Below are 143,618 nucleotides of genomic sequence, written 5' to 3'. Positions count from 1 at the left end.
ATCCCAGATCATGGCCTGAGCTGAAATCAAGAGTCAGATGCTCAACCAACTGTGCCACCCAGATGCCGCAAGACTTTTTATTTTTTTAAGTAGTCTCTACATGCAGCATGGGGCTCAAACTCATAACCCAAGATCAAGAATCACATGCTCTAGTGACTGAGACAGCCAGGAGCCCCCAAAAGGAATAATATTCTGATCCATATTACAACATGGATGAACCCAAAAAGCATTATGCTTTTATAAACCAGACAGAAAAAGACAAATATATGATTCCATTTATTTGAGGTACCCAGAATAGGCAAATTCATAGAGACAGAAAGTAGAATAGAGTTTAACCAGGGACTGGAGGTGCCGGGATGTGGGGTAATGGAGAGATGGGTACAGAATTTTGTTTGGGCTGATGAAAGAGTTCTGGAAATAAATAGTGGTGAAGATCGCACAACATCTTGAAGGTAATTAATGTCATTGAATTATATACTTAAAAATCATTAAAATGGTAAATTTTATGTTATGTATATTTTACCATAATAACTAAATTATATTATATATATATATTTCAAGCACCTAACATGGTACCTGTGGGCACTCCAATTTGTTTTGAAGCATTCATTGGGTAATATCTTTACCAGGACCAAGACCTTTCCATAGTTAAAGAAAGAGGGTGCAAGACGTCTGTTGGGAAGAGTGCCATAGCAGGGCACTAAAGAAAAGGCAAAGATAGTCTTTACTGCAACCTTTTATTTGCCCTAGTGCAAGGCCATCGTAGATCACCAAATGCAGAAGGCAAAACCTGCCCATCCCTGTCCCTGTTTCCAGCACCGTTGCATATTTATAGAAGAAATGCCACAGAGGAGAAGAGAAAACATGAACTGATTTTTCCCATGTCGCAGGGGGATTTACACTTAAGGCCAACTCTGCTGTCAGGCAAGTCCTGGAACCAAGTTGAGGAATAGAGGATGAGGGATGGCCTCAGAAGCATAAGGAGCTCTCAATCTTCGCAGGCTGAGGACCTTTATCAACGTACCCGAAGATGACCTGATTGACCCCAGCCAAATCTTGTAAGATCGGTTTTTAAACCATAATGAAGTATTCGTGTCCAGTAATGGCTTGAGTAGTTAAGTAGACTGCCATAGTCTGTTGTCAAGTCTTTAGTGTGGTAAAATGCTAGACACACATGGACATGTTCTTACTCTTTGCCATCCCCTTCAGAGAGTCCTTGCAGACCCCCCTTTTCCTATAAGCCATTTTTCCTTGAGACAGATCCCACAGGTCTATGTTGCCTGCTGCCTGTAAGGGGCACCCTGGGCCCTAGGACAGAGTCACCTGGGCCTCCACAGGCAAAGAACTGCCAAACCCGATGAGTGCAAGGGACCTCTGCAGCTGTGTGCATCCCCTCCAGTGACTCGCACCCCACAGGATCACTTTAAATCCAAGGTCTGGAGGGAGGGGCTTCAGACTGAAAAGCTTGACGGAGAAAGGCTTATGAAGAAGTGAAGCAGGGGCGCCTGGGTGGCTCAGTCGGTGAAGCGTCTGCCTTCGGTTCAGGTCATGATCCCAGAGTCCCGAGGTCGAGCCCCGAGTCGGGCTCCCTGCTCAGCAGGAGAGTCTGTTTCTCCCATTCCTTCTGCCCCTCCCCCACACTTGTGCGCACTCTCTCTCTCAAATAAATAAAATCTTAAAAAAAAAAAGTGAAGCCGGCTAAGGCAGTAGGGAGTGGTGAGGACTGTAGCACCTGGGAGCTCTCAGACCTCCCCTGGGGAGGCAGGAGCTGAGCTCTTGCCTGTTGTGGCCACACCCAGATGCAGCTTAGGCGTTATAAGACCCTCCTTCTTCATACACAGAAGTCGTAAGTCCAAAATTCTTTTTTTTGTTAAGATTTTATTTATTTGACAGAGAGAGACACAGCGAGAGAGGGAACACAAGCAGGGGGAGTGGGAAAGGGAGAAGCAGGCTTCCCGCAGAGCGGGGAGCCCGATGTGGGGCTCGATCCCAGGACCCTGGGATCATGACCTGAGCTGAAGGCAGATGCTTAACCGACTGAGCCACCCAGGTGCCCCATAAGTCCAAAATTCTTACGTGAAATATCCCACCATCTAAACATTGGTGTATTAACCATGTGTCTTATTTTCTGCATTCTGATGCTGGGGTCTTGCTGGGGTCTGATGCTGAGGACTGTCCCTCCCAGGGTTAGCCATTTCCCAGAGAGAATAAACAACTCACCCATGAGCACACTTGTCAAATACAAAGCAACCAATCCAAAGGCCACACCTCAACCACCTCTTTTATTGGGTTCTCGTGATCTGAGGGTCACTATCTCCTTGCCCTAATCATCCCAAGGCAAGTCCGAGATAATCAAGGGCACCATCTGTGCCCCTGACCCTGCTGACATTATTCAAACTAGCCAATCCTAAACCTGATACCCCTGCCTTGCCCATTTCTTCCCATAGAAACCACCATAAAGGCTCTAGCCCACAGTTTTCCCCTCTGTCTCTGCCTTTGGACCTACCTAGCACTTTCCCCGTGCATCCCCCCCAGCCATGGTGTGGTATTGCCCCTCTTGGGACCTATAACAAACTATCTTTTCAATGACAGTCATTTCCTGATCTGTTGACCTTACTGAACTTCAAAGTCTCTATTGATACACTATATTTTAAAACAATGGACAGGGGTGACTGGGTGGCTCAGTCCCGGGATCGAGCCCCACATCGGGCTCCCTGCTCAGCGGGGAGCCTGCTTCTCCTTCTCCTTCTGCCTGCCCCTCCCCCTGCTTGTGCTCTCTCTGTCAAATAAATAAATAAAATCTTTTAAAAAATAAATTTTTAAAAAATGGACATGGCTTTTTAAAAATTTTTTTATCTGTATTTATTTATTTATATTTTATTTTATTTTATTTTTAGAGAGAAGAGCAGGGGAAGAGGCAGAGAAAGAGGGAGAGAATCCTCATGCAGACTCCCCGCTGAGCCTGGAGGCTGCTCAACCCCAGGACCCTGAGATCAGGACCTGAGCCTAAGTCAAGAAGAGTCAGTTGCTTAACGGACTGAGCGACCCAGTTGCCCCTTCTTAAAAATCTTTAATTGGTAAGAACAGTTACATCTGTTGTAATAAAGGAAAGAGGCTAACATCTATTAAGCTTGATTGTATTGGGCCCTGTGCCATGCTGGTTTTCCGTACTTCTTTCCGCTGACTCTTCACATCAATCCTGTCTAGATATTATTAGTTTCTTTTTTTACAGATAAGGAGCCTGAGACCCAGAGAACCTAACTACTTGCCCAATGTCACTGAGTAAGTGGTGTACATGGAAACTGAATTTGAGTTTGAACTTGGAGAAGGCAGGATTAGGGGAGGAGGAGAAACAGAAACTCCTAAAATAGAGATTAGGACTCTGTAATCTCACGGCAGCCAAGAAGAGAGACTGTCCACGTGGACTGGCTAAGTGGTAATTTCCTTTTCTTAGGAAGTTAAGAAAAAAAATGGGGGCGCCTGGGTGGCTCAGTTGTTTAAGGGTCTGCCTTTGGCTCAGGTCATGATCCCAGGGTCCTGGGATAGAGCCCAACATGGGGCTCCCTGCTCAGCGGGGAGTCTGCTTCTCCCTCTGACCCTCCCCCCCCTCGATCATTCTCTCTCTCAAATAAATAAAACCTTTAAAAAAACTTATTTAAAACACCTGCTGGTACTGAACTAGCAGACCTGTAGTGGCAGCTGAATTGCAGGCCCAAGGTCATTCCCATCAGTTTGTACCGAGTGGTTACACACAGATGTGTTGCGCATACTGAATGGTACCTTTGGAGTTTTCAGATTGACATTTTGCATGCACAAAGAATCAGATGTTGATCTGGTTGTTTTTTAATGTGCTATGTAAATGTCATCTCAAAATAGAAGAAATCAAGGCATCTCATTTCTGGGATATTACTGAATTTCTTGCCTGGTTAAAGTCCATTTTCAGCTATGTGACTCATGACACCACCAGGAACCCCAAATTGTATAATATGTTGGGTGGAACAGCTGGGCAGGGTCTTCAGCCATGTACTTATAGAATCACACATGTTTTGGGGTATCTTTATACTGCCCAGTGAATGGGGATGTTAGAGGAAGCAACAAATATCAGAATCAGCGAAATGGGCATACACCTGACAAGAGTGGCAGCACTGGATACCAGGCAGCGTGACCAATAATAGGGTGTGACAGACACCCTTACTATGTCTCCCTCGTTCCTAATGAACCAAAGGTGGGAGGGTGGAGCTGGCAATGTGCCCAGCTAATTAATCACCTTCCTCCTCTCTTGCAGGTACGGTTGGCCACGTTACACAGTTCAGGACGGAGATGCGGAAGCGGAACTCCACTGGGAGTTCCCTGGGGAAGCTTTGCCTTTCCTGCAGAACAAGGGCAGAGACAGCAAATCCAGTCTTCACCTCCCCCTCCCTCCAGTGGCGACATGATGTGGGCAGCACAGCAGGTATCTTAAAACCACGAGATGGACAGTCGGGGAGTGAAAGCCAACTTGCTAGGATTGATGGAGCAAAAGATAGAAAGCCCCTTGGGTCCCCGTTGGCACTGATGAGCGGCCGTCCCAAGGCCAGCTATTGTCTACTCCTCTTCCCACCTGACGTTTCATTATGAAAAATCTTAAACAGACAGAGAAGTTGGAGGAATTGTACAGTGAACACCCACCACCCGTCTTCATTTTATATTTGCTTCATTGCGTGTGTACCCATCACACATCCTTCCGAGCGTCCCTTAGCCCATCTCTTCTAAATGCGTTTCTGAGAACACACCCCACCCATACATTTTAGTATGCATGTCATTTAGAATCCTATTTTTTAAGATTTTACTGATTTATGAGAGAGAGCGCACGCATGAACGGGGGGAGGGGCAGAGGGAGCAGCAGACTCCCTGCCGAGCAGGGAGCCCGATGCCGGACTCTATCCCAGGACCCCGGGATCATGACCTGAGCCAAAGGCTGAGGCTTAACCGACTGAGTCACCCAGGCACCCCTAGAATCCTTTATAAATTGAACATTTTATTGAGATAATTATAGATTCCTATACAGTTGTAAGAAATAATGCAGAGAGGGGCGCCTGGGTGGCTCAGTCATTAAGCGTCTGCCTTCCGCTCAGGTCATGATCCCAGGGTCCTGGGATCAAGCCCCGCATCAGGCTTCCTGCTTGGTGGGAGGCCTGCTTCTCCCTCTCCCCCTCCCCCTGCTTGTGTTCCCTCTCTCGCTGTGTCTCTCTCTGTCAAATAAGTAAATAAAATCTTTAGGGAAAAAAAAAAAAAAGAAATAATGCAGAGAGATCCTTATACACGTTGTCCCGTTCCCCCTAATGGTAACATTTTGCAAAACTATAGTATATGGCAGTCAGGATATTGGCATTGATACAATCCACCAATCTTACTCAGGTTTTCCCTGTTTAACTTGTACTCATTTGTGTGTGTGTGTGTGCATCACATTTAATACAACTTCATACCTGTGTAGGTTCATGTATCCAGTACCACAGTCAAGATACTGAACAGTTTTGGGGTGTAATTTACCTTAAATTGACCTTACCTAACTTTAACATTTTTTTTTAAAGTAATCTCTATACCCAGCTTGGGGCTCGAACTCACTACCCCGAGATCGAGAGTTGCATGCTCTATCGACTGAGCCAGCCAGGCACCCCCTAACTTTAAATCTTTACCTTAAAAATTTACCTTAAAGGGGCGCTTGGGTGGCTCAGTTGGTTAAGCGACTGCCTTCGGCTCGGATCATGATCTCAGGGTCTTGGGATCGAGCCCCGCATCGGGCTCCCTGCTCGGTAGGAGGCCTGCTTCTCCCTTTCCCACTCCCCCTGCTTGTGTTCCCTCTCTCGCTGTCTCTCTCTCTGTGTCAAATAAATAAATCTTTAAAAAAAATTTTTACCTTAAAAATATATTAATGGGGATGCCTGGGTGGCTCAGGTCATGATCTCAGGGTTCTGGGATCGAGTCCCACATCAGGCTGCCTGCTCAGCAGGGAGCCTGCTTCTCCCTCTCCTGCCGCTCCCCCTGCTTGTGCTCTCTCTCTCTCTCTGAGAAATAAATAAATAAAATCAAAAAAATTATTTTAAAAACCTTATAAAAATATATTAATGAAGCACAAATCTGAAGGGTATCATTCTGTGGTTTTGATAAATGCCCACACCCACATAACTCAAATCCCCATCGAGATCAAAGATCTTACCATTCTGCCAGAAAGTTCCCGTGTCACTTTTCAGTCAATCCCACCCACTCAGGGGCAATCACTGTTTTGATTTTTTTTCTATCATAGATTAGCTTTGCCTATTCTGAAACTTCACATAAATGGAATCAGATTGGAAGTACTCTTTTGTGTAAGGTTTCTTTCACTCAGTAAAAATGTTTTTGAGATTCAAGCATATTGTTGAATGTACCTGTAGTATGTTCCTTTTTATTGCTGAGTAATATTCCATTCTACATATATAACATAGTTTCTATCTTTCTTTTAAGATTTTATTTATTTATTTGACAGAGGAAGACACAGCGAGAGAGGGAACAGAAGTAGGGGGAGTGGGGGAGGGAGAAGCAGGCTTTTCCCACTGAGCAGGGAGCCCGATGTGGGGCTCGATCCCAGGACCCTGGGATCATGACCTGAGCCGAAGGCAGATGCTTAACGACTGAGCCACCCAGGCGCCCCGAGATATAACATAGTTTATCCATTCTCCTGTTGATGAACATTTGGGCTGTGTCTGGGTTTTGACTGTTATAAATAAAGCAGTTATGTACATTATTGTGCAAGTCTTTGTAGATATGTTTTCCTTTTCCTTGGGTAGATAGATATGTAGGGGCAGAAGCATTGGGTCATAGATTAGGTGTATGATTCATTTTCTCAGTAATGTATGAACATTTCAGTTGTTCTACATCCTCAACAATATTTGGTATTATAAGTCCTTTAAATTTTATTTTATTTAAAGATTTTATTCATTTATTTGAGAGAGAGAGAGTGAGTGGTGTGCAAGAGAGCCAGCACGAGGGGCGGGGGGGAAGAGGGAAGGGCAGAGGGAGAGGGAGAAGCAGACTCCTCACTGAGCAGGGAGCCCAAAGTGGGTCTCATCCCAGGACCCTGGAATCATGACTTGAGCCAAAGGCAGGCGCTTAACGACTGAGCCATCCAGGCTCCCTGCTCCACCTTTTAAATTTCAAATTTTAGCTCTCTGGAGGGCATATAATGATATCTTATTGTGATTTTAACTTGCATTTCCCTGATGACTCATGGTGTTGAGCACTTTTTCATGTGCTCATTGGCCATTTGAGTGTCTTTTTTTGTCAAGATGGCAGAAGCACAAGATGGGGAGAGCCAGAATCCCTCTATCACGGCTTGGAGGAGAACCGTCTGAACAGCACAAGCTGTGATGTGAATGAGAAATAAACTTCTGTTTTGTGAATCCGCTGAAACGCCATCCCATTTGCTTCAAGAGTTAAACTGTATATTAAATTATGCCTCCATACACTTAATTAAAAAAATAAAAAGAATGGTGGAGGAGGGGCTGATCCTGAGACTACACGAACTCAAAGGGTTGCTGAGCTGACCCTGAACCCAGCCATGACTCACAGGTGGGCAGGGCTCTGGGCCCTGACCTTTCATGGTTGGATTTAGTCCTATACTGAGCATTTGTAATATTCACTAAATTGTGCTCCCTCCAAGACGTCATCAGGCTTGAAGTGAAAAAAAAATTTTTTTTTAAGATTTGATTTATTTATTTGACACAGAGAGAGACAGCGAGAGAGGGAACACAAGCAGGGGGAGTGGGAGAGGGAGAGGCAGGCTTCCCGTGGAACAGGGAGCCGGATGCGGGGCTCGATCCCAGGACCCTGGGATCATGACCCGAACCGAAGGCAGACGCTCAACGACTGAGCCACCCAGGCGCCCCTTGAAGTGAAAATTTAAACTAGAGCAATGCAGATGGACTGGAATTATCTAACATTGTCCAAAAAAAAAACCCCAGCTCTTGTACTGTTAAACCAAGAGGCCGGGTCTCAGGCCTCGGTGTCCACTCCAAAGCAGCCCACCTCCCGTGGTCTGGGAGCCGCTGATTCTGGGCCCAGCCGCCTGCAGAACTAAATTAATTGAGACCGCCAGGAACTCTGCTAGGCACAGGTATTTCTGAACCTTCTGGACTGTCCTTGGCTGAACCTTCCTCGACTCCCCCAGGCCTGCTCAGCTCTATTTGAAGAGCTTGCAATTTAAGGAAGTGAAGAACCAGCAAATACGTCAGGTTGAAAATGAAAAACATTTTCTCCGGGGTTAAACCAAGTCCTGGGGTTAAGACTTGTTAGTGGAGCCCACCTGCTATCCTTTTAAATAGATGAAAGACATTTCAGTTTCTGGCCATGAAATACCAGAGGCCCTCCCTGCTCCCCTTCAGCTCTCCTACACCCTGCTCCCCCAACCCCAAAACCCTATAATTAAAAAGGCTCTTTTCAGGCTGGAATACAATTCAAGCATAATCATTATGAAAACCCGGCCCTGTTTCTGTGGTTACTGACAACTCCCTTTGTGTAAATCTCATTAAATCAAACCAGGGACTCCTGATTTGGGGGACAATCTCTGAGAAGAAAAAGCTCTGTGGATTTTAGAAATAATGTTGCAAAGCTCAGGTAGGAGACCCTTCTGGATTAGAAAATAATATTATTTATCTCTCTGACGCCACTGACAAATCAACCGTGAAAAACTGATAATGACTTTTGTCACCCCACGTGCTTTTTCTGCCATGGCGGTATTCTCCCGTTTGGCTCTCCGGTAGAAGGCGGCTTTCTCTGACAAGCTAGCTTATTTTTCTGCCTTTAAGAAGACAAATGCAATCACTGAACACATTGCTTTAGAGACCATGTTCCATTCATTTTCATCCTATACATTTTCGGTGCTTAGGAGAAATTGGCTTCTCCTTTGAAAAGAATGATTCCTATTCAAGCCGTAAGCAGCAGTGGGTTTTCCTTACGCCCTGAAAAACTTGACAAGTAAAGTGGTTCTAAGTAAAATTAAACACAACAGTGAAATTTCCGTATATCTCACAGAGCAGCATACAATATGGAAAACTTACGCGTTCTCTCTGGGCCTAGAGGTGATGTAGCTACTATCCGTTTCCCCCTTAATTTTGTTCTTTCCATTCCCATTCTGGAATTTCCCAAGTCCTTAACTGTAGAAACATTCCTCTTGCCCTGTGACTTTTTCCATCAGAAGATATTAATGGCTTAGACTTCCTTACCATCAAATGCACAGACTATATTGGGCCCTATACTGGGTGCTACCAATAAAGAACGAGGTTACCCCTGACCCTGTGTGTTCTGCTCCCCGTGGGTTTATGCATGCAAATATCTTTCCTTGTGTGAATTAGGGTTCTTCCTTGCAACTATACCAAGTCCTAGTGACCGGAAACAAGCTCCTTGGGGACTTCATTTATTTTTATTTTTTCGAAGATTTCATTTATTTGAGAGAGAGAGACAGGAAGAGCACGGGGCGGGGGGGGGGGGGTGCAAGGGGAAGGTACAGAGGGAGAAGCAGACCCCCCACTGAGCGCGGAGCATGACATGGGGCTTGATCCAGGATGCCGAGATCAAGACCTGAGCCAAAGTCAGATGCTTAACCAACTGAGCCACCCAGGCGCCCTTGGGGACTTCATTTTAAGGATTAACTTTCACTGATTCATCGGTCTTATAGGGATCTTCCTCATACTCTGCCTTGCTCAAATTCACATGCATTTATTAACTTTAGTACATGGTTGCTGCAATCAATGACTGATGTGTCAACTTAAGAAAGACAGAGACAGACACCCGGCGGGATAAGGATAAAAGATCATGAGTGTGACCATTCAGGGATCAGCGGGAATAAAGACTCTGAATGCCACACTCAGGCCTGAGCTGCCCCCTCTCTCTGTAGTATCTCCAGGCTACCCCTGGTGCCTGCTGCACACCGCCCCCCACCCCAGCTGCTTCCAACATGCTAGCTTTTGCCTTGTAAGTCTCCTGTGTCTATTTCATTCTGCCTGTTATTACAGAGCATTGTTTCCTTTGTGTTTACCCTGCACCAGACTGCAAGGTCTTACTCTTCTGGGTGGTCCTCCAGCAGGGGCACACTGCTCTACCAGGATGCCCATTTATAAATGTGAAGAGAACCTCTCTTACCCATTACAGGGACTATCAACGAAGTACCGATGCCTGAGATTCTAGAGCTGTGGGGCCTCGGTCAGACGTGCTTCACAGAACAGAGATAACCTTCTGGTAGAATAAGCTAAAGATAGAGATAAATAAAGAAAGCTTTAGATCAGAACCAGAAATATCTTTACCCTGAATGAGATTGCAAAGACCTAGGAAGACCTTCGGAGGTTTACGAGTGGAGAAAAGAGTATCAGACAAAGGGAGGAGGGAGGAGAGGGCAAAAGGGAAGAGGATTACAGAGGTACACCCTTTTGTGAGATTACATAGTGATTAGCACAGTGAAAATGAATATTTATGAAGGCGGCGTTGATTATACTGTATTACGGGAGATCATTTGAATAATCATGAATATGTTTCCATGCATTTGGACCTAATGGGATGGTTTTCCGTCTTTAATGAGGCACTGGCGTGTGTTTGAAGAGCCCGGGAGGGGGGGAGCAGAAAGAAGGGAATGAACAAAACAGGTCACGGGATTTCAGCCCATATTTTTCTCACTGTATGGCTCTCATCACTGCAGTCCTGTCTGTATGGATCTGAGGGGAAAAAAGGTCCCAAATCATGAATTGGGTGCCCACCGATGCGTAGGCTAAAAGGTTAAGTGACTTTTCCAAGGTCACACAGTGATACAATGGCTGAACCAAGGCTGCAGATAACATCTCCCGCATCACTTCCAAGTGTATGGGGGGAATAGACATCCCCATCCCAGTTACGCCTACTGTCCTGCCACAATTACTATGGGATTATCCCTTTCATTAGCCAAAGTGTAACACTTGGGATGTTAAATGGTTTCTTTTGTTAAACCGTTTGAGGAAAGCACCCATTTATTTATGCTACCTTCAGTCCCTAGCGGGATGCCAAGTGCCCATAAATGGTGGTGGCTGTTTTGAAAGGAGAGATCTCAGGAGGGCAGGTGGAGGGATACAGGAAAAGCATGGAGAGATGGGAGCATTTCTGTGTTCTTGTGAGCTGTTGGGCGGCAGGGAGGAGCTGCGGTCGGAGAAGGTCTGCGGGAGTGTAGACGGCTCAACATCGACATATTGAGATGGATTTGCTTCTCAGGGAAGACATGCACGAAACCAGCCCTGCATAAGGCAGGGGAATAAACCAGAATGCCAACTCAGTTATTTTCTACAAAGAGAAACAGAGCTCGCCTTGGTCCAGGCATGCTCGCGTGGGCGGTGCACACCAGAAAGAGGCGAAGCAATCGTGCGCCCTGGAGCTAGGCGAGCCTGGATCCAAACCCCAGCTCTTTCCTGGTATCTGCAGTTTGACCTTGGGCAAGTCCTCTAGCTCCCGGAGGCCTGGGTTCCTTGGCCGGAAGCTGGGCTGTGTGGGACCGAAATGCAACAAGGAGTGTACTCAAGGTGCCGAGCACAGGATGCAGACCAAACCCGTGGGAGCTATTATTAGCCTCTGCCTGCAGGCGGAAGCGGAATTGCACTCGGGTTGCGGGAACTAGAGCGGAGGAGGTAAGCGGCTGATTCAGCTGCTGGTGCATCCTTTTGGAGTCGGGCTACACCACCGCATTAGCTGGCACTTCCAGCCGGGGAAGGTTCTGGTGGGCGCTGTCAAAGGATACCGTACCGACTGGAGTTTATTTTCCCAAGGTTCTAAGCTAACCACCTCCCTTCGTGTGATTGACACATTCTTTCTTTAGATATGCTAATACCTTCAATTAGCGTACAGTCTCGTCTTGCCTTGGCAAGCTTTGTCTCTTAAGAGAACTTTGTCTATTTCAGGACTTTTCATCTGAGACTTTTTTAATAGTTCACCTCTAAGGAGGCAAACTTTTGACCTTAATTCTGAGTTCCATCAGGGGTATCCCAATCTGGGTAACCTCCAAGGTCGACCAGGGCCGCCAGGTACCCATCGGACAAAGATATATGTATTTTTTATAGCTACGGAGACCTAGATCAATTTCTTTTTAAAGGGGGAACTACATCGCACTTTCCTAATCTACAAGGAGTGAGCTGTTATGACGATTACGGGAAGTAATCCTTGAAGAAGGATTAAATGAGAAAATCTGGGGTATCCTAGAACTTGGTGTATGGTAGGTACTCAATAAATGTGTTGAATGAATAATGATTATGGCTATTCTTGCCCAGTGCTGTCCAGGCACTTTGCTACTCTTTGGGAATACAACAGTGTGAATCAGACACAGAGTCCTATCCTCCCTGAGCCTGCAGTCCACAAGGGAGAAAGGCAAATAAGCGAGCCTAGTGATAGGGCATAAAGGCAATGAGGGGGGACATAAGGGTGTTACTGGAGCTCCTAGCTGGAGTACCTAGCTAAGTCAATGATGAGGTCTCTGAGGTTCCTCAGAGGAAGTGGCCTCCATGCTGTGACATGAACAGTGAGTATTAGCCCAGCAGAGGTGGAGAATCTGAGTGCTCTGGTGCGGGACTCTCAAGGCAAGAAAGACTTTCTTCCAACAGGGAGACCCTGAAGAACTATGGGAGTGTTCCTTGCCAGAGGATTTGGGCCTGAGAAGAGGCTGGGGAGGTAAGCAAGGGTTGGATTTGGGAGGGGTTCGTAAACCACATAAAGGAGTTGGATTTTGTCCTAAGAGACATCAAGTGTTAGAAGACAGGGTTCCACAGGCTCAGCAAAAATTAGAGCATGGAGAGAAGACTAAAGGAGGGCTGTGGATGACTCAGGGCTTTCAAGCCTGGATTCCATGTGGAGCAGTGATCAACAGAACATGGTGCCAGACTGCTTGGGACTGAATGCTGACTCCACTGTTGAAGGCTGTGTGCTGGAGAAAGCCTCATTTGTAAGCTGAGATAAATCCCAGGACCCAATTCATAGGCTCACATGAGAGAACGTGGGTTAAATGAGATAATAAGTACAGAGCAAAGTACTCGGACAGGACCTGCCATAGAGTAAGTGCCCCATTAAGTGTTGGGTACTGTCTTTGCTAGGACAGCTCACACAGCAAGGAGTCAGCTAAGTCGTCGGCACAGCCGGCTCTGTAAAACGTACCTGAGGAATGCCGGGGGAGGGGCAGTTAGAAGCTCCCGGAACTTGGAGCTCCTCCTCTCAGGTTAGTCCTGCTTCCTTACAAACTTGGTTACTTGGTTTCCATAGCAGATTAGAAAAGGAGGGGCTGCCGGAAGCAGGTCTGCTAGGAAAGGCAGAAGGAAGGAACCCCTGGCAGCTCAAGGAAAATCCAAGAGGTACTAGGAGACACGTGATGATACAAGAACCACATTAGTAGAAAAAACTGGCCAACTGGTCATTTCGAGCACAGGGTGAGTCCTGCCCACCCAAAGCACACTGAAGCCTTCGCTGCGTTCTAGTACAACTCCTGAGCGCGTAAAGAGACGCTGTTCAGAATACTGAACGTTTGCCCATTAAGGCAGGAGAATGTTTTATGAACTTCAGAAATCCTGTTATGTGGGACAGACCATAACAGATTTCCAAGAGATCTAATGCAAAGCAGCCCAGTGCACGCTCTCACTATTTCTGTTCTCAACCACGGCTCCAGCACGCCCGGCTGTCTAGGTTTGGCACCTGTTTGGCTTTTTCTTCTTGGGGTTGATTCTTGGATCTTTACAATGTCCTGGGCAGGTTTTCAATAGCATCTGTCTAAATTGTTAGCCTCACTTTCTTCCTGCATCCCTCCGCTGTGTTCTTGGTATTTGGTCCTTTACTTCAAGATATACCAAGAGGCACACTGCTCATAACTACACTGGAGGGTTAAGGCACGGCAAAGCTTAGAGGAATTCGCGAGAAAAAAACATACATGGCAATTTATTTATATAAAGGTAGACGATTTCCAGTGTGTGTGTGTGTGTTTTCTTTCCTTTTCTCCAGATGGGTGGGGTGTGGAACAGGCAGAAGAAAACGAATCTTGGTTTCCTTCTGGGTGGAAACTGTTCAAGTTTAAACCATGGCAAGAAGCACTCATGTTCTGTTGCTGGGTAGAAAAGGTGTGCTTTTTGAGCTTCAACCGCCTCTCTGGCTTCCTGCCTCTGGAAAAGACCCATAAGAGGAATGCCACGGGTCACAAGAGTTACTTAGCTGAGTAAATACACATGAGTGATTGGGGGAGAATTACAAAGTCTCCTCTAAGTAACCGAATCAAAGCTAACAATACTCAGTGTCAGAACATCAAATGAAGCTGCCCAAAGTATCACCCTAGACACATCCAAGCATTTTAAAGACTAGCTGTTGAGGACAGTATTTGATGGATGTAGTTTTGTTTTCTAGCTTATGGGAACCAGAGCTCCATGAAGGAGTAACAGAGTGAATGCAGTTGGGGAAGGAAATCCGGTGATTGTCCATGGAGGATGCTTGGCAAGACAAGGAATGGATAGGGAGGGGGTATGTTTAAAAAAAAAAAGGAGTCTGTTTTTACTGCCACATTTATGGCTCAATTTAGATTTGTGTCAGTAGGATTTGTAAGCTGTCCTTTGCCTGGGGTTTGGCAGGTTGGTTTGTAGTGGTGGTCCTAATCCAGTATCTGGACCTGAAAGCAAACGTTTACATCCTTGGAATCCCCGTTACAATTGAAAATTTTCCAAGGAGACAGAGGAAGCCAGATGGGAATGTGGCATGCTTTGCCCTGTGAACACTAAGTCCTCGGTGCTGTAGTGCTTTGTGCTTTCTTCCTTCATTCCGTAACACTTACGAGTGCCTACTTTGTGCTAAGCCTGATGAGGCCCCAGAACACTAGCTGCTGGGGATTTAGAGCAGCAAATCCAACGGACCGCATCTCTGCCTCATGGAGTTTCTACTGGAGTGGGAGGGAGGGATGCGATATAAGCAGGGCTATCAGATTTAGCAAAGAAGAATACAAGACACTCAGTTAAATCTGAATTTCCGATGAACGATGAATTATTTTTTAGTATAAGTAGGTTCTGAAGATGCTGTGTATTTTATCTGGCAATCTTAAAAATAAAGCCAGGGGGTGGCAATGCTACGGAGGAAATGAAGCAGAGTCAAAGGCCAGCCGGAGGTGTAAGGAGATGTGAGGGTGCCATTTTAGTTAGGGTGGTCAGAGAAGCTCCCTCTGACAAGGTGACAATTGAGTGGAGAGGTGAGGGAGGGGGCCAAGCAGGTAAGTATCGGTGGAAAGAGCATCCGAGGGAGCAGGAACTGTACTGCATAGGCCCTGAGATCCAGTTCCAGCTCCAAGACTTGGGCTCTGCACCAGCAGGCGCTTTATAACTGAAGTTCTGTTAACCACTCACTCGCTAATTCTGCCATATGCCTATCGAAGTCCAGGTGGTTGGGTGGAAAAGGACAAAGAGTGGGAATGAAGTTGGGCAGTATGGGGGATTGTTGAGCACGGCCCAAGGATGGAATTCAGCCTCAAAGCTCCACGCTGGGCGTGGCTGGGAGGGGACCTTTGCGACCACGCTGGAGAGTCCCACTGGGGTCTCTAAAGGCAGGCTAGTCGTTAGATGGAAGGGCTGCTTTACATCCCATCCTGCAGGCATCAGAGTTTGGCCTGAGTGCGAGTGATCCCGTTGTTTCTACACTGGCATGTACACCTCAGGACTATAGCACCCACTGTTGGAAAGTGCCCTGGATAACAGATGAAGGATGGTTTTCCAAATGCTGCCTAGAGAGACACAGCTCTAGGACGAAGGGAGGCCTTCCCCGGCTTTATATTTGTTCATGGGCTTTTGTTATTTAATTCTAAGTGCTTATTCACATCTTTGCTAGGAACAATAATAAAAAAGGAAGGTTTTTTCTTCTGTGACAAGTTTCCTAGCAGAAGCAACAGAAATATCTTAACACAAGACAAAGAGGTTAGGAGGTGTGCCTGGCTGGCTCAGTTGGTGGAGCGTGTGACTTTTGATCTTGGGGTTGGAAGTTCAAGCCCCACGTTAGGTGTAGAGATTAGTTAAAAATATAAAAATCTTTTTTTTTTTTTGGTTATTTATTTATTTATTTGAGAGAGCGAGAACACAGCAGGGAGCCCGACGGAGGGGGGCTCGAGGATCATGACCTGAGCAGAAGGCAGACGTCCAACTGATTGAGTCACCCAGGCGCCCCCCAAAATAAAAAATCTTTAAAAAGTAATCAAGAGGTTAAGAGACTAAAAGTTAAAACACAATTCTTTTCCCAGATCTGCCCAGTGCATCCCTCAGATCCTACTTACCTGATCATACAGGTGTCCTGTGATGGTCTTGGATTTACAGACAGCAAGATTTGCCCCTCTTTTATGGCAAGACTCTGGACTTGCAAAGGATAAAACGATCAGATCTTTTTAGAGACTTTTCTTATTTATCCAAATGCTTTATTATTTAGTAGGTTGCAGAGAGGAAGGCTTTGGGATACTTCTGCAAATGTTCTCTTTCCTCTCTGGTCACCCAGCCTCCGAACCTCAGACTGGAAGGATAAGACAACTGGCTACCCCTGACCCCAGCGGATACATTGAGAACCTAAGCTACACCTTACTATCTGCATTGACCTTACTTTGCTATTTCATTGTCTTAATTAGCATTTCTTTCTTCTTCCAGAACTCTCTTGCCCAAGCCAACGGTTTGATTGTTTCTTAGAGGAAATTCTTCAAAGACTCATCAGCTTTTCAATGGAAAGGACACAAGGGTTTGTGCTCTAAAATTCTTTAAATCCCTCTCCTTGCTGTTTCCACCAATCCTGGACTCTTACACCTCTTAGTCAAATTCCTGCATTGAGAGACCCACCTTAAGCCAACCTTCCATTTCTCTATAAACTCTGACCTGACATCACCCCCCGCCCCCTCCAGATACTGCCCAAGCTTCCGAGGTGTTGTTCTCCCTTACTTGCCATGGTAAGCCTTGAACTTGGCTTTGCCTTGTCAACAGGTTGTGTTGGTCATGTTTGGGGAGCCAGCTTCTGACAAGAGGGACCTTTTTCTTTTAGAGGAAAGGAATAACATGGTTGCTCCGCATTTATTATGATAAACGGGTTGCTTAAGGGCTGTTGGTGAGAAAAAGAGGTTAGTGATTAGTGACGTCTCTGTGAGAGACCAGGTGATAGACAACTGCTGAAAACAAGGCATCAATGCAGACAGAAATGGCGAATGCTGTGAAGGCTGTGGGAAGAACCAGCAGCACTCTCCTCTGGGACATGGAAGGAGGAGTGTAATAGGACAAGGGATGAGAAGCGAGTGTGGTGCCATTGAGTCATATGCTGGTGGCAGAGGATGGAAGAGGAGGAAGTACATTTTTGGATCTCCTAAGTTGAAAATGGTTATCACTGATTTCTCTAATTTACTTGGCAATTTATTGTGATCTGGAGTTAGAGGGAGATTAGCGCTAGGAACAGATTTGGGGAACATCGGCGTAGATGCTTGAAACCCTGAGTGCAAATGTGTTTACCCAACAGGTGCAGATTTAGAAAAGAAGAGGTTCAGGTGCACCTGGCCTGCTCAGTCCATAGAGATTGTGACTCTTGATCTCAGTGTCATGAGTTCAAGCCCCACACTGGCTGTAGAGCTTACTTAAAAAACAAAACAAAACAAAAAACAACCTGGGACGCTTAGGTGGTACAGTCATTTAAGCGCCTGACTCTTGATTTCGGCTCAGGTCGTGATCTCAGGGTTATAAGTAAGATTGAGCCTCACATCGGGCTCCACTCAGCGCCAAGTCTGAGATTCTCTCTCCCTCTCCCTCTGCCCTTCCCACTCAAGTTTGCTCTCTCTAAAATAAATAAATGGAGCGCCTGGGTGGCTCAGCGGTTGAGCGTCTGCCTTCAGCTCAGGTCATGATCCCAGAGTCCTGGGATCGAGTCCCAGCTCGGTGGGGGGCCTGCTTCTCCCTCTCCCTCTGCCTGCCACTCCCCCTGCTTATGCTCTCTCTCTCTGTGTCAAATAAATAAAACCTAAAAAATAAAAAATAAATAAAATAAGTAAATCTTAAAAAAAAACTAAAAGAGGGGCGCCTGGGTGGCTCATTCGTTAGGCGTCTGCTTTCGGCTCAGGTCCTGGTCCCAGGGTCCTGGGATGGAGCCCCGCATCGGGCTCCCTGCTCTGCGGGAAGCCTGCTTCTCCCTCTCCCACTCCCCCTACTTGTGCTCCCCCTCTCGCTGTAAATAAATAAATCTTAAAAAAAAAAACTAAAAGAAAAAATATTGAAAAAAAATCCATATTTAACATAGGAATGCAGAAAAATCAGCTAAGAAGAAAGCCTGAGAAGGAATGATCTTTTTGGAAAGGGGAAAAGCCTCATGGAAGTTAAGGGAAGAGAGAAGTTCAAGACGGAGCTGGTGAGAGGTGTCCCATGCAGAATTCCCAAAATAGAGACAGTCTTTCAGACCATCATTACATTAAGGGAGACAGCCAAAAAGGGGCCAGAGGGTTTATTTTATGCCCCAAGAGAATGGGTCCTTCATTATTCCTCTTTGACTTAATTTGTGTTCAGAAGGTAAGAGTCGGGTGCACTAGTTACAAGAATCTGGACGGATGGTAGCACCTGGAGGGGCTTGTTTACTGCTCCCTCTGCAAAGCCCCTGAGCCGTGTGTGGTGTTTAGTGCCCAACATAGCTTCACTGCTTGTGGTTTAGGCTCTGAATTTCCCACGGCTACAGTTGAGGTGACGACATGGTATGTCCTGCACTGGGATGAACAAGATGGGAGAAGGATCAGGGAAGAGGCACAGCCAGAAAGGGAGGATCCAGGAATTCTCTGTGAGTGACGCAATCCGGGAAGAGGCACAGCCAGAAAGGGAGGATCCAGGAACTCTCTGAGTGATGCAATCCAGGCAGCTTTTATGTTCGGGGAGAGGCTGAGATGGAAACTCAAAAAGAGGGTGATGACGTTATTTGTCTGATGCTTGGATTACATGCATCTAGACTGTCAGTGCAGTGAAAGTAAGGAGTCCGGGTTTGCCCTGTGTCCAGCAGAAGTTGAGCTTGCCCTCTCAAGGACGTTTTTTGAACCTACTGCCTTTTAAACTCTTGCTCAGTCACCCCATATGTTCACTTATAAATTCAAAACCAGGAGTAATATGCTAATATATCATTACAATACAAATTCTACACAAAAATAGAAGTCAAAGAAAGTTGAAATTATGACGGACTAAAAATGTCATTGAGATTTATTTCTCTTTAGGGGCGCCTGGGTGGCTCAGGTCATGATCTCAGAGTCCTGGGATCAAGCCCCCAGTCAGGCTCCCCCCTAAGCGGGGAGTCTGCTTCTCCCTCTCCCTCTGTCCCTCCCCACCGCTCACTCGTTCTCTCTCAAATAAATAAAATCTTTTTAAAAATTTACTTTTCTTTAGTAGCCGTTTGAAGTATTTTGCTGTCATTAAAATTCTGAATATCGAACATGCTTCTTTTTTGGAAATCTTGGAATAACGTATTATGATAAAAAAATTTGAAGATCTCGTTCTAAATGAGGTTTATTTCAACCTTAGTTTTCTTTCTTTCTTTTTTTTTTTTTTAAAGGTTATTTATTTATTTATTTGACAGAGAGACACAGCGAGAGAGGGACCACCAGCAGGGGGAGCTGGAAAGGGAGAAGCAGGCTCCCCACTGAGCAGGGAGCATGATGTGGGGCTCCATCCCAGCACCCTGGGATCATGACCTGAGCCGAAGGCAGACGTCCAACGACTGAACCACCCAGGCGCCCCAACCTTAGTTGTTTTCAACGCTGTCCTAGTGGGAAAAGATGCTTCACAAAGTTATGTACCCTTGGAAAAGGTTGATTATTTTCACCATATACCATATACCATAATAACACTCGTTTTTTCTTTTCTTTTAAAGATTTTGAAGTAATCTCTACACCCAACGTGGGGCTTGAACTCACAACCCAGAGATCAAGAGTTGCGTGCTCTTCCGATTGAGCCAGCCAGGTGCCCCAAAATGCTTGTTTTTCAGTTCCAGCTACCAATTAAGCAAAACGTTTAGTTGAAATTTAGTTGATGAATCCCTGTTTCCCAAAGTCAGTCCATCGTTCCTGCAATGGAAATTGGAAGATGTTGCATTTGCATTTTAAAAATTTTAAACAAATAGTCTCAAGCTCACTGAAACTCTTCATCTGGGAACTGTTGCTAACGGTTTAGAAAATTGCTTATGACATTTTAAGCGTACATATCTGAAAGCTGTCAAAGGTAATACTCATACATAATTTTTAGCACCCAACTATGAGTGATTTCCAAACATCTGTTTCTAAAATGCTCTCTCCATAGCATGAGTTTCTTCCTGAAAGCATTCACTTTCTTTTTCATGGTTAAGATGTTCTCTTTACCTTAAAGTGGCAGATTAAACGTTTTTTGTTCTAACAAATATTTCTGCCAGATAGCATATTCTAGAATGCATTTACCAAAGATCAGCAAATTTGAAACTCCTCTTTTTAAAAGGACAGTGAATAACTCATCTTTACGTTCTTTGCATAATAGCAAACTACTGTGTGATACAGAATATTCCAATAGTCATGCATCGTTTTCAAAGAGCAGTTTAGGGGCACCTGGGTGGCTCAGTTGGTTAAGTGTCTGCCTTTGGCTCAGATCATGATCCCAGGGTCCTGGGATCGAGCCCCGCATCGGGCTCCCTGCTCACTGGGGAGTCTGCTTCTCCCTCTCCCTCTGCCTGCCGCTCCCCCACTTGTGCTCTTTCTCTGTCAAATAAATAAATATCTTTTAAAAAAAAATCAAAGAGCAGTAGAGTTCCTTGTAAAGGGACGGTTGTAAAGTCCTTCTTACCGCCCTTTAAAAATGAAATTAACTTCACAACGGCCGGCCCCCCCAAGATGGGCCACGTTGGCTTGAGCATTATTTCAAGTTAAAAGCAATCCAAACCCAGCAGACCTCAACTGCCTTGTTGTACCAGGAAGAGAGGTATTAAGAGAGATTCCTCTTTACCAAAGAAATTTATCTGCATAACAGAGCAACCTTTGTTCTCTAGACATCTCCTCTCACCTTCCTGCTAATGGTCTTTTCACCCCTTTGTATCCTCAGACCCTACCCCTCTCCTTAGCTCCTATTAAGCAGCTTGTTGCCTCACTGTTTGGAACTTCCAAGTCTGTGTGGATTCCCCTTATGTATACTATTAAATTTGATTTTCTCCTGTTAATCTGTCTCATGTCATTTTTATTCTTAGTCCAGCTAGAAGGACCTTGAAGAGCAGAGGGAATTCTTTCTCCCTGACAGTAGCAATCTATAAATTTCTGGCTTCATTTTCTTGGCTTCCGTAGCTTATCTGTGAATGATTCAGTGGTAAATTTGGGTGTTGGAATTTTTGTAATTTAATCCCAGAATTTTAAATTCCTGTAGAGAAGCTGTTTTTTTAGTTGTTGTTATACAGGTAAAAAAATTATATACATGGGGTGCCTGGCTGGCTCAGTTGGAAGAGCATGTAATGCTTGATCTCGGGGTTGTGAGTTCGAGCCCCATGTTGGGTGTAGGTAGTACTAAAAAAGAAAAATAATAATGATAAACCTTAAAAAAATTATATGCATATATTATTTTGGCTAATGAAGTCATCTATTGTCGAGAATATCCCTTCTCTGCTAAACTTTTTATTGAGTGGTTCATAAAAAAATAAGTTTTTTTGGAAATGTCCTCATTGGAACAGGATCAAACATATACCCTAAGCAGTGGCATGTTAGAAATAGCTGTACTTTTCTTTCAACAGTGGAGCAATCCTCCCACACTGTGTAATTTATTCTAATACGTGTTTCTTCAAATCTACAGCAATATTTTCTAAGTGTCTTACAACTGTTTGCTGATGAATGTACTTTATTTTGCAGTCATATTTTCTGGTTATTATTTTCATCTTTAACATTTGTTTGTATTTTCTACCTTTCCAGGAATAACCAATGCTTCCCTAGTGAGATGTGGCTTTGGGTCTTTTGGCAAAAAGTAAATGTATCATTAAGTTTAGCAAAAATTTTAAAGTCCTTGATCATCTCTTATCTCTAAATGTCATTGAAAAAAAAAATCAACAACCCCATTGCTGTTTAATCAATCTTGTTGTTCTGAACTCCTAATTTTTTTTTTAAGATATTATTTATTTATTTGACAGTGAGAGACACAGTGAGAGAGGGAACACAAGCAGGGGGAGTGGGAGAGGGAGAAGCAGGCTTCCCGCCGAGCAGGGAGCCCGATGCGGGGCTCGATCCCAGGACCCTGGGATCATGACCTGAGCGGAAGGCAGACGCTTAACCGACTGAGCCACCCAGGCGCCCCTGAACTCCTAATTTTTAAATGTCTTTCTGTGTGTGGTGGCATTGGAGAGACCTCAGTGAGCCAAAGTATCATTGTGCCTGAGCTCATAAGTTTCTTGTCTCATAGAGAGAGCCAAATACATCTCAAATATTGTGTGGAAAAAGGACAATTTAGGGACACACACTGGGGACACCCGGACTCAGCTTGTGTGTGGGGGGAGAGGTCAGGGAAGACTTCTCCAAGTGAGAGACATAAATTAGACCTAAAGATAGCACATGGGAGTTAAACAGAGAGGGTTGGGGAAGGGTGGGAGATCTCCCAAAAAGAGGAAACAGCAGGGTGAAGGCTTGACAGTGAGAACAATCAGGTCTCATTCAAATAACAAAAAGTTCTAGGAGGCTGCATCTTGGAATGGAGGAGGGAGGGGCAAGGGATGTGGACGGGCAGAGGGGTTGCCTTATTTATTTACAGGAGCCTGCACCGTATTCTAAGGACGATGGAGGAAAATGGAAAGGTTTTAGCAGAGAGGCAGCAAGATGATATCTTTAGAAAGTTTCCTGGAGAATGTTTTGGAAGTTGGCCATGTTGGAGGCACGACAATCAGTTAGGGAAAAGGAACTGAAGCGGTGGGCCAGGCATTGAATCGGGTGATGGATGTGGAGAAGGGACTGGAATTACGAGATACCTGGGAGCTAGAATCCAGAGCACACAGTGATGGAGTAGACGAGAGGGAATGGAGTCATCAGAGAGTGGAGTCAGTGGGGAGATGGGTCTGGTTTGGTGGGGTGTCTGGGGCTGAGTGTCCTGGAAACAGGCTGTGGAAAATCTCTGGAGGCAGACATGTGAGGGAGTGAGGAAGACAGAATCAGGCAGAATGAGAAGTTGAGCCACAGTACTATGGAGAGCAAGGCCTCAGCCAATTCACAGGGAGCTCTGGAACCGGGTGGCCCCTCAGAAGTAACCCAAGTTAGACAAAGGGGCTTTTGTATCTCTACATCAGCCATCCTGGGGTTGCTTGCTACCTGGGACCGGGGCCTGGGGGGAGGGGGGGAGGGGGTGGGGCAAACGTAGTGGAGACAGTTCCCAGGAACTGGCACAAGTCAGTACCAAGGCAGTTTGCAGGGAGGGACTCAGCTGTGAGTCATTAGCAGCCAACATTCTCAGCAGCTAATGGATGGGGGCATACCTCCTGAAGAGAGGTTCTGGACAAAACACTGTGGTATTCAATACAGTGGCAAAAGCTCTTACATTTACTATGGGACATGTTTACTTTTAGGTGCCTGTGAACTTACTATCCATTGCTTCATTCTCAAGTAACTAATTCTTTCCTTCTTCCCTCCCCTTCCCTCCCCTCCCCTCCCTTCCTCCCTTCCTCTCTTCCTTCCTTCCTTGTCTCTCCACCCAAGGTGGGGCTCAAACTCACCACGCAAGATCAAGAGTCACATGGTCTACTGAGTGAGCCAGCCAGGCATCCCAATAACTAGTTAACTTCAGCCCAATAACTAGTTAACTTGGCATGTACAAGGCATTGTGCTAACTGGTGGGGGTGTTGGGGGCAGACGCAAACATGAAGATTCAAACCGGTGGAACGGAGTCCTCATTTCCTGCCTTTTCCCGTCTCCTCCTTGAAAGGTTAACCGGATGGCTCTTCTTTTTGTCAGATACCTTCCTAGCTTTTCTTCCCTTCTCTTAGGCTTGGAGAGTCGAAAACAAGCCCAAACACCAGTCCCTGTCAAAGATCCTGAGGCATTAATGTAAACGTTACAGGGAGGCGGGAGATCTTACACAATTCTCAACAGGCCTTGCCCTTTGGCCCACCATTCCTGAAGATGATTTCTATGCTGGTATACCAAACTCCATACGTCCGGCTTTTCTTGAATTCTCTAGAGTTCATAAAACAACACTTTCCTTGGTCCCTATCCTTCTCTTTCCTTGGGCAAGCCTGGCTCTCCAGCAGTTAGGCCCTAAAGTGACAGTAGGAGATAAACCTTAGCGGATCCATCTAGTAGCCAGGACTCCGGAAGTCATTCAGATATCAAGGGGCCTCCTAGGTAATGTCCAACTTTGAACTGTTAAATTAGTTAAACAAGGAGGCCAAGAGACTGAGGCACCTGCTCGAATAACAGGGTGGCTCACGTAGGCAAATCAAAATCTAAGCCTGTAAATACCTCAAGGTTACATAATGGAAAAGCTAAGGACACCCAATCACAAACAGCCGATTGAGCTGTAGGCTGTAGCCAATCACATAATTTCCTTTCTTTGTTTCTGCACCTTCTCTGTCTCTCCCTGGGCTCCTGTAGGTGGAGCGCTCCTAACCACTTCCGGTTAGGCACTGTCCAATTTGAGTTGATTTTTGCTCAAATAAACTCTTGAAATTTTTAATATGCCCCAGTTTATCTTTTCACAGACAGACACCCCTCTTCCCCCACATTCAGGTCTCTGAGTGAAAGGGCTTTGCAGGCATTTCCAAACTAAGGGTCAAGAAAGGGGATGTCGATTTGCTACAGAAAAATCTCTTTATAAAATCACTAACAAAGGAAAGGGGGACCCTTTCCCAGGCCTCGCCTCAGTCTGTTTCTGGTAGGCTAATAATAATTTAAGTCTGATTATGGTTTATTTCAAGGGTATGTTTTTGGAAAATACACCAAAAAAAAAAAAAAAAAATCCCGATTCTATCAATATTTGGATGTTAAAAAAGATGGATTTTCTTTTCTTTGCTGGTCACTCAGCTACAGATCTTTAGATTATAAGGCTAGTGTTGGATAGTGTAATCATTCCTTTAAAAACAAGCCAGCAAATGTAACCTGTTAAACTCTGTAACTGCCTAGGCCGACCTTAGTTTTGAGGAAAAAAATGGGTAGGTCAGGTCAGGAAGCTGCCAGTTTAGGAGTGGTTCGTAAGGCCTTTTGATGGTGAGATAAAGAAAAGGTTTTTCTTCTCATTTTTTGGTCTCCTTTTCCTCAAGGAACACACCTTTTGTGTGCTCTGTCTAACAAAGGAATTTCCGAATTCATAGTGGAATTTGGAGGTGAAGTATTACGTGTAGACTGATATCTATATGTGCTTGCGAAGCCGGTTTCAAACCACAAAAGGATTAAAAAAAAAAAAAGGGAAAGAAAAGCTGGGATTTTGCAATATACTGATCGGAGGAAAAGCTAAGACATTGAGAGTTAGCAATAAAAACACCAACAAAATCCCAAAGGATTTGGAATTCCTTTAGTTTCTAGTTGGCATAAGAATAATGTGATTTCTTTGTTCTGTTCTTTCTTATCTACAGCACTCAAATAATCGTTTATTTCATTCGTGCAGTCAAGTTACTTCTATTGTTGCCCAGAGCAGAATGGTGCCCAAGATAGCCTTATGTATGTAGAATAACAGAATGAACCTTTGTGTTCATTTTTTGGTAGAGGGGTAGTGTCATTTTTTAAAAACTTACACTAAATAGTGCCTTTTTTTTTTTTTTCTGTTGTGAAACTCAGTAATCTTCTAGAATGGGCTAGGATGGGTGCTTTGCTTTTACTGTTGGTCTACCTGGCAAAAGGGTTTCTCTAAAATCCTCTTTGTAAAAATAGAACTGAGACAATGTGCAAGAGATTATTATTTTTATTTTCGGTTTTTATGGTTTTTAAAAGCAGATGCAATGTTATCTGTCGCCGTTTGTGCAAATGATGAATTGTGCTTTCAAACTAATTTCCTCCAGCGAGTTTGACCAAAATACTGGGCTTTGTAAAAAGCTTTGCTCAAAAAGTATTTGGCATTACGAGGCCACGAGGCAGTTGTACAACTGAAGCCTCTTTATGATAAAAATAAGAAGTCCAGACTTTAGTTTGGTAATACAATTCGTGTAACCATTCAAAGACTGCTGTGCTGTGCTTTCAACTCCTAAGAGAAGGAATGGGGGCAGGGCAAGGGAGCATTTTAAGTAAACAAAGATTCCAAATCTAGGGAACCTAGGATTTAGTAGGATATGTGCATTATGAAATTTCATATATCAGGATATGTGTAGTGCATCAAGATTTGAGATAAGTAGGTCCTTGTATACTCTTCAATGCCTGGAATGTTTTTACATGCAAGCTAATAAAGGCCCACCTTTGGGAGAAGAAAAAAGGCCTCCTTTCAAATGGAATCAAGCCCAGGTAAAGTTGAAACTCGACCCACAGAGCTCTGGCACGGTTTTTAGGCTAAAAGAAGATGAGAGTTTCAGTTTCATCATCTTGTAACACTGATAAATGTGATGCCCTGGCTGTCAAAATTTGCAGATTACAGAGGTCTTTCTAAACACGTGTAAATATGTGTGCCAATTTACGTGCAACTCCAAACAATTTGCCGTTTGCAATGAAAGACCAACAACTCTTCCGTCAGACAATGATTCGGTTCATTTACATGAAAAGTCTTAAATAGCAAAAATGCTACTTTCAATTTACATCATAGTGTCCCCATAATAGAGAACAATGGCTTCCTCAATGGAAGTTAATGCAAAGGAGAGGCATACTGAGATTTAAAAAAAAAAAACCCCAACCATAACAACTTTTCAGCATACTTTGCAAATATGAACCAATTAATCTAATTTAAAATATAATACACAGCAACAGCTTCCCATGCTGGGAGTCTTCCGTGCTAGTCGAGTAATATTATCTTTAGAGTCCACCCGGTTCACACACAAGTGAGCCTTTTTAAGAGCTTAGGGTGACATTTTTTTCAGACTCTTCCATTTTGTCCTAGTTCCAGGGCAAGCACAATTAGCTTGACATGGGGTTTCTCTCTTCTTTCAAAAAGCCTTTCAACTGAGTGCACCTCCGTGAAAGAGGTAGGACCCAGGACCCGGGGCTGGATAAAGAGCATACCTGATCTGTTGGTAACATATTGTCTCCTTCTTGGACGTGTTAACGATTATACACACCACTGTGGTCTGAGCGGGGTTTATAGATGTATCTTTCTGCGTTCTGTAGGCTATGACCACCTGCTGTATGTACAATATGTGCTTGCTGTATCTGTACACCATCTCCCTTCTTGAATTTAAAGACCGAGCTATTACATCTTGTTTACTCAATATCATTCCCCCATTTAAAAAAAAAAAAAACCCTACAAGAACTGAACATGCCATGTTTCAATCTGGCCCCAGTGGCTTTTTCTCTGAAAGCAAAACGTGCGTCTTTTACACCAGGGCTGTCTCCCCACCCCAGGGGGTGTCTTCCATTCTTTTGTGGCTCAGTTTAAGGCGAAAAGGGCTCCAAACCACTAACTCAACAGAGGAGACCCCTTCTTCCACCTCCAGGGAGAATTTCAGATTAATTTATCTGAAGACAGCGTGCTCTCTTCTTGCTTATTTGCCACCATTACGAGGATAACAAAACGCCACCTTGGCTTCAAGATCCTGGGTAGAGGCTCACGGTCTTTTTCAACCGTCTTTGGCGAGGCCTTGCTTCCTTCCACGCGAGTAAGTTGCGGCTTGGGGCCATGGAAAGGACTGGGTGAGAGCCCGAAATGTCGTTTGGAAAAAAAAGCAGCCCTCCCTCCATCCCCTCAGCACCACCAGCCCGCTCTCCGGGGCCAAGCTGCCATGCAGCAGCCCCATATGGGCGAGACTTGGCAGGTCCGCGGGGCTCCCCTCGCAGCCGCGGAGTCGGCGCCGGCCGGGCGTCCGCGCCCGCCGGCTGCGGGGCTTCGCGCTCTCGCCTCCCTTCCCCCCGAATCCTCCCTCCCCCCACCGGCCGCCCCCTCCCCCTCTGCCGCGCTCCCTTTTGTTCGCTCGCCGCTCGGGCCGCCGCCGCCGCCGCCGCCGCCGCAGGGCCCGCACCCCCAGCCGTAGGCCCCGGCGTGGCGGGCCGCCCCGCCGCCGCCGCCGCCGCCGCCGAGCGGCCTAGAGCGCGCCGCCCGGGGAGGCGCGGGGCCCGGGGCCGGGCGCACGGCGAGGCCGCGGCGGCGGCGGCGGCGGCGGGGCGGCCCGGGGGCGCGGGAGCCGGCAGCCCGGGAGGCGGCGGGCGGCGGCGGCGGCGGCGGCGGGCGGCGGCGAGGCCGCTCCACCGCACGCGCACACACAGAGCCCGGCCGCGGGAATGCAGATGACACGCCCGTAACATGGAAGCCGCCGCCGCCGCTCCGACGACAGCAGCAGCCGCCGGCGGCGCCGCGCTGAACAAAGGTCATCCGAGCCGCGGCCCAGACGCCCGGGCTTGACCGCTGCGAAGGCCAACCCCGGGAAGGGGGTGGGTGCGCGCCCGCGGGGCGGGGGGCGGCGAGGGGCGGCCGGGGGCGAGCGAGGGGCGAGGGCAGCGCAGGCCGGGGCGCGCGGGTGGGCTGCGGGGGAGAGGCGGGCGCGCCGGCCCCTCGGGCCCACCCCTGCGGGCCGGGGCGAGCGCGTGAGGCTCAGGCCCCTTGGCCTGACTGCAGTGGCCTGTCCCACCCTGGCCTTGGGGACGGCCGGCCTTCGCGCCCCGCCAGCTTCCTTGGGGGGGCCGAGGACGAGCCGGTTTCGCTAGGCCCCACAGGTTCAGAGAGGGGGGCCACGTGAGCGCAGGAGCTCGCTCCTACCCCCTCCAGCGCCGGCGGTGCGCAGAGGATTCTTTAAAGGCCTCTGTGCCCCTCGTTCTCACTGCCCCTTCACTTGCCCCCCCTCCCCACCCCAGGCATCCCTCGTTCCCTACCCCGAGGTGAAGGGATTTGGACCTCTCTCCCCCCGCCCCCCCCCAGGTGCTTGAAAGAAGAGAAGGTTGGAGGAGGAGGAGGAGGAGACTGGGGGGGCTGCTGGTGGTGGTGACAGGGCTGGGAGAGCGAGGAGAGGGACGGGAGGAGGGGGCTGGGTGGGGTGGGGGTGACAGGCGGAGAGGAGCCTGGTCAACAAGCCAGCACCACTCTGCTAGGAGGCCGAGGCCGCTCCCGCAGCCGACGCATGCAGTGTGAGGAGACACACATAGATGGCTTTCCTGGGGGCTCTTTGTCAGCCACCAGCACAGAGAACACACACTGACACACACGTACACAAAGGTGTGAGCCAGGTTGTAGGAGGTAAGTGGGGGAAGGAGAAGGAGGGGGAAACAGTGTCTGCGGTGGGCTTTGGGGTGGACGGGCAGGGGGGATGGGCCCTGAGGGGCTCTGGGATGCTTGTGAGGTGAGCCTTTCCAAGGCTGTGTGCTTGCGTGGTGGTGGTGGTGGGGGGGACACACGATGACCTTCCCCTCCTCACGAAGACCTAAAAGGGAAAAGCAACCCCTAGCGAGATCCCCTCTGTGCTGATGATTTTCAGGGACTTGTTGGCAACTCAGCGAGGGTTGCCATAGCTTTTTTATGTAGGGTGACCAGAACCGGCTGAAACTGGTTTGAGGCAGATCAGCTCCTGAACACAATGCAGTCACTGAGCTACTACAGTGGGATAGCAGCTTCCTCCCTTCATGGCAGCCAAAAGCAGAGGAGCTTGCAGGAAGGTACCATCCCAACACAGTATGTGAATGCACACTTAGACACCACACAGCACTGGTACGTGACTAATGGAGCCCTAAAAGATTCTGTGTAGAGAAGATGGAAAAAAATGTGCAGGTTTGCAAGGTCTGAGATTACTTGGGCTTTTCCTGCCTTTTTCTTTTGCTTAAGGGATGGACAAGGAGCTGAGATTTATGACCCTTATTAAAGAAAAAAATGTGCCTTGCTAGGGTGGGGACACTTGGTTTATGCAGTCTCTCTCTCTCTTTCTCTGTGTTTCTAACAAAACAAAACCAAAATGAACTGATGGATTTGTAATGGTAGTTTGTTTGTTGCTGGAGAATGCTACTTTGCATGCCTTTTTTTTTTTTTTTTTCTCTTGCAGGGTATGTTCTGTTTTGTGCTTTCCCTTTTAGAAGCTACTAAAGGGTGTTGGGGATACTTCTGACTATTATGAAGGCCAAAAGGTAACAGTATTGTTCTAGGAAATGAGCATAAATGCATTCCAGTGATACTGTAAGGCATACATGCTGTCTTTTTTTTCCTTGTAGGCCTGTTGACTGGGGCTGCTTTTTAACCCTTTCATATTTGCAGAGAATGCAACCGTGTGACAGTAACTGAACATTGGGCCAAAGTCTTTCCAAAAGGTCAAGGTTCACAAGGTGAGATATGATATTTTGAGCATGAATTTAAGTGTTTATTTGAAGGTCCATGCAGAGACAGATGGACAGTGGATTGGTACCCTGGAGATAATTTGGGGCTCAGAGTGGAGAAGGAATACTCTTAATGTTATCCAGGTTTAATGGGATTAGAGTGACTTTATGATGGTATTGCTATCAAGACAAAATCAGAATGACTTCATTAACTCGCATGTGGCTAGTCCTTTAGAAAGAGGCAGGCCTGGAAAGAGGCAAGTTTAGAGAATGGTAGGCATCAGGGCCTTGTGGAGAATGCACTGCTTTGCATAAGACTAAAGCAGCACACGTGTAGCATTATCCGGATGATGATCAAAAAAAAAAAAAAGGAAGGACTTGGCCAAATCGAGGCAGCCTAGCCTCCTTTTTAGGATTTGAGGAGTCTGAAGGTAGATTTGCCTTTTGTTCATTCATCACCTTCCTTTTACCTTGTGCTCTGTGTTAACCTGAAAGGTTTGTCAACTCCGAGGCAAGTGGTGGAATGGCTTTTATTGATTTTGGGGGCTGTTGACGGTGAGTTTGCCATTGGATTATTGGTGGTACACATTTTAACGTGGAATGTTAATGCCGTACCAGGAGGAAACCGGCTAGTCTGGCTTCATCTGTGTAAAGATGCCTGTTAACTCAAAGCTTTATAGCAGTGGATGGTGGAAAATGTCTGAAGCCTTAGAGAGCTTGCAGTTAAATTCGAGCTGGCATTTTTACGCACCCCCCCAAAACCAGAGGTTTTCGAGGAGCAGGGAGAAGAAAGCAGAAAGGAGTCAAGCAAAGTGAAGAACAAAGGCAGTGAGCGCTTACAGGGGGAACACTGAACATTTTGCCTTGGGGTTCCTGGTGCAAAGAGCTGCAACTTCCCCAAACAGGAAACCAAGCAGCTCCAGAATCCTATCCAGTATGATCTCAAGGACAGAGAGAACTCCTTCGGTGTCCTGGTTTGGTAGAAGTACAGTCAAGAGGAGCCCATAGAGGACAGGATTGAAAATACATTTGTCCCCTACTTTGAAGAGGGGATTTTGTTCCTCCTGGATTTGTGCAGAGTCGAGTCTTTTCAGAAATGCCGAGGATCTTAGAATATGTGAAGTTGTGTGCTGGCAGTTGGTGGGCAGAGTTTCTGCAGTGAAGGGTGTCAAGTATGCAAGGGTTTGTATTGTTAAGGATTTTTTTCATGTGATTGCAGAGCATCCAGTGTGTGATAAAGCTGGGAAAAGGGAAGCGAGGGCATGGTTAGCTCAGAATACTTTGTGTAGTATTTAATAAAGATAAATGTAATCTTGGCCTGATATGCCAGTAAATAGCTTACATGATGGAACAAAATTCTTTACAAATCACTGTGCTAAAATTGGTTTTCAATTCTACATCATTTTCGACTGCCAGAGGTTTTGTGCCTGAGTGTGGTAGAAATCTGCTTGCAAAGCAGATCGCAGTCCACGTTGTATGATATGCTGCCCCTGCTTTTCTGGTGCCAGCTAAAACTCAGATGGCTGATATGATAAACCTTAATGAGCTTAATACAATAAGCTGTTTTATAATTTAGTCCTTCACTCCTGTCTTTAGAAAGTCAGTGATTTTTATTTAACTTTGACAGCTAACCCCGTGCAATGAATGTTTCTTGATAGTATGTTTTAAGAGCCCTTTTTGTAAGGCATTGCATGTCACAGAATGTTCTGGTTTACTCTCTCCGTCATTTTTAGCTTTGTTACTCCTCCTCCCCCCCCAGAAGGCTCCTGGAAAATCGCATTTGTTTTGCATTTAGGCCAGTCTTTCCAGCTGCAAGGGCTGTTTAAGCTTGGAGAGCTGGTTCTCCGGGGCAGCAATCAGGAGCTCATCTGTGGACTGAGGTTTGTCTCAGGTGGCGGTCTCCTGCTGAGGTATAACAATGTAGCAGGCCCAGGTCTCCGGGGACAGGAACAGGAACGGAGAGTTTTCTGGGCTTGGGAATGTGAATGTGAGTGTGGAGAATGAGCAACAGCATTCTCCTTCCTGGAAGAGCCGGGAGGGAACGGGGTGGCACCCACACTTGGGGCCGGGCCTGTGTCCTTGCTGTCACTGTCGCCATGCGGATGGCCACACCTGGAGCCTGCCAGGGATTGCCTGCGGCAGCCTCCGAGGATGACAAGCTGGCCATCCCCTCTGGAGGAGGGATGTGGGGGTTTGGCTGATGAGGGTACACTGGAAAGTGTCACAGGGTGTTGAACCTTTGTTTTCATCACTTGCTTACTTGGAATTATTTTCTCCACGTTAAGAAACATGAGACCCAGGGCTTTTAGGACTCTTCAGCATCCTGCTTCAGGAGAGGAGGCTTGTTTCTCTCCCGCCGCCCCCCTTTTCTCACAAAGAGATTCCCTGCCCCCGTCTACCTTGACTCCTTTTTAAAGAAGGGTTTAGGAGGGAGGCAGCCAACATGTAGATGGAATTTTCTACATACACCTTTGACTAGGATGAGTTAGAATTTTCAGATTTGTGTCTCCCGTCCTCCTTTTTTTCTTCCCTTGAAATGCTTTCTTGGGTCTGTCTTCTGTTGGGTTTGAATAACCTCCCTCATCTCCTTGCTAGAACTCCCCATCTAGCTGTTCACAGCTGGAGCAGAGGTTGTCCTGATGTGGGACCCCAGGACGGTTGCCAGTGCAAGGGAAACCGGAAGTATCTGGAAAAGATTTGGGGTTGTTCCCTCCTCATTCCCCTAACATCTCTTCCTAATCTGTACAGTAACCACATCTGCAGTAAACATTGAGGAAATCTACACCTGTGTGTTAATTATATTTGAGGGATGGATCTTTAACTGAGTCATGGTTAAATAATTAACTTTTTTCACTTTTACATTTACATCCAGTAAAATTTACCCTGGTGTGTAGTTTTATAGGTTTTGACAAGCATATAGCGCTGTGTATCTACCACCACTATCCACAGGGAATGTTTCCATCACCCCCGGAACTTTCCTCCTGCTGTACATTGGTAGGCAGATTCTTCCCACCGCAACCCTTGGCAACCACCGATGTGTTCTGTCCCTATATTTGGTCTTCTCCAGAATGCCATACAAATGGCTTCTTTCACTTAGTAAAGTGCATTTGAGATCCATCCATGTTGTCGCGCGTCTCCGTACTGGCCGTTTCTCTGTTGCCAAGCTGTAGACCCCTATATGGACATACCACAGTTTGTTTATCCATTTCCCCGGGACGTTTGGGTTGCTTCTCCCTGGGGGTGCTTGCGGGGGTGCTTGCGAGGAAAGCTGCTGTAAACGTTTGCACACCGGCTTTTGTCTGAATGTAAGTTTTTATGTCTGTGCCCTAAATACTTTGGGGGAAGTGGCATGGCGGGGCCATACGGTCAGTACCTAAGAATTAGAAGTCTGAATGAAAGCACCTTCAGCTCTTCTTCGCAGCTCCTGAGCGCGATCTGGCCTTGTCAGCTGCAGCTAAGACGTCCCAAGTAAGAGATTGCAGGGAGCATTATCTGAAGACACACGAGAGATGATTATGATAATGGACCACTCACTAACGGGATGACATGCTTTATAACCCAGAACTAATCGGAATTAGCCAAAAGTGGGAACAGAAAACTGCCAGTGGTAAAATATCCTTTATTTCCTACAACAATTATTTTTCATCTCTTCAGAAACATTTGGCAGTTTAATTTTTACATTTGTCTTCAGGTTCAATACCCCGCCAAATTGATAACAGAATCAACAATTTTGGAAAGTGGTACCGAAGATCTTTGTTGAAATCTGAGTTGTGTAAACAACGTATTATTAATTATAATTCGTCTGAGTTTTTGACTGCCAAAATATGGGTGTTGTTTTAATATCTGAAGTTATTGTTCAGGTTTGATGCCTTTTAAGGAAATGAAAATATTTAAGCAAAATCTAGGCAAGGAAGTAGGGAGATTTGGGGAGCTTTTTTTTTAATCTCAATTTTTTTTAAAATTTTAACTTCTAAAAATTTTTTTAGAGGATAAACTAGCGTTCAGGAATGGGAAGAACAAACAGACCAAGGTTATGGTGCTGTACAGAGGAGAGCCCGAGAAGTGGGAAATGATCTTCATTTGGGGATTATTTCGTCCGTTTTGCAGGTACTGAGTGTTTCCTAAGCACCAGACATTGTGCTAGGCACTGAGAGTACCAAGAGAAAAGGAATCCAGAGCGAACACTCTAGTGGGAAGTTAGCCTACAGATGCTATGATAGGAATGTGAATGGGCTCCCTAATGCCCAGTGTCCAGAGGGAGGAGCCCTTGAGGAGGTGGCTTTTGTGCTGAACCGTGCAAGACACTAAGAGTAGGAACAGCTAGCTGAGAGTAGGGGAAGAGCGCTAGTCCCATGGGGCAGCCTATGGAAAGGCACTGAGCAAGCCTGGTGTTGTGAGCGGGGCCGGGAGAGTGGGGCCCAGAGAGCAGGGCCGGGAGAACTGGGTTGGGTGTGGGAGAGTAGGAGATGACATCAGGAGGCAGTCGAGGGCTAGATTTCTGAAGGTCATTCTGTACAGTGCACTCAAGTGGGGACTTCCTTGTGTAGGCGGTAGAAGCAGAAAGCCTTACCTGAAATGACAGAGGTTTTGGGGTAGTGTCTGAGGAGGGAATGGAGACTGTCCAGGCTGGAGGCAAGGAGGTCACATGAAGGGACCACCGTAGCAAATCCGGGAGAGAAGAGGGCCTGAGCCCAGGCGTTGCAGTGGGATGGAGTGGTAGGTGGGGCAGGTGTGTGTACCCGATGAGAAGGGGGGGGTGGTAGAGAGGGAGGAGCTGAGGACGGTGCCAAGTTTGTTCCTTGAGGTTACTTGCTGCTGGTTGTTTTTTTCTGTGAGATACTGCATTCAGAAGGCAGAATAGATTGGGAGGGTGGGTGTGAAGGGGCTCCATACAGTGAGTTCACGTTTGGGTTGAGTTGTCCATAGAGGTGTCCTTTGTTGCCTGGATCTGTTTGGGCTGGAGGTCTAAACTGGGAGGAATGGGCATAAAACAGAGATGATAGAAGAAAGATGTGAAAAAGGTTGAGTTTGGGGTTCCATAAGATAATGGTTTATATAGTTAAAGCCTTAAAGAAGGAGGGGCTGAAGAACTTAAGATGCATGCTTTGGAAGATTGGAGGGCAAGACGTTTCCAGAGAGGCAGAAAGTAATCTTAGTAGCTGACATCTGCAGACACGGCCTCTCATGGTAGGCCTTTCCTCTTGTTATTTCACGTAATACTGAAACAGTGAGAGGAGCTGGGTACTTTTATTCCCAAGGTACAGGTGGGAAACAAAGACCCTGGCCAAGGCCGGCAGCTCATAAACGATACTAGAGGCAGAATTTGAAGCTGGTTCCTCACCACTAGGCTGTTCTGCTTCGGGGAGCAGAATTGGTGGGCATGAGGAAACCTTGGAAGGTGTTTAGGGGTGTGGAGGCTAGGAGGAGGAGCCTGAGAGAGGGCACGGGTAGGTGCTAGGCGGTAAAGCACTAATAAGGTTCAAGTTAGAGGTGGCAGTTGACGACGCCCGAGGTGAGAACACGTAATGGGGAAGTTTGGGATACAGTTGAGGTTCCCTTGTAATTAGCCCCGTTTTCCTGACTTCACTCAGCATGGAGAGAAGAGAGTCGGTAGGTCTGAGACGGTGGGAGAAAGCGGTTTGAAAAGAGTACATTTTTACTGGGCAGTGTAGGGTGAGGATATAAAAAGGAAGGAAGATGGAACCGGGATGTTTTTGTTTTTATTTATTCTTTGAGAAGGATGAGCTCAAAGTAAATTGGAAGTAGTGCTGAGAAGAATCTTTTGTCTCAATAATAAATAAACACAGTTTAAAGAATTCTTTGAATCATCTTCTGTAGACAGGAAGTCCTGAATTTTTCCTCTTTTAGAATGAGAGGGGGAGAGCAAATTCTACTTGATCTAAATCTGGAAACTAAAATAAGTCATTTTTAGACAAACTCAAAGTGGCCTTTTTACCTGCCCCAAGTACTCCCTCCTAAGTGGCCTGTAGTCAATGGTCATTAGGGATGGAAAATGCAGGTTTTGTATTGTTTCCGGTTAGATATTAGTACAACTTGACATAATTAGAGATTCCAGGCATCTTGCAGGATTTAGAGAGGCCTAAAGATAAAATCAAGGTGTAGTTCTTGAATGTTTTCTCAACTCAGCCTTTTTTTTTCTCTTTGGGACACAAACTCTGGCTTTGCAAAGGCTGACTCATTGGTCTCATTATGGGTATTGATTTTGATCATTTTCTTCTATGAGGAACAAATTCTTTCTAGGGATCTGAATCATAATTAGGTGGCTGAAAAACTTACTAAGTTAGAAAATTCAAAGCCCTGTATTTTTTTTTGTTTTTGTTTTTAAAGCTCCCTTAGCTGGAAATACTTCAAAGATGTACACTTACCTCCTTTTCTTTTTTTTTTTTTTTTAAGATTTTATTTATTTGACAGAGAGAGACACAGCGAGAGAGGGAACACAAGCAGGGGGAGTGGGAGAGGGAGAAGCAGGCTTCCCGCAGAGCAGGGAGCCCGATGCGGGGCTCGATCCCAGGACCCTGGGACCATGACCTGAGCCGAAGGCAGACGCTTAACGACTGAGCCACCCAGGCGCCCCGACTTACCTCCTTTTCTACAGTGAGCCCAAACTGGGGAGAGGGAGGGGTGGGTAGGTGGATAGAACCCAGCACGCTGGACTCCCAGTCTAAAGCAGCTTGCGTCATTACGGACTGTCTCTGTGCCGTCCAGTGTTATGTGCTGGGTGGTGTAGGCACTAGCTCATACGTACAGTCCTTACGTCCTGTGAACCACACAGGTGCTCATTGGTAAGCTGGTCTTTAACTGTTTTGCTGATTTAACAGAGCAAGAGTGGGAGAGGTAGTTTGAGGTCTCTAGTTTGAGACGTGATCATGCCTAGTGTTCTAGTTAAGGCTGGGGGCTCAGTCCACGGGGATTTTCAGTGGCCTTTGCCTGGCTCTCAGTGATGACATACACCTGTTTGCTTAGCCCTCGGTGACCTAGAGCTGTATTTTGCCAACTTGGGACCTTGAGCAAGTTCCTTAAATTCTAGGCCATGCTTTTCTTGAGGGTTGTTGCGAAGATTAAGTGCATGTAAAGTGCTTAGCGGAGTGCCTGCTACGGGGTAAGTCCTCCCTCAAATCTTAGCTGTTCTGTGTTCCTCAGCTTCCCTGGTTTAGGGGAAGGGCCTTTGCTCTGACATTCTTCTCTCATCGTAGAGGGCGTTATTTTTCCTGTCCTGCCTCTTAGCTCATTTTTAAGTAGTTTTGTTTTGGTTTGTTTTGGCCCATGAAAATCCACAGTTGAGTGTCTCCTGCCTCGTCTGTAATGTCTTCAGTGATAGCCGCCCTCTACCTGGTTTAAAGTGGGGGAAATGTAAGCAGGAGGGGACCTAGTGTCCTAGTTCCCACTTGGCTGGACATTCACTCGTAGCTGGAAAATGTCAGATGAATTTTGTCATTATTATCTCGTACTTCGACTGTCTTTGCTTCCAGAAAAATCCAGCCCAATCAGTGATGGTTATAGTCTAGTTGATGTGATTTATGTTAACCGGAGTTCAAAGAAACAAAACCTGATTGTGAAAATATGGCAGGTTAACCACAGTTTCACTCTGCTTCCCGCATTTGCTGGGCAGTGACCAGATAGTCAGTATCTTTCACACTGGGGTTTGGTGGTGATAGAAGATTGAGTGGAGAAGGAATCTCTGGGTGATATTTTAATGTCAGTGTAGTGGGCGCTCGTCACGTGCTGCTGTGGACTGCTTGCAGTGTGGCTAGTCCTAACCGGGATGGGCTGTAAGCATAGAATACACACCAGGTTTTGGGCGCCTGGGTGGCTCAGTTGGTTAAGCGACTGCCTTCGGCTCAGGTCATGATCCTGGAGTCCCGGGATCAAGTCCCGCATCGGGCTCCCTGCTCGGCAGGGAGTCTGCTTCTCCCTCTCCCGCTCCCCCCTCTTGTGCTCTCTCTCTCCCTCACTCTCTCTCTCTCAAAAAAAAAAAAGGAGTCTAGAATACACACCAGGTTTTGAAGACTTATACAAAAGAAAAAAAAAAGGTGGTAAAATATTTCATTAATACTTTTTCATGTTGAGTACATGTTGAAGCAAGGCTATTTTGGTGGAATACAATTTATTACTCAATTAAAATTATTAACTTAAAATTTATTTACCCCCTCCACACCCCCCCTTCGTTTCTTTTATAAATGTGACTGCTAGAAAATTTAAAACTATATATATGGCTTTCATTCTTCTTCTATTGGACAGGGCTGTTCTGGAATGTTGGATGGACATCTAACGAAATTTAGCAGTGAAATCTGTCTGGTGCCCTGAAGTATTCTTGTTCATTGATGTTGAGTTCCCCTTTCGGTTGGTAAAGATAGTGTAAAGACGATGTGATGTCTCCTGGTTAGAGAAACTCGTGCTCCTCTGGTTTGGACCTCTTTTCTCTCCCACATATTCCTAGTTCATCTCTGCACTACTGGGTCTAGACAGCCGTGCCAGGCTGGTGTCTGCTTCCGAATGGACAGGGAGCCAGTGTTTATCACAAGTTTACCATGTGCTGGATGCTCACACTTAACATCCCCTGTGAAGTATAATTACCATCCCTGGTGAGACTCGAGAGAGGTGAAGTGACTGGCCCAAGGTGGTACGCTCGTGAGTGACAGACCTTGGATTTGGGCCAGGGACGAGCTGGCTTTGAGGTCATACTGCCTTTTCCAAATAATGGCTCCTGCTTGGTGCTCGTGTCTTGTACCTCTTCCTCAGAGTCCCATGCCTGGTCCTGGGTGCCCTTGTTGTCTACATAGCATTTCTCACACTTTTAGGTTGCATGCAAATCACCTGGGGATGTGTTAGATAATGCAGATAGTGATGCAGTAGGGCTGAGTGGGCCCCAGGTTCTGCTCGTCTGACAAGCTGGCCGGTTATGGTGATCTGCTGCTGGACCACACGTTGGGTAGCAAGGGTCTCCATCGTTTCCCTTGGTTTTGGACCTGCTTCCTCTGCTTCCAGAGTGATCTGATTCTCCAAAACTTGCCTCACTCTGCAGGGGCTCACCCTGTGGCTTTGCATGGGATGCCAGTGAGCGCAAATGGGGTCAGAACCGGTTTCGGTCGCCGGTGTCCACACTGGCTTGACTGTTGATTTCTGCATACACACGGTCTGACCAGATCAGTCTGTTCCTGTTGCTACGTAACTGCATTACTCCTCCTTTAGTATCTTAACCCCTTTGACACCTGTAGTCTGATAAAACAGAAGATAATTGTAATACTGAGATATGTGGCAGGGGTATCTATTTTAAGTCCTTGTGATGAAGACTGGCCTTAAATTGACACTTGGGGGTGACTCTGCCGTGTTTGGTTCAGAGAGTCAGTATCTGATGAGAGAGGAGGACTCAGAGCAGTTGGCCTGCCACTATTTCTGCCTCCGTGCCTGACAGGGAATCGAGGTGACTTGTGACTTTTCTTTTTTTTTTATGGTTTGGAACAATTTTTTATTTTTTTATTTTATTTTATTCTTTTTGCCTCATTGTTATTTTTTTAAATTTTATTATGTTATGTTAATCACCGTACATTACATCATTAGTTTTTGTTGTGGTGTTCCGTGGTTCATTGTTTGCGTATAATACCCAGTGCTCCATGCAGTACGTGCCCTCTTTAATACCCATCACCAGGCTAACCAATCCCCCCACCCTCCTCCCCTCTAGAACCCTCAGTTTGTTTCTCAGAGTCCATCGTCTCTCATGGTTCGTCTCCCCCTCTGATTTCCCCCCCTTCATTTTTCCCTTCCTGCTATCTTCTTCTTCTTCTTGTTTTTTAACATATAATGTATTATTTGTTTCAGAGGTACAGATCTGTGATTCAACGGTCTTGCACGATTCACAGCGCTCACCATAGCACATACCCTCCCCAATGTCCATCACCCAGCCACCCTATCCCTCCCACCCCCCACCACTCCAGCAACCCTCAGTTTGTTTCCTGAGATTAAGAATTCCTCATATTAGTGAGATCATATGATACATGTTTTTCTCTGATTATGACTCTTCCTTAGAATAGGAGTTCCAGTGAGCCACCTCACATAGAAGTGTGGAAGGATGGTTCATCAACAGCACCTCCTTCTCCAGCACACGATGAAGGCAACCACCCTGGAGTCCTTGGATCAGGAGGTCTCGGGGGAAGGACTTGGTCTTTGGCCAAATAAGAAATTGAGTTTCGGGATGGAGCTTGGGGTATTGTGTTTGAACTCTAAGAGCCTGTGCAAAACTTCAGTGTATTTTTTATTTTTTTAATTTAAAAAAGTTCTAAAAACATTTAAAATTTTTTAATTTTTTTTTTTTTTTTTTTTTTTTTTTTAAGATTTTATTTATTTATTTGAGAGAGAGCACATGAGAGGGAGGAGGGTCAGAGGGAGAAGCAGACTCCCCGCCGAGCAGGGAGCCCGATGCGGGACTCGATCCCGGGACTCCAGGATCATGACCTGAGCCGAAGGCAGTCGCTCAACCAACTGAGCCACCCAGGCGCCCTAAAATTTTTTAATTTTTAAAACATGATTATTAGAGAGAGAAAGTGTGTGCACTTAATGCGAGCAGGGAAAGGGAGAGAATCCTCAAGTAGACTCCCTGCTAAGCATGGAGCCAATCCCAGGATCCTGAGGTCATTACCTGAGCGGAAATCAGGAGTCTGACACTCAAATGACTGAACCACCCAGGTGCCCCATAATTTTTTAAATTAAAAAAATATATATATTTAAGTAATCTCTACACCCAATGTGGGCCCTGAACTAACAAACCCAAGATCAAGAGTTACATGCCCTTCTTACTGAGCCCCGCCAGGCGCCCCCCAGTATATTTTTTAAATTTGGGGATGTGCATTGATTAAGTGAGCTAATGATAAAATGATGTCTGTTACATGAGATAGCTTACCATCCCCATCTCTCTATAAGAAAACTCCATTTCACAGAAATCCTAGTTGAATTTTAGATCTTGCTGGAAATTTGGACTCAGGAGTTGTATGATATATGAATCTGGCACACTGAATAGGATTTTTAATTGTCGGCTAGATCTGTCAGCTCCCTGCTTGGTGCAGAATCCTGTGCCCGGTGTGGTGGGGGTGCCTGGCTGGCCCGTGAGTGTAGCTCCTGAGGAGTCAGAGACTGCTGGAAGGGCAGTGGGGTGGGGTTGGGGCAATAGAAACAAGGCTGGGTGTTCAGGATGGGCAAGGCCATGGGGTCAGCCCTGGAGAAAGAGGTTGGAACTATGGAAGTTATCTGGGTCGGAGGTGAGCTCAGAATGCAGTGGGGTAGTAAGTCCCCAGCCTTTCTGGAGCATGCCAAGTGTCAGGAGAAGTTAGGAGTCAGAGACGAGATAGGTGCTCAGCGGTCGTCAGAAGGCAGAGTGAAAATGGATGGTCACGAGTCTAGTGGACAGGCAGGAACAAGTGGGTCAGTGAAAGTACAGGACAGCAGTGGTTGGGCGATGGGGACTGTGTGCGCTCAGAGGAAAGGCCTCTGGAAGGACTGTGGGGTGTGTGAACAGGTGAACGGGTGAGGGCAGGATGAGCTACCGTCGCCGGTGATCGCCAGATAACTGAATCAGCACCAACTCTACATGGCAGCCTCCATGTGATATGGCGGGTGGGGACACGCATTGCTCAGCTGGCGGAGGTTAAGAGAATGGACTGGGAGAAGCAGTAGCTCCTACGCAAGATTCACACGGGAAGGCATTAAAACACTAGATTGTTTGGAGTTTGCCTGCCTTCACAGGACACGTGATCAAGACATAGCTTTTCAAACTCACACTGGAAGAAAAGGAGCTGATGATGAGGCCATGACTGCTGCCAGGGGAGCTCCCACGTCCTTCGTACTGAGCTTGCTCTGCTTTCTTTTCAGGGCCACATGGCCTCTGCTCTCTTTGTACCTCTCCTTTGGTAGAACTGCGTTCTCTTTCCGGTGCACTTGGCAAACATGGCTGTCCCTCAGCCCCTGTGTTCCCATATCCTCGTCTACAGTACTAGTAACATGACCTGTATTGCTCGGTCCCACTTCAGGTTCTCCAGACCTCGGGCTAATTGGTCCTGGTCTACTCAGCTGTGGCTTGGAGGGCAGGGTTACTGCTAACCCTACATGGGTGGTAGTTTGCATTGGGCTAGTGAAACACCCCCTACCGAAACATCTACGACCTGACAAGGGGGCGGTCTTACCCTGTTTTAGGCTCTGAGTGGTTAACAGATATGCCGAGGCTAAGTTGTTGGGAATTGACATTCGTGCCTGGATCTTTCTGATCCCAATTTCTACACCCTTTACTATTCTTCAGTATAGTAGCTAAGGTGTAGGAACGCTTTTGAGTGTAGAGCTGGACTCTTTTGTTGATTTTCTGTTTACTCAAAATCACAAAAACAATATGTTTAGTTTTCAGCATTTGCTCCATAAATGCATAGCAAAGGCCGATTGTCTGAGTTATGCATTGGAATGACACACCGGAGGTAGGAAATTTGGCCAAATGGCTGGAGGAATTATTCAAGCCTAATGTTTAGGGTCTCATGTGTACATAGATGTGTATTTGAGGCCTCTCCCAGGTAGGGGTGTGTGTGTGTGTGTGTGTGTGTGTGTGTGTGTGTGTGCTCGTGTTTGGGGCCCCTCGTAGGTACATACCTGTTTGGCAAAAGGCAAGTCTGGTTTATCTGGCCAATGTTAATTTTGGGAAAGTTGAAACATATAGTTCAGCACTTGAGTGGTAATAATTAGGCTTTAATGCTTTTGATTTTAGATGACTCGTAGAATTGTAAAACTTTTCTGTTCTCGTCTGGAGCATTAGGATATTGTCAACCTCCGCTGGAATTTCACATGTAGCTCTAACCTCTTTGGTTACACAGTGCTCTTATTTCAGGTCATTGAGGATAGGAAACATTTGTTCTGCATTTATTGCGCTTAGAAGACCTTGCGGGGCTGCCTATCTGCAAGAGGCATTTAAGGGTGCTCATTATATCCCAGGTAGTGGTTGGGAATTCTAATGGCATCGATCTTGTTGTCCCCTAACTGAGAGCACCAGAGCTGTGGCTTCATTTCTTCTAGGACTTTCTCTATGCTAGAATCCTCTCGCTGACCTTGTTTTGATGTTATAGTAACTCACAGTAATTAGTACTTAACCATATCCCAGGTATTCCGGGTAGGAGTAAGTACCTATCTGGATTGTTATTATTATTTTTAAAGATTTTATTTATTTATTAGAGAGCAGGGGGAGGAGTAGAGGGAGGGGGACAAGCAGACTCCGTGCTAAGCATGGAGCCCGACACGGGGCTCGATCCCACGATCCCGAGATCATGACCTGAGCCTAAACCAAGAGTCGGACATTCAATCGCCCGAGCCGCCCAGGCGCCCCTGGATTGTTTTATTTAACCTTCACAATAACTCTGTGAAGTGGATCTTATTTTTTCCCATTTTACACATGAGAAAACAGAAGCTTGAAGAGGTTAAGTAACTTGCCCAGAGTCTTGTAACTTCTAAGGGGAAGAGCCAGGACTCACTCCACAATTTGTCTTACTCCAAAGCCCATGCTTTTAACCACGACAGCATACTGTGGTTTATAGGTGTCATTTCTACGGCCAGTCGATGGCAGGCTCAAATATCTTTGAGGTTCAAAGCCGCCGCTTCTGGGTCCACCAGTATTTCTCCTGTTGTCAAGATCCGCAAGGTATTTCGGGCTTGCTCCGTGACGCTGAGGTGGCTCTGGCTGCTGCAAGTAGGTAAACATTGAGAGATGCCTTGCTCCCTTTCCTGATTTTTCTTCCTTGACCGCATATACGTGTACCTACTTGTGCGCCTGTGTGTTTTACAACACAAGTAGCCTCCTTTGGCAGTAACTGTAGAGCCAGCCAAACCATGTCTTTATCCTCCCTTCTGCGGTGTTAAAGTTAAGGCAGAGCCCCTGTAGAATTACCTTTTTATTATGCTTCCTCCGTGTTTGGAGATTTGTTTGCTCGCTCCTTCTTGAGTTGTCCTCGGGGTTGATGCGGAGGTGCCCATGGAGCCGAGCCACTGGGAGAAACACGGAGTTAAACGTTGTTCGGGAAGATGGGCCAGAAGCATCTCCCCCACACTCCATTCCAGAATGCATTCCTATTTGCTAATAACCATCTCCTAGGGAGAAGAGCTGCTTACACTTTGTTTCAAGCATGTCCCAAAGATACCTCACCCAAAAGCTTCTGGCCTCCCAGTTCTCTTGGGGGTGCTCCCAGCCTGGGTCCCCAGAATGAAGATTCTCACGGAGAGTTCACAGCAGCAGTTTAGGAAGGAAAAGTGTTGTGTGCATGAGTCTGTGTGCATGCACGCATGCATTTGACCCAGCATTTCCCACATTCCCGGGCTGTGGAATCCCTTCTTTTTGGTGGCACATTCCTGGGTGAACATCCTTCAAGCTGTTGGCTGTCACTGATGTGAACTTAGTGAAAAATGGGGGGGCCTTGAGAGGAGTAGGGCCAGAGCTTCCTCCGATCTCTTCCTTTTAGTATAATATACGGATTGGTGAAATGATGTGATTCATTGTGTGTGTTTCTGCTTTCTGTCTATCCCAAGAAGAGAATTTGTGACTGAGTTTATATGTAAGGTCAACAGCCAGTAGGCCTGCTGTGAGTGATAACTTCGGGGGGAGGCTCTTAGTTGTATGTCATAGTTGAAAGTAGTACCTTTCATAATTCCAAACACCTTTTAAATGAAACTGGTGTCTGGTGAGACTCGTTTGATGCTCAGGCGGTGGCTTCACTTTGGAATGAATGTGAGAGCAGTTGTGATCAGGATGCAGGAAGTCCTTCGCGCACACCCTTCCTCAGCAGGTGGAGAGCAGGGGGCCGGGGTAGCTGGAGGGAGCAGTGACCTCCACCATCTCCACCTGGATGACGTGGGGCGTGGGGGGAGGCAGGTTTATGGTGATTTGAAGAGGATTAGGTCTTGGTGAGAGGGGGACGGGGTGATGAGGGGAAAATCTCTTGTTTACCTGGGGCGAGGTTTTCAACCTTAGCGCTGTCGACATTTGGGGCTGCAAAGTGCTGTGTTGTGGGGCTGTCCTGTGCATTGTAGGATGTTTGGCAGCATCCCTGACACCGATACCCACCCCTTACCTCACCCTCCCGCCAACTTGTGACAACCAAAGATGTCTCTGGACCTTGCTAGATATCAGTGTTGGTGGTGGTGGAGGAGAAGGGGCAAAATCGCCCCACTTGAGAACCATGGACTTAAAGCCTTATAGCAAGAACAGTACTTCAAAACTTTGGGTAGTAAGAATTCCCAGCAAAGACCTCCAAGGGAAGCAAGCAAGCATCTTGAAACTGTACAAATCCCCTAAGAAATGCAAGATACCTTGAGCTGCTAGTTTTCTCTTCCGTGTTGTCTAATGCTAGAAGTCTCAAAAATATTTGCAAATATATATATATATTTTTTAATAAAGATTTTATTTACTTATTTGACAGAGAGAGAGATAGTGAGAGCAGGAACACAAGCAGGGGGAATGGGAGAGGGAGAAGCAGGCTTCTTTTTTTTTTTAAATTTTATTTATTTATTTATTTGAGAGAGAGAGAGAGACAGAATGCACAAAGGGGAGGGAGAAGCAAACTCCCGCTGAGCAGGGAGCCCAACGCGGGGCTCGATCCCAGGACCCCGAGATCATGACCTGAGCCAAAGGCAGATGCTCAACGGGCTGAGCCACCCAGGCGCCCCGAGAAGCAGGCTTCTTGCCGAGCAGGGAGCCCGATGTGGGACTCGATTCCAGGACCCTGGGATCATGACCTGAGCCGAAGGCGGCAGACGCTTAACGACTGAGGCACCCAGGCGCCCTGCAAATATTTTAAATTTAGTATTTAAGATGAAAATAAATGCTGGTAAAATGAGTAAGAAACCTCAGAAAACGGATCTGCTGGTTAACTATAGCGTTTCAGGGACAAAGGCTTCCACGCAGGATTTAGGGTTTATGTGCGAAAACTGAGAAGGCTTATTCAGGTGACAAAGGAAGATTACTTTGAAGTTCTCTATTATATACTCAAAATATTACTTCTAATTTAGAAAATCTATCCTTTTGCTTCAAGCCAGAATTGTAGAGATGCTACTAAAAAATGGTATTTATAAAATGCCAAAGGAATGCTAAAGCTTTTATGTGTTTTACTCTTGAACGAGGAATCCTTTGTTTTAGCACTTAAATGGGCAAGTGATTTCTTAAGTTTGATATACTGGAATTCACCAAACATGTTTCATTTAAAAAAAAAAAAAGGCACTTTACATCTAACTAATAGCGAAGAAATTTAGATTTTTTTTTTTTTTTTTTTTTTTTGCTTTCTTGCAAAATCTTTTGAATAACCCACTTCAAGCATAGGCTGTAATGAACTTTCCTGAAGTTTATTGGTGGTGACAGGTTTAGCCCAGATCCTTTCAGTATTTCTATAAACTCATTGATGAATTAGCAAATGCCGGCACCAGGGTCTTTTAGGTAAAAGAACGTAAATCTAGTGGGAAATAGGGCTAAAGCAAAAGTGCCTTTGACAGAATTTACCAGGATTGATGACTTTGACTATCCCTTAGTTCATAGGAAATATAAACTTTCATCCACTTCCCTGTAGGTATGAGATTTTGAAAATGCGCACCTACACCTGGCGGGTGAACTTTGAAAAACATTTTCCTCCTGCCTTCCCATCATCCCCTGCTCTTTTCTGGATTCAAGTGACAGAATGTTTGGTGTGCATCCTAACCCTTTATGAATTTTACATAGCTCTTCATTTTACATATCTATGTAGAAGCATGTAAAATGCAATATGCTTGTTTTTTCTTTTTAAGTTTAATGTAATTTAGGTATTGTTTTATGACTTGATTTTTTTTTTTTTCCACTAAATGGTATACCTTGATTGGTCCACATCTGTACTTACGTCTACCTTTTTTTTTTAAAAGATTTTATTTATTTGAAAGAGAGCGAGAGAGAGAGAGAGAGAGCACGAACAGTGGGGAGAGGGAGAATCAGGCTCCCCGTGGAGCAGGGACCCAGACGTGGGGCTAGATCCCAGGACCCTGGGATCACGACCCGAGCCATAGGCAGACGCTCAACTGACTGAGCTACCCAGGCGCCCCTGTCTACCTTTTTTAAAAAGGATTTATTTATTTTCTATAGAAAGAGTGAACACATGAAAGTGGGGGGAGAGGCAGAGGGAGAGAATCTTTAAGCAGACTCTGCACTGAGCAAGGGGCCTAATATGGGGAGGTGGGGCTCTGTCCCAGGACCCATGAGATCATGACCTGAGCTGAAACCAAGAGTCAGAGGCCTAACCGACTGCGCCACCCAGACGGCCCTCATCTACCTTATTTTAATGACTGCATAATACTCCATAAAAAAGGATGTATCATAAGTAATGTGAATGTATTTAACACTATTGAACTGTATACTTAGAAATGGTTAACATGGGGCGCCTGCAGGGCTCCATAGGTTAAGCGTCTGCCTTCGGCTCAGGTCATGATCCCAGGGTCCTGGGAATCGAGGCCCACATTGGGCTCCCTGGTCAGCGGGGAGCCTGCTTCTCCCTCTCCCCCTGCCCCTCCCCCAGTTTCTGTTCTCTCGCTCACTCTCTCAAATAAATAAAATTTCTTAAAAAAATGATTAAGGTGGTGAATTTCACATTATGTGTACTTTAGTGCATTTTTTTAAAAGATTTTATTTTATTTATTTATTTTTTAAAGATTTTATTCATTTATTTCAGAGAGAGAAAGTGAGAGAGAGAATAAGAGGGGGGAGGGTCAGAGGGAGAAGTAGACTCCCTGCTTAGGAGGGAGCCAGATGTGGGGCCCGATCCCGGGACTCCAGGATCATGACCTAAGCCGAAGGCAGCTGCTCAACCGACTGAGCCACCCAGGCGCCCCTAAAGATTTTATTTATTTATTTGACAGAGAGAGACGCAGCGAGAGAGGGAACACAAGCAGGGGGAGTGGGAGAGGGAGAAGCAGGCTTCCCACGGAGCAGGGAGCCCGATGTGGGGCTCGATCCCAGGACCCTGGGACCACGACCTGAGCTGAAGGCAGCCGCCCAACCACTGAGCCACCCAGGCGCCCCTTTAGCGCATTTTAAGAGGATTACCAAAGTTGATTTAATCATCTCCCTACTGATGGACATTTACATTTTTTCCAGGATTTTGTTGCACCAAACATTTTTTATACCAACGCTTCTCACTTTGGAAGTTTTAATTTTTTTGGTTTAAAACATACCCCTGTGCCCTAAGGTCCATGACATGGCGTCCAGATACAGGAAATAGGATCCTTGCCTTTTTTTCTTTGGGGGGGGAGGGGAACTAAGGAAAAGAGCCCCTTTTTTTTTCTTTCCCTTTCTGGACTTTCAAGGATTTATTGGTTGTGGATGTGCTGCTGGAGAGTGAGAATCCTGAGGTAATCTCCTTAGCTGAAGGTTCTTTTTCATTATTCGCAAGCTCAGTGGGTGTCTGTTTGGGCAAGCCCTTGCCCTGAGCACCTTTTTATTGTTATATACCAGATATCTGCAGAGACGTCAGGCCAGGTGGATTACCTGGTTTCCAGAGGAATTCCTGGAGGTGAAATGAAGGACAGCCCTAGGGAGGACGTGCTCCGCCAGATAACTGAGTTCTGATAGCCAGGTTCAGCTCGCCCGGGTTCGGGTCGCCTGCCTTGGTTTGGTATTCAGTAAACTCTCAACTTCTGCTTGGAGCTTTTCTAGCGGAGCCATGGCTTTGAAATGCTAATCTGAGGGCAGCCCTGCCCTTTAAATTGACATTCTGCTTTCTAAAGAAAAACCTGAGACAGGTATTTTTGGACGCTTTGTATATTCAGTAAGTAGATATTCCACTGCTCGAGAACCTTAGCACTCTGGGCAAGTCAGCACAATTCTATTTTTGGCTCTTGAGCAAGAAGAAAATAGTGGTCATGTGAATTGCCTGGAGGGGCTTAATTTGGGTATGTTAGACGCAGGTTTCGACGGACCCTGTGTCCTGTGCCTCTTGGGTCGCTGAGGTGGTCTGGTGGGGGAAGAGGGAGATACAAAAAGGGTCTGAGCAGCTGCAGAACGAGGGGCCTGTCACCGTCCACCTGGGCTCCCACAAAAGGCACAAAGCAAAGCAGAAGCCCCAGGCTTGAGTGTGCGGGAGCGTGTGTGTCCTGCAGGGACCCGCCAGTATCGCTAGTTGGGGTGAACGTGTCCTCTTCCAAATCCTAGACCCTCTCTGAATGTCGGCGACCATGCTGAGCTGGGGGCGAGCTGTGGTCAGTCCCATTTCCTGAGGAAATGACTGAGGCAGCCAGCTTTGGAAAGCTGCTTCACCCTGGAGCCCCAGGAGCCCAGAGGAGTAGAAATCACATGCACATTGATTTTCCTCTGAGCAGGGGCTTTGAAATGAAAGGAGCCCTCCGCAGATGTTTTGGTTAGGTTAGTGCTTTGCTTTCAAAAATTATTTTACTGTTCTTCTATTGTAGTTGTCTTTCTGTGGATGTCCTATACACTGGGAAATCAGAACATCAAAGGAGCAGAACTTTCTGTGTCTTCCGTAAGGGTTTCTGGGATTATGTTCTGGTCTGAATTAAGAAACCCAGTGTATTTTAAAAGACTTTAATCGCTTGAATAATAAAACACAATCTTTATGGGATATTTAATTTTTACAGGCAGACTCAGGATGGAATTCTTAGGTTTTTTAATACTTAAATAAAAAAGAATTTATTTGAGAGAGAGCATGTGTGCCTGAGTTGGGGGGGTGCAGAGGGAAAGGATCCCAAGCAGACTCAGCTCTAGAGCCCCACATGGGGCTCAATCTCATGACCCTGAGATCACAACCTGAGCCGAAACCGAGTCAGACGCTTACCGATTGAGCCACCGAGGCGCCCCTTGGATAGTTTTTGATGGAGGAAAATGTGGGAAACTGGGCATTTTGGAATTTATAAGTGATTTTAGCAAACTACGAAGGGAAATTAAATATTAAATCCGTTAACTCCACACGAAAGGGCCATTTCTAATGTGCCTTCTCATGGCTTGATATCATTTGGTTTCTAATTTTGTAAATATGAAATCAGGTATTTTCATTTCGAGTCTTTTTTTTTTTTTTAATGTTTTATTTATTTATTCATGAGAGTCAGAGAGAGAGAGAGAGAGGCAGAGGCAGAGGCAGAGGGAGAAGCAGGCTCCCCGCCTAGCAGGGAGCCCGATGCGGGACTCCATCCCAGGACCCTGGGATCATGACCTGAGCCGAAGGCAGATGCTTAACCATCTGAGCCACCCAGGCGCCCCCTCGAGTCTTTTTTTTTTTTAAAGGGAGAATGCATATGATTCAGTCTTTTCCTCCCATGCCCCCCCCTTCAGCATATTGTGGATCATATTTTCTTTTCTTGATTTTCCTTTCTTTTCTTTCTTCCCAAGCATTTAGATAACACACAAGAGTTAAAAGCTCTGAAGTTAACTAGGTAGAGGTAAATAAGCCCCGAGGTTCCCTGTTTCCAGGTAGCTGGCACAAATAAAGAAAGGGGTGCTTGTTCAGGCTTTACCTGAAATCCAAGGTTGTCTTTCTTGAGCCATGTAACGAATATCCATATGTTACGTCTTTTTCTTCGTATTGCTTTTACTTGCCTCTTCGTATATATTTTACATTTTCTATAAAATAGTTATTAAGAACAGCATCCACATTAACTTGAACTTTCTATTAAAAGGATATTTTTCCAGAAGTAGAGCAGGTGCTTAAGAAATATAAACTCCTAAATAAAATTAAGTACCCTTGTCAGTACTTAACTGTTATAACCTGGGCTTATCCAAACATTTGCTTTCCTTCTACCCAGAGGGTAGTTAGTGTGCCCAGGGCCCCATTTCTTCCCTGGAAGGGTGGTTATTACCTCTTTAATGACTTCTAGGTATTTCTTTTTTTTTTTTTTTACTTTTAATGGTACCTGGTATCTGCTTGCTAAAATCCCCACCAGTCTCAGGTGCCCTGGTAAAAGAGTTCTTTTCTGTCTCCCCTCCTCTCTTTTTTGAGAAATGTAAAATATAACAAAAAGCATAATATGAATTGCATAGCAAGTGCTACCTGTAATGTCACCAGCTGCTATGTGAATGTCTCTCTGTGTGCACACTCTGTTCCCGCCCTCTCTGTCCTACCATTTCCCCCTCCCCCTCTCTCCCCCTCCCTTCTCCCCTCTCTTCCCCTTCCCTCCCCTTTCCCTGCCTCCCTTCCACCCTCTTCCTCTTCCTCTTCCCTGGGACCACGTAGGCAAATGGCTCCTTCCTTCCTTTTTAGAGGGACCTGGGACCCTTGTACATATGCACATTTAAAAATCACCAGATAAATGGATTGTGCTTTATAAATGGGGTTAAAAAGTTTTCTTATGGGGCACCTGGGTGGTTCAGTTGGTTAAGCTTCTGCCTTTGGCTCAGGTCATGGTCTCAGGGTCCTGGGATCAAGCCCAGCATGGGGCTCCCTCTCAGCGGGGAGCCTGCATCTCCCCCCCCCCGCCCCCCACCGCATCTTTCAAATAAATCAATAAAATCTTAAAAAAAACCTTTCTTACAGTGGGTTTTCGTCTGTGTTTTTGCATATGTATGAAATCTCTTAAAATAAGAATTTGGTGTTTTTTTTTTTTAAAGATTTTATTTATTTATTTGAGAGAGAGCACATGAGAGGGGGGAGGGTCAGAGGGAGAAGCAGACTCCCTGCCCTGCCGAGCAGGGAGCCCGATGCGGGACTCGATCCAGAGACTCCAGGATCATGACCTGAGCTGAAGGCAGTCGCTTAACCAACTGAGCCACCCAGGCGCCCCAAAATAAGAATTTGATTTATAATCCGTTTGACTCAAGGTACCTTAGAAAGTTGACTAGTGACCTCAGTCAGAATGTCTTTCTGACCAGCCTTTTTTTTTTTTTTTTTTTTTAATTGACCCATATGATTTTCTTTCTCATCCTAGCATGATATGCTATTACGTGTCAGCCTCAACCAGTTTGCCCTTTCTCCGGAAGCTTGGTGAGCTTCTGGATTCATCCTTTCCTTGAGCTGGGGGAAGTGGCTTATTGTTTAGATAAGACTTCCTTCAGGCTAAGATCCCTTCAAGAGTGGAAGTGAAAGCATACTGAGATATCAGACATGGATAAATACAGATAAATATATTAAACGTTTATGGATAAATGCTTATCCACAGAGAAGCCTAGTTTACTGTGAAATCAAGAATATGTGGTCTCTCGATGGATGGAATGACAGAAGCTAAACATAAGGGTTATGATTTAAGAGCACGAGTAAATGATTTTAATGTCTGTTTCCCTCTTTTCATTTTACCACATGAGTTAAAAATAAATCTTCAGAATTTTAAAGCAAACGGGTGAAACTCAACACTGTATATCTTAAAGGTTATTTTTTGAAGTGTTCTTATTTTTGCAAGAATTCTCCAAGAAAGGTCTCTTGTGGTTCCTTGCCTTGGCAAAAATCTCTTTGGAAAATATCAAAATCTAAATTTAAAAGGGTATTCTTGAGCAAATATATGCGCTGAATTCACATGAACATATGTCTGACATGATGGAAACATGCATAGACATGGAGAGATATTGTTGGATGTGATAAGACCTATTATGTTAAAAATATATGTGAGTGTTTATATTTATGCTTCTGAATGCATTTAGAAGTCTGTATCCCCAATGTTATCAGAGCTTACCTCAGACTAGTGGGCCTCCTGGAGACTTTTGCTTATATCTTTGGGTTTTAGAGGATTGGTGGAGAGCATATTACTATGCTTATAATAAAAGTGGTTTTAAAATCCAGGGATGAAAGAAAGGCATTTTGACTAAATGGCAGCCTGTTGGCTAAATAAAGCTTTTTGCCAAGACGCTACCTGAGCATTCAGGTTAAGAGTGCTTGTAATGGAGTGGCAATGTTTACGTAGAGATTTTTGAATCTAAGAGGTTTTATTGGCTAGAAGGTCCCGGGAGCCGGAAGTGAGAGAGCTGGAGGGGGTGGGATACTATTACTGTAACAGAGCTCCCGTGAAAGAACTTAGGGTTCTGCGGCTGGTGGATGAATTGGTGCGGTTCTTGACCTGTTGTTTCTGTAGCATTCAGTAGACAGAAGAGAGGGAGAGGGAGAGAGAGAGTCTCTGAAGCAGGCTCCACGCCTAGTGTGGAGTCCATTGTGGGGCTTGATCTCACGACTCTGAGATCGTGACTTGAGCCGAAACCAAGAGTCAGACGCTCAACTGACTGAGCCACCCAGGCCCCCCAGTAGACAGAAAGTCTTAAGGAATGCTTGTCAATAAAGGGAGCAGGTTGGTTAATCCAGGTGATCAGATCAGCATTTTCTGATTTGCTCTTCAAAGGAAAAAATAAAAGAATAATTGGAAGTTTCTTTGAGTTACTTCAGACCTCAGTGAATCTCTTACTATCATGGAGTACATTAACCCTTAACTCTTAGAAATGAGCTAATTGGGAAGCTGTATACATTTTTGGACCTAAGTGCTTATTACTCGATCTATTAGAATTGTCTGAAGACCTGGCTTACCCGTGAAATGGTTGGCCTTGATATTTTCTTTCTGTCTAAAGGGTTTGGCTTATGTTTCTTGTGTGTGTAGTAAGCCAGAGAGAGCAGTGATTGCGTGGAATCATGGCGGACTCGTTTTTACTTATCTGTTGGTCAGCTGGATGGTTCGAGAATATCCTGAATCTTCAGAAAAGCCCCCAACATGTTCACTGGGTTTGTTGTAGCTTTTTCCTTGTCCTGTGCTGACTGTTTTTGGTAGTGAGGTAGGAGAGCCATTTTCTCTGATTCTAGACTCAAGAGAAGGAAGAGCACCATGGCCCCTCTGTGTCTTGCCGGCCCCTTGGTGGCAGATTGCAGTTGTCTCTTTCTTACTGCCCATCATTGGCCTTGTCATTCTCAGCACTTTTGCAAAGAAGCATAAATATGTGATTTTCATCACAGAAGGCCTTTCCTCTGTTTAGGAGGGGTTGAAATAATAAGTGAAAATAATATTCTTACTAATCAAATCCAATAAACCGTGGCTCATTCTGGGTGTTAATTTTCGAGGCTTTAAGATTATTGACCTCCTTATCCTTCTCTAAGGAATTAATTAATCATTTGCCTTTTCTACAGTTCTGATCCTCCTTTTACCCGCTTCATTTCCATTAGACTTGGTCTTCGCCTGCATTCAGGCACTCCTTGGCATTCTTGAACTGGGCTTGTTTATCAATTTCCTCTAGATATTTTGGCAGCTTTATCTAGATTCATACTGCCCTACCTGGAATATTTTAGAAGTTAATGTACCTTAAGCCTTTGGGTGTTATTGGAATCATAAGAGATGTGTTGTGGGTCATGGAGAGAAACTGTGCTCAAACTTTCCCCTTCTTCCCTCAAACCCTGTGGCTCGGGGACCAGTGAGCAGAGGTTCTATTTGGGTTCTTCTGTGTAAATTGTCTTTAAACTGACCCGAATTGGCTTGTCCCACTTGGATTGTCTACCAGTCACACCCGGTATTAGTGGTGCTCTACAGAGGGGTGGGCATCTTCTGGAGACCTGGCCATCTGTGCTTTGTTTGCTGGTGTCTGCTTGCAGGCTGCAGATGGATGGACCCGTGTCTTTACGACAATATTTCCCAAAAGACATGGGGCACCTCTGAGTTGCACTTAGAAGAAAAAGGGTCTGGAGGACAAATAGGTTTGGTAAACATTTCATACTCCAACCCCTCTTTGTGATTCAAAATATATATTAATGCATTAAAGATCTCAAAAGATGGGGCGCCTGGGTGGCTCAGTTGGTTAAGTGGCTGCCTTTGGTTCTGGTCATGATCCGGGGGTCCTGGGATTGAGTCCTGTATCAGGCTCCCTGCCAAGTGGGGAGTCTGCTTCTCCCTCTCCCTCTGCTCCTCCCCCGCTCGTGCTCTCTCTTGCTCTCTCAAGTAAATAAATAAAATCTTAAAAGAAAAAAAAGATCTCAAAAGATGCTGGGGATAAAGCTTTAGGGAAGTCTTGTGGTAAGGAAACCAGTTTAAATGTTTAACCATTGTACTCCAGAATCTTCCTTCCCTCCTAATGTCTGTAAACAGAACACACTTGGGGAAACAGTGACGTGGAGAGATCTTGGTGGGTTAGAGCTGCCCCTCACTGGCTCACTCGCCCACGGCATGCACCTCTTCTCAGCCACACTGGTGATGTTTGTCGTATTAGTAACCTGAATTGTATTGTGGTGGGGGTATGTAAACACTGAAATGGGTAAATGCTAAAGATCAGGGCTCTGTACCCCTCAGACTGCTGTTTGCTAAAGGTTACTAGCACTCTGCCCTTATTTATCAGCCTATTTCCTTAAAGATGGTCTCAAAAGGGTACTGGTTGTTGGAATACATTTCCCAAATCTTCATTTTCTTTCTGTCTGGCTTTCTGTCTGTCTTCCTTTGTTTTGTCTCCATGCCCTGTGTGGAGCCCTATGTGGGGCTTGAACTCACGACCCCCGAAGCTGAGATCAGGAGTCGGACGCTTAATCGCCTGAACCACCCAGGCGCCCCTCTAAAATCTTCATTTTAAAATCCATCGTCGTTACTTGTCCTCCCTGTTCCTCTCTGTTCAGCACAAATTTTTTTTTAAATTGTGGTAAAATATGCGTAGCATAATAGTTACTGTTTTAACCACCCGTAAGTATACAGCCCCAATGGCATTAAATACATCACTGTCTGCAAAACTTTTTCATCACCCCCAACAAAAACTCTGAACCAGTTCAGTGATAACTTTCCTTTCCGCCTTCCTCCGCGCTGGTAAACTCTCTTCTGCTTTGCGTCTCTATGAATCTGCCTGTTCCAGGCACCTCCTCTAAGTGGAAATACAGCAGTTTTTATCCGGCATGTCTGCCGGGATCCAGCGGAGTCGTCCCCGGTGTGGGATGGAAGCTGAGGAAGGAGGGCTGCAGCTCGCATGCGTCACAGGGGATGCCTTTATAGTCCTCTCCCTCCGCAGTTTTGGGTCCTTTTGTATCTCTTACTATAAACCACTTGAGATTGATTCTTCCTTTGTTCAAAGGTATCATATAAATAAAGCAATGACGCATGGTGGAGATAAACGTTAGAAAGACCAATACATTGGACAGATTGAAGCAGGTCAGGCTTGCTCAGTTAGAGGTGTCTTCAGGAGGCTTTGAACAGGAGGAAGTCAGATGAGGCTCAGGAATAGAGCGAATGGAGGTAAGCCAGCAAGAGAGCAAGCTGGGAGACAAGACCCGAGCCCTGTGCGACCTCACATTTTAAAATGGGCAGCCTGGTTAGCTAGAGACATAAAAGACTACACGACTGCATTCTTCAAAGGGCCATGGTTTTGTTCTGGGGTCAAGTCGTAGGTTGTAAGCCTTTTTCTTTTTTCTCTCTGTTTCTCCCTCCCCAGGGCTTGCACAGAAAACACAAAAAAATTCTCCGGGTTGGAATTTTCTCTTTGATATTGGCCCCGGTCTAAGCGGGGATTGTTATTCACATTTCATTATATGTGCTCTTAGATTTGGTAGGTCTGGCAGAACAGTTCAACTGATGGCGAATTAAGCAAATAATTTTATGAGCTGTGTAGTTTTCTAGAACATACACAATCTAAAAGTAGTTGGATGCTGAGCTCTCCCCCACACCTCTTTTTCCCTTCCTTTATTTTTAACTGTCACTGAGTAAGGGTCTTCTCCACACATTGAGGTTGGGGGGAGAGAGATCTAAAAAAAATACACTTAGAAATTCTTCCTGAATATTCATGAAGCCTAATTTTGCAATAAAAAATGACTGTTTCTGGGTTTTCGGTTATGTAACATTTTCCCAACAAGTAAGGGAGTATGCCATATTTCACTGTAAACAATTTTGAGACCACACTTAATGAGTAATGCCCTAAGGGTTATAATTAGTGAACTGCTTTCTAATTGTGACAGATTGGCATTTGCATTAGGAAAAGCCATGAGTAGGTTTTATGCTTTTTTAGAGAAAGCAGCTTTGAGGGGCAGAGTGGGTTTTTTTTTTTTTTTAAGTTGTTTCGATTGAGGGGAGAGATGTGACGTTAAGATCGTTACTTAACGATTTCTAACAGTTTTAATTTTTTTGTCAAAGTAATACACGTACATAGATTTGAAAGAATCTAACAGTGTTTTCTAGTCCTCATCCCTGTGGGCAGTTAATTTCACCTCTTTGATCTTCCGCCATTGACTCTCTGGTTTCTAAGTAATAAACTCACACTACTGCGTTCGGACTTCTTCATTTTAGATGTTACCTCCTGACTATCCTGGTGGAGGTCCCAGGCCTGGGCTGTGGAGGCAGAAGGTGTGGGTTCTCGTCCATCCTCAAACATTTACTGGCCACGTGTCCTGGAGCGAGATACTTAAACTTTCTCTGCCTGGTATATAAGATAGGAATAGTAGTAATAGTCATAATAGTCACGATGGCCCCCCGGGCCTCGCTTGATGTTGCGGAGCAGAGCCTGGGGCAAGACTACAAAAGGAGACCAGCTGGCTAAATATTTAAAAGGTATAATGAAGTATTTAAAAGATATATTTAAATATTTAAAAGGTATATACCATATGCCTAAATATTTAAAAGGTTTAAATCAAGCTGTATCTTTGGCCTGGTCCCCATGCCCACCCAGGGCCTTGACGCCTACCCCTCAAGACCCAAAGCCTGAAGGCGGCCTCATCCCTCAAGCAGCCCTGTGAGCCCAGGGAGCTGGTGGATGCCAGGGTGGAGGCCCGAACCCAGCTGCAGACAGCAGCTCAGGCTTCCCAGGGAGCCCGGATGGGTGGAGGCTCCATCCAGCATAATTTTCTCGAACTTCTCTCCCACTTAACTTTTGTGACGGAGGGTTTTCAGGCATTTGTAAACCTGTGTGTTCCGTGCCCCTGGGTCAAGGAGCTCTGGGACCCCAGGGCACGCCACTCCCCTGTCTCTTTCCCGTAATTCCTATTCACTCAGCCAGTGTCCAAAATTAAAGAAACAAACAACAGAGACCAAAGAGAAAAAGCAAATCTCTGTGTCTGGTACTTCTGGTAAATGGCTCTCTAAAGCACAAGCCCCAGGCAGGGGCTCCTGTTGTCTGTAGACAGAGGCACTGAGGGCCCCAGTAGCCGTGGAGGGGCCCAGGAAGCACTGTCCAGTTCTTTGTTGTACTTCTTAAATTTTTTGGTGTTACTTTAATTTCGCTGTGCTGTGAACTGTTTTCACTTGATGTGCTAGGCCATCAGAGGTAGAGGGTTGCTGGATTTAGCAAATAGAAAATACAAGATGCCCAGATAAACAATGGAACGTACTTCTACGAAAAGATGAATCACTGTTTATCCGAAATTCAGATTTAGCTGGGCATCCTTTGTTTTATCTGGCCACCCTGTACAGTTCCTTGCATCCCGACACTTGGCCCCTTTAGTCTTGGGGAGATATTCCAGTATTTTTTCTCTGATAATATCCTCTCTTTATTTTTTCTTTCTGAAACACTTTTAACAGTCAGATGTTGGACCAACTGGATTGAACTTTCCATGTTCATGCCTTTGCCCTTTTGTTGTCTGGATCTCTTTTTAAATTCTGTGTTCCTAGACTTTATTTTTTTTACCCGTTTTTATCTTTTATTTCAGTTATTTATTGTTTCTGAAAGTTCCTTCTTATTCTTTGGGTCTTGTTTTCCATAACGTCCTGTTTTGTTTTCTCCGAGGATACTATTTGTGTATATATCCTTCCACTCTTTGCAGCATTTTTGTCCTCTTTTTGTTTTTTAATTCTTTATTTATTCTGGGCTCTTTCCTGTTGGAGGCTTTCCCTCAGGTCTGGCAGTCTGAGTTAAGGACAAGGCCATGAAAAGCTGATTGGAAACTCCCCCTTCCCGATGAGATGGCCCTTTTTGGAGGGGGGGGGGGGACGGTCTCTGATTACTCATGGAGCTGGACCCTTCATTGCAGGATCCCACAAGCCAGCATCTGGTATCTTCACACTGCAGCTTTTGTTTCTTAGGAGACTCGTCCGTGCTCCTGCCTGGGGAATAAACTTGGCTTTTGGTGTGAGGGGTGGAGGAAATGGAAGGCCACAGGCCAGGCTTTCTGTCTCATACTTCACAACGGGGCCTCTGAATCCCAATCCTCCGTGGCTCCGATAACCCGGAGCATTTTCCCCTTGCAACCCCCGCCCCTCTCCGCTGTCCCAGCCTGCCGGAGGCCCAGGGAAGGGTACAAGCCCAGGGAAGGGTACGAGGGCGCTTTATCTACTCCCTGTTGTAGCCCCTCCCCACTCGTCCTGCCAGACGCAGTGTCTCCTTTGCTGAGTCCAGGGCCTGAGCTTCTTTGAAGTTCCCTAGGACTAACTGTCTCCATGGCAGCCTCCTGCATGACCTTGGGATGTAACTTCTTGACCCTGCTGAGCCGGCTGCCACTCCCCTGTCCTCTCTTCCTTTTCCTAAAACTTTGTTGGGTTCGACTCCATTCTTGCTGTCCTTTCCTTGTGGGTATACGATGTAGATAATTTTTGGTAGGGACTTAATTTAGAGACGCAGGTCACCCCCGTGCAGTGTATAGGTCAGTGGTTTTCAGTGTACTCACAGAGCTGTGTAACCATCTGCACGGTCACTTGGAGGACTTTCCATCCCCCCGAGAGAAGCTCTGTTCCCTTTAGCTGTCCCTCCTCACTTCTCCCAGCGCCCCCAGCCCTGAGCAGCAGTACGAGATACTTTCTGTATTTTCTATTTTTATCTTTTTAAAAATACTTCTAATGTCATTTTTGTAGGATTTCAGGAGGGAAGGGAAAAGAAAAGAAACTCATGAAGGCAACCAACATTCTTTCATGGGAAACTGTTGCCCTGTACAAAATATTAAGATACAAAAACACCCTGCCTGTTTCTCTACTCCTGCATTCCAGGGATTGATGGAAGCACCCTCTGCCAGACATGGGAATTTTCCTCCATGTTCTCTCTTTCTCTTCTTTCCCTCTTTTTTAGTCCCATGTTTAATGTCTTTGCTTGACCTGAACTTGGATCTTTTGGAGCTGGAAATTGCTAAGCCTTCATGTCTTCTTGGCTTCCAGCAATTTTCAAGTGTCTGAGGAGTGGTTGTCCAGGGGAGTTGACCTGGAGCTGGGAGGTCAGCCTTTGAATCCAGGCCCCCAGGTATTTTCTGGGTGGAGGAAATGGAGGCTGTGTGCTTGTGAAAGTAGACTATTTTCAGTCACCTACTAATTTTTTTTTTTTTAAGATTTTCTTTTTAAGTAATCTCTACACCCAACATGGGGCTCGAACTCACGACCCCGAGACCTGCAGTTACACGCTCCACCGACTGAGCCAGGTGCCCCTCAGTCACTTATCTCATACATCATTGTTCGGTCAGCACCTGCTCTTGGGAGAGCATTGCTGATGGGCGGTTGCAGAGCATGGACAGAACCAGTTAGGGAGAGAGGACAAACACACAAACGTAGCACCTATTAGAAGTGATGACCAGCACACCCGCGAGAGTGGGGTCACGAGTTAGCATGACCTCAGAGATCATCCCGACGGACACTAACCTCTTCTTGGGGTGGCTGCCAGGGAGCCCTGTCCCCGTGTCACCCTGCCTTCACAGCCACCAGACCCTGGTCTTCTTCCCCGCCCCCAAGGCCGCCTCCCTTCGTCTTTCCACAAAGAAAGGGCAGCCACTCAACTTTCCAGAGCACTAGATGACTCTGGGTAGATGACTGCAGTGTGATGAGGACTTGTTAGCCCCCTTTTGCTTTGACTTTTCTCTGAGCGCAGTCTGTCCATTCTCCTCCTCCTCTAGCTTCTCTTGGACTGTTGGTTCACTGATGGAGGACTTGGGGACCGCTCCTCCGGATGGGGCTCCTGGCTGGGGGGATTCTACTGAGGGCTCCTAGCGTGGCTCTCATCCACCGTGACCTGTTGTGGCTACTCATGCTGGTCCTCGGCCTTCCGTGGGGCCCAGTCTGTGAGCCAGGGCCTGGTGCCGTGTCAGTCGGCATGTGAACGTGGTCTAGTGGTGTGGATTGGGCCAAGGTTGGGCAAGGAGTGGTTGAAATTGCAGCTAGTCCGTGGTCTTGCTTGGCTGGGGAGACAGTTTCGAAATTAGGAGAAAGGGTTACGGGACAGAGAGCCCTACTGAGGTATTTTGCTTTGTGAATTAAAATTCTGCTGCCTTTTCAGACTGCATTCTTTTCCAGATACGAACTCCAGGTGACCCTAGCAGTGGCTGATGGTGGGGCTGGGGCACCTCCACAGGAGAAAGGCGGTACGTTGGGAAGTGAGATGAGATGCAGCAAGGGGCTGGTGCCTTCACGCCGGAAGGTGCCCTCCTCCTTTTCCTCCGACCAAACCAGCTTTACCTCCAACCTACTTCACTTTCTCGCCTCAAAAACACTTAATCAGTTTTCCTTTTTTTTTTCTACTTGGTTTTACTATTCTAACAAATCAACAAAGAGGGAAAGTAAATAGCATTTTAATGCTGATGTGTTTGGTGCTCTCCATATATGTTATTTATTTTCACATACACAGCAATCCTGTGCAATGGCTGTTATTATTGGTTCCCATTTTTAAAATGATGACGTTGAGGCTCTTTGAGAAAAACCTGCGGAATGGGTTCTTACACATGACCAGTGGAGGGGTGTCTGTGGCGGGGGGATTCTGGGCCAAGATATTGCGTGAGCCAGTAAGGAAAGGTGCGTGTCTAGGGGGTACTTGCTGGGTGCAGCAGGGCAGTGGTTGGCCCGCACTCCGCTGGATAGGGCCTTTGGGGTCAGGCCAAGGAGTTTGGCTGTAGTTTGGAAAGTGATTCGAGGATTTTGAATAGAGGGGAGTGATAGATATGGTTACAATGGAGTTTAGAAAGATGAGTCAGGCAGTTCTGAATGAGAGGATGGAGTAACGGGTGTTGTCTTTGTCTAGGTATCAGGTGACACAGTCCACACGTAGAGGAGGGAAGGCGTTACAGAGAGGGTGGGTGTGACATGACTGAGGAAGATGGGGAGGACTCAGTGAGAGAAGTAGAGGTGATACTCTTGAGTGTCTGAGAGAAAAACAGTATAGGGAGAGGAGAGTCTGATTTTGAGGAATAGATAGATGGGGAACTCAGTGGAAGAGACTTGAAATGATGTACGACTGTAAATCTCTCCTAGGCCCTTTAACTGGATATCTCAGAAAAAACCAAAAATTAGGTTTGAACCTCTCCGAAGTGAGTAGCTGTTGTATGATATGCAAGCGTTTAGTGAATCAGTTGTGTGCTCAGGAGAGTGTGTGTGTGCGCGCGTGTGTGTATCAGAAGTCTGAAGTCCAAACCTTGGAGAATGTGTGAGTTTAGAAATTGCCCTTCGGAGGTTTTTAAGACACTTTCAGCCTGCATTTGGGGACAACTCAACTAATTGTCTGCAGGTCTTCAGTTAGTAATAGTAGGTAGCATTTTTTGCTTTTATTAATGTACTTTCCATATAAAAATTATATAGTTAAGGGGGCATCTAGGTGTCTCAGTTGGTTAGGTGTCCAACTCTTGACCTCAGCTCAGGTCTTGGTCTCAGGGTCGTGGGTTAAAGCCCTGCATTGGGCTCCACTGGGCATGGAGCCTACTTAAAAAAAATTATTTAGTTAAGATGGTAACTTTTGTGGTATGTGTATTTTACCACAATTAAAAAATAAATAAATGTATACCTTGTTCTGTTTTTCTGCATATGGGCCATTAATTACATTGGCTTCGCAAAGTGGATTTTAGTGTATGATTGGGAAATTACTCTGCATATAATTTATTTAAAGGGAAGCAGCAGTTTCTATTTATGGCTGCTAAAGTTTAGAATGGCAGACCCCATTTACAATGTTATCGTGGAAGGAAAGACTGGCTTTGTTAGAAGATACCTAAATCATCGTGAGAGGCATAAGCAATTCATTTATTTCCATGTGACCTGCACAACCAAACCTTTATTTAGGAGGGACTTTTTTTTAAAGGCGGGGAGGCAGAGGAAGAGGGAGAGAGACAGAATCTCAAGCAGGCTCCATGCCCAACCCAGAGCCGGATGCTGGACAGGATCTCATTACTCTGAGATCATGACATGAGCTGAAATCAGGAAGATGCTTAACCAACTGAGCCATCCAGGCACCCCAGAGGGACCTATTTTTTTATAGGCTATTGTTTTATATATTAAATTATCAGTGATCCATTTGTCATATTGTCTGCCATTAGCTAGAAAGAGACACCAAATAAGTCATTTATCATCTTTGGCCACAGACCGGGCTGGCAGTGGTAGTGGAAGATCATCCCAGTTATTTTGTGTGCAGAAAGTGTGGGATATGTAAACTTTGGGAAATTCTCTTTCTTTGTTTGGCTTTGTCTTGTCTTTGATTTTGATTTCTTTTAAAGATTTTATTTCTTAAGTAATCTCTACACCCAACATGGGGCTCGAACTCAACCCTGAGACCAAGAATCGCACGTTCCACTGACTGAGCCAGCCAGGCGCCCCGGAAATCCTATTTCTAATAAACTTTGCTTTAAAAGTTGTTAAGTCAGGGACGCCTGGGTGGCTCTGTTGGTTAAGCGCCTGCCTTCGGCTCGGGTCATGACCCCAGGGTCCTGGGATCAAATCCTGATTCAGGCTGATTGCTCGGTGGGGAGCCTGCTTCTCCCTCTGCCGCTCCTCCTGCTCGTGTGCGTGTGCTCTCTCTCTCTGACAAATAAATAAAATCTTAAAAAAAAGTGTTAAGTCATTTTGATTAGTCAGTGGCTGACCTTGAGGCAGCTTATTGGTAAGAGGATAAAAGGGAAAATTAATCTCCACAAAAATATGAGAGCTGTTCCGTAAACATTTTAGGAATACCTTGTTTGTAATCCTCTTGGCCCCATAGAAGTGTGGCAGTTACCACACTTCTGCTCGTCCCAGTCCCCTTTTCACATTTTATTTTTTATTTTTTTTAAAGATTTTATTTATTTATTTGACAGACACAGCGAGAGAGGGAACACCAGCAGGGGGAGTGGGAGAGGGAGAAGCAGGCTTCCCGCTGAGCAGGGAGCCGGATGCGGGGCTCGATCCCGGGACCCTGGGATCACGACCTGAGCTGAAGGCAGACGCTTAACGACTGAGCCATCCAGGTGCCCCTGTCTTACTCACTTTTAAAAAAACTAACTGAGGGGCGCCTGGGTGGCTCAGTCAGTTAAGCGTCTGCCTTCGGCTCAGGTCGTGATCCCAGGGTCCCGGGATCGAGCCCCGCATCCGGCTCCCTGCTCAGCGGGAAGCCTGCTTCTCCCTCTGCCTCTGCCTCTGTGTCTGTCTCTCATGAATAAATAAAATCTTAAAAAAAAAAAAATAACTGAAATCTCCAATTTCTTTAGATTTCCTGTTTTTACCCGATGCCCTGTTCTGTCCCAGCATCCCATGCAGGACATCACATGATATTTAGTTATCATGTGTCCTTACTCCTCTCTTGGCTGCGATGCCCAGACTTCCCTTGTTTTTCATGACCCTACAGTTTGGAGGAGGAGTGGTCGGTATCTTGTAGAACGTGCAGCAAGTGGGACTTGGCCAGTGTTTTTCTCACCGTTAGGCTGAGGTAGCATGTTTCTGGGATAATGTGCTGTTCTCATCACATCAAGGTCGGGGGGACATGCTCTACCTGTGAGTTATCACTGTGGATGTTGACTGTGGTCATCTGGTGCAGAGTTTCCACTGAAAGTTACTCTTTTCTTTCCCCTTTCCGCACTGTCCGCTTTGGAAGAAAGTCACTTAAGTAGGGGGCAGTTAGTCTTCGCCTCTGTAAGGGCGAGGCATCTACGTAAGTTACTTGGAATTCCTCTGTGCAGGAGATTGGTCTGCTTTCTCCCATTTATATTTCCAGTCCTTTATATCATTATGGACTCATGGGTTTTTATTTTATACTTTGGGTTATAACGCGTACTGCTTTACTTACTGCTTGAATCGTACCAGCTCTGGCTACCAGGAGCTCTTTCGGTTGACCTCTCTGTTCCTTTGACTTGACCCTGTCAATGTAGTTGTATTGTTCCCTGGTTCCTTCTAGTGGAGAACGGTGTCAGGAACCAAGATTCGTGTGCTGGCTGTCCCCACTTTTGGTCTTTGCCAGGCATCTGTACCAGTGCTGGGCTTACCTTCTTGCATGACTCTCTTTCGCTTATCAATCTTTCCATAAGACTGCCAGGATTTGGTTTTTGTGTAGCTGTCAGATTTTTTTTTTTTAATATTTTATTTATGTATTTGGCAGAGAGAGCACAAGCAGGGGGAGTGGCAGGCAGGGGGAGAAGCAGACTCCCCGCTGAGCAGGGAGCCTAACAGGGGACTTGATTCGAGGACCCTGGGATCATGACCTGAGCTGAAGGCAGATGCTTAACCAACTGAGCCACCCAGGCGCACCTAGCTGTCAGATTTTTAGAAGACTACATCAGCACGAAATTATATTCTGGGGCACCTGGGTGATTCAGTCACTTGAGTGTCTGACTCTTGATTTCGGCTTGGGTTGTGATCTCCGTTTTGGGATCAGGTTGTGGGATCGAGCTGAGCGGACTCTGCTTGGGATTCTCTCTCCTTCTCCCTGTGCCTCTCCTGTTCGCGAGCATGCGTGCATGTGCGCGTGCTCTCTTTCTCACTCTCTAAAATAAATAAATAAAATCTTTAGAAAAAATCGTTATTCCTCGGATGGGGAGTTAAGCCGCTTTTTTTCTGTGGCCTAAGTTCCAGTATCGACACTACACAGGCATCTGGCAAAGAGGATTGAATTTGGGTTGATGATATTTTTGGTCTGTGTTTGTATCTTTTATTACACTTCTCAAGAATTTTCACAGATTTGTGAGCCTTCGGGAGATAGTTAAAAACTCATTAATGTTAAATTTTGAGCATTCGGTTTTATGAAGGCAAAACAAATAGATGAAATAAAATGGACTTGGGAACTAGAGGTTTGCGTTTGTCTTTCCCAATTTACAGTGTAGCTTTGATGATAGGGGCTGCCAAGGGTAGTGACAGAGTTAAACGAAGGAGATTAAAGCAAAGTGTAGGTGACTGGAACAGTAGGAAGATTCACATCTTCAGGATATAATTTCTTCTCTATTTGTCCTTCATGGGAAATCCTATACGAAAACCACTTTCTTGTTGAGTGTGAGTCTTGAGACAGATGGAGGTATACATTATTTTTTTTTCTGTTCCTCAAATCACATTAATTATTGATTGATTTTTTTTAATTAACTAAGATTAAAAACTTAAGAGTTTTTTTTAAAGATATTTAATTTATTTATTTGACAGAGAGCACAAGCAGAGGAGGAGCAGAAGAGGGAGAGGGAGAAGCAGACTCATGCTGAGCAGGGAGCCCGACATGGGGCTCAGTCCCAGGACCCTGGATCATGACCTGAGCTGAAGGCAGACACTTAACCAACTGAGCCACCCAGGCGTCCAAAACTTAGGAGTTTTAGACAATTCTTGGAGCTCCCCTGGGAAAACCTTGTTTGCAGTAGTTCTGAATTTGGAGAAGGCACATCTCTTAGGTGTGACCTTCGCTGACCTTCCATCCATCTTCAGAAGAGGGCGGCTGTTTGTGGGAAGTAGTGCAAACTTTAAAGTGCTGTGTCTGGGTAAACTGTAGTTCTGCTGTGGTTTGGGGGCCGTAGGGAGCAGGTGGGCTCAGATGAGGATGTCTCTGTCTGGGCATCTCTTCCGTCCACCTCCCTGGTTCTGATCTGGTGGGTTTGATTTGTGCCCCAGCCTCTAACTCTGACCCCAACTGAGGCTCACAGCTCGGCCCATGGGTTCTGTGTGGGACCTCCCATCCCCCCGGCCCCTCAGGACCAGCCTCCCTTCTCCACAATGCGGTCCTGAATGCTTGGCCAGGTAGGTGTCCTGGCTCTGGGTGTAGGTCTCCCGTCTGGTTGTGGAATGACAAGAGGAGGAATATTCCTTGAAATTCTCTGGCCAGTGGCCACTCATTGTTTGAATCTGATACTTTCTGTGCTTTTTTGTGCTGTGTGTTTGACTTTGACAATGTTCTCTCTAAATATCTAACTAAGTACCAGTCCTCCCCATATCCCCTAGGTTGGGTATATACTGTTACCCTCACTTTGTAGGTGAAAAATTTTCTGACACGAAGAAGTCAGAGAGCAAAGGGAACATTGGTGCTGGAATGGAACAGTGCTGGAAGGGGGTGTTGTGCCTTCCCTCTGTTGTCTGCATGTTGTATAGCAGGGACGTTAAATGCTCATTCTCTTCATCAGGGTTTGTCAGGTTCTAATAAATTAGAAACTAATTTATTTTAGGGAACTGTATGGATGGGTTTTCTGTGCTTTTGCTGATTATTATTCGCTAAGTGACAAGAGCGTAGGTTGGTAAGTTATCTCATAGAGCGGCAGAAAGAAGTAAATAGGATATTCATCATCTCCCTCTGTGCATCCATTCATTATTCAGTGAACAAATACTTCTCTTACAACTGGTAAGCAAACCATATGGGAAAAAGTTCAAACTTTCTAATAATAATGTAGAAATTGGTATATAATAAGTTATCTTTTTGCTGCCTTAGACATTTGCTAATAAATATTTATAAAGTTGAGGGACAGGATGCACTTAAAATAACTATAATGCATAATGGCGGCAACAAAAATTGGTATAGCCTTTTGGGAAATCATTTTGGCATTTGTAGTCATGGATCAGGAAAAAAAGGACCTTTGGTTAGATCAGAATTTAGGGACTACTGTATTTCTCTTTTCAGAGATTTAGAATATTCATTAGCATGATAATTAGCTGTCCTGCTGGAAGGAGTCTGTTTGGTGTAGAAAAATCCAGCATTTACTATGTGTATTTCAGCCTTGTGTTTGCGAAAAGCCTAATAAGATCCTACAGAAGTCATGTCTGTTTCATTGTGTGTGAAATGCCGCCTGAGGGTTTTTAATGTTTTCACAGAGGTGAATGTCATCGACATAACACAGACAGGACTCAGGAGAAACAGGTGGGAGGGAACAACGAGGGCTTTAGGTTAACTTTGACATGCGGTTGGGGGAGCCGAGAGGAACATGAAGGTGGCAGTTTGGAAAGGTGGCTCTTCAGGTAGAATTAGGGCTGAATGTGGAAGTGCCTGAGTTCTGTGAATGGGCACGATGGTTGGGACCGCGGGAGTTGCTGTAGCCGTCCTTGAACAAAGGGAGATCCAGAGTCTGACGGGACGCACGGGGGGCGGGGGGGAGGGAGAGCCAGCAAGTCCAGAGAAGTCTGGTGGGCTCCTGGGTGGGGTTCACTAGACGGAAGGACAGCTGGGGCGTGGAATTCTGCTGTAAGACCACGACGGCGGGAAAGGACACAGGCCACGGAACAGGGCCATGGTACAGAGTGTTTTCTAGCCACAGTGCGCTCGCTTGATTTCGTTTAGTAGCTATAACTATTAAATGATAGCACTATCTTCATTTAACTATTTTAAAATTATTATAACTTACAGAAAAGTTGCAAAAATAACATAGTTTCCAGGTACCCTTTACCCTGCTTTCCCTGACCACCTTGCCTCATTAAAACACACTCCTCACAACGAAACAGTTATCATTGGTATACTACTACTAACTGATTGCAGACCTTACTCCGATTTCAGCAGTTTTTGTACTGAGTAGAGGAGAGTATGTGCAAGTTTCCTTCCTCTGCGGCCTCACAGCATACGGACAGAATTGTTTTCCCGGGACTTCAGCTAGTTCTTTTCGTCCCTCCCTCTTCCTGCACGCTGGTACTGTTGACTATGATGTAATTAGGTTCTTTGTTAGAGGCGCTCTTTCATTTTGGGCCTTCCATTATTCCTGGTTGCCTTCTCCCCCGCCCCCATTACATATAGTAATGTTCTCTGGAGTTCCACGAATGCAAAGAAGTATGTATCCACCCCCAAAATGGTGATACAGAACAGTTTCTTCACCCCCAGGTTCCTTCCTACAGCCTGGATTTTAGCAGTGGTATCAGGAGGGTGGGTCGCAGAGGGGCCGGGAGGGAGCTCGAGGTCCATAATCTGTCCCAGCGTCCGAGCACTTGCCTGAAGGCGGCATGCCCATGAGTCAGGGCACTGAGAGTAGGGTCCGAAGGCTGAGATTAGGGGGAGGTCTCTTTATGCCAGTAGGTAGAGATGACAGGCATGCCCAAGAGTACGGGAGAGGGGCAGCCAGCTCACAGTGGATTTGGGGGACCGACTTGGAATGGCTTGCTGTGCAGGAGTGGGAAAGGTTGAAGGCAGGAAGGTCTTGCCTGATGCCCACCATCTCTGAAACTGACTGCAGGAGAAGAATGCATGAAGCAAGTAAGAGGGAAGGTTAGGAACAGCTTCTCACCATTGGCAGTCTGGGAATTGGCAATATGGAAGAGCGCATCATGGAGCAAAGTGCGACTGGGGCTCCCGGGGGCAGGTGATAAAGGACAGGGATCTGCAGTCTTCTCTAGAAGTTCTTTTGGCTGTTGGAGAGCCTCAGTGGGAATAGCAAAGGAGTTCCTCATGGCTGAGCTTTGAGAGTCTGAATCTAAGGGTGACCTTCCTTAGGGGGGTGACACAGGAAGTAGACCGAAGATTGCAAGTTGACCCTCTGGAAAGGCTGAGGTTTGCAGGGACCTTTGGTCTGCTCCTGTGGCGGGACGCTTCCCTGGCTTCTCCTGCAGGGCTGCGGAGAGTGGATGGGCCAGGAGGGCAGGGAGGTGCCAGAGTGTATTGCCCTGAGGCCTCGAGGGCAGTGCAGAGAAGAACCACAAGGAAGGGCTGGTTGTATCTCCCAAGGTTGTGCCCTTGGGATTAGGTGGTGCTGTGTTTATATGTCCAAGTAAGGGTTTGAACTTTCCCATCAGTTATATTTCAAATCAGGAACACTAAGTATTAACTAAAAAAGGAAACGCTACCTTGGCCAAAGTATCTGCATATCAGGAATTAATAAAGGGATCATAATGAAATGGATAGGAGGATTCAGTGAAACAAGTAAATCTATTACAGATAAATAGCAACTATATTTACTAATTTCTTATTAATTCATACAGAATTAGCAAAATGTATATTCTGTTCTCTTCATCCTGTGTGTGAAATGTCTTTTTTTTTTTTTTTAAAGATTTATTTATTTATTTTAGGGAGAGAGAAAGAGAGAGAGACCGAGCACTAGCAGGGGGAGGGGCAGAGAGAGAGAGAGAGAATCTCAAGCAGAATCCCTGCGTGGAGCCTGATGAGGAGCTCAGTCCCATGACCCTGAGATCATGACCTGAGACAAAATCAAGAGTTGGACGCTCAACCGGCTCTTGATCTCAGGGTCATGAGTTCAAGCCCAACATTGGGGCTTCATGCTGGGTGTGGAGCCTACTTTAAAAAAAAAGAACATTTTATATTTGAAGGAAAGGTAAGAAGACTAGAAATATGAGTTAAATTGATTATCTATTGAATGATTCCTTCAAAAAGGGCTTCAGTGTCCAGATAGTGCTAGAAAATAGTGACAAACATAGTCCCCCAAAAAAGAATAAAAGACTTTGTATTATTACAGTTGTTTTATGGAAAGTTTGTGTAAGACTGTCAAGGTGGTCAATATATACTATGGTTTTCTTTAGGTTTATTATGATTTAGAGTTTATTGGTTTTCACGAAAGAAAATGTTAGTTTCTTCATTTAAATGGTGAATCTGATACGTTTTCACTGCTCAGATGGGCCTTTGCATGGTCATTTTGGAGGCAGAACCATGGTCGGGTCAGGCCTGGCCTTAGGCTGGGTCAGGCACGGGCAGGCGCGTCTCTGGGGATGATCTGAAGTTAGCGTTCCCTGGGTGAGTGATGCCTGTGCCTATTACCCCGCTGGTCTCCAGTTTAAAATTGGGAAACAGTTCCACAAAGAGCAGTTTCTTTTTTGTTTTCCTTAAAGATTTTATTTATTTATTTGACAGAGAGAGACACAGCGAGAAAGGGAACACAAGCAGGGGGAGTGGGAGAGGGAGAAGCAGGCTTCCCGCTGAGCTGGGAGCCCGATGTGGGGCTCGATCCCAGGACCCTGGGATTATGACCTGAGCCAAAGGCAGACGCTTAACGACTGAGCCACCCAGGTGCCCCAAGAGCAGTTTCTTTTATCGCAAAATATAAGAAGTACGATGAAGTGGGTGAATAGGTTTTTCTTAAGTTTTTCTTTTGACGTGATAACTTTTGGCTTTTGTCAACAAAGACGAAATAGCTTTCTGTAATTTTTTTTTTTTTAAAGATTTTATTTATTTATTTGAGAGAGAGGATGAGAGGAGAGAGCACATGAGAGGGGGGAGGGTCAGAGGGAGAAGCAGACTCCTTGCCGAGCAGGGAGCCTGATGCGGGACTCGATCCAGGGACTCCAGGATCCTGACCTGAGCCGAAGGCAGTCGCTTAACCAACTGAGCCACCCAGGCGCCCAGCTTTCTGTAATTTTAAGAGGCTTTGGTAAGAAAGGAAATGTTTTGTCCATGTCATGGGAGAGAATAAAGTGTGATCGCCTGACAGACTCAAGTTCTTTAAATTTCCATTTCTGTAAATAGGCCTAGCGTTCCCCACCCCTCCACCGCCAAGTTTTTCAGTGTCTTTGGGTGAAAGGACATTCTACATTAGGCACAAATGCTATTAGTGAATCATAGGTTATTTATATGCGGTTTAGTTTTAAATTAAAAGACTGTTAGTGCCTTTGAAGGAAGGTATGTTTTATGGAGTACAAATGAAATAGAAGACTTTATTACAACAACTAAAGCTAATTCTGTCTGAAAATCAAGCTGTCCAGGGAAGGAGAAGCTCAAGAGAGCTGTCTGTCCATTATCTTTTAAAAAAGATTGAAATTTATTATTATTTTTTTAAAGATTTTATTTATTTATTTGACAGAGAGAGACACAGCAAGAGAGGGAACACAAGCAGGGGGAGTGGGCGAGGGAGAAGCAGGCTCCCCACTGAGCAGGGAGCCCGATGCGGGGCTCAATCCCAGGACCCTGGGATCATGACCTGAGCCGAAGGCAGATGCTTAATGACTGAGCCACCCAGGCGCCCCTGAAATTTAATTTTGTGATGTTTTCAGCAAAGTGGTACTTCGGGACTGGGGTGAAAAATGGAGAGAAAACTTTTAAACATAAACATTTCTCTTTGTACCTGATATAACTGGGAAATGAAGTAGGAGTTAAAACATTTTGTTCCGCCAAGTGGAGAATTTGCTCTTGCCTTCCACAATGCGGGAAGGGAGCGGGTAATAGGACAGTGGGATTGTGAGGATGAAAAACATTTCTGGAAAACACGAAAGAAGTGTGAAGTTACAGAGAGCAGTGTTCCTTACGTTGATCCTCCAACCCCGCGGGTCAACCTACCGGTGGTGTTAGGTTCCAGGCGGTGCTGTGCAATCCTGCTGGGCTTTCATGCCTGTCCTGCATCTGCGATGTTTGCATCTGGATTCCTTCAGGTGAACCAGGAGGGCTGGCTCCATTTTTCAAAGCCCTTGCTAATTCGCCCTTACCCTAATGCTCTTTAGAACGTGCCATTATTGCGCCCTCAGGTCCACCCTCTTCCCGCAAGAGAAAGTACAAATCTTAGGTGACACGGAGGGATGGGAGAGTGGGGTGTGTGGCCACAGTACGACGGAGAGAGAGTTGTTCCTGCGTCGGGAATGGCCTCTCAACCCCTGTGGATGTTTTCAGGCTTGGAGGATCCTCTCTGGGGTTTTCCAGTCCTTCACTCTACTTTAGGCGGGTGGATAGGAAAAGACTGGGGCGGCGAGGTCGGTGCCGTCCTGCTGGTGACCGGGTGGTGGAACGCTGTGGCCGCAGTGCGCGAGTCCCTGCATGTGGGTGAATCCGGCAGGTCCCTCGTGTCTCCAGGAGAGGAAGATGCTGAGATTCCTTTATTAATCTTCCTCGTATTCCTAAGAGTACATGCCAGTTGCACTGCGGATCCGACCTGTCAGTTGCTCAACAGGCTTTGTTTTATGTGAGACCTTTTATCAGTTCTGGTGATTGTGTGTCCTGGGCCTACCACCTGTGAGTCGTTGAATGGCCTTTTATGTTCTTTTTGTTCCTGAACCGACTACCATCTGGAGTGAATGATGTGAAACTGGGTGATGTTCTTTGCTCACCGACATTATAAGGAGAGGGCACATGACATAAATCTGTTGTCACCGTAAAGGATGGAGAGATTTAGGCAGAGCCTGTCTACTTCCGGGGACGTCTAGAGCCTGGGTCCAAGCTTTGGATAAGTGGTGGCTTAAAAAAACACTTCTCAGTGTTTCAACTCTTTTCAGACCCTTTCAACTCTGGTGGGAGTTGGGCAGTAGTTGGTGATTCTGTGTCTTGAGTTTCTGTAAAAACCACGATCTATAAACTTGGATCAACATGGTTGGTAGAGATCGACCACAGGGGCTGGATGCTTCGCTAATGGTGATTTTATTTTTTTATTTTTTATTCATTTATTTTTTAAAAATTTTATTTATTTGAGAGAGAGAGGGAGGGAGAGAGAGAGAGAGCGAGCACGTGTGCATGCACGAGCGGGGGGGGAGGGGCAGAGGGAGTGGGAGAACCTGACTCCCTGCTGAGCAGGTAGCCCAACGTGGGACTTGATCCCAGGACCCCAAGATCATGACCTGAGCCGAAGGCAGACGCTTAACCAACTGAGCCACCTAGGCGCCCTGTTAATGGTGATTTTATCATGAGTTTATCGTGAGTTTTCACTTATAACTGCCATTTGCTGCTTAAAAATAAAAATAGTGACATTAGGGGATTATTCCTAAGTGGGTGAACTCTTACGTGGGTATTATCTGACAGGTGGATTTTTCATTCCCTGTATTCTGCAGTTTGTATGTTCGATTTCATTCTAAAAAGAAAATGATAATCACAGAACTTGCACTGGGTATGACTCAGTCATAGATACTTCACAACAATATCAACTTAGAAGTGTTGATGTTTTCTCTGGGCTGTAGTTTGATGCTGGGGATACATTATTCCCTGTTGGGTCCGTCAGGTGTCCATCTGAGAGAATGGTGGCCCCGGGGTATTTTCTCTTTAGGCTAAGCAAACCATCTAGGGAAAAGTATATGTGACTTCTTTAATTCTTACTTAACTGAGACTTATGTGAATGGAAGGTGATTTATTCTATAGCTCCTACAGAACCAAGCGTGATTTCTTCTTCAATAGCAGTTTTTCCCATCCAAATAACGAGAAGTGTTTGGATATGTCCCGCAGTCCGTGAGTAAGCTGAGGAGGGTGTGTTACCACCTGCAGATGGACTTGAGTTTTCACTGGTACGCATATTGTCACCTCAGTAGGAAGTCTACCTTGACCCCCATATAGTTTTTATTAGGAATGCATGATCAGGGCGCCTGGATGGCTTAGTTGGTTAAGCATCTGCCTTTGGCTCAGGTCATGATCCCAGGGTCCTGGGATGAGCCCCCAGCTCATGAGCTCGTGAGCTCCCAGCTTGGTGGGGAGTCTCCTTCTCCCGCTCCCTCTGCACCTTCTCCCTGCTTGTGCCTCTCTCTCTCAAATAAATAAATAACCTCTTAAAAAAAAAAGGAATGCACGATCTCTTGCAGTTTGTACAAAAAGAAAAATCATTAAATACTTCAGTAAAATGTGGGAGACAATTTCTCAGTGATTTAAAGGAGATTAAAAGGAGGAACAGTAGTTAAGTATTGAAGATGAAAGAGTCTTAGGAATACATATCTACAAATCAGTTAGGCTGATTCTTGCATTGAAAGTTGCCTAAAATCAGCTGTAAGCCTCTTCCCTTCTGGCATTGAATTTTGCTTCCTATTTTCCTTCTCTTCCTGGCTGCTTGCCTAACCTCCACTGCAGAAAGAGGGAATAGGCCCAAAGAGATTCCCTCACTTCTTGAGCATCCCAGAGCTAGTGAGTGACAGAGCTGGGCCTAGGCCCATCCTTCTGAGAAGTCCGGTGTGCTGGCCCCTGACTCATGGGGTGTTAGTCATGTGGCATTTACAGTGCAAAGGTGAGTGGGACATTGCCATTTGCAGTCAGCCGACAGGCTAGTAGGTATGAAGAGACAAGTACGCACATGTGCCGTGCTGCATACCAGAAGATCATAGAAACACAGGTGGAGTGCTCTGGGGTTCAGGCAGGAGGAGGAAGATCTCTCCTGTGGTGGAGTTTCATGTGATCTCCACAATCCCATGTCCTCTGCAGGTGGGGCGAAGGGTCCCCTTTAAAGACCCCAAGCATTTCATGCGTTTATAATCCTTCATCTTTAGCAATGGCCTTGACCATCCTTTTTCTTCAGATTCTCTGTCCTCCTACCGCTCAGGGTTTTGCCGACATTAATGGGAGCACTTCACATAATGTGACCCACCCCGATCTGGCCCCAGTGCATAGGAGAAGGCCTGCCTTCTCCCAGGCTCTGCCATGCCCCTGGGTCCATGTTGGTAGACGCCGAGAGCAAGGGTCAATGGCAGGGCTGCGCTCAGCTGCCACAGTCAGTTGGATAACAACTGTGTCGGATGAATGGCAATTAGGAAACGGCCGTGTGTTACCTTCACCACTAAAAGCACTGAACCAGGGAGGGAGAAGGAAGGGATGCTGTCTTTTTTTTTTTTTTTTTTTTTTTTTTAACCTATCAGGAGAGTATTTTTTCCCCTAACATAATAGAGAAAATCAGGATTAAATAAAAACTGATGGAATAAGCTTCTTGGGAATTTTTTTTTTTTTTTTTCTTTTTTAAATCTCAGGCCGAACTCTATTAGCAGTAGATAGCCCGTGGTGGGCTGGGATGCTCATTTGTTGTGTGGGTGAATCGAAATCCATAATTGGTTTTTTGATTGTCATATATTCCTTTTAATGTGATAGGCCAAATGTGACAGTGACCATAGTCGCGCTCATTTTGCCAGTAGAATCGAGTGCTGTAGAGATTAAAATAGGTTTGGGAGTAGCTTTTTGTGAAAACCATGCAACGAATCCAGTGGTAAATTACGGGTTTTCTAGTTGTTACATCAAAACCTACTTTCTGTGCTGTACCTGTTCTGGTCAACTTCATTCTCGTTAGAGTTGCCGTGCTGCTAATACTGTGAAGCATTTTGGGGAAATGAGTTGGAAGCTGTAATTATCAAGGCTTTGTACGTGTTCTCCGGATGCTTGTTCACTCAGAGTTTCCGCATTGTGGGAAGCGTAGTTCCCAACCTGCTCTTTCTTGCTGGTCATCACTGTGTTTTTGTGTAAGTCCCGGAGGGATATTTATCCCATCATTACAAAGTGTTCGTTGCTGATGGCATTATTTCTGTTTGTTTAACAGAACATCTGATCAAATTCATGACCATGGGGGATATGAAGACCCCAGACTTTGATGACCTCCTGGCAGCATTTGACATCCCAGATATGGTCGATCCAAAAGCAGCTATTGAGTCTGCGCACGATGACCAGGAAAGCCACATCAAGCAGAACGCCCACGGAGACGAGGACTCCCACACCCCCTCCTCCTCTGATGTGGGCGTCAGCGTTATCGTCAAGAACGTCCGGAACATCGATTCATCCGAGGGCGCGGAGAAAGACGGCCACAATCCCACCGGCAACGGCTTACACAACGGGTTTCTCACCGCGTCCTCTCTCGACAGTTACGGCAAAGACGGATCCAAGGCCTTGAAAGGAGAGGCGCCTACCTCAGAGGTGACTTTGAAAGACTCCGCGTTCAGCCAGTTTAGCCCCATCTCAAGTGCTGAAGAGTTTGACGACGACGAGAAGATAGAAGTGGACGACCCCCCGGACAAAGAGGACGTGCGTTCCGGTTTTCGGTCGAATGTGTTGACGGGGTCGTCGTCTGCCCAGCAGGACTATGACAAGCCAAAGGCGCCCGGAGGGGACGGCTTGAGCACAACCGGAATCTCTCCTGCAGGCAGTTTAGACAAAAACAGAGTTGTTAAGAGAGAAGCGGAAACAAATTCCGTAAATCTGAGTGTTTACGAACCTTTTAAAGCCAGAAAAGCAGAGGATAAGCTGAAGGAAAACTCTGAAAAGGTGCTTGAAAGCCGGGCGCACGACGGGAAGCCGAGCCCGGACAAGAGCGACCCCGGCGTTGGCGGCGGCGTGCCATCGCGGTCAAAGCCGTCGTCCAAGCTGTCCTCGTGCATAGCTGCGATAGCAGCACTGAGTGCTAAACGGGCCGCTTCCGACTCCCGCAAGGAGCCCGTGACCGACTCCCGCGGGTCCTCTCCGTCACCTAAAGAAGCGAATGACAGTCCCAGAGCCATGGAGAAGTCTCCCGAATCCCAGAGCCTCATCGACGGGACGAAGAAAGCGTCCCTGAAGCAGCCGGATAGCCCGCGGAGCATCTCCAGCGAGAACAGCAGCAAGGGGTCGCCGTCCTCCCCCGCAGGGTCGACCCCAGCAATCCCCAAAGTCCGCATCAAAACCATCAAGACGTCTTCTGGGGAAATAAAGAGAACAGTGACAAGGGTGTTGCCCGAGGTCGATCTCGACTCGGGGAAAAAGCCTTCCGAGCAGGCCGGGTCCGTGATGGCGTCTGTGACGTCTCTCCTGTCCTCTCCGGCTTCGGCTGCCGTCCTCTCCTCCCCGCCCAGAGCACCTCTGCAGTCGGCGGTGGTCACCAACGCGGTCGCCCCTGCAGAGCTGGCCTCCAAACAGGTCACGATCAAGCCCGTGGCCACTGCCTTCCTCCCGGTGTCCGCCGTGAAGACGGCGGGATCTCAAGTCATCAATTTGAAGCTGGCTAACAACACGACGGTCAAAGCCACGGTCATATCTGCTGCCTCGGTTCAGAGCGCCAGCAGCGCCATCATCAAAGCCGCCAATGCCATCCAGCAGCAAACCGTTGTGGTGCCGGCATCCAGCCTGGCCAACGCCAAACTCGTGCCAAAGACTGTGCACCTCGCCAACCTTAACCTTCTGCCTCAGGGCGCCCAGGCCACCTCGGAGCTCCGCCAAGTGCTAACCAAACCTCAGCAGCAAATAAAGCAGGCAATAATCAACGCAGCAGCCTCGCAACCTCCCAAAAAGGTGTCTCGAGTCCAGGTGGTGTCCTCCTTGCAGAGTTCCGTGGTGGAAGCTTTCAACAAGGTGCTGAGCAGCGTCAACCCAGTCCCAGTTTACATCCCCAACCTCAGTCCTCCTGCCAACGCAGGCATCACGTTACCGACCCGCGGGTACAAGTGCTTGGAGTGTGGGGACTCCTTTGCCCTCGAAAAGAGCCTGACCCAGCACTATGACCGACGCAGCGTGCGCATTGAAGTAACGTGTAACCACTGTACAAAGAACCTCGTTTTTTACAACAAGTGCAGTCTCCTTTCCCACGCCCGCGGGCACAAGGAAAAGGGGGTTGTGATGCAGTGCTCCCACTTGATTTTAAAGCCAGTCCCAGCTGATCAAATGATTGTCTCTCCGTCAAGCAATACTTCTACTTTATCGTCTGCTCTTCCAAGCTCCGTGGGAGCCGGCACACACACTGTAACGAAAATTCAGTCTGGCATAACGGGGACAGTCATATCCGCTCCCTCAAGCACACCCATCATTCCAGCTATGCCGTTAGATGAAGACCCATCCAAGCTCTGCAGGCATAGTCTGAAATGTTTGGAGTGTAACGAAGTTTTCCAGGACGAGACGTCGCTGGCTACACACTTCCAGCAGGCTGCAGATACGAGTGGACAAGTAGAGTATCACTTATATTTTGGTGTTTCGGGGACGAATCTGTAGACACGAGTGCTCTGTACAGTGCCCTCGATTTTAGGGGTGGGAGCTCAGGCAAGTGTATGTGTGACGCGCCAGAGACAGGATTGTTTTCATAGACTTGCACAATGTTGTAATAGGAGTCTTTAAAAACAATTTTTTTGGAAGGTGTTTTTTTTTTTTTTTTTTTTTGTAGACAGAGACTCTACTAGTTGAGTTACGGCGCCTTAGATTTAGGATAAATGAGTTTGTAATTGTTGGGTCAGTGGTATGTATGCAGGAAGTCTGAGATCTGGTGCTAATTAAGGGTATCATGCCATTGTGTTAGGGGTTCAAGTCAGGTTACATCACCATTGTTCTTGAGTTATTAATGACGTTTTTGGGATTTAAAAAAAATTCCTCATGTTATTTAGAATTACTGTTTTGTACAGTTAAACAGACTTAATTGGTACCCACTTAATATGGTGTGCCTGCTTACTTAGGATGTTGGTCCAGAAGTATGTTCAGTAATAATCCTCAGTACAATGAATTTAAGCTACAGATGGAAAACCATCTCCCTTTGAATAGAATGCCTTTGCATTTCTTTGTAGCTTTTTTTTTTTTTTTGGTGGTGATGTGTAGGTTGATGTTGGTGAAGTACGTGTCACAGTGGGCATCAGTGAGTCCTTTTTATCTTCTATCATTTACTTTTCTCCATGAGGCATCATTTGGCCAATAGATCAGCATATTTTACAGATATATGATCCTCATTTGGAAGTAACTAGACATGTCGAATGAACCAGATTCAAGGCTGGAGAGACCATATGATTTATTATTGTCCAAAGCAGAGAACTTGTGAAATTGGAAAGGGGGGGATGCTAGTTTGAGCTAATACATGCTGGCTCGAACTTCTGTTTGTGAAGACCCGGCAGTGAGCCAGTCTTTCCTTTGTTTGCCTCTTTTATTGCCTCTTGCTGACCAGGGGGTTGATGCTGCGTTCTAGATGTCAGGTAGAGTTGCCACAGTCAGTTCCTCAAGGGCAACTACCGAGTCAAGTTCTTGGTGGGATTTTGAGTTTGGGGACTAAAAGATCAAGAATACTGCAATCGTGTTTTTCTTTGGATTTTCAGTTTAGTGGAGATGGAAATGATAGAGTTTTGAGAGCATTCTTGCAGCATTGGATGCTAAATGTTTCATTGGCTCGGATGGTGAAACATTCAGAGTGGAGTGGCTAACTAGTTCAGAAAGGTGGTGATTGACATGCTGTTCTCGGGTATCCTGGTCTAGGGCCTGGGTTCTTTCTAGGTGCCTCTTACCTTGTCACGGCTTCATTAGAAAGGTAATATTTCTCCCTATCTTGAAAGGATGCGGTTAAAAAAACAAACAAAAACCCTTTCTTTCATTGTGTGTGTTCCGTTGCCTTGTTTTCTCCGTCTGCTGGTATCCTGCGCGGGGTGGCAGATCCAGCCCTGGCTTCGGAGGGCTCTCACCACCCCTCCCGAGTTGTGTGCACTGCTCAGTATCTGGCATTCTGAGCTGCCCTCCCATAGGCTGTTCTCTTTGGGATCTCTTCTTCTCCAGGAAGGAGAAAGGACGTGGGCAAGAAGGTAGGACTTTCCCTTCCTCCACGGATTCTCCCAGTTTTTGTTCTCTGTGGACCGCTCAGGCTCAACCGCCAGATAAAGGTCAAACTAGGGTCAAACTAGGATGGAGGTTTCCCTCAAGGATGGAGGTTAACATCTCTTCTCGTGCGCGTGGCTGCTCTGCCTTGACTTCTGCATTTGGCCTGGATAAGTGTGTAGTGCAGCTCACCCATTTCACCTGGGACACTTAGGCATGAGTCATGGCAGAGTAACGTTAACTCTGGGGCCAAATGTACACTGAGCCAGACGTCCCCCTCCCCTGCCCCCTCTTTGACTCTGCCTGAGTAAGTGTCATATTTATACTCATAAGCCTCAGCTGCCTGCATATCCAGGCACGACCGGCCGGCGACATAAATGTGCCTCCTGGCATACTCTGCCTGTGCCCCACTTCCCCTTATCTTGTTGGAGGCCTTGCCCAGAACGCCCCCCTACCACCTCCCATAATTTCCCATTCTTCCCAGACTAGGCCAGAGGAGGGTTCTCCTGCAGACCTAGGCAGGCAGCCTGGTCTCTCGCTCAGCAGCCCAGCCTGCGCTGTCAGTGGCGGGAGGAGGGGGGGGGCTGCTACGTTTTCAGCACTCAGTTAAGCCAGCCCAGAGTCCCTTCCCCAGTCCAGGACGTTGGTAGGATCCATGTGGCCATTGCTGTACCAGCTTCAGATGTAGTGGAAGCTAGGGATGTCCTAACCCATTGCAGTCAGCTGGTGTGGCGTCAGGTAACGGTGGTACCTGGAGCTGGGGGCTGAAGTCAGGAAGAACAGAAGAGAGAAGAGGGAGAATTCTTCTTTTCATCTTCTCCAGTTTGCCATTCACATGACCGTCAGACAACTTAAAATTTGTGAACGTAAATCCAATTGGGAAAAAAATCTACCTGCATGAACTGTTACCTCCCCGAGAATGACACCTAAAACACTTATGGCTTCTAATAAAATGTAGAAGTTGAGTTGGGGCACCTCAAGTACCAGTCTTTCCTGATCCCCGTCTTTCCTTTCTTGTCTACTACAGTCAGGTTATTAAAACATTTACTTTCCATTTCTCTGTAGACCTCCACATTCTTGGTAAGTCTTCGGTGAACTGAGAGAGTGGACTGCCTCACCTTTGTAAGAACCCCCTGTAGCCTCCTCCTCTGACTATTCCTTCTGGAGCAGGAATCCAGCGCAAGGTTAGCCCTGTGCCCGCTGCCCCCAAGTTGCCCATTTTCTCTTCCGGCTTAACTGAGCTCTTCTGCCCGGGCAGGGTTCCCTAGGTCTGTGGAGTAGTCTTAGTTAGGGAACCGTCCACACTGGTTGCTGGCACTGAACCTGCTGCCGCTGTTGGTTCTGAAAGTTAAGGGTGTGACCACGGGGCCCTAGCAGGACTGATGGCCCTGCTGCCCCTCCTTCCTTGCCTGCCAGCCTTCGACTCCACCAGGCCTAGAGGGACATGTATGCCTTCACAGGCAGCGGGGCTATTCTTCCTGCCTGTCCTCCTCCACCTTCTTTCCTGCTGCCCCCCTCTACTTATAATTACCATAATCATTTAAAAATTTTGCCTGATAATGCCGCAGTGTTCTGTGCAATGTTCTGGGTCTTCCTTCTCGAATCACTGACTTTTTAAAATCGAACTTTCTATTTTGAGGTAATTTTTTTTTAAAGATTTTATTTATTTATTTGACAGAGAGACACAACGAGAGAGGGAACACAAGCAGGGGGAATGGGAGAGGGAGAAGCAGGCTTCCCACGGAGCAGGGATCCCAATGCCGGGCTCGATCCCAGGACCCTGGGATCATGACCTGAGCCAAAGGCAGATGCTTAACGACTGAGCTACCCAGGCGCCCCTTGAGATAATTTTAGATTCATGTAAGAAATAATACCGAGATCCTATGTACCCTTTATTTAGTTTCCCTCAGTAGTACACTTTGCAAAACTGTAGAACAGTATCATAACCAGGATATTGACATTGGTGCCGTGAGTCTACAGAATATTTCCATAACCAAAGGAATCTCTCATAATGCCTTTTTAGAGCCACTCCCACCTGCTTCTTAACCCCCAGCAACCACTAATCTGTCTCCATTTTTATTCCGTTGTTATTTCAGGAGTGCTTTGTAAAGGGGCCATACCATCTGTAACCTTTGGGGATTGGCTTTTTGTACTCTGCATAATTCCCTGGAGATTCATCCAGGTTGTGGCATGTACCAGGAGTCTGTTCTTTTAAATCACTGAGTAGTATTCCGGGTGAGGTTGTCCCACAGGGTATATTCACCTTTCAGGCTTTGAAGGACGGTCTGCATTGTTTGCAGTCTGGGGTCATTATGAGTAAAGCTGCTGTAAACATTTGTGTACAGGTTTTTGGGTGAACGTGAGTTTGAGTTTGCTGGGAGAAATGCCTACATGTACTGTTGCTGGGTCGTATGGTAGTTGCACATTTATATTTTTAAGAAACTCTTTTCCAGAGTGGCTGAACCGTTTTATATTCCACGGGCAGTGTATGGGTGATCCGGTTTCTCTGTAGCCTCGCCAGTACTTGGTGGTGGTATTTTCCACTTTAGCCATTTTGGTAGGTAGGTGATAGCTATTGTGGTTTTAATTTGCAGTTCTCCAGTAGCTGATGATGTAGAACATCCTTCTTCACGTGTTTATTTGCCCTCTGTACATCCTTTCTGGTGAAATGTTTCTTCAAGTCTTTTGCCCATTTTCTATTTAGATCATGTTTCTGTTTTTTCGCCGTTGAGTTGTAGGAATTCTTGTTGTATACTTGATACTAGTCCTTTGTTGGGTATGTGGTTGCAAGTCTTTTCTCCCAGTTGTGGCTTGTCTTTCCATTTTTTTAAAAAGTTTTTTTGAGGGCACCTGGGTGGCTCAGTTGGTTAAGCGACTGCCTTCGGCTCAGGTCATGATCCTGGAGTCCCGGGATCGAGTCCCACATCAGGCTCCCTGCTCAGCGGGGGGTCTGCTTCTCCCTCTGCCCTCTTCCCTCTCGTGCTCTCTCTCTCTCAAATAAATAAATAAAATCTTTAAAAAAAAAAAAAGTTTTTTTGAAGTGCAGTTGAGCCTTTGCGTCTTGTAAACAGGTCTCTGGCAGAGCAAATGCTTTCAATTCTAATGAAGTCCAGTGTATCTGTTTTCCCTTTTACAGTTCACGCTTTTGGTGTCAAGCCTGTTTCTCGCTCAGTATCCTGAAAGTTTTTTTCCTGTGTTTTTTCCTAAAAGTTTTATACTTTTAGTTTTTGTATTTAAGCCCATGATCCATTCGGGTTCGTTTTTATATAAGGTTATGAGACTTATGCTGAGTTTTGTTGTGGTGGTGATTGTTTGTTTTCCCCATGCATGTCCTCTGCCTCTAATACCATTTGTCCAGAAGGCTGTCTTTCCTCTGTTGAATTGCCTTGGCACCTTTGTTGAGTATCAGTTGGTGTGTGTGTGTGTGTGGGTGTGTGTGTACACACACACTTAAAAAAAATTTTTTTTTTAAAGATTTTATTTATTTGACAGAGACACAGTGAGAGAGGGAACACAAACATGGGGAGTGGGAGAGGGAGAAGCAGGTCCCCACTGAGCAGGGAGCCCGACGTGCGGCTCGATCCCAGGACCCTGGGATCATGACCTGAGCCGAAGGCAGACGCTTAATGACTGAGCCACCCAGGTGCCCCACACTTTTTTTTTTTTTAAAGTAAGCTCTATGCCCAGTGTGAGGCTTGAACTCACAAACCCAAGATTAAGAGTTGTATGTTCTACGTACTAAGTCAGCCAGGTGCCCCTCAATTAGGTGTAGTTGTGTGTGGCTAGTTCTGGGTTCTGGGTTCTGTTCCATTGACTTACATGCCTGTCTCTCCACTAGTACCACACAGTCTTGATTATAGTGACCATAAAGTGTCTTGAAATCCAGTACACTGATGTGCCCGACTTTGTTCTTTTTTCTCAAAAGAGTTATTTTTCTTTAATTGAAGTGTAGCTGACATTCAGACTTGTTTTTAGCAATCCCAGTTCTTTTGCGTTTCCATATAAATTTTAGAATAGTCTTGTCTATATCTACAAAATCTTCTGGGATTTTTATAGGAATTAGGTTAAACCTGTATATCAGTTTGGGGAGAATTGTTACCTTTACTATGTTGAGTCTTTCAGTTTGTGAACATTTATTTATTTTAAAGATTTTAAAAATCTATTTATTTGAGAGAGAGAAAACATATGTGAGCTGGGGGAGGAGTGGAGGGAGAGGGACAAGCAGACTCTGTGCTGAGGGTGGAGCCCGATGTGGGGCTCAATCCCACAACCCTGAGATGACCTGAGCCAAAATCAAGATGCTCAACTGACTGAGCCACCCAGGCTCCCCTCTCCATTTATTTAGATCTTTGATTCTTTTATCGTTTTGTGGTTTTCATCATACAAGTCCTCTAAATGTCTTGTTTTGCTCTTTTTTTCCTTCCTAACAATTGTAAATGGTGTATTTTTCAGTGCTTACATGTTCATTACTGACATAGTGAAATACAGTTAATTTTTCTATATTTATCATTGAACTCATTTATTGGATTCAGTGTTTTGGGGGAATAAATTACATTGAGTTTTCAGGTATTGAACCAGCCTTGCATCCCTGGAATGAATCCCACTTGGTCAGCGGTATGATGCTTTTTATATATTGTGAAGTTTATCTGCTAATATTTTGCATTAGAGTTTTACATTTATATTCAATTTTTTTGGTACTGTCTTTGGTTGGTTTTGGACAGGAATATTAGCTTTATATAATGCACTGAGAAGTGTTCTCTTCTATTTTCTGGAAGAGACTGTACAATTAGTGTTCATCTTTCTTTGAATATTTGGTAGAATTCTTCAGTGAAAGCATCTGGGCCTGGAGATTTCTTTGGGGATTTTTCTTAAAACACCTTCTGGGCTCGTAGAAGGACTCCATCACTTGGTGTGATAGGTCCCTGCTGGCTTTCGCTGACACCATCCGGGCAGGGCTGTTGGGACAACTTACTACAGCTGCAAGAGGCTGGAAGTCTGGGCTGCACCTGGACTTGGCGTGGTGGTTGGCTGGAGTAGAGCAGTCATTGTCTAAAAAGTTTTCTCTTTTGTTAGCCTGACCCTCTCCTGGTTGTTTGGCTAGTGATAGCAGGCTTTACTTGGGGATTTTTTCTTTTTTTTTTTTTTTTGGTCTCTACCTTTTGGTGTTTCTGGGTTGCCAGTTTCTTCAGCTCCAAATGTGGGAGTTATATGAGGCAAAAAGAAACCAAGAGAACTCATCACTGTGTCATTCCTAGGGTCCTGAGCTCTCTAGCCAGCCTACCTTCTCTCTGCGTCTCAGAGTCTTTTAGTGTCGGTTTTATATATAATGCCCAGGAGTTTTCACTTGTATTTAGTGGAGGGAATAGGGAAAGGTACGTCTATCCCCTTTTCCCGGAAGTTTCACTCTGTTTAAACATCCTGTGTAGCTGCTGTGTCTTCAAGGAGAGATTCCATAATTCCATCACTAGGTTCAGCCCGAGCCTTCCAGCCTATGATTCTCAGTTGTTTTTTGGAACTAGGTGTCCTGGGAGCACAGCATCCTACTTGACACTCCAAGATTGGTCTCTTCTCTCCAGCTCAGACATTTCCACAGATCCTTGCCCTTAGCCCACCTGTGAAAGCAGTTAGGTATGAGGTGGCGAATCTTTCCTTTTCCCTTTGTCATCTGTGGATCCCAGCGTCCGAAGACCCCACAGTCTCTCTCTGGAACCACCTTTTCTCGGTTGAGCACGGTCACCATTACCCTTTCATGTCTCATTTCCATTTAGATGTTGACTCCCGTTGCTGTTGGAATGGGGCCTTCCGGGAGTTTCCCAAGGGTGCTTGTTGGAACCTAGCAAAGGGTCTCTTTTTCTCTTCACCCCAACTGTGGCCGCACGTGCTGGATCGCCTCCCACTGTCTCCCCACACGTGTGCGTTCAGCCTTTTCAGAACTTACGAGAACATAATGGAATGAAGGAAGGTTTTGGTGGCATTTGCCAGTTACTCCTCCTCTTCCAAATGTTCTGTGGACCATCTCTACAAACGTAATGATTGCACAGGGAATCGGAGTGCCACTTTATTCGCAACTGGCCCCTTGCTCAACACACCGGCTGGTGCAGGCCTCGCCTCTGCTAGGAGCTGGGTTGGAATGTATGGTTTATTAGCTCAAGGCCAAGCCAGAGTCCAAGTCCTGGAATTTCGTCACACTCTGACATGTGATAGAGACAGGACCCCAGGCACGCTTAGCCTGGGGTTGGACTGCCCTGCCCATGTCTGCCGATCTCCCAGAGCAGCAAGCAGCTGAAGGAGAGGGTGGGATGGCAAGGAATCTTGGGTGGGTCATTTCCCCGCCCAGCCGCGGGGAACCAAGCAGTCCGTGTAAATGGAGCCACACGTCCACTTGACTTTATAACACCAGTAAATCTGCCCTGCTTGGAGGTTTTTATTCCAGCCTATCTGCTCATAATAATCCATGCTTTGGGGCACATGCAGAAAAGGAGTGGGTGGAAGGGTGGAGAAGCTTCCCTGTTCTCCATGAAGTATTTAAGAGCTGACAACTGTACTGTTAATAATTGATATTAAAATGTATCAGAATGTCATTGCTTCACCTTTCAGTAAACCCATGACTAAATTTAGCCAAGTACAGACGAGAAGTGCATACTGTAACCTCTTAACTGGTAGAATGTTTTCTTCCTGTGGAATCGACATCAGCCATAAGTCAGAGAATGTTACAGGTCCTCTGGTCAACCCTTTTGTTTTACAGCTGGAGAAACAAATGCCCAGTGAGTGGCACAATGGGGACTTGAAGCAAGGTTTCTTTATAGCCGGTTCATTATTCTTTCCGCTTTGTCACGCCAACAACCTAGGATAGAGAAGCATTTGATGGTGGCAGGCGCCATAAGAATTATAAGAGAATGGAATCTTGGGTTCTAGCCAGATCGGCTCCAAGAGTGCAGCTAGAGGTGACTTTTCTGCAGTGATCCTCATTTTCAGGGATTGCTGATTCAGTTTAGTTTCTGAGCATCATTAACACAACACACCACGTAGATTAAATTATCTTGAGCAGCCCCAGTCAGCCCTCATTTCTAGACATACTGTGCCCAGGCAGCTGCTTCGGGAAACCGTGGAGCCCACCTCCATGCCCTCGCCCACCCAAAATATTACTAGTCGTAGACTCACAACTCTTTCTTGGTCCTGCTCTTCTTCTAAGTGCTTAATTTAAATTCCGGTCGGACTAGTCCTGTCCCAGTTTGCACTTTAGCGTTATCAACCTTTTCTCCCGTGATTATCATCTGAGTAGATTATATGTGCTGACCATACCGCTTTCTGCAAATTTGCTCTTTCAACTGTCAACTCTTATTAGAAATTTTTAGTGGAGCAGAATGATTTGAGGACAAAACCACCACAACCCACCAGTTTGGAAACAAAAGGAGAAAGAGTCATTTCTGTTATAAATCTTGCTTTGTGTTATTTCCAGTCTGAGTGAGATCTGAAATGACATGCTCTGTCTGTGTTTTCATCATGAAATAGGATGAAAGTGAGAGCCAGAAAGCAGACTGGTGTGCTTTATTATTACTGATACTATTTTGGGGGTAATTTTGCCGTAGCCAGAAAACTACAAAACTGCTGTCAATGGGACAGAAACCCGTTTATGTAGCACGGGGGGGCTATTAACACACAGTGTTTTGACCTTCAGACCCACTGTTTCAGGCTTCTGCCCGCTTTGGTGTCTGAAATGTAAGCACAGTACATGGTGTATTTACTCCTGTTTCTCTAGCTTTTTTCCACCCTTCCCAGGCAGTTTTTCTCCTTAAAACATGAATTGAAACACAAAGAATTACTTTCCTCGTTACCCAGATAATTCCTGTGGCATGCGAGGAGGATGCCAAGCCCTAGCATCCTGAGTCCTCAATAGGGCTGTGATGTGCCCCCTTCCCCTTCCTCCCAGCCTGCATCCACGTGCCAGCTGCAGAAAAGGCACCGTTTGAGTACTTATCACGTATGGAATGTGATTTTCTTCTCAGCTTTATCTTCCTGTAGCTTTCTCGTGTTACTTGACTATGGAAAGGTAATATCTTACTTTAAAAAGTAGCAGTTCTCTGAGCAAATGAGTCTGCCCCAGCGTAGGAATTAGCCATTTATTAACAAAGTACTGAAAATACTTTAATATAAGTAAAATGTCAGAAGACACATGAAACCACTTAGTGCGTTTTATTATGGGTTAACCCTTGAACAATGTGGGGCTTAGGGGCAGTGCTCCTCATGTAGTCGAAAATCCACGTATAACTTTTTACTCCCCCAAAACTTAACTACTAATAGCCTACTGGGTTATTTTAAAGTTTTTATTTAAATTCTAGTTAGTTAACCTAGTAATGTAATGTTGGTTTCAAGAGTAAAATTTAGTGATTTATCACTTACATATAACACCCAGTGCTCTTCACAACAAGTATACTCCTTAACCCCCATCCCCTATTTAGCCCAGCCCCTGCCCACCTCCCCAACTACTAACCTACTGTTGACTGGAAGCCTTACTGATAACATGTACAGTTGATGAACACATATTTTGTATGTTATGTGTATTATATACCGTATCCTTATGATAAGGTAAGCTAGAGAAAAGAAAATGTTAAGAAAATCACAAGGAAGAGAAATTACATTACAGTACTGTACTGTAAAAAATCCCCATGTAAGAGGACCCGCGCAGTTCAAACCATGTTGTTCAAGGGCCTACTGTATACTTTTCTCTATTCAAACAGTTAAGTACTGTCACATTAAACTGCGTTACCCATCTTGTAAATAGCCTCAACTTGTAGAGAATTAGAGTTTTCGGATATATTTTAGTTCCTTTGATTTTAAAAAAAGGGAAGGAAAGTCAGATTCTTGTAAACCGCAAAGAAATTCCGGCCTGTCCCCGCGCTACTATATCCCCCAGATCCAGAGAACAGCTGTCATTGCCACGAAGTCAAAGGATCCCGGACAAGCTAATGGGATATTCTCATTAGTGCTATGAAGATGCTGTGCCGTCGTCTAGGGATGCAGGGGTAGCACCGCGTTATCGAAAACAGGTAGAGTAAAACCAGCAGGAAGTCCAGGGAGTACAGCCAGGCACTCCTCATGTGAGTGTAAAACGGTTGATAACACAAGCATCAAGGAGGAGAATGTCCACAACCAAAATACCATGCTTTTCCTCAAAATGGAATGGAGGGAAGGAGTGGCAGCAGGTACCCAGAGAGAAATGTGGGAGCAAATACAGTGTCTGTGCATGAGTATAGAGATAAGACCGTTATCCAGTGTGATTCCCCAGTGACTGAATTCTCCCATTTCAGTAATTGCAGACTGTGGCCGCATTTTAATTTGGGGTGGTGGTGCCTACTGGCCCCCACTTCCTCCTTGAACTTCTGTGTCTGAAGTGGGTGAGGAGCCTCAGCCAAGGGGAAATGGGTGAGTGCAAATACATGGAGCTAGTCAGTGGCCGGGGCGGGAGGCGGGCGTGGGATGGCCTCCGGCAGCCCTCACAGAGCCCCACGGGCCGGACTGCCCCGCCACACCGTGTGTCACGAAGGGACCGCTTCCCCTCTCCAGGAAATGGGTATGAGCAAGGTTGGTATTTGTCGTTGGTATCTGTTACTCTAACACGGTTTTCGTAGTCTTTGCAGTTAGAGAATCCTGCCCTAAGGAACACTCAGTAGTTCATAAAATCTCTTCTTGTATCATTTCGATACTTAGTTAAGCTGCTGGCAACAAAACTTCTTCGCCAGTATTTCCATGACTGTTTATATATGTATTATAAATAAATAAATGTCCAACAAGGAAGATTAAATGATTCATTGTGAATTTTGTATGCATCATGAAGGATATTTGTTGATAGATCTTGACAAGAGATAATGTGGAAGTTATTTTTAGCTTTTTTTTTGAAGAATTTCTTTTATTTGTGTTGCTGTTTTTCCCTATTATAAACTAGTGTAGTCATGTTGCTTTAGATAAAAGAGAAGCTGTAGAGATGGTGTCCACTCAGGTCCGAACATAATGGTCAGGCAGTTCTAATAGATTAAGTAGTGAGCTCTCAGGTCCAAAAATATACATAGCTTCCCAGTGATCTCACTTACCTATGTCCTAGATCATTTTGAGAATCGAATGGGGTGTTGTATTTGCATGTATCTAAAGTACTTCATCACTTGGCCTGTAGTGGAATGGGGTCCATATCTAAGGTGTGTGTGGAAACGCAGACGTATGATTCACTGCCTGGGATTAATGACCATGTGGCAAGAGCAAATAGAAGACCTGAGTTCAAAGGAACCAGTGATTACCTGTGAGAGTGTAGACATCAACAGGATCTTCTAATGCATGAAGGTGCAGATGGCTTTTCCTTGTTGTGGCTTGTTTTAACCTTGGCTGTATGTGTTGTTAGAAAAGGAATGCTTTTTTTAAAATGACGCTGGCCTCATCAAAGCTGCCTGTAATGTTCTTATTTTGTGATTATAATAAACATTTTGTGGGATAACATTTGTATTTAGTCCTTTCAGGAGGAAAACTGGACAGATTTTTCAGGCAAATTTCTGGTTTTCGATAGTTTCAGTTGCTCAAAAATTTAAAACCTTAATTTTGGGGGCTTGATTCAAAGGTTAAAAGAAAAAAATCTTTAAAAAATTTTATAACTCTGTCATCAGTATAAAACGTCATTTTAAATCTTAGCTAGAGTCTGTATTTTGAGGATTTCTTTAACTGACTTTAGTACAAATTAGACATTTTAGAAGGTAGTAGATACTTGTTACATTACTGTCTAACTAGAATTTGAATATATTTTATCTTGTGCTGTGTTAGGTTTATTTTGGGGGTGGATGCAGTAAGTCCTAGCTTTATATTTACCTTAAGTTTTCTGTTCTTGTGTTTTAAGAATATGCCATGTTTACTGCTTACATCTAAGGGGATGAAAAATAGTATGTTTCACTTTTAGTGTGTTTCAGTTTTTCCTGATTAGTTAAATGTAGGGCCTTTTCCAAAGAGCATTTCTGTCTTTATTTTATATGGGACTAGATTTTAAGCTTTATAAAGTTTCAGTTTAATACTGAAATTTATGTATCTGAATTTGAGTTCATTGGTTTTATTATAAATCCTATAATGTCCAGCTCATCCATTGAGGGACCAACTCAAGTAGAAGAACAACAACTAAGTGCTGTGGTCATTCTTTTGCATTCCTGTATTTTAGATTTTAGATTTCAGGTAAATGAAGTGACTGGGAAAAGAAAGGGGAAGAAAGAAACAAACAAACTGGATTAGTCTCTAATTAATTTTTATTATTCTGAAGAAAGTTTTTTATGGGTTGTGAGAACTGGCTACTCTTGAGATAGATGCTTGTAAACTTGTAATTATACATGAAAGCTGACTTGCTAATATAATTTGCAAGATTACCTTTCCTAATACCTCTTCTCTGCACTGAACAAAATGCAAATGTAACAAAATTGGAAGTCTACCTGAAGCTGATAATTAATTCTCTTTACCTCATGCTTTGGGGTGACCCGGACTACATAGTAGTACCTGTTATTTTTATTTTCCAGAGTAAGAGGAATTACATTAAACGTTTAACTTTCAAGTTTTGCTTTTTCCTTGGGCTTAGAATCCATGATAGCAGTATTTGAAATGAGCGATGTGCAGTTATTTTGGGGTTTTAACCACGCTTCTTTGCATATTAGAAAATACTTCGTAGGACCAACCCTGTTTCCCCCTTTGGTTTATCTAGAAGACTTGCACTATCTGCCAGATGCTGCTTCCTAACCAGTGCAGTTATGCATCACACCAGAGAATCCATCAGCACAAATCTCCCTACACCTGCCCCGAGTGTGGGGCCATCTGCAGGTCGGTGCACTTCCAGAGCCACGTCACCAAGAACTGTCTGCACTACACACGGAGAGTTGGTTTTCGGTCAGTATATTGTTCACTTACGTGCAAGTAAAGCCTGTTCACTTGTAACCGCACAGCGTCTCGAATTTCGAGGGGTCTCTGCACACCGTTTTCAGGGTCGTACAGTGATACCTCAATTAACAGATCCTCTGGGAACCTAGTTCATGTGTGGTAGAGTTGATCTGTTTGAGTCCTTGTGGTATTGGCCCTCTGGTCCCCACAGAGCTGAGGGTAGACGGAGCCCATCCGCCTGCAAAACTGTGCATGTGGCAGCATTCAGCTTTGATGAACTGTTAGAGCTTTTTCTTCACCCTTTCCAGCATCCTTCTGTTGTCACGCTCTCTGCGTTTTAACCCCTGTAAGAACACCATGCATTTCTGTACCTCTTAATACGTCTCCTCTGATCAAAACACAGGGTGCATGGTCCCTTACTTTTATTTCATCCCATCGAAGGATTGGGTGTTGGCCCTTTCCTAACATCATTGCTCTTTGTGGAAGAACCTTCTACCCAAGGTAAACCTTCCTCTGTCCCTTCTTCCCCATTACCCAAGTCCGGGCGTTTCCCTTAGCTATGGCCCCTTTCACTGTCCCCTGAGAATCTCAGATAAAGTCTTTTACAACATCTGGCTATCTAATGTTCATTTAGAGGGCATGGAGTGATGATGTACTTGAGCTTCACCTTCCATGTTGTGACCTTCTGAAATGCATTCCTGTGCCTTTTATATTTTGACCCAATGAAGGTCAGCCAAGAAAACCTGCCGTTGCTACACAGTGTCTTTGTTAATAGAGGTATTACTGTACTGTGTGTTTATCTGAAAATTAAGTGTTTGGTTGCCTGTAACTTTAATGTTAGACTGTTAATACACGGTGCTTTCTTCTAGTTACACAGTCATGATATTTTATAAAAGTGAAGTCTGGTTGGTATAATTTGATGGTTTTATTTCAGTTACATTTAGGTTACGGCATCATCAATGGCTCTGTCCGTTTCTCTAACCCTAAGAGAGACTTCGTTCCCATTTTTATCAAATGCCTCCAAGCCAGGGACGCACAAATGCTTAATGCATTGGGATCTACCCTAGTAGGAAACGTTTGGTTTGGAAATTAAGGAACTAGAGTTTTTTTTGTGGCTGTTTTGCCACTTGGTGGTAGTTTACATATTCTTTCTGTACCATGGTGCCCCTGTCTATAACATCATCGATGTGGTGCCGCTCCTTCTCCACGTTACAGATGATGGAAATGCATGCTCTAAGTGCTGAGGAAAGGTACGCATTGAAGGTGCCCTTGATTCCGCAAAACCCATACGCAGCGATACCTTGGTTCTTACCCCATGTTTTGAAACTATCATTACTGGGTTCTTTGTTTAATAGTGAAAAGCAGTTCTGCACCCTTTTCTCTGCAACTCTTTTAACAGATGCCAAACTTCCCTCAAATGTTTATTTTTTGAGTATAATGAAAGTAAACTTAGGCTGGAATGAATAAAGGAAGTAGGACTTCTGCAATTCTCACTATTCCTGGTGTCTTTCCTAAATTAAAACAAGCTCTGCACTCAGGCTAAAAGTAATCAACTCAGTTGGGAAAGCCTATCCCTTGCTTTTCTTTTCTTCCCCCCCATTCAGAGAGTTACTTAAATTTGGCACTTGGAATTTAAAAAATGTTTGTGTTTAGTATATTTTTTTCTTGGACTCGAGGCTTAGAAGAGCTGTACAAATGCTTCTGTGTGTGTATTCTGCGTAGTTCATGTTGACCTCTTTAGGTGGGAGAAAAAATATTTGACCTTAATTTTTTTTCCTGCTGCTTTAAGTAATGGTCCTGCCTGATATTTGGCAGGGACTTAGCAGCCCCTTGGCCTTGTTATTTCTCCTCGCTCTACACACAGAGAAATACTCTATACGCAATCATTTTCACTTTTTTTCTTTGGTCAGAGAAGGCTCTCTTAACAGAGCTCCCATGCCGCACTTGTCTCTTCGTGACTCCGTGTGTCTTGTTTTTTCTCTTCTTGATCATATCGCATCTCCTAGATAGTGAGGGGGTCACTCCTAGCTCCTGGTCGATTTGGTAAAAGTCCTAGGTTTCCATGAATTTTCCTACTTTTTGATCCATTGGATCTGCATTTTGAAAGGGGGTCTATAGGATTGTATATTATAAACATTAAAAAAAAATTTTTTTTTTTTAAACGTGAAGAGAAACTTGATTGGTACCCAGAACACAAAGGGCCTCAGGTACATGAAATATTTTTTAATAGACAAGATTTTAGTAGCATGAAGATACTGTATGAACCCTTCAAATTCTGTCTTCTCTTTGTCTGTCATCTTTCCATCTCCTGTCGGCCTCTGTGCCCCGGAAACTTTTCTTCCACCTGTGGGCCGATATTTTACAAAACTCTCTCTTTTCGTAACTGGTTTTTAAATTCTCTGCTTTCTTTCCTCACGTTAAGGAGGGTTTTCCCGTGGTCTCTGTGGTGCTCTTTGGGCCTCCTCCTTCAAATGTTGTCTAGATGCCTTTAACTTCCGGTTTATTTTCCTTAAGATTAAATCTCCCTCCCAGTCTAGGCGACTTCAGAGAATTAGTTCTTTGTTTCTTTTTGCCCTTCTTGGGTCTTTGCCCTTTGAACATCACCTTTCTGCCCTTGAGGAAATTGTTCTGTTTATGGTGCCGCTGTGGGAGGACCCTTCTGTTTCATTAGTGATCCATTTTTGTTTGATGGGATCCTCCTCTTACGTAGGAATCAGGCTTGTAGGGTTGGGAAGAACTAAAAAGTGACTGAGTTCGACTCTTCTCTTTTTACACACAAGAAACAGGCCCAGAGAGGATCAGTAACCTGTTTAAGACAACACAAGTTCAGGTTAACCCAAAATAATTTCAATGTGCTTGGGTGGCATAATAGTTCAAGTAGATAAGATAGAGGAGCTTTCCTTAATTATTCTCCTATTATGATTTAGTGTTTTTAATGTATATGCTGTTGAACATTATGCCTTAAGTCATTTAAAAAATGCTAACACACGAATTACGATTTTTATGGAATGCTTGCAAAGCTTAACGCGGCATGCTTTATAGAACCCATATACTTCAGAGAATGCCACTCCTGTGTGACTTTGGAAGCATCTCCATGAATTTGGAGGGGAGGTTCTAGGAATGAAAGTACCTTAAATTCATGCAGAAGTAATGGAGCACTGCCTGCTGTCTTCAGTCCCTCTTCCCCACGTCAGCCCCCACCTTCACATCCAGGAACGTGTCTGCTCAGGTGTGTTACAGGCTTACCTCCACAGACTCTCAGCGTCTCCAGAGCCCACCCTCAGTAGTTCTCAGGTGTGAACACAGGACGACGAGGTCATCAAGTGGATATGTAATCAGTGTGCTGAGAGTCCCTGCATGAGAAAGAAGAGCTTGGGGAGAAACATACCTAAGCATCAGCTTGTTTCCAAAGGACTAGATATGATCAGTTCACGGGCTAATCACATTATCACACATTCAAAAAGTAAAGTTAACCAGAACGACTATTTAGCTATGTTGATTTTTCAGAAGTTTTTAATTGATGTTATTTCTTAAAACAAATGTAAGTGTACCTGAACTTATTTTCCAGGAGACAAGCAGTCTAGGTGGTTAACCTTCTCTACCCAACAGGCCCCCTTAACTCCAGAGCCATTGACCAGCATCAGTGTGTCCCAGGAGACCGTGGCCATGGCTTCGAAGCCTGTCCTGATTTGTCCTCTCTGCCCCTTTGTTGATGGCATGTAGGTTGAGGCGGTGAAGATTTCTTCCATTGGCAATGCCATTTGGGCATACGGGGTGGCTAGGAACCTCAGGGCCTAGGGTCCGAATCCAGCATGTGGGAGTGTTCTCCAGAGTCACAAGTCCTAGGGTCTTGCCGTGTTCCCCGGCCTTGATACCGTCCCCACAATCCACTGGTCTCCCCACACGCTGGAGTCTGGATATTTACTTCCAGCAGTTTCAAAGATGCCCAAGTCATAGACCATTTGAGTTTCGTTTTTCTTCTTCATGATCTTCCTTCTTAAATATATAAAAATAATTCGATCTGTTATAAATAGAAAACAAAACAAAGCAAGACCTACTTCCTAAAAGCCCTGAGAAGCCTCAGGAGGCCATTACAAGATGCTCATTTTACCTGACTTTGACAGTGAAAGTGCTCGTGCGTGATGGTCCCGTGCTGACGACCGCGTGTTTGTTTTCCTGGCAGGTGTGTCCATTGCAATGTCGTGTACTCTGACGTGGCTGCTCTGAAGTCTCACATCCAGGGCTCTCACTGTGAAGTCTTCTACAAGTGTCCTATTTGTCCCATGGCGTTTAAGTCTGCCCCAAGCACACATTCCCATGCCTACACTCAGCATCCCGGCGTCAAGATAGGAGAACCAAAGTAAGTCCTGCCGCCTTCTGACCTTCATGCCACCGCCTTCTCAGTGATTGAGAGGAGGGCCTAGTTCTGTGGGCTAGAGAACAATGTGAGAACGATGCCACCAGGAAGATGTCACCGCTCCAGGAGGGACAGCTGGTAGCTCCTCACTCCCTAAACCCGTCCGCTCTTTCCCGGGGAAGCCTCCGGCCGAAAATGTCACTTATCATTTATGCCCTTCAGTTTCCACGAAGCAAGTGAATATTTATCAGTTTTGTTCTTTTTCTTAGGATGATTTTAACAAGTTTGAGGGGAACTGTAACATACTGTCATCTTTCCTTTTTTTCTAACATGGTTTCTTATAGGATACACTTTTTATCATAACATGATACGAAGTCAGTTTAAAACACTGGATACTGAATTTAACTTCATAACCAGTGTAAGTGCTTGATGAGCAAAAGCAGATTTCATTTTTGTCTTAATCTTGCTCCTAGTTTTGTCAGTTTTGGCTTTGTTGAGTCTTTAATGACGAAGTGGTACTTGAGCAGACCTGGGCTGCCTGCCTGCGTCACAGGCAGTTAGCCAAGACGAGGGAGTGTGGGCTTTGGATTCCGAGTCCTACCACCCAGCCCCCAGCCCCCAGCTGTGAGGTCTGGGGCCATCACATGCTCTGTTTCAACATCCATTTTTCTCTCCCATAAAGTGAGGGTAGTGCTTATGGCCCAGAGTTTGTGTGAGGCTGAAAGGTGACATTTAAAATGTGGGGCACACAGTAGTCCCTCTCTCTGGAGCACAGAGGGGCTCGGTGGCTTTGGTCCTTTCCACATTTCCTCTTTGTTGCGAACACAGCACTGGATTAGATGCTCTTGGTGAAGCTCATTTCATTCCCGTGTTATTTATGGCAACGTGGAATTTGATTGTTGCGTGAGGTTAGATTTGCTGCTCGAAGCTATTGGTGTGCTTTGCCCATAACTCCATAATCAAGGAAGTAGAGGGAAGATGTGCAGATATGCCAATGTGTGTCTGGCTTTTATGGTAACATTGAGTTTGGGAAAATATTAATGACGGAACACTATAGGAGTGTTTACTAAAAAATGAGGATAAAGTTTGGAATTCTGTTCTAGGAAGACCTTCACTCTGATCTCTGTGGATCCTCGAAATGAAACAAACTGCAGATATAACCTGGTATCTTGACCATGAAGATGCACTTCAGTGAACTCTGAGGTCTTCACTGTTCATGGTTGTAAAGCTTCTAGGCACTAAGGCAGTGTCTTGCCCCCAGTTAATACAGTTTTTAATTTGGTTCTTTATTCAAATAAATAAATAAAACATTACTGACATCTGGAATAGCAGTTGTTACCTAGGAATACAGGGCAGCACCTGATTAAGATAAGCTAAAACAGTAATTTTCCAGATTGAGTAATGCATAGGAAAAAATTATTCCAGTATTTTCCTAAAATTATTTTTGCTACAGTTGTTCTTTAATAAGTACCAACTCTAAAGATAGGCATCGACTAGTATGTTTTAAATTGTAAAACTAAAAGAAAAAAAAATATAGGTGAAATATAACAAAATTGCCAAACCAGTGAACTTTAACTCAGCTGCATTCATATAGTGAGTGGGTGGTGGTGCTTGGCCGAGGCGAGTCCTCACCTGCAGCCTGGCTGGGACCCCAGGGGCTGCACGTCGGGCTCCATGTGTCACGACTGTATTACAGCGGGCCTTGAGATCCTTCGTCCCTGCCACCTTTCCCCATTCAGGCTCCTGTAAAGCCTTGCTGTGCCTGCTGGAATGCTACCTGGCCTACACTTGATTCAGAAGCTTCCTTTTGACATTAAATCCATCTCTGCTCTGTTTATGTAAGCCCCCCAAAATCAATAGCCCCGACTACACTGGAGACTCAGGTATTGAAATGTCCTAGCAGGATTTAGTTCACAGGTGGTTATGCAAATGACTGAACATTATGCAAATGGTGTGCATTAATTTTTTTAAAGATCAATATAAAAATAACCCTCCCCCATTTTCTTTAGAGACTACATGGGGTCTAAAAATATAGCCCCATAACGTCCTGTCGTCCCAGCACCTCAAATTGAAAAGCGCACAGTGCAAGATTTCACTTCTGTATTTTTTTAAGATTTTTATTTAACATTTATGTAGTGTTTCTTATGTGCCAGGCACTGTTCCAGTGCTGTGTTTCTTGCTTTTCAGTGTGTGGTCAGGTTGTTACCCTTCTGTCTTCCGAGAAAATTGTGAAGACCCTTTAATCTTTTCTGGGAGATTCCAGATTCATTTTGAATGTCCATTCCTAGATTTCATGGTGATAGAGTTTTGTGTCTGTTTTCGTCTTTTCCTTGACGTCTAATGAACAGTAGGTTTTTTGCTATTTTGTGCCTTCCTTTTATTTGCCACTCTAAATGTATGTAAGTGGAGAAGCGAGACCTCCAAAGTCTAGAATTATGTAAGAGACAGAGCGTTTCTGAATCAGTCCCTAAGAAGTCAAGCATGTACTAAATTGTAACAGCGGCATGGTGGAAGGCTTTGGAGTCAGATGAGGCTGAATTTGAACCATGGCCCTGGGATCTGTGCAACATCCAGCAAATTCTCTCCTCCCTGAGCCTGTCCGTGACATGGCTCACCTGTTGGAGGCGTGGGGATTGTTTGTTGCTCAGGACAGTGCTTTGCACTTAGTTGGATTCGGTCAGTGGTAATGAAGGAGGAGGTTTGTGGCAGTGACTTCTGAGCTTAGAATCTTTGGTTCCATTTGTTTTTACATTTGTTTAGAGGGTTACACACTGTTCTAGAGAGTTTGGGTTGCTGTAAGTTGGACCTGAGTGTGGGTATTTGGTTTTAGCTTTCTTTTTTCCCCGTCCTTCCTTCCTTCCCTTCCTTCCTTTCTTTTATTAAGTAGGTTTTTATATTAAGGTTTTTATTAAGTTAGGCCCAGCATGGAGCCCAACATGGGGCTTGAACTCTTGAGATCAAGACCTGAGCTGAGATCAAGAGTCACTCAACCGACTGAGCCACCCAGACGCCCTGGTTTTAGCTTTCATTTTCTTTTTTTTCCCCCTCCTTCCCTTCACCTCCCCCCTTCTCTCCAGGGGACTGCCGCCGCCCCTTAGTCTGGTTATCCCACCATTCCCTCAGTCTTGCAACTAGGGTAGGATTCAGTCAAACACACAGGTCTGGCTTTCAGAGCCCTTTGCAACTCTACAGGACCTCCCCCGCCATTCCCACAGCCTGCAGATCCAGCCACACTGTGTTTCTTTCTGTTCCCTCACCATGCTGTGCCCAAGCGTTTGCCTGCATACAAACAGGCCTCGCCATCCTGCCTGGCTTACCCCCCACTGTCCTGCCTGGCTTCCCCTCACCCCCCCACCACGCCTGGCTACCTCCTGTGATTTTCTTCCATTGTAGTTGGACAGTTTGCTCCATCCTCATGTCCTAACTCGTGTGTGTGAGGTTCATTTATTTGGGCTTTGTTTTTTAACGTGAGCACCATTTTAACGTTTCTCAATAGTTTCTGTCCTACAGAAAAGTTGGAAAACTCTACAGATGACATCCCTCCACCCAGATTCCCCAGTTGCCCGCATTCCTGACATTTACTCCCACCATTTCTTTCTCCGTGTGTGTGTGTGTCTCTCTTTCTCTCTCGTTGAAGAATAATGGGGCAGCATGACATAAATATTGGAGTGTGTTCTGCCTCTCCTCCCAAAAAGGTCACCCATGTATGTCACCCCCGTTGAGTCCTCCCAGTCAGAAATTCGTGCTGATTACATTACTGCTCAATGTGTAGATCCCATTAAAATTTCTCTAATAGTTGAGAAAATGTCTTTTTTTTTTTTCTTTTTTCTTTCATGTTCAAAATCCTATCCAGGAACATGTTTTGCATTTAATCGTCCTGTCTTGTCAGGGTTCTTCCATCTGGAACAGTTGCTCGGTCTTCCCCCGCCTCTTATGTCTTTGGCCATCCGAAGAGGCTTCCAGCCCCTCATTCTCAGGATGACCCCCGTCTGTCGCTGCTTTCTCGTAGCTGGACGCAGGACATGTACTCTTGGCAGGAGGCTCCTTGTTGTGTTCCATCAGAGACAGGCAGTGCCCATGTGTGCTTCTGGCAGCGCTGCTGACCCCCACCATCTAGTCAAGCTGGTGTCCCCCAGACCTTTCTGCCATATAGTCACCACTTCCCGCTTTATATGCGTTAGCAGTTTGTGGGGCGGTGTTCTAATATTATACGAGCAAACTGTTCCTCAGAAAAATGCTTAAGTAAATCTTTGCTATTCAGTGGAAAGCAAAAAAAAAAAGTCAAAGCAAACAAAACCCCTCCCCAAAGGAATGTAGCATGAATAAAATGGGCCATGCCATTTTCGTGAAATAGTGCTTTCGAAAAAAATGTAAGAACAGAATCCTGAGAAAATTCTTAGCTTAGCTAGTAAATCTTCATTCTTTTCCTGGGGCTATTATTTTTTTCTTGTTGCTCTGTGGTAATTCCAGAAAAATCAAGAAGAACAGACAAGCAAAACAGTAAGAATACCTGTAGTACCATCTGGCAGAGATGATGACAGTTGTGTAACCTTCCATGTCTTTTCTGCACCCTTAAAAAAATGTGAACGTATCATGCATACTGTCTTGTTCCCTGTTGTTTGAATTTCCACGAAAATCTTTCCATTCACTGGTAATGTGTCTGTAGCATAATTTGTGAAAAATGACATCGTTGCTCTTACTTCACTACTTGATGTTACTGCGTGTTTGGACTATTTTCAATTCTGAGCTATTTTAAATAGTGAGGAAATGAACATCCTCGTCACACTTGGTACAGTTAATGATGGCACCCCATGTGGTGACGTCCTGAAGTCCTTGAAAGTCCCCTCCCCTCCCCAATCAAGTGTGCACTAAGTTATTAATATGTCAAGACGTTGTAAAAACATGTGCCGCTGAATCCCGTTAAATTTATAAATTCTGTGTGGGAAAAGGAGAAAAAAAGTTAAATCTGTCATTTATTGACGGAGAACTATGAAGCGAGATGTCCTTTCTCAAGACCCTGAGAGGAAAGACCCGTGGTTTCTAGAGGCTTTCCTTTCTTTGGCTTTGCTGTGCAAATAGCAAATGGAATCTCAACTCTGCTTTTTTCATCTCTGACTTGTACCTTCCATCAGTGTTTCTCTGCCATTTTCCTCAACTGCTCCCTAGGATTCTTTGTGCCTGTTCTCATAGCTCTTCAAAGGGCACAGGTGTCCCTAGGGTTTCCCTTGAGGACCAGGAAGACCTGGGGCAGTTACGGGAGGAAGGGGACCTACTGTAGGCATATTAAATGAGCAGCGAAGCCCCTGGGGGTGGAGGTTGGTGGCTGGGGAGTCTGGTACTTTCCTTCCTGCCTGAGCTTCAGTGGAAGGTCTTGATGGTTGGATGGGATTATGTGCAGAAGGCTCAGGTCTATTGGATTAGTTTAGGGAGGCAGCTTGGCAGTAACATCAGGTATGGAAGTGTAACGGACAGTATTTTAAACCATTTTAAGCACAATAGATGTGCAAACTGAAACAACAGTTGGTTCGGATTTTTTTTCTTTCTCTTTCTTTCTGTCTTTTTTTTTGGCGGGTGGGGGGTGGTGGTGTATAATTGTTTACTGGTGTAGGGCTTTCTGTGTTGAGAACGTGTAGAGGAATACTGCAATTCAAGTGTAAAATTGCCCCTAACTCGAAAAGAAAACTTGGGACAAGTAAGATCTTACGTAGGCATCGGAGCTGAACAGCCCTACTTAGTTCGTTAACAAATGCTTTCTCAAGTTAGGGGACCACCACCCAGCTGCGTTCCTTGTCTTCTCTTAAAGAATACGTAAAAAAAAAAAAAAAAAATCAAGAGTGCTTTTGCTCTGTGTTAAAGTAACTAACGAGTGAAGATCTTGTACAAACAAGTATCCGCTATAGATCTGTAAGTAGTAAAATGGTCATTAATTTAGACTTCTATGCAAATGTGGTTGAATGCGTCTTTACTCAGAATGCGATCTGCACTTGAGTGACGCCAGTTGCCTCTAAAAGTTTGTTTCAAAGCTAAACTGTTTTGTTCTTTTTACCGTGTTTATGTGTTCTCGCTGCTCCTGCCACCTGAATTCTTGAGATGAGATGTAAAGTAGCAGTTCCTTTGGCTTCAGAGACGAGGGCTGACTGACATTTCCACGCACTTCTTCTGTTTTAGAATAATATATAAGTGTTCCATGTGCGACACTGTTTTTACCCTGCAAACCCTGCTGTATCGGCACTTTGACCAACACATCGAAAACCAGAAGGTGTCTGTTTTCAAGTGTCCAGACTGTTCTCTTTTATATGCACAGAAGCAACTCATGATGGACCATATCAAGGTGTGTGCGCATCTCTTGTGTCCTTTACGTAAATTGCAGACCCATTCATTGATCATAAGTCAAGGCAGCGCTGCAGATGAAGAGAAAGCGTGCATGCTGTAGAGGGAAGGGATGGATGCTGGTTGTTGGTACAGAGCAATTTACAGAATACTGCCATCATATACTTGACTGATGCTTTTTTTTTTTTTTTTTTAAAGATTTTATTTATTTGAGAGAGAGAGACACAGCGAGAGAGGGAACAGAAGCAGGGGGAGTGGGAGAGGGAGAAGCAGGCTTCCCGACGAGCAGGGAGCCCGACGCGGGGCTCGATCCCAGGACCCTGGGATCATGACCCGAGCCGAAGGCAGACGCTTAACGACTGAGCCACCCAGGCGCCCCTGACTGATGCTTTTTATTCCCGAGTCCCAATCTGCATGCGGTGAGAGATCAGTGCAGAGTAACAAATGATTCTCAAAGAAAATGTGTTAGGGTTCTTTTTTTTCCCTACATGTGAAAATGATGACTCTGAAGTTTACTTTTTCTGAGAAGTCTGTGTTGTATAGGATTTAGAAATAGACAGGGACTCTGACGAATTGTGTTAATTCGTTGTAAATATTGGTGTATTTAGAAAAATAAAGGTTTTCCCTTGAGATTATGTAAGCGGTTAATTTACATTATAATTGATGCCCCTGGATCTTTTTTTTTAGTCTTTTTTTCTATCAAGGTTGCATGTAAATTGACAGTAAAATGTGTAGGATATAGCAGTGTCTGGCCCCTGGCAAGTATTCAGTTAATGAAATGAATATATGTCCAGTTTGGATAACCCCCACCCTCCAAGCCCCAAAAGGGGCACCTAAATCTCTTTACAGCCTTTTAAGCTCATGAAGGACAGTGCTTAGTCCTAGCCTCTTAACTGCCCACTGTGAAAGGTTAAGCAATTTTATTCCTGTGTGATTAGGAGATAATATCCATCAGCTCTCAGAGCTTAAAGTGACTTGACTTTTTAAAAAGAGAAGGCAACGGCGGCCCGATATCATGAACTCCATCTCTCTTCCTCTTAGTTCTTCTCTTTTTAAATATGGGATACAAGAAAGGTGAACAGATCAGGTCTCTGAATTCGTCTAGTCTCATCTTAGTTAAATGAATGGACTGTTAATCCTTGAAATTTCCTGTGTTGAGCATATGTGAGCTCACGTAGCATAACTGCCTATTGCAAAGAACCTAACGTCTGCTCATTGGAGGGTCTGCTCACTGGCGGCCGGGCTAAGGTAGTGGCTCTCTGGCATTCCTCTGGTGAGTCAATGCATGGGAGATACATTTCATCATTATCACTTAAAGTACACAGTAAAATCCTCTTAAGATATTTTAAAGGTTTTCACTAAAATTACGAAACTGTCTTGACAACAAATACTTATTTAATGAATGATCAGGAAAAAAACAACAACCCTAAAAACTGCTCATAAAAATGTAGTGACATTGGAATTAGACCCAAATATTTTAACATAGTTTTTACGGGGGTAGGGGGGAGAAAAAAGAAAGAAAAGTTACTTCTTAAGAGGCTTTTAAGGTATTTGCTTTCTAGAACTCATGTTTACATCTGGAAGTGGGGTCATCGACCTTGTGGTTAGGGTCTTCCTTGTGTTAATAGTGAATTTGGAGGAATACAAGGTTCCAAGAATAGAGACTGAAGAGGAGTGGCAAAATCCTGTGGCCACAAGGACGAAAGAATTGTTTTTATTCATCTGAACCTTTACGAGACTACATGATACGAAAAACATTGAGAATACTCACTTATATTCTCATTTCAAGTATGTCCTATACATTTAAAATATCCTGCCTTTATGTGTTTGGGGATGGGTAGGAATAAAGTTTTGGGGGCATCCTATTTTTGTTTTTATTTTTAAGATCTGTATTAGTTCTTGTGAGTTTATTTATATCACTTAATACCTGTGCTGTTCAGTTTTTCTTGAGGAAGAAATTAAGAGAAAAGCAGGACAGGAACAGTGTTCCCTGCCCTCCGTACGTATTCATTTAAAGGTAGATCTTTATTTGCCTAATTTAATCCAGTTCGTATCATTTTTTCTTGCAGAGTATAGATTTATTCACTGTGTGGGATTCCCTGTATGCATGTTGGCATTTACATTTAAAGCAAACTTTCAAGTTACAATTGTTCAAGTTATTTGTTGTTACAGGACCTAAGGAAAAATCATTTCTAAAAGAATTAGGTGGTATTTCTTTTATTTAAAAAAAAAACCTTTGCTTTTAATAAATGATATTACTTTTACTTCATGATGTGAAAATGGAATGATGTAAAGTAGAAATTCCCATTTTGGCACACATGGCCTTGTCCTCTTGTCACGGCAGAACTTTTTGCCGCTTTCCTGTAATTCTTAGGGCACAGTAAGGCCAACTCACAGAAGAACACTTCAATACATGAGCCTCTCCTCAACTTCTTAGTTCGTAAAAACATATTTGCCTAGAAACTTAGGAAAAGTTTACTAGAAGATTTTGGCTTTTGTTTTCTTTGGGCTTTAAATGGTTAAAAAGGTAAAAACTTGGCTTCTGTTTTGAAAAAGGCCATTGGAAACCCCAAAGTCTCTGCCCTGTGGGGTGGCAGTGCTTGGATTTTGGCTGTCCCGAGATCACATCTCGCCTCGCCGCAGATTTTCATGTGCCCAAGAACATGAGACGTTTTCCACCCAGGCCCTTTTTTATTTTATTTTTAAGATTTTATTTATTTATTTATTTGACAGAGAGAGACACAGCGAGAGAGGGAACACAGCAGGGGGAGTGGGAGAGGGAGAAGCAGGCTTCCCGCAGAGCAGGGAGCCCGATGTGGGGCTCGATCCCAGGACCCTGGGATCATGACCTGAGCCGAAGGCAGACGCTTAACGACTGAGCCACCCAGGTGCCCCCCCCCCCCCCCCCAGGCCCTTTTTTAGAGACCAGTTTGAGGATCCTCTGGATAGACTTGTCACCCCTGCTCATGAGAAAATTATTGAACCCCCTTTTGCCTTCCCGGGTAAGACAGTGAGGAGGGTTGGCGAGTTCTCTGCACTGACGAGAGGTGACCTTGCCTGGGAAGGTATGATGGAGAGTACCCTGAGGGAGCCGCTTCGGACTCAAACATTCAGGAAGGAACATGGAGCCGGCATCTACTCAGTGCGGACCTGTGGGATGTAGGAGGCCTAGAGCCCTTGAGGAAATGTGTGTCATGTGCCTTTCTGTAGGGTTTGTAGGTTCAGGACTCAAGCCTGAAGGCTGGCAACACGAGAAGGCCTTGTTCAAAGATAAATTCTACACTGAGGCACAGACTTACGTGCTCCCTTTTTTTTTTTTTTTGACTCTGCTTCTAGAACACAAACAAAACAAAGCACACTGATCTTTAGAATCACATGGCACCAATTTTACCCCAGTAGAATTTGGAATCCTTCGAGTTTAAGTGGGATAGCTGTTGTGGCTGTTATGTTAATGATAATAAACAGCTGAGCAATTGTAAGAGGCTTTTTGAGTATCTACTGTGTAAGTCTGGGTGGTATCGGTAAGAAGAGATAGATCGGGATAGGATGTAGGGATATTGACGTTACCCCCCAAAAAACCCCAACGAAAACCCAAACTCTTAAAATTGTCCCAAGAATGTGGAAGGTATGAAAGGGAGGGAGAAGGCTTTGCTCTTGTCTCAGGTGCTTGTGAAAGATGGTTGGCTGGGGGTCTTGAACACCTACCCGTGCATCAGCCTAGTCCCATGCTTCTGGGTAGGTGTGAAAGTAAGCGTCTTCTTCCCCAGAAAGAGTCTGTTGCAGAGAGGACTCACTGGTTCACTGGGGGAGGATAGACAGCCAGGAATAATTTAGATGCCATGCAGAAGGCTTTTTTTTTTTTTTTTAAGAATTTAAAAATGGCACAAGCAAATAAGCTTTCAGAAGTTATTTGGAACTAGAAATGCATAATTTAGAGCAACCATAAAAGTTAATTCCCCTCTGTCTCTTTTTAAGTATATATTTTGCTTAGATTTTCTTCTTGCTCTATTAAGAAATGTTTCTGAATGAATATAAAATCCTTTTCGAATATCTGTAATGTGTTAAGAATAGTCTACATGTGCTTCTCTCCATGGTAACCATTTGTGATAGATCTTTCTTCTCTTTTTGTAACATAGTCTATGCATGGAACATTGAAAAGTATTGAAGGGCCTCCAAACTTGGGTATAAACTTGCCTTTGAGCATTAAGCCTGCAACTCAGAATTCAGCAAATCAAAACAAAGAGGATACGAGATCCATGAACGGGAAAGAGAAATTGGAAAAGAAGTCTCCGTCACCTGTGAAAAAATCCATGGAACCCAAGAAAGTAGCCAGTCCTGGCTGGACGTGTTGGGAGTGTGACCGCTTGTTCACACAGAGAGATGTTTACATTTCCCACGTGAGGAAGGAGCACGGGAAGGTAAGAGCAAGAGGCCACCCATGGGTGCGAGGAAGAGCACAGGATTGGCAGACCTCTAACACTCGGGTCCTTGGCTCGGCTCTGCCACTAATTAACAAATAAGGAAGAAAGGAGAAAAAGAAATTGATGTTTGGGAAACTGTTAGGAGTATCTGTATAACTTAATGTGATTCTTTCCTGAGTTTGGTAGTGAGGAAGGGATACCTCATCCTTCCTTAAGCTATCCAGGAGAAGCTCTGTAACTCAAAGTCACTGAAAAGTCTGAGTTGCAATATTTATATATACTCTTTCTCTTTTTTAAATAAGTACACATCTCCAACTAATAGGGATTTTTTTTTTAATACCCTTTATTAGACCTCACGAAACCAGCAAGACAATTTTGTAATATTGTTCCGGCAGTCTTTTTTTTTTTTTTTTTAAAGATTTTATTCATTTATTTGACAGAGAGAGACACAGCGAGAACAGGAACACAAGCAGGGGGAGTGGGAGAGGGAGAAGCAGGCTTCTTGCTGAGCAGGGAGCCCGATGTGGGACTCGATCCCAGGACCCTGGGATCATGACCTGAGCTGAAGGCAGACGCTTAACGACTGAGCCACCCAGGCGCCCTGTTCCGGCAGTCTTAAAGTTGGTTTGTTTCAGTTAGGATCCAGAACGAATCTGCACTGCATTTGATTTTTGGAGAACCTAAATCTCTTATTCTGTAGTAGCCCTCCCTCTATTTTATTTTTCTACTTGCTGTTGATTTGTTGGAAAAATTGGGTTACACGTCCTGTAGATATTTGTGCACATTTCTGGACGTGGGTAATTGTTTCCTTTTGACATTGTTTTATTTGCTTCTCTTTATCCCATAATTCCTAGAAGTTTGATTAGATCAGGTTGAATTTTTAGATACAAATAGGTGTTGTATTATTTTTGTATCGAATCCTGAGGCACCTAATACCAGCTTCTTTCTCTTAGTGATACTATGATCCATCATTGGGTTTAGATACAGCATGCTTTTATTTATTTATTTTTTAAAAAGATTTTTATTTATTTATTTGAAAGAGAGAGACAGCGAGAGAGGGAACATGAGCAGGGGGAGTGGGAGAGGGAGAAGCAGACTTCCCGCCGGGCAGGGAGCCTGATGCTGGCTTCCATCCCGGGATCCTGGGATCATGACCTGAGCCGAAGGCAGACGCTTAACGACTGAGCCACCCAGGTGCCCCCAGCATACTTTTAAAGAAACCATCTTAACTGCTTTAACTTAAGGCAGGAAAACCAAATCGTTTTCTTTGGGGAACCTGTGTAAAAAGTACCTAGGAATTGGCTTGTAATTAGTATACACTAGATCCTTGAAAAGTTTATTAAATTAGGGGTCTCTGGGTGGCTCATTTGGTTAAGCGTCTGCCTTTGGCTCAGGTCATGATCTCAGGGTCCTGGGGTCAGCCCTGGGTCAGGCTCCTTAGTCAGTAGGGAGTCTTCTTCCCCCTCTGCCCCTGCCCCTCTCCTGCTCATGCTCATGGGCACGGAGCGCGCACTCACTCGCTCGCTTGCTCACTCTCAGATGAATAAATAAAATCTTTTAAAAAAAGTTTGTTAAATTAAGTGTTTCAAGCATTACTTCATAATCTCATTGATACTATTTTATTTGAGCAGCTCATGTGGCTGACATGTTTTTATTTGGTCTGACTACACTTAATTCAGTGTCTCCTCACGTAAAAATGACTTACTTAACAGAATATATATAGCTCTGCTGGCACATGGTCTACGGTAATCATCGCACCTTTAGGCTCTCCAAGTGGGCCACGGCATTCCAGAATGTTCATTGCAAATATGGGGTAGTTTTTAAGGGGCAGTACTTGGTTAATCTGCATGAATACCCTACCTTTAGTTATCTTTCCAAGCCTGATGTGGTGATTCTAGGAAAAGGCTTTTTTTTTCTTGGCACCTAAACTGGACTTTACAAATGCTAAAACAGGAGCAGACCTCAATCTAGTAGTCCAGTGCTTTCATTTCCTATACATCTGAGATTTTTGTATCCATCTTGGAACATTTCAAAATTCTTTCTTCTTCTTTTTTTTTTAACTACCTTTATCTTACACATCCAACAATTACTGGATCTAGAATATAAGATGAAGGGACAGCTCTGAGACAGATTGGGTGGGATGAAGTCTAACCCTTAGCTCGAGCTACTTGCTCTAGGACAGAAGCGTCAAACCCCACCCTGAGTGGGCCGTGCGCAGCGCATGTATTTCCGTTAGAAGCAGCCGTTCATCCAGAGGAAATGTTGGGCTTAGTAGGATTTTAGGATTAGCATTGAAGAAGTTGAGATGCTGTCTTTTGGAAGGAGGCAGATCAGATTAGATTTCAGTTTCCATGCTGCTCACTCGGCCTCCGGAGAGAACTAAAGGGAGGTGGGGAAGGGAAAGAAATGTCTTCATATAAACCAGTGAAATGAACAGAGGGCTGACCGTGCGTCAGAAACCAGTGATCAAGTTCTGCCATTCTGAACCAGACTGGAACGCTGCACTCCCAGACAGCCCACCTACAGACTCCTTGTCTGTTCCCGTTCTTTTCTTTTTCCCTCCTATCCGAATACTCCCGTCACCTCTGGTCCATTTAACCCCCACACTTCATATCTCCTGCTGTCTGCCCCTTTCTCTTTCCTCCTTTCCGATGGCCAAGCAGGTACTTTGCCGGCTGTACTTTCCCACTCCTGTTTCCTCCTTGCCCACCTTTGGGTGTCAGCTCACCATACCCACCTCCTTATTGTCAAGGCAACTGGACATTTTTCGGTCTTTACCTTGATTTTTACCCGCCGCCGCCCGCACAGTATTTCACATGATTGGCAGGTCTTCCTAAAAGCATTTTCTACTCTAAGTGTTGAATACTGCTCTCCCTCCTGGGTTTTCTCACGATTGCTGGAGCACCCATCAGGTTTCTGTCCTGGAAACAGTCTACTCTCTCTCTCTGGGAAATTTCAGTTACTCTTGTGACTTCATTTCCCGTATATGCGTGCAGATAACTTCCAAAAATCTCTGTCTCCAGCTGTGGTTTCTTGCCTGCGTTCCAGTCCCCAAATCCAACCACTTATCAAGTATTTCAGCTTCTTGGATAATTCACAGGCGCTCTTAGCCTGTCCGACAGGGAACCCGGGCTTGCCCCCAACCCCCAGCTTCTGCCGCCAAAAGCTTGGTGTGCGACCTGACTTGACACTTCCTTCCTTCTCCCCAGGCCGCTCCCTCCTCCATGCATTTCATACCTTGTAGTCCACCCGTTGTCCATCTTTGTTCAGGCAACTCTGTTTTGCCTGATGAAGGTTCCCTCTGCAGCCAGAGAGACTTAAGTGCAGCTCCAGATGCGCAGTGTTGTGTGCCCACTGGCCTCAGCTGTCCGGCGGCTTGCTGGGTCTCCCCTGATCCCCCTTCCGCCAGCTGTATCTCGCATGGGGCACGCTGGACAAACGCAAATGCTCCACCTGCTTTATTCAATTTATTTTTTAAAAAGGTTTCATTTATTTATTTATTTGAGAGAATGAGCACACACGCGAGCGCATGAGCCAGGGGAGGGGTAGGGGGAGAGGGAGAAGCAGGCTCCCCGCTGATGCGGGGCTCAGTCCCAGCATCCCAGGATCATGACCAGAGCCAAAGGCAGATACCTAACTGACTGAGCCACCCAGGCGTCCCTGCCCCACCTGCTTGAAACACCGTTCGCCCATTCGTCTCTGGGGCTTTTCGGGTGGTGGTCGTTACCTTGAAGGAACGCGCCACTCTGGTGTCTAACTACTCTTAGTCCTTTGGGTCTCAGCTTAGACATCACCTCATCTGGAGAGCCTTCCTTGGTCCCTTCTTCCTACGTGTATCCACGGCACCCTGTGCTTTCCTTACCAGAACTCTTATCCTCTGTGAAGGCTGCTTCTCACCTCTTTCTCCCAATAGATGCTTTATGCTTTCTTCCTCTCTTCAAGTTCCCATCCAAAATATCTGTGGGCCTTCTGTCCCTAGCTCATAGTAAGCCAATAAATATTTCTCGAATTAATGGATCAAAGAATGAGTGCTGACTTGGAAGACATCTTACCCCCCCTTTAGACTTAACTTTCTCTTCTTTAAAATGGGAGTAATACATATTTAGTGAGTGCAAGGTGTCCTGTGCTGTAGGTACCTAGAGGGAACTACCTGTGAGGTGATAAGCAGCTTCCAGTCCTTTTGGATTTAAGGTGAGACATAAATATGAAATTATGAGGGATTTGAAAATTGTATCTGACTAAATGTCCCAGGAGAGCATAATTTTTTACTTCCACCAGGCGAGAAGTTATTGGAAGGATCTGATTTCACCGGACTACCCAGTGAAATATCATTACGTAAACTTCTGACTCACTGCACCGTGAAGGGATATTTGTTTTTAATACTGTAATCATGCCTTAAAAAATAAATGTTATGTGTATATATAATTTCGAGAATAACGTGAACACATTCTGCCAGCCACAATACAGCAGTTTGCTTTGGTGTTATTGCTACTAATATAATTATTTTGGAGAAAAGATTTTGAGTTAGGAATAAGCCCACCTGGCATAAATTAAAAACTTACGTCAGGATAATTCACTGTTGTCTCTTTTAAGATGGCCTCTTTTTGTTTCAATAACTGTTTCTGATTTTTTTTCCTCTCTCCTCAATTCCCATCCAAAAAATTTTTACTAAAAATATTTTGTATGGAGTTCCACATCAGAACAAAGATCTTCAGTAGCTTTGTCTTTAAGATTCAAAAACGTAGTTCCAGCTATGCTAGTTCTTTATTTAGTAGCTAGTGTCTTTATTTCTCTAATGCATATGTATTTTTTTACTAATACAAATCCAGTATCCACTTTCAGTGGTTTTCAATTTTTTTTTTTTTTTTTTTTAGTAATTTGTTGTAATCCAATATTAAGTTAAAAAAAATTGGGGGCAGATAATCCATAAAAATTTATAGAGATGTAATAATTTAAAAACAATTTGCCAAATCATTATTTTAGCCATTTAAACAAGAGTAGTTTTTTTAAATAAAGAAAGAAATAAATAAAGCAGCCACATTTATTTCTTAAGATTTTATTTACTTATTTGAGAGAGAGCATGTAAGCTGGGTGAGGAGCAGAGGGAGAGGGACAAGGAGACTCTTTGACGAGTGTGGAGCCTGATTTCCACAACCATGAGATCATGATCTGAGCCGAAACCAAGAGACGGAGGCTTAACTAACTTAGCCACCCAGGCGCCCCAAAGCTGTCACATTTAGAAACGATTGTTAACTGAACTTCCATACAGAGAAACCAGTGTAAAATCGATCACTTTCTAAAGTTGATATTATTGTTTTGTTATGGTTAGGTTTTAGCTGTCTTTTTACATCATAACACTCTTTAAGGACAAGTTCTAAATCTATTTATTATTGTAGCTTCCATGGTTTGTGATGTTGCCCATTTGGAAAGGGGTGCTGTGTTAGTTGCATCTAGGTTTGGATGTTAGATCATTTTTTGACCACAGAAATCCTCTCATCTTCCCTGTGTCCTTACTCTCAAATACAAAAACAGGAAGATGAGCTTGTCAGTATCATTATTCTGACGATCTCATCCCAGCTATGAGCCCATTCCCAGATAAATGTACAAATACACAGAATTTTATGTACAATTTTAGGGGCTCATGTACCTTCTGACATTCTTTCTTGGTTGCTTTAGGGGTCTTCTGGGAACGTCAAATTAGGGTCCCCTCAATGAGATGACATCTGAGCTCAGATCACATTCTGCATTTATGTAACCTGATAGTAAATAAAAAAGTGAAAGCTGTCTGTACTGGTCAGATCTTGAAAATTACAAGGTGATCTGTGATAATTATCTGTAGCCATTTTGTCATCTGCTGCCCTACACGATCAGTGATCATTATGGAACTTTTTAAGTAGAAAGAGCAATATGAGCAATCATTCTAGCTTTTGACTGTTTTTTTTTTTAAGATTATTTATTTGAGAGAGAGAGAGCACTTGGGGGAAGGGGCAGAGGGAGAGAGAGAGTCGAAAGCAGGCTCCATGGCTCAGCGTGGAGACCAGTGCGGGGCTTGATATCACGACCCTCAGGCCGAGACGAAACCAAGAGTCAGATGCTTAACTGACTGTGCCACCCGGGTGCCCCTGGCTTTTGACGATCCTAATACAACCCATCCCTCTTGGCAGCTGCAGAGATACAGCATTCATATCAAGGAAGCTAATGCCCTTTGATTTGGCACCATATTCTAGTTAGTGGTTCCCAAAACTTGACTGTGCATCAGAATCACCTGGAGGGTTTGGTAAAAGACTGGTTGCTGGGCTGCACCCCAGTAGTTTGTGATTCAGTAGGTTTGGGCTGGAACCTGATAATCTGCATTTCTTACAAGTCTACCCTTTGAGAGCCCCCCTGATTTATCCTGTGTGGCAGTAAAATCCCCTAAAGCCCATTGATTTATACAATAAAAGTTTATTTCTTGCACATGCCGAGTTTGCTGTGACTTTGAGCACTCCGGTGGGGCAGCTGTCCTTCCACTGATAGACTCAGTGATCAAGGCGGTTTCTTTCAGGCCCCCCCACCCCACCCCCAGCTTCCACACAAGGGGTTGAACAGGAAAGACTGGAGAATCCAGTCTGGCCTTTACACGCCCTTATTCCGGATGTGACACGCAGTGCGTCATTGGCCAGAATGAGTCGCGTGACCAGACCCAGTTGTAGCGGCCTCAGAAGTGTGTGCTCCTGTGTGCCCGATGGGAAGGGAGGGACAGGGAACGTGGATCACACCTGTTCAGTGGCTGGTGAACGGACTGGTGTGCTCAGGGGCCCTGCACCCGCCGAAGATGGATACCGGCCTTGTTTCACTGAACGGAGGTGGAGTCAAAGATGCAGAGAAGGAACTCGATTTGGCACTCTGAATTCAGAGATGAGATGACAAGTGGGCAACTAATTTCCATGTCTGAAATTTACTGACTGTTCCATGAGGGACAGAAAAACGAAGAAAAATAAAATGTTTTTGAGAAAGATTAAGAAGTTATTTAGAAAACGTGACTCAGATAAGAATATATTATTCCAAATTTTGTTTTTCTGCCTTCAACCCACTGTGATCTCCTTGAGGGCAGGGAAATCCCAGTGAGTACAAGGAGGAGCCTGGTCAATATTGCGAAATGAATGAAAGTACACAGCGGGCCTCGCGTGGTGTGTGGGGCTGGTTATTTAGGCTGTTGGGACCCTCAGTGAGGGCCAATCACCCTCCCTCCATCCTGCAACCATAGATTGCACCTTTAATTTTACCGTGCCGCCCGGCAGATGCAAGCCTTTGGCCAGAATTACTGGCCCCAAAGGGAATGGACCAGTGTGGGCTCAGTAAACAGGTGTTGGAAAATCACTTAGAGCACGGGCACTACAGACACCAAGTTGTATCTCTGCACTTGAAGTAGAGCTCATACGGCGCTCTTCTGAAAAGTCAGCCCCCAGCAGGGCACGCAAGCAGTCACTGGTTTGAGCTGGGTACTGCCCACCACCACGGTGACTTAAGATGTTTACGGACATTCGGGCATTTGTGGTGCCTTGCCCACGGGGCCTGCTCTCATTTTGGAGTCTGAGGAGGACACTTTCTCCTCGGGCTTTTCCTGTTTATCTCTCGAGGCTCAGGAGGCAAAAGCTCCCTTGACAGTGGGCGGGTGCTGTTGCCGGACGGGAGAGAGACGAGACTCCAGCCCGTCTGCTCTGGGTCACTGTTACCGGACCTTGCGGGCTTAAGAACATTTCTTATGAAAAATGTCGCCTGCGGTCAGGGGCTTAATTCCCTCACTGGCACAGACGAGCAGTTTCCATCTGTCTGCTTCCACCGCCCCAGACTGATGTCCCCCACAACCCCTCCTCTTGTTATCTGTCAAAGCCCTGTCCCTTCCTGTGCCCATGGGGCTGGGGGAGGAGAGTAGTTTCTTCCATGACTTGAAGTTCCCAGATTTGCTCGGGGATTAGGTTTCTTCGTCCAGTCAGTGCTGAACGTGGTCGTTAGGCTTTAGAACATCGGTACAGTATTTGGACCTGCTGTATTATGTGGGTAGACTTTTATGACCCAATTCAGGATTGCAACATGCATTTGTTAATTTCTTTTGGAAAATACATCCCTAAATCCAAGTGGTAGACCAGATTTTTAGATTTTAAGAATTTCGCGTGGGATTCTAAGTTGATACTCCCTCCAAGCCCAGAGCAACCAGAAAACAATTTTGCATACCATCAAGTGGGGGCGGCGAAGGAAAGAAAAGCCATTCTAGCTATTATTGACATTAAGGAATTGTAAAATGGCGCTAGAAAGGAACTGAGAGCTCACGAATCCCCACTCAGTTCAGTTTATAGACAGGAAGACTTCAGACCCAGAAGGATTGCGGGGCCGTTTTCAGACTTTAACTTGTGCCAAGGGCTGGAACCCAGGAGTCCTTCCCTCCACCCCGAGGTCAGGGTGTGGGTCTCCAGGTTAGGGGTGAGAACAGACTCCTGTTTGGCAGAAGAAGAGCCAGTGCCCCAGGCGAGACTGGAGCAAGGAGGAAGATTCTGCCTGATTCTGTAATTCATTAATTCAGCAAGCCCCACGACTTCCCCGTGTACGCTGCCCATATGAATTTGGAAGGGCTGTCAGGGAAGAAAGAGGGACTGTGTACATAGAGGCCTTTTTTCTTCAGAGCCCTCAGAGCCTAGGAATTGCAGAGCTGGAAGCAGCACAAGCAGCACCCACAGAAGAGCCTTTCAGCGGCTGTGTGACGTTTGTCCTCATGCCGGCATTCTGTGGGGTCATGTGGTCTCGGACCTTCCGCCTGAGCAGTCGATCGTGCCCAGCCTCAGGACCTCATCAATTCGGTTAAACTAGACAGCTGGAAAGATTAACGTGTGACGTAGGACTGGAACCAGGGAGCAAATCACCCATCGTCGGTGGGTTTTAATGGTAGCTTTCTTGATCTTTGTGCTTGCTTGTTTACTTTTTGAGCTTATTTACAGATGTCTGTACAGATCATCTGATAAAAACCAGTGATTATCTTGAAGAGGAATGTCTAGTTTCTTTTATCTTTTGGTTTGTGGAAATAATGTCAGAAGGAGCTGATTTAAGTCTTCAGACCTATATTTTAATGTTTTTATTCTGTAGTAATATTTGTACTTTTATGGTGATTGCAGGGGAAATACCTTTCACGGTGACTTTTTTCCTATTTAGATTGCTTTTTATTTTTTTTAATTTTTTTAAAAGATTTTACTTATTTGAGAGAGAGAATGAGATAGAGAGCATGAGAGGGGGGAGGGTCAGAGAGAGAGGCAGACTCCCTGCTGAGCAGGGAGCCCGATGTGGGACTCGATCCCGGGACTCCAGGATCATGACCTGAGCCAAAGGCAGTCGCTTAACCAACTGAGCCACCCAGGCACCCTAGATTGCTTTTTAAATAAAAAGGGCAAAAAAGATGATACTAAAAATGTTATTAGGGGCGCCTGGGTGGCTCAGTCGTTAAGCATCTGCCTTTGGCTCAGGTCATGATCCCAGGGTCCTGGGATCGAGCCCCACATCGGGCTCCCTGCTCAGCGGGGAGTCTGCTTCTCCCTCTCCCTCTCCCCCTGCTGGTGTTCCCTCTCTCGCTGTGTCTCTCTCTGTCAAATAAATAAATAAAAATCTTAAAAAAATGTTATTAGAAGGAAAAAACATTCTATATATTCTTTCTTGTGGTCCCCTCTTAAGGACTGGATTCTCTGAGAACAGAAACAATAGGGAAATAACGTGTCACCCATCTATAGGCATGTATTTGAGGAACCAAAGAGGCTGAGATGATGGGACAAATCCTTTTAAGTAGAAGAAGAGGAGCGAAGCTAGATCAGACCCGGAAGAAATTGGTAGCAAAGATGTTTTCATACTCATGTGGTCTTTGATTCCAGAATGTCTCCAAGTCGGTGAAATGTGGACACGCACAGCCCACAGCACCCGTCACTACTGGTTTTCTCATTGTGAGTGAGAATGATAGGAAATAATAGCATTGCCCGTGGGAGGACCTTTAAAAAAATGGGTGTAGGAGGATGGAGGCGAGCAAGTCTCCTGACAGGGAAGGGGCATGGGGTCTGTTTAGGGTCTGTACACAGGACCCCCAAAGCTCCACTGCATGTCCCCACCAGTCAGTGGAAGTAGACACAGAGGTCCCAGGCTGACACGTGCCCGTGGTGACCCCACGACACCCCACCAGGCATTTCGGAGTTTCGTTGCCATGGTCCTAGCAGCTTTGTTAGAGTGTCAGCCTTTCGCTCAGCACCTTCCGTTTGCCCGGCCCCCGGGTCTGACGTGGCTCTCGGCACAGAGACCGTGGTTGGACACGTTTCTTTCCAGTCTGCTGTGGGTTTGGCCTTTCGTTATTCTGCCTCGATCACAGCTCTGTGTCTTACTTTTTCGGTTGTACGACATCATTAGCACACCAGATAGTCTTATAACCAGAAAGATAGAAGACTGGTTTTGTGTGTTGTTGTTTTAAAGATTTGTTTATTTATTGAGAGAGAGAGAGTGTGCACAAGCCTGTGCAAGCTGGGGGAGGGGCAGAGGGAGAGAGACTCTTAAGCAGGCTCCATGCCCAGCGTGAGATCATGACCTGAGCCGACATCAGGAGTCCGACGCTTAACTGACTGAGCCACCCAGGTGTCCCTTGTTTGTTGTTTTAAGCAAGTATAGCAACTAGCACATACTTGTCCTTAGGAACACCATTTCAAAGCTGTGATCTCAGTGATCTAGACACAGTACTGTGATCCTGGCGGTACTCAGGATGTATTCTGAGCATGTCCTATGAAAAACAAACCTTTTGTAGTTACAGCTTGTTTTTTCCTGGATTGATTACCTACTCTGTTAAATAGATTTGGTTCTGACTTACTGAGACTTAGCTATGTTTTCTAGAAGAGTGTGAGACAGTGGTCTAAATCAGGGCTCTCAAACTATGGTTCGCAGGCTGGCCACCCATTTTGTAAATAATTTATTGAAATGCAGCCACACCCACTCATTTATGTATCATTGTGGCTGCTTTTGAACTGCAAGGCACAGTTGAGTAGTTGCAACAGACTTTATGGCCTGCAAAGCTTAAAATATTTACTGTCTGGCCCTTTACAGAAAACGTCTGCCAACCTCTGGTCTAAATTTATACTCTGTGTTTAAATATTTCCCCCAAACCACTCCGTTCCAATTTGTAGAAACTTGGATGGTTCAGTACTCAGAGATTGTTTTTCTTGATGATTTCAGACATATGTAGTCTGAGTTTCCTATGCTGTGCTCAGCTGACTACTCATTTATTTGTATATTCTTGGATGTAGTGAGACCAGAAGATCTCGCTTGTGTCCTAGATATTAAATTCTCAGTAAGGACTGTAGAATTTACGACCCACAGTATTCCACACTTAGGGGAAGGCTGCCTACCTGTGTAAAGGCCATTTTTCTAGGAGAATGTGGGTGGCTTGGGTAAGCGGGTTTGCTTCTTACGTTTACCCTCTATAACTGTAGGTGGTATTTGTGCAGACGGAAAGGGAGTTCCCAGTTTTGTGGGCACATACTGACGATATCTGGATCTAAAATGAATAGATGAAGACAATGAAATGCCTATGAAGCGTTACTTTTTTATATATATTCTGGTCAAAAGTTTCAGAACCTCTCAGTGAAAATTAAACCTTTATTCATTTAATACATATGCTAAGGATGTTACATTTTTTTTTTTTTAAGATTTTTATTTATTTGAGAGAGAATGAGAGACAGAGAGCACGAGAGGGAGAGGGCAGAGGGGGAAGCAGACCCCCCGCTGAGCAGGGAGCCCGATGTGGGACTCGATCCCGGGACTCCAGGATCATGACCTGAGCCTAAGGCAGTCGCTTAACCAACTGAGCCACCCAGGTGCCCAGGATGTTACATATTTCTTTAGTGAATTCCTTTTTTTAAAAGTAAGTTTCTTGGGTTATAATTCATATGTAAATCTTAGTGCATTTCTATTCTATCGAAAAGCTCATTTATTTTATAGGAGACATAGTAGACTATAGATTTTTTTGACCTGTTCAGGTTATCAATCTATACTGTTTGTTTCTCTTTTTCAGTCTTTGGTTTGTCTGGGCACTTGCATATTACGGGAGTGATGCACTATTCTGAAACTATTTGGAACAGGCCCATTCATTCGTACTTCAGGAACGTTTAACTTTTCATCATGTTTGTTCTTCTGTGTGTACCTTTTTTTTCAATATTCTATAAATATTTACAAAGTTGCACAGCATTTGTTATGGTGGAGAACAAATGATATAATTCTTGCTCTGCAGATGCTTACAGTTGGGTATAAAAAGAAAGCATAAATATTTTAAAACCTGCAGCTAGTGTGGGTCTTAGAGGAATCACAAGGCGGTATGTAATCAAAACTAAGGGAAAGGTGCTTCCGGTTCAGATTTCAGCTCAGGATTTCTGAGGCTCTGTGAATAGAGTGAGCAATAAAATACAGCACAGGCTTAAAAGGGCAGAGTGAAATTAAAAATTAAAGTTGCATGTGATCCGTGGAAAAGAAGGATTAGAGTTGCATCTGAGGCACAAGGAAGCAGGGATTTGAGCGTCACTGTTTCTTGGGGAATTGGTGGAGGCTGGGAGATGCCAGGGAAGGCTTCACAGAAGAAATACTACCTAAGTAGGTATTTGGAGGATGCACGGGTGGAATTCACCCAGTGTACGAGCAGAGTATGGGTGTGGTACAGACGAGCATGACATCCTAAGTGACTGCCAACAAGTTGTTCTGGAGCATGACGTCCTGGAAGGGTGTGGTGGGAGGTTGGGATTGGCGAGGTAGGCAAGTCCAAAGACCTTAGCCCTTGAAGGTACAAAGAATAGGAGATGGGTTTTCTGCAGGGAAGCGGAATAATGAAATGTGTGTTTCCAGTGGTGTGCTTGGGTAGCTGTGTGGGGTATGAGCGAGGAAAGGAGAAGCTTGTGGCCGGACAGGTCAGGGAGGCCACCAGGGGGCTGAGAGGCGAGCTGGCTGAAGGGGCTGAAGGGTTCAAATGGGCCTCAAGGAGAGGGAAGGCTATCTTTGAAGGGCAAGGGAGGAATGCGTCATTGTCTTCAGAAGATGTAAATTTGAGTGGCTTTGAATGCAACATTTATGAAGGCCTAGGAGATGTAGTCAAGAATGGTGGACTGAGGATTAGATTTGAATTTTGCCTCACACCCAAGGAGAGACAGTCATGAAAACCCCTTTGCATCTGTATGTGCATACCCTGCCCTCTCCTGTTACAGGGGTGATGCTGTGTCCCCGTGCGGCCCTCCCCTCTGCCAAGAAGGTCCCCTTCTTGGGCCATTGGAGGACCTCACAACCACGCTCGTCCACTCTCCCCTGCATCTTCAGCTTTTCCCGGATCATTTTCAAAATCCTTAAGTTCGCCGTGGTGTCTCTTATCCTGACTGAACAACCTTCCTAACCCACTTGCCTACTGCCTTTTCCCTCTGCTTCCCTTTACAGCGAACATCCCTGATAACCGCTTTGTATCCCTGTGCTCCCCACGCCCCCCGCTCCCATTGAGGTGTTCCTGTTACTGCTCCACAGAAACTGCTCGTCGAGCCCTGCAGATCGAGGGACTCAGGCTCAGGGGTCTCTCCTTTCTCAGTGCTGTTCTTTGATCCGAAGCAGTTGTCCGCTAGGTCCTTCTTGAAGTGCTTTCTTTGCTAGGCTTTTTGGTTCTCATCCTGCCTCACTGATAGCTCTTCTCGGTCTTTCTCCTCTTTCCAGCCTGTAAATGTTGATGTGCCCTTGATTCTCAGAAACTTCTCATCCAGGCCCATGATTCTAAATGCCATCCCTAATCAGCCAACTCACGGATTTCTGTCTATGGCCTGGACCACTCCCCGGGGTTGCGGACTTGAGTCTAACCGCTTAGTTAGCATCTCTACTTAGATCTCCAATGGGCTTCTTAAATTTAATGTATCCAAAATGTAATTCTTGGTTCCTTTCCTTCCCTAATCCTGCTTCTCTCCTACTTTCCTGGTTAGTAACTGTTAACTGTTCTACCAGCTGCCCAGCCAAGGAATTTGGAACTTGACCCCCTTTTCTCTCTTCTTTGTCACCCACATTCAGCCCATCCACAGATCTACCTTTGAGATATATACCAAATCCAGTCATTTGTCATGCCCTTTACTTTCCAAACCCACAGTACTTCTTTTGTCCCCTGGATTGTTACAGCCTCCACACTGGTTCTTTGCTTCCACACTTGGCAGCCAGAGTGACCCATATAAAATATATTGATCATATTAGTCCTCTGCTCAAACCCAGTGGTGTCTTCCTATCGCTCTCATAAATGACCCATTGGTGTCTTCAGTCATGCATCATGGAGGACCCAGAGTCCCCACTGTGGTCCACAAGGCGTGTGGTCTTGCTCTGACCTCCTCACCTGCCATTCTTTGCTGTCTTTACTCCATAGAAAACTGCAGGAAGGATACGATCGGACAGTTCACTAGGGAAATATAAGTGGCTCAGTAATGTATGGATAGATGTCCAGCATCCCTAGGTATTGAGGAAAAACAAGATGAAGTGCACTACAATATTTTACCTTCCATTTTGGTAGAGTTGAATGGTGATCTCTAAGACTTTTGGTAAATGAGCCCTGAGGACAGCTTCTAAACTAGAAAGTCTTTCAGAAATTCATATCACAGAAATAATCGTTTGACTACAGAAATTTTTATCTATAATTACTGAAGATTTGAAATGACCTAAATCATTAATGGGAGATAATTAAATAAATTGTGGCCCATTTATACAATAGAGTACTATGTTGTGTTAAGAACATAGAAACATCAAAGTATATGTAGCTGTGTGTGAAAAACAGGTCACAGATTAAGATGTATAACATAGACTCATTCTTATAAATGCACATGAATGTGGATTCAGAAGAGAAATGGGAGGGATATATAGCTGGAAATTGACAGTAGTTACTGCAGTTGGTGAGATTCGAAGCAGTCTATTCTCTCGTTTATTTTGCAATAGGTGTTTGTCATTTTTATGATCAGAAACAGTAAGAGAAAGAAAATGAAGGCCGCATTACCCAGATGCACCATATATACTTCACTTTGAAATGGAAGCTGCTGGGAGTGCCTGGGTGGCTCAGTTGGTTAAGTGTCTGCCTTCGGCTCAGGTCATGATTTCAGGGTCCTGGGATCGAGTCCCGCATCGGGCTCCCTGCTCAGCAGGGGGCCTCCCTCTCCCTCTGATGCTCCCCCCTGCTCGTGCTCGCTCTCTCTCTCTCAAATAAATAAGTAAAATCTTTAAAAAGGAAAAACAAAATGGAAGCTGCTATGCAGGAGTTCCTTCCATATCCCAGTCCCTTTGTCACTGCCCCCCGACTGTAATAAACAGTACACCTGTCTATGGATGGCGCCCTCTCTCTAGTCCCACAGGAAGACTTGTTCTTCCCTGTCTGAAGTCCTCCTCCTGTCTGAATTCTCCCTGCTCGCTGACTCCTTTCTCGCTTCTGTCCTCAATACTTTAGTTTTTCCAGAGGCTCTTATCAGTCCTTAAACATGCGCACGTCTGCCCCATCTTCCAAAACCAAGCAGTGCTTGCTCATGTCCAGCCCGGTATCCAAAATGTGCTCCTCTAGGATTACTGAGTAGAACCTGCTCATATTCTTCCAGTAGATACTTGTGTTTTCAGTAATTCTTCCCTTGATGGATTCACACGATAAACATTTACTGAGTATTTTCTGTGTGCTGAACACCAGGGATGCAGAGATGAGTGATTTACGGCGTCTGTTTTCAAGGTGGCTTACAGGGCACTGAAATGCCTCCTGAAATAGAAATTAAAAACCAGAAACTCGTAGAGTTCCAGGTTTTTCTTTGGAGGAAGGGGTACACTATATAAGTAGGTGTTTTGTCTTATACACTGAAAATCTTTTACGTTAACACCTTTAGTCCTCAGAGAAATGCACATTAACCCCACAGTGAAATACTCCTAGGCGCCCTGTAGGATGGCCACAGGAGAGGGGCATCATCCGCTTCTGGAAGGTGGCAGGGCAGCTGGACTGCTCCTCCGTTGCTGGAGGATAAACCACGGACAGCCGTGCTGGGAAACAGGTGGACGGTTTCTTGTTTATTTTACCCTGTGACTCAGCACATGTTCACACCAAAACCTGTACGTGCCTCTTTGTAGGGGCTTTAATTCGTAAGTTCCAAGAGCTGGAAACAACCTAGATGTCCTTCACCTGGGTCGCGGATAAATGGAGCAGAGCGGATCCGTAGCGCGGAATCCTCCTCCACGGTGGGAGGGGATGGGCCGCCGATGAACTTCAGCGGCACGGATGAATTGCATGCGTTGTCATGCCCATGACAGAAGCCAGACTCCGAGGATGTGTGCTGTACTACATGGTTCCACTGACGTGACAAATGGAGGAGGCGAAACAAGAGGATAGGAAAGAAGACAGATCAGTGGGTGCCCAGAGCTGGGTGGAGGAACTGTAAAGGGGCATGTGGGAATTTTTGGGCCGATGGAACTGCTCTGTCTCCACTGTATCTGTTTGTCAAAATTCATAGAACTATACATGAAAAAGAGTGAATTTTACATTTTGTAAGCTATATACCTCAGTATACCTGACTTAAAATTTTTTTGATTTGGGCTATATCCACCTTTTCCGACAGTCTAAACAATATGAAAAGCCTTATTCCTACCCTTGCCACCCACCAGCGCTAAGGGTCTTACGTATCTTGAAGTGTCTCTATGCAGATATCATCATAGATGCATATATGTTCTTTTTTTTTTTTTACTTCTTTCCCATGCAGAACACAGCTTATGAATCTAATTTTCTGCACCGGCCCTTCTCCATGTAGTGTATGTCCTAGTTCTTTTCGTATCAGCGCATCAAGGTCTTCCATTCTTTCCCACAGCTGCATGGCCAGAATGTTGCTGTAGGAGGGCGTATAATTTATTTAACCAGTTCTCCCCGGTGGAGCCAGATTTTTTTCCCATCAAACGCAGTGCTGTGCCCAATAACCTTGTATACACCATCAGTTCTGCCGTAACACTTGTGTTGAAAGCAGGTTTGTTCTAATGCTGTTGATCTCTCGGGGAACAGTTGGAGCCTGACATGAATTCTGAGTTTGCGCATGTGTGATTTTATCCCTGAGAAGCACTAGGTGAGCACAGAAAATTGTGGAATGGAGTCGTGTAGGAATACACCAAACACATGCATGCACTCCCCCCAGACTGCTGTCAGCGACTTCATCTCCCCGTTGAGTCACACTGGTCCACACCTGGTGTTACACCTTCCCTCCGACCCTCTGAGCTCAGGTAACCCTCCTTTCTCCACTTCACAAAATCGCAACAAGCCACAACGCTCCCGTGCCTTCCCCCGGCATCCTGCGTGACACCATGCTACCGTTTTTATTAAGTGTGTCACTGACAGGGTTTGAGTGCTACGCCCCTAACTTCATTTTTGCCAGAAGCCCTGTGGTTTATATTGTGTGATTTTGTGTAGTGCAGTGATTTATGACCTGTGATATATGTGTATTATCGTGTTATACAGAACTGACCGTACCGTGTGCGGGTGTATCTGTAGAATAGATTTCCAAGTGAAAAGGTCCACAGTTTTAGGAGTTCTATCCTGTGGGATTACTGCTGTGATAGGTTGACGTTTATACAGGTGGTTGGGGTTTTCCTTTTTCATAGGAAGTGTTTATGATAGAGCTGAAAGTGTGTGTCAGCATGGCTTGGGAATAATTCTGCTCCCTTTCATCTTAAATCCGGGGGTGGGATGTGGGTTCTGGATGTGTGATGGTAGTTGAGGAAGCTCTTTGCATGTCGATGGGAGGCGGATAACCTCATGGAGGCAGGAATCTCAAGATAAGGCCACGTGCATGTCTGGCCAGAAGGATGTCTCCCTCTACTTCTCCAGAGTCCCCTGAAACAGAAAGAAGGCTTCAAGCCAAGACACAAGAAGGGACTAGTTACCAGAATGGGAAATAGCTGGTTGTGAGCCTGTGGCAGTCCAAACACAGTCACCAAGTGCCATCCAGAAAGAATGGCCTTGAGAGGCACTGTAAATCCCAGAGCCCAGACCTTGAGCCCAAGGCTAGGGCACTCAGAGCAAAGGCATTTGCTAAGAGGAGCTGATGCTTTCTTTCCTAAAGAATGTGAAGGTAGGGCGCCTGGGTGGCTCAGTAGGGCGCCTGGGTGGCTCAGTTGGTTAAGCGACCGCCTTCGGCTCAGGTCATGATCCTGGAGTCCCGGGATCGAGTCCCGCATCGGGCCCCCTGCTCGGCAGGGAGTCTGCTTCTCCCTCTGACCCTCCCCCCTCTCATGTGCTCTCTCTCTCAGTCTCTCTCTCAAATAAATAAATAAAATCTTTAAAAAAAAAAAAATCTTAGATTAGGGGCGCCTGGGTGGCTCAGTTGGTTAAGCGACCGCCTTCGGCTCAGGTCATGATCCTGGAGTCCCGGGATCGAGTCCCGCATCGGGCCCCCTGCTCGGCAGGGAGTCTGCTTCTCCCTCTGACCCTCCCCCCTCTCATGTGCTCTCTCTCTCAGTCTCTCTCTCAAATAAATAAAATCTTAAAAAAAAAAAAGTCTTAGATTAGGGGCGCCTGGGTGGCTCAGTTGGTTAAGCGACTGCCTTCGGCTCAGGTCATGATCCTGGAGTCCCGGGATCGAGTCCCGCATCGGGCTCCCTGCTTGGCGGGGAGTCTGCTTCTCCCTCTGACCCTCCTCCCTCTCATGCTCTCTGTCTCTCATTCTCTCTCTCGCAAATAAATAAAATCTTAAAAAAAAAAAAAAGAATGTGAAGGTAAAAGAGTTAAAACTTGGAGATTAGGGAGAAAGTTTAGGAAATGTACCTAACTGTTTGCTTTATTTGGTATTTAAAGTTTTCAAAAAATTTCAGACCCTCCCAGCTATCCTTTCACTACTTCTTTAAAGAGTTCTATTTAAAAACAAAATAGTTCATAATTGAGTAGGAAAACCTAACTATAAGAAGTCCACTCAGGGCCCTAGTTCCCTCAATCTCAGCTTGTACTTCTGGAGCCAGGAGGAAGTAAATGACCTTAACAGTCTTGAAAACCGAATGACAATAGACTTTATGCTTTTTCAGTACAGTTTTGTTTTGTTTTGTTTTTTTCCGTTTTTGTTTGGCTGATGAAAATTGCTTTCTGTGTCATAAAGTGACAGTAGGAACTATTATAATACTGAAGAGATAGAAGTTAGGAAAATAAATTAGATAAAGGACCCTTGAATAAGTTAGTATTTAAAATTTAACAAAGAAGGAAGTCATTTGTTTTCTTAGGTAATGGGAACACGGCAGGTCTGATCTGGAGACTGGTGTTTAAACCTGTGATTTTCTTGTCACCACTGATTTTGAAACCCTGCTCCATTGTTTGGGAATTGCACAGCTCATTTCTGCATTTTTTCATAAAGACGTCGGAAAAGAAAAGTATCTCACACATTGCCAACTCTTTTTGAAAATAGTAATTACTGATTCAGCTAAGCTGCTCTTCATTTAATTTATTACCTACTGAGGACTTCTTTACTGATATTTCTCTATTAAAATTTTGATTTGATATTAATATAATGACACCAGAACAAGAAATGGAATTTCAAGCCCTTCATCTTCATGGAAAATCCAGTTTGCATTCCTCTGAGGCCTCTTGCCCTGTTGTATGGTTAGAAAGCTATATGTCCGTTCTCTGCTTGTTTTATGGTGATTTGCTGTAACTGTCTTGCATTTAGAAAAATGTCTTGTGTTTTGACTCTTCCAGGATCTTAACATTGTCCATCTTATAGATACAAAATTCTGCAAGAATTAGATATTAATAGATATTTCAGTACCTTTTTTGAAACGTAGGACTGTTCATGACTGTTCTTAAAGCTTTATTCTGAAGAAACCTCTTATTCTCTGGCTACATAAATGCTAATCCAAGAGACTAGGGATTATCTGTATTATGTGATCAAGATTTTTATGAAGGAATACCTTTGGGAAAAGAGACAGCATGGCTCTGAAGCATTAGTTGGCTATTCGCTTTGTGGTCCCCCCTACCCCCCCGATACTATTCTCATAATATCCCAGATCGTACGCTTAGGAGAACGAGAAAAGCAGTACTATGACTTCCATCTTTAGCATGGAGAAGTAACTTCCTCCTTTGCCTCTGTCTAGGTTTTTGAGCACTTGCACGCCGATACGTTTTATTTAAAAGACAGTATTTTCCACTCCTTTTTTCATTAAGATTGTATTTATTCATTTGACAGAGAGCGAGAGAGCACAAGCAGAGGGAGTGGGAGAGGGAGAAGCAGGCTCCCTGCTGAGCAAGGAGCCCGATGCGGGGCTCGATCCCAGGATCCTGGGATCATGACCTGAGCCGAAGGCAGACGCTTAACCACTGAGCCACCCAGACACCCCAGTATTTTCCACTCTTAAACTGAAACTTGATATGTAACTTTATTATTATTCATAAAAGTATTTATGGAGGATTTCTCTGTGTCCCAAGGACTGTGCTGACTCTTTCATTCCCCCCCCCGTTACCCTCAGCATCCTCTGAGGGCAGGCACTGTGGTGATCCCCAATGGGGAGTGGATGTTTATGGAGAAACTTTCCCAGGATCACACGGTTCGATTTGTGAGCGGTAGAGACGAGGCGCCAACCCACATCTGGGTCTCCAGAGCCAAGCTCAACCACTTAAATAGTTTTGCTTACCAGCTTGAATAAGGGCATGTTTGTCAGGTGATTAGTATGAAAACATTGTTTAAAAATATTTCTCATTTCTTTAATCACTTAGCCCACAATTGCTTGCTTATCTCTTCTTATTGCCAAAAATAGTAATGTTATTTCATATGAGATCTTGTTTCTACTTCAGCCTTATTTTTAAGGAGGGCTTAGCCAAATGTTCCATTCACAAGGCTGACAGTTATTTCTTGATCTAATTTCCTTGTGAAATGACATTGTTTGATTCCAGACTGCAGTGCATATTGTACCCAAAGAAAGGTCCCACATGAGAATCTGTTGAATTAACACAAGTATGTCATAGCCAAAGTCACTTTTAATGTTGACTTTTATGTCTCTTGCTCTCTCACTGTCCCCCAGCCTCCACGCACACAAGCTTGCATGCTGCATATACTAGGGGCAGCCTCCATAAAGTGGTGTCAAACTCTTGTGTTCTTGAAATAACTAAATGGTATTATTCAAAAGGCCTTTTGGAAAACTCTTCTCTTATGGTAGGAATAATTAATCAGCGGGGGGAAAGTCAAAGTGTTTAAAATCAGCTAGAGGTTTCATTTAAAATGGTGCCCTGGATAAGTTAATGTTCTTTCTGGATCTATAGCAAATTAAGTAGTGGTTTTATTTGGTATTTATTGAAGCATTATGTTTTCATATAGTGTCTGCTGTCTGAAATGTTAAAAATACCATTTATATCTCCTTTGCAAAGAAAATTTAATGTTTTCACATATCCGTGGGTTTCTGTTGAGTCAACACTGTTAAGCGTTTTGAGAAGAAAATGTAATATTTTATTCTTAGGATAACGTTTCTCCCATTCTCTAGAAACTAATTAGCCCCTTCGTGGTTACCCCAGCCCTGCCCTTCTTTTTTGTTACATTTTAAGAAGAATCTTTTGGTTTTGTCCTTGTATTGCTTAAACATTATTGGTTATTATAACTTCAACTATTATGAAAGCATTCTTAATTTTTATTTTATTTTTATTTTTATTTTTTAAAGATTTTATTTATTTGACAGAGAGGGACACAGCGAGGGAGGGAACACAAACAGGGAGAGTGGGAGAGGGAGAAGCAGGCTTCCTGCCGAGCAGGGAGCCTGATGCGGTTTGATCCCAGGACCCTGGGATCATGACCTGAGCCGAAGGCAGACACTTAACGACTGAGCCACCCAGGCGCCCCTCAACTAAGAAAAATCTAAATGATAAATGTTCATGAAATTGTCTAAAGAATTGATTTAATTACATGTTAAATATTTCAGTTTTTTTTTTTTTTAAGATTTTATTTATTTATTTGACAGAGAGAGACACAGTGAGAGAGGGAACACAAGCAGGGGGAGTGGGAGAGGGGGAAGCAGGCTTCCCGCTGAGCAGGGAGCCTGATGTGGGGCTCGATCCCAGGACCCTGGGATCATGACCTGAGCCGAAGGCAGACGCTTAATGACTGAGCCCCCCAGGCGCCCCAACATTCTTAATTTTTAAAGCGATTCTGGTTTTGTTCTCTTAAGTGACTCTCTCTCTCTCTTTTCTCCTAATGAAGCAAATGAAAAAACATCCCTGCCGCCAGTGTGACAAATCTTTCAGCTCCTCACACAGCCTGTGCCGTCACAATCGGATCAAGCACAAAGGCATCAGGAAAGTTTATACCTGCTCGTAAGTCGTGATTTCTACTATGGGAAGCGCAGCGAAAGGAGGAGGCGGGAACTTCCCCTAGAGTTTTCATATGTTGCCGTTAACTTCCGTTTCTCTGCTGTAGTTCATAGATTTTCAGTTTTCAGCTATATTCTGTTTTCTTGAATGGGTTGTAACACTTAAAAAATAGTAAAATAAACAGCAGTAGCCTCTTTCCTACCCTGTGTATGTTCCTGGGTCCTTACCTGTTGTCCAGAGGTACCTGAGCATTTTGGAGAAGTGATTGATTTGCAGGTGCACATTTGAATGAGATGCTTTTTGGTCACTGTATGCCCAGGGAGTTGCCAACACTCCTTGGCAGTTTGATTGTCCAGTTGATTGGTTCAGAGCAGACCCTGATAGGGCCCGGTCATGGAGTCAGTCCTAGGCTGGCCTCTCTCTCTAATGCAGGGTGGCCTTTTCTCGGCACACGCTTTTGGCTAAGAGACCAAATTCAAGGAATTGAGTGGGTGAGGACGCCAAGTGGATGGTCGAGCCACTCTGGACAGCCATGAGCTCCTTCACTGTATATGAGAATCAGAACTTGTTATATAGCCTTGGTGGAAAAGCTTTATCACCCACTCAACCAGAGCATGCCTCGGGGCGGGGGTGAATTGATACAACAGAGTTACTTACTGTCAGGCACTTCTCGTAAAAGGGAAGACTAACAGGCACACAAGCCGTGTAGCTGCGTGTATCGTGTGGCATGATCAGAGCAGGGCGCAGGGTATGGTGCGGTTCGGGACGCTCGTGAAGGTTGGCTGTAAGTTTGGCGGGGCTTCGGTGTTCTCGGTTAGCCAGGGAAAGTTTCTTGGGTAGAGAAACTGGGACAGCGACTCTCCTTCGGTGAAATTGAAGCTGGGAGTGATTCTGGTGAGATGAGAACATTCTGTGACTAAGGCCTGCACGTGTGAGACTGCATTGAGAGGATCGGAGAACTTAGAAGGAAGACCTGGCTGAGAGTCTGGTATGGCTTTGTCCTTCCTCAGCTAGGTTTGTGGATTTCTCTTGGGAGTCACTGTAAGGCCGAGTGATGCTCGGATTGTCCGGCTGGTTTCCTTTATTCTTTGGTGTTGGTGCTGGCTCCCGATGCTGCCCCGTAGCAGGTCTCGAACACAAAATCATCAGGGTGTGGGGCCAGTCATTACAGAATGTCCAGCAGCCTTTTGATTCTGCACAAGACCTCGAGGTGCTGTTCACGCTCATTCACTGCAGCGGTTTTCTTCTTATCTGCCTTACAGCGTCCATAGTCACCACGGTCGTTAACTTTTTTCCTTTTGTCCGTTTCATTAAGAAAATGGTGAACTCATATCTTCTAAAGGAAAAACTGTCCATAATCTGCAGGTTTGGGATCCCCCCCGCCAACACACACAAGGTGAAGTGAAAGCTTAAAAGATTGACCTGTTTTGGTGGATATCTGTTCAGTTTCCTACATTTTAACCCTGTGATACCATGTTTGTGCCTTGGTGAGGAATTTGACAGGGCTAGACACCCTGTCTTCTCTTTGTTATGGCAGAGTGGACAGGAATAATTAACATCCACGTGAAGGAATCAACGAGGGACTTTTTTCATACTAAAGTATCTCTTATAACATAAATTCTGAGAGAACACTGAGTCATTGTAAAGAAAACTTTTGAAATTTGATATTTCTCTATTTAAAAATTAAAGCTCTCTAGAATTATAAATTAAGTAATACCTTAACCAAACCTAGACAAGAAATACTCCATCTGAACCGAATTAGGCTGGTCCCATAAGGACACAAAAAAGTGTCAGAAAGAAAGCCTTTTACAAAAACCACAAAAATTTTGCTCACAAATTTGGAAACTGCGATTCATAGCGAAATTGCTATTTCATTTTAGACCATTGGTATTCATACAGATCATCTTGACCCCCCGGAGCGTCCTGTTGGCTGGTGGAGGTCTTTCCCTGACGAGCGTGCTCTTGAGCGTGGGTTACTTTCCAGCAGGCAGGTTACCTCCTTGTCTTTGCTTCACAGGCACTGCCCAGACTCCAGGCGCACCTTTACGAAACGGTTGATGCTGGAGAAACATATCCAACTCATGCACGGTATTAAGGATCCTGACTTGAAAGAAATGACAGAAGCCACCAATGAGGAGGAAACAGAAATAAAAGAAGATACCAAGGTCAAACATTGCAGATGTTCTCTTTACAGTGACGTTGTGTTGACTTGCTTTTTCCATTCATGCTCTTCACTGTAAATTTTTCTAAATCCAAGCCTATGCATGAAGGTATAAAATAATAGGTCATCTCCCTTCACGCCCATTCTGATCTTTCATCTTGCTCCTAAAAGGTGTTAAGTTTCTTTTAAACGGTAAACGGTCTCTTAGCAAACGGTCTCTTAGCCAGAAGGGATGTAGAAAGCTAGGTTCTTTCTTCTTGGCAGTATATCGGTTGTGAAAGGTACCTAATAAAAATGAAGAGATTCGTCTTCGTTTCACTTTGTAACAGTAAAAAATAAAATCACAAATCTCTGCCTTGTCCTCAGGCCAGTGGGTAGTGAACCTGACTCAGACAACAGTATATATGTTAACCTGTGTATCAGGCATGTGGGTGCCAAGTGCTATTCGAGGAGGGAACAGTCCGGCAGACGCTTAGGGAGATTCTGCTGTCGTCGGCACTGGGCTGCATCTGGAATGTACCTGGGTAACAGCCTGTGTGTGCGTTCCCCAAGTGAATCATTGAGTAAAGCCTAGTCAGAATACAAGTCCGACAGGAGTTGCATCGAATTGCAATCTTTTCCCCTCGAGTGATGGGGGTGGGGGATTGGGACGGGATTGAAGAATCTTTGTGCAGGGGCAGCTTCAGGCGCTGTGTGTGAGTGGTGCCCTGTCTACGGGGCAGAAAAGATGGGCCACCGAGCACGGAGGAGGGAGTGTCCCCGCGGCTTGGACTTTCGGGGAGCTGGAAGTGTGAGGCGTCAGACTTAGAAAGCTGGAAAGGAAGGAGAAAAGCATGGCCGGTGGGTGAGCCTTGTGCCGAAGGGGAGTGAGTGTGCGGGGGAGCTCGGGGACTGGACCAGCTGGGGGCCTTCCAGCGGCTTCCGGGCCAGTCCCAGAAGAGGCGAAGCCCCGACATTTCCCTGCCCGCCCCCCCGCGTCCTCTCCGCACGCTCTGCTGCTCGCTCTGCTGCAGCCCCGCCGGCCTCCCTTCGGGCCCCCAGGCCAGCTGCCGCCTGGGCTCCGAGCCTGGACCCCCGTCCTCCCCACAGCAGGCCTCGGTTCAGGTGCCACGGTCCCCAGGGCCATCCCTGTCTGTGCTGGGCAGCTTCACAAACCCCCTGCCTCCGCGTGCCATCCCCATTCCACGCCTTGCTTTGTTTTCTGGGGGTCCGACCCACGGCGATCTCCTGGCTTGTGGTTTTCCATCCCGCTCCGTCGGAGCCCGCATTCCGGGGAGGCAGGGACTCGGTTGTCCGCTCCTGGGCCCCGCGGCTGCCGAGGTGCCTGGGAACGCAGGAGCTCGGTCCCGTGTGTGGAGCAGATGAAAGGTGGGAGTCCCCGGGGGAGCAGGAGTTGGGGGGGCGGACACGCAGCTGTAGGAAACCCCGAATCCCGAAACCCACAGTCCTCGCTGCCCTCGCAGCTCTAAGGCCCGGGGAGAGCCGGTCATGGATCACCCGCGGGGCAGAACCATTTTCACTTGTGTTGTCCGCTTTGTTTTTTTCTCTCCAAGGTTCCCAGCCCCAAGCGGAAGTTGGAAGAACCAGTTTTAGAGTTCAGACCTCCCAGAGGGGCAATTACCCAACCACTGAAAAAGCTGAAGATCAACGTTTTCAAGGTTCACAAATGTGCCGTGTGCGGCTTCACCACCGAAAACCTCCTGCAGTTCCACGAACACATCCCTCAACACAAGTCGGACGGCTCCTCCTACCAATGTCGGGAGTGCGGCCTCTGCTACACGTCGCACGTGTCCCTGTCCAGGCACCTGTTCATCGTGCACAAGCTGAAGGAGCCCCAGCCTGTGTCCAAGCAGAACGGGGCCGGGGAAGAGAACCAGCAGGAGAACAAGCCGAGCCCCGAGGACGAGTCGCCCGACGGCGCGGGGTCAGACCGAAAGTGCAAAGTGTGTGCAAAAACGTTTGAAACTGAAGCTGCCTTAAATGCTCACATGCGGACACACGGCATGGCCTTCATTAAATCCAAGAGAGCGAGCTCAGCCGAGAAATAGCCACAGCCCTTCCGTAAGGAAAATCCCTGTCCACATTGGAAAAAAAGAGACATTTTTGTTACAAAAAGTTTGCAGTATAATAGAGTTAACAGTACTGTCTAGGCTGTTGCAATATATTCTCTTTGAGTGTACCTTCACCTCGTCGTGTATATCCTCGATAAGTATTAAAACAGTATTTGAGTTTAAAAGAGTTTGTATATATTTAAATGAATAACTTTTTATACTCTTTGTTACATGTTTGTATCAGTATTTAGTGGAAAATGTTTTGAGGGTTTTTTTTTTTTTCTTCCTTTTTTTGGTTTTTTGGTGTCTTTTGATTACTGTTGTTTTTGTTTTTGTTTTTCTGGGTTAGAATTTTTCTTTTTGTACTGTTTCTTTTAAAACAGAGTTCTTAGTAACAGGGGCAGTTCCTGAATTCAAATAAACCATTTTGTATGTTACCGATTTGAATGGGTTACTAATTCCAGGCTAAGATAATGCCTTTTTTAGTGTTTTTAATTTTTAGAATTCACTACGTAAATTGTAGGTATTGTGGGTCTCAAAAACACTAGGGACTTTTAAGTGTCTTAGCATTACCCTCAACGTGCCTGCTCCGAGTCGGTGAGTGCACCTCGACGTGTCACTGCACCCCAGCATGTGGCGTTTTCTTCCAGGCCACGCCAAACGGTGTTGAAACCAGCCCTGCAGGTAGCTTCTTCCCCAGCGGCGGATTAAAAACTTCGGCCAGAACGCCAGGAAGGAGCGTGCATTTCCCTAATTCCACAGTAGAATGGGGAAGGAAGGGCACTCCAAAGGGAAGACCCAGAGGCCGGTGGTTTTCTGGGCAGATTTTTGCAAGGCGGGCCGAAGGAGCACAAGGTCAAGTCACAAAAGGGCTGGACTACTGTAAAAGTCACACATCTGTAGTTAGACCAACAGATTTCTACAGTCGAGTTTTTTGTCACGTAATTTATCAACTCTTACAAAGACACAACTAAAAATATCAAGTATTTCTCTGGCTCTTGACAGGAAAAAAAAAAAAAAGAAATCACAGTTGACTTAACCCTTTGCTGTCTAAAGAGTTGGCGTTTCCTGTTCTGGGTGCTACTGCCAAACCTCTGGTACTTGGAGTTGGGATGCGCAACTTCTGCCACCGACCTATCAATGCAGCAGGTGCGGGTCGCGATTGGCCGGGCGGTCACGCACTGAGCCACCAGGCTTCAGTTCGGTCATCTCAATAAGTATCTTCAATATCAGGAGTTCTGCTTCATCGAAACGCAGCAGGGCTCTTGCTCTGTCCCTTCCGTTTGTAGTTCTCTGGGAGAGTTCTCTATTTTTCCGTTTTTGGTTTTTTTGTGTTTTCTTTGGCATTTTATATCGTATTTATCCCTAAAACATGTTTTGTACTTTTTTTTTTTTTTTAAAGAAAAGAAATTCATTTGTGTATATATAGATACTTGCATGATATACTGTAGTCAACGTTCGGTTCCTCAAAAGGTCTTACTGCTGTCAGGTGTTATGCACTACATCCATCATAACTGTATTGAACACATTTCATATGTAAATAAACGTGGGACATGAGCCCTTGTGCTTTTGTGAGAGTTATTGATGGTGGTCTCTGACATCTCCGTGAAGTTGAGGAAGTGATTAATGGCAGGGACAGGCTACAGGATATTGCAGAATTCTTCCCCCCTCCCTCCCCCCCGAAGAACGGCATATTCGTTCTCATGAGCAATCAGCTCTTCTGTCACTTTCTCGTCAACTCCCATCAATTCATGGGTATAATGCAAGGGCGTGATAAAGTATTCCTACACTTGAAATTCAATTGCTGTTACTTGTTATATTTATACTTGTATTACTCTAAGTTGTATTCATAGCACTTTCGTGTGTTTCTGCATTTTAACCTTGCAATAAACCTGTGTGGTGGGCTGCACGGGTCTTAAAATAGTCTTCCTCAATACAGTTGAGGAAGCTGAGCTCAGATTCAGTTCTTTGCCTAAGCCCTCACAGTGGGTAAATGGCTTTGCGTATTAGAATCCAGATATTCTTGCTCTAAATCTTAGTGCTTGCTCTATGTGTTTATGTACATATTGACAAATACTCATTTATTCAACAAATAAAAAGTATGTGCAAAACACGACACTAGAATTTTTGTTTGTGGCACTATGGCTTTTATCAGATAAAGTGAAAGTCGCTCTACTCTTAAGTACCCAGAAATGCTTGCCAGTATAAAGTTAGCATCCATAAACGCTCAGTTGAGCATCCAAGAAAGTTTCAAAGAATGCCCTGAGATCCAAAATGAAGAAGAAATTGAAATCCCGAGTAGAAAAACGGCACACAAGGCTGTCGCCCTGGGAGGAAACCTGGATGGTTCAACTGGAGAGAATTGGTGAACTGGAAGATAGGTCGTGAAGAAATTACCTGGAATACAGCACAGAGGTAAGGAGGTGAAATCTATGGAAGAAATTAGAAGTCAAAAAGGACAAAATAACAGGATTCATAGCCATTCCAGAAAGAGGGAACAGAACAGAAAGAGGCTATGCGGAAAATTCTTAGCCATTAGTGAAAGACATGAATACTTGGGTTGACTAGGTTGAGCGCTGAGCAGAAATCCACAGTGGAACTTGTGTGAGTTCTACCCATTCTTCACTAGTGGTGGATCTAGATGGAATTGCAGATGTGAGCACTTGAGAAACAAGAAATCTTCAGACCAAAGGCAGAAATTGGGGCATGCTCCATGAATTCTTAGGAAGCCCGTTTCTTATGTTGAGTGAGCTGAGGCTTACAGCGTAGGCTCAGGCCAACATGTAAAAAGCCTTGAATGATGGACTACCGTTTGTACTCCGATAGAGATGAGTTATTTGGACGGGGGAGTGATAGAACCAGACTAGTCGGTGGCAGTATTTAGGATGGAAGGTGGGGGAGTGTATCAATCAGGACAGGTTAGGTTATGCTGTGGTTACAACCCTAAATCTTAGTGTCTTAACACAGCAAGGCTTATCTCTTGGTCACATTTGATGTTCATTGTCGGTTGACTGGAGACATAGCTCCAAATCCCCTTGTCCCCTTCCTCCCACTGTCACAGAAAATTGCTGGTTCCTCTGGCAAAGGGAAAGTGCAATTAAATGCTCTTGGCTAGAAGTGACAGATGTCACTCTTTACAGTTCATTGGCCAAAACCAGTCCCATGATCCCACCTCCTCACAAGGAGCCTGGAAGTACAATCCTACAATGTGCCCAGAAGACGAAGGCTGCACATATTTGAGCAGCATAAACAGCCGTCACAGTCATAACGTTTAAATTGGTAAAGATGTGGTGCTCGCCCAAACATGGTCTTTAAGAAAACTTAACCCAGGGTGGTGAGAGTAGGCCTGGAAAGAAGCTGTGGTTGTAGGGGGCATTTCAGAAGTAGTACCAAGAGGATTGTGGGACACAGAGAGAGAAGAGGAATCTGACTTCTTAAGGTGATTTCTTAGAATTTTTTTTTCAAGGTTTAGATGACTTAAATAGAAATAGGAAAGTCAAGATTATAGCTAATTTGGGGGAAGTTTGCACTTTAGACATGCATTCAAGATACGTTTTTGCTGGAGGATGTGGTTGGATGGTTTTATTTTATCAATAATTGAGTTAACAGTAATGCATAAAGAAGAACACCAACAAGGGGATGAAGACTATGACAATGAGAAGAAGGAAGATGTTGGCTCAGACTACATGGTGTAGACCACTTCTTCCTCCCAAACACATTTTCTGCCAATTCTTGGCTCCTGCTTTAGTAAGTACTCCAAAGAACAACTGTTCCATCCAGAAGCTCCAGGTCAGTGGGCTTGTGAGTTCCGTCCCTCTGGCCAACAGGGAAATTGACGGTAGGAATCTTTGGCCAAGATGAATATATTATTTCATGTTAACGTATTCGTCATCCTGTGAGCACTGTTTTTTTTTTTGTTTTTTTTTTCTTTTTCTTTTAATGCCTAAGTGGAAGGGGGCAAAAAGGAAAATGTGTTTGGAGAATTGCATAAAATATGATTTAATGGAACCATTCGTCTCTCCCAAAGAATGGTCTGAGAATAACGAGGGATGTGCTAAATGTGGAAAGCTGCTTGTGACATTTATAAATGTTACACAAAAGACACAGTCACTTGGGAATCAGATGCTGGAAGGGTCCCCTATTGGAGCTCTTAAGTCTAAATGTACATTTTCTACATAAGGAAACTGGATTTTGTTTCCCTAAAAACTTGGCTCCTGCTTTATACAATTCACTCCTTGCTTACATTGACCCTTGACTCTTCTTTGTTTACTTTGAGTTTCTTGCAATTAGGAACCTCATATCCCTCGAGCTCATTGTAAACTTTTGGGATAGGACAGTGGGAACTTACGTCTTTGCAAAGAGCCTCTTTCTGCTGCTAGGAGCTTCTAGGCTAGCCAGTTGTAATTCCATTGTCACCGATACCCCCAAAACTTTTTTTAATTTTAATTATTTATTTATTTGACAGAGAGCATGAGCAAGAGGGGAGGAGCAAGGGGAGAGGCAGAAGCAGGTTCCGCCCCTGAGCAGGGAACCCGATGAGGGACTCGATCCCAGGACCCTGGGATCATGACCTGAGCTGAAGGCAGATGCTTAACCAACTGAGCCACCCAGGCGCCCCTCTTATTTTTTTTCAAGATTTTATTATTTATTTGAGAGACAGAGCAAGCATGAACAGGGAGTTGGGGCACAGAGAGAGAAGGAGGCTCTCAGATGAGCAGGGAGCCCCATGTGGGGCTCCATCCCGGGACCCTGAGACCATGACCCAAGCTGAAGGCAGATGCTTAACCAACTGAGCCACCCAGACACCCCGCAAATCTCTTATTTTGAATAGCCCAGCCTTGGTCCACATGATTTGGCTGTGAGGCTCAATCTGAAACCTGGCTACTGTCAGTCTTCCCTATAAAATAGAACATTCTCTTTTCACCTCTATTTTTCCCTTCTACTGTCCCGGTAGATTTTGATGAACATTTTCCTGGACCCAATACATTGGATGATACAACTTCCATCATTTTGGCCTGTTTTTTTTTTTCTAGGAGTTTGCTCATTTATATTCACTGCCTTCATTGGAAAGGTAGATCTGGGAGTGCCCAGCATTAGATCCTTTATGAATGAGGGTCCTAGCAGGACACAACCAGCACACTAAGAAAGGTTTCACTTCAAAGAAATTCAGGAAGGGACTGTTACAGAAGTGCCAACTGGGAACAAGTGATAGCAAGGCATCCAAGGACTTAGCGATGGTGGGGAGCCCTTAAGCACCCTCAGGCCTGCTGAGAAGGGGGTGGGGGGCACCTAGAGCCATGGAACAGGGCCTCGATCAGGGCTGTGGTAAAGCCAGGAGGGTGTAGGATGGAAATGATAGGGAAGCTGTCTCGACACCCTCAAAGATCTCCTGCCCTCACCTCCCACTGGTGAAAGCCAAATAGAAGCAAGAGGACAAGAAAGTCCCAGTGATCTCTCCTATCAGTGTGCTGGGCACAGAGCAGGACAGAGCAGGATGCATGAAGGATCCGGGCTACGGAGACATAATGATCATAGATACCTGGCACATGATTTCGGAAGCGCCTGCTGTGTACTTGTTTCATTGGCCACGTGCATTTTATGCCCTAGAGGCTAGCCGTTGGCTGCAGCAGAGTCCTTTGGATTCCACATTTACTTTTTCTTTCTAATTGCTTCTCCAGGTTTATCCTGGAATTATACCCCTCCCTTAGTGGTTATTTTTACCTAAGGAAACAGAGTAGCGTTTCCCAGAAAATATTCTTTGCTAGTTTCCAAATTCAACTTACGAGGTTAGTTCTGACTCAAAACAGCACTATTTATAATGTCTCACAGTATTTAAAGGAACTGATTATTCAATTTGCTTTGCTATTTTGTCGCAAGCTGCTTATCCTGGAGCTTTTCTTATAGTTATAATTGTAAATTACACTACCGCAGCAGTTCTGTTTCTAAAACCGTCCGTTGCGAGACTATGTATTTATCTAGGGGAGTGCTATAATTACAGTCCACCATTACACCTCTAACTCAGTTCCAGAAAGGGTGGGTTCAGTCCAGGAGTAATTTTCTGACCTTCAGGTCAAGTTTAATTGGATCGGTTATTTCTGGAGAATAAATTTTTTTTTTTTTTAAATAAGGAAAACATAGATGTGCTGATTGGAGAGGACAGTGTGATGTTGACAAGAGTCAGGAGAAAGCGGAGTTGCATGTGTCAAAGGGAACGACCCTGTCTTGGAAAGGGTAGAAGATGTGTCTCGAAGTAGGGATAATGGACATTTATCCTTGGTTTTGTCAGTTCTGCATCTGACCCCTTTCCAGCGCTGGGGAGTCTGCCATGGCTTGAGTCTCCGCAAGAGACGGGTCTTGCCTCCTACTCCGGAAACCAGAAGCTCACTCTGACCCCCAGCAGCCGACCCTCAGGGTAGGGGTGGCCACCACGTGGCCACAACGATGCTCCTGCTTTGACTCTCAAGTGGAAGACACAAAGAAGCGGGGACATTTTGAATTTACTCATTCTGGTGGCCTGGAGGATGACACTCCTTGGCATCTCTCTGCACCAGAAAATCGGTCTGCCTTCAAGGAACCACTGAACTGTTTGGGATCTGGGCAGCGCCCACATCATGGTGGGACACTTCAAAGCTTAGACTCTCGCTTCCCTCCGTGTAAGACACCATCGAAGCAGTGTGACAGTGTCAGTTACTTTAGAAGAGACTTAACCAAGGGAGACACCAGTGCGGGCCTGTCCATAGCCATGTAGACCCCAGCCGACCTGCTGTCCTCACGTCCTGCCTCATCTCCCTCGCCCCCAAGCTGTTCCTGTCACACCCTGTTCCCAACCCTTCACTGGGCCTGGGCCTGGCTCTTTCCTCTGCCTGGAATGTTCTTCCCTCAGTTAGTATTCCCACATGCGCCTTTTCCTTTCTTTCCCGTTGGTTCGGATGTCACCTTCTCGGCCTTTCCAGGTCACCTTGCTTACAACGTGCCCACCCCGCTCAGCGGCACCCAGCCACTCGCCTCCTCTCTACTTCTTTCCCCTGCACTATATTTTCCTCCTGGCACTTAGCAACCCCTGACGTTACGTGCTTATTTGTCAACCGTCTGTCATCCTCGGGATACATGTGCTGAGCTTCTGCGGGACTCTGCCTGCTTTGAAATCCGCGATCGCCATTCCCTCTCAGCAGAAGAGGCGTCCATCCTGCAGCCTGACAACGGCAGGTTCTATTTTCCCCAGCAGGCTGATCCTTACTCTCATCGGCGAAGACAAATCCTTGTTCCCTCAAAGCCAGTGCCAGCTAAAGAGCAGCTGATTCTCTCTCCTGGAGAGCTAGTTACTTGAATAAAATGACTGTGGCATTAATAACAGCATCAGCTGATTGCTACTGCCTCAGGAAACGATAAAGACCTGCTTTCAGGAAGGGAACGCGTGATTTACTTTCATGTCCTATTTTTACGCCCCACACATTGCATCGCACGAAACAGGTGTCTACAGGTGTCTTCGTAAAACAACCAAGTCTCTTCGAACCTCGATCAGTCATGATTTCATTTCTCAGGGTTTGGGACGAACATTCAAAGGGTCCCCAGCTATTAATTATCCAAAAGTAAGATTCTCTTTTTCCTTTTTACGTAGGTGGTATTTTAAAATCATCTTAGATGGTTTTTGTTACTAATGATTAAAACATGGATGTGTGTTCTGCTCATTTATGTTTTTTCTGCCAGGTGACAAAAGATGGAGTATTTAACACTGAATTCTAAGAGCTGTACCATTCCCAGTTTCAGTGATTACAGACTGTTGACAAGAGTTGGAAATCAATTCAGGTGTCAGAGGTTTTTCTGTTTAGTGATTAAAAAAAATTTTTTTTTTCTTTTTAAGATTTTATTTACTCATTTGAGACACAGAGATACAGAGAGAGAGAGAGAGAGAGAGAAAGCATGAGCAGGGAGAGAGGCAGACGGAGAGGGAGAAGCAGGCTCTTTGCTGAGCCAGGAGCCTGATGTGGGGCTCGATCCAGTACCCTGGGATCATGACCTGAGCCGAAGGCAGACGCTTAACCATCTGAGCCACCCAGGCACCCCTAATGATTTTTTTTTTTTTAAGATTAAAAGAAAATTTTTTAAAGTAATGTCTACACTCAACGTAGGGCTTGAACCTACAGCTCCGAGATCAAGAGTAGCACGCTCCACCGACTGAGCCAGCCCGTTTAGTCATTCCTAAATACTCAAATTACCTAAACCTCTAGTGTTGGGAAGCCTCCCCACCCCACCCTTTTTTTTTTTTAACATAGGAAGATAGTTAAGCCCAGGAGATACATTTGGAACTGAGAGCTCTAAAACAAACTCCTATTTGTTTAGGACTTAAGAGCTCTCATTTAATCTCTTAGGAAAACAACTTCGTGAGGCAGGATGATTTTATGATTTCACAGATGCGGAAACTGAAGTAGTCAACTCCTTAACCCTTGTTTCTGGTGCTAAATTAGGTCCCCTTTTTGGTGGAAATTGCTGCTTTGTCTAGGTAGCTCCAGGTTGGATGTTCTCTTCATTTTTTTGTGTTGAACTTTCCGTTTCTGCCTCAATTTAAGAACTGTAGAGGCGCGTGGTGACAATCTCCTGTGTTAATGACAGAAAATAATTTTGAAGGAAGACTCAGAAGGTTTCAAGGTCACTGAAACTAGCTATGACCGTGAAGGTCATTTGTATCAGGACCATTTGATAGTGGATCTCTTCTCTAACACCCTGATCCAGTGTTCATCCAATACTTGAGCGCTTCTAAGGTTGGAGACTTCTGCAACCTTTGAAAGAGCCCAGTTCATCTTTGGGTAGGTTTGGCTACTAGAAAGTTCTCTATTGTTTTAAGACTTGCCCTTTGTAACTTGGGTCTCGTGATCTATTTTTTCAGCCTGTGTGCCTAAATCTTTTTTTCTTTAGTCCAATAACAATGACAATAATAGTAAGTTGCCCCAATGGTTATTGTTTATTAAGGGTCTAGTATAGGTCAGCCACTGTGAAGTCCCCTGGTGTATATGTCGTCTGGGTGTCTGCTATATAGTGTCATCTGCCAGGTGTGCAGGGGGCATTTAGAATATGAACATAGTAGCTAATATGTTTCAAGTATTTATGATAGGCCAGATGTTCTCCTAGTATTTTAAATGTATTTACTTAAATCTCAAAATAACTCCAAGAGGTTGAGACTATTGTTATCCTAATTTTCCAGATGAAGGAAATGAGGCAAGAGAGACTGCTGTAGGTCCCACAGTCAGTGTCAACTTTGCTCTTAGCTCTGACATAAATTGCCTCTCAAAAAAGCACAGCCGGGCTGAAAAGGGCGCAGTGCCTGCCTTCATGGAGCTTCCAGGCTGTAGGAGAGGGGGACACAGAAGTAGACAGTTGGAGCGTGAGGAGGTAAAGAGAGTCTATAAAGGTGACGAGGGAGCACAGAGAACAGGCACTTCTCACCTACAGAGACGCCCGGGAGGACTTCCTGGAAAAGCCAACACCTCCTTTGACCAGGAAGATCATGCCCAGTAGGAGGTGGGGACAGGGGGCCCAACATGAGCAAAGGAACAGAGGTGAGAGACTGTGGAGTGTATGCAAGGAAGGGGGCTCTGGTCTGAATGTTTGCA

General features: G+C 45.2%; 1 protein-coding gene across 13 annotated transcripts; it reads left to right on the top strand.

The window, feature by feature from the left end:
* The first annotated feature begins 28,271 nt into the window (after nt 1–28,271).
* ZNF532 (zinc finger protein 532) lies at nt 28,272–135,567 on the top strand. 13 transcript variants are annotated; one of them, XM_064578822.1, is made up of 13 exons: nt 28,274–28,492; nt 29,147–29,291; nt 29,549–29,707; nt 30,088–30,169; nt 30,297–30,364; nt 76,486–78,851; nt 92,188–92,369; nt 96,544–96,720; nt 102,886–103,048; nt 107,184–107,465; nt 129,689–129,801; nt 131,816–131,963; nt 133,513–135,567. In XM_064578822.1, the coding sequence occupies exons 4-13, from the start codon at nt 30,156–30,158 to the stop codon at nt 134,005–134,007; spliced, it is 4,008 nt and encodes a 1,335-aa protein (XP_064434892.1). In that variant the 5' UTR covers nt 28,274–28,492; nt 29,147–29,291; nt 29,549–29,707; nt 30,088–30,155; the 3' UTR covers nt 134,008–135,567. The 13 variants fall into 13 exon arrangements, with proteins under 13 accessions (XP_064434896.1, XP_064434892.1, XP_064434891.1 ...); XM_064578821.1 differs by lacking the exon at nt 29,549–29,707; XM_045886623.3 differs by lacking the exon at nt 29,549–29,707 and having other exon boundaries at nt 30,254–30,364.
* Nucleotides 135,568–143,618: the final 8,051 nt, after the last annotated feature.

Source organism: Mirounga angustirostris, unplaced genomic scaffold (genome assembly GCF_029215605.1).
Source record: "Mirounga angustirostris isolate CCGP_5_RB_7025 unplaced genomic scaffold, mMirAng1.0.hap1 SCAF_14, whole genome shotgun sequence".
Lineage (NCBI taxonomy): Eukaryota > Metazoa > Chordata > Mammalia > Carnivora > Phocidae > Mirounga > Mirounga angustirostris.
The sequence above is the reverse complement of the archived record's forward strand: the minus strand, read 5'-3'. Positions and strand labels throughout refer to the sequence as shown.

Coding starts and splice junctions, on each gene's coding strand:
- ZNF532 (XM_064578820.1), top strand. Junction 30,365..76,485: donor AAAAGGTCAAGGTTCACAAG/GTGAGATATGAT, acceptor TTTGTTTAACAG/AACATCTGATCAAATTCATG. Junction 131,964..133,512: donor AAATAAAAGAAGATACCAAG/GTCAAACATTGC, acceptor TTTCTCTCCAAG/GTTCCCAGCCCCAAGCGGAA.